We start from the raw sequence: 144,179 nt of genomic DNA, 5'->3' as shown, positions 1-144,179 counted from the left end.
CAGCAATAGACCCATGGGGTCAAGTCGGCTGGAGGACGATGTATTGAATCTGGACGCAATTTGAGTGATCCATCGCCATTAGGTGGCCCAGAACGTTACAATTCACTATCAGTTTTTCGTCCCATTCGATAATCTAGACTCACAGCAGAACGGCCATAAGGTGCCCGAGGTAGCAATAGACCCATGGATACAAGTCTGCTGGAGGACGATGTATTGAATCGGGACGCAATTTGAGTGATCCATCGTCATTAGGAGACATGAACGTTACAATTCACTATCAGTTTTTTGTCCCATTCGATAATCTAGACTCACAGCAGAACGGCCATAAGGTGCCCGAGGCAGCAATACACCCATGGAGTCAAGTCGGCTGGAGGACGATGTATTGAATCGGGACGCAATTTGAGTGATCAATCGTCATTAGGAGGCCCTGAACGTTACAATTCACTATCAGTTTTTCGTCCCATTCGATAATCTAGACTCACAGCAGAACGGCCATAAGGTGCCCGAGGCAGCAATAGACCCATGGAGTCAAGTCGGCTGGAGGACGATGTATTGAATCGGGACGCAATTTGAGTGTTCCATCGTCATTAGGAGGCCCTGAACGTTACAATTCACTATCAGTTTTTTTAGCCATTCGATAATCTAGACTCACAGCAGAACGGCCATAAGGTGCCCGAGGCAGCAATAGACCCATGGGGTCAAGTCGGCTGGAGGACGATGTATTGAATCGGGACGCAATTTGAGTGATCCATCGCCATTAGGTGGCCCTGAACGTTACAATTCACTATCAGTTTTTCGTCCGATTCGAAAATCTTTGACTCACAGCAGAACGGCCATAAGGTGCCCGAGGCAGCAATAGACGCATGGAGACAAAACTGCTGGAGGACGTTGTATTGAATCGGGACGCAATTTGAGTGATCCATCGTCATTAGGTGGCCCTGAACGTTACAATTCACTATCAGTTTTTCATCCCATTCAATAATCTAGACTCACAGCTGCCCGAGGCAGCAATAGTCCCATGGAGTCAAGTCGGCTAGTGGACGATGTACTGAATCGGGACGCAATTTGTGTGGTCCATCGTCATTAGGTGGCCCTGAATGTTACAAATCACTATCAGTTTTTCGTCCGATACGAAAATCTTTGACTCAACGCAGAACGGCCATTACTTGCCCGAGGCAGCAATAGACCCATGGAGTCAAGTCGGCTGGAGGACGATGTATTGAATCGGGACGCAATTTGAGTGATCCATCGTCATTAGGAGGCCCTGAACGTTACAATTCACTATCAGTTTTTCGTCCCATTCGATAATCTAGACTCACAGCAGAACGGCCATAAGGTGCCCGAGGCAGCAATAGACCCATGGAGTCAACTCGGCTGGAGGACAATGTATTGAATCGGGACGCAATTTGCGTGGTCCATCGTCATTAGGTGGCCCTGAACGTTACAATTCACTATCAGTTTTTCGTCCGATGCGAAAATCTTTGACTCACGGCAGAACGGCCATAAGGTGCCCGAGGCAGCAATAGACGCATGGAGACAACTCTGCTGGAGGACGATGTATTGAATCGGGACGCAATTCGCGTGGTCCATCGTCATTAGGTGGCCCTGAATGTTACAATTCACTATCAGTTTTTCGTCCGATACGAAAATCTTTGACTCACAGCAGAACGGCCATTAGGTGCCCGAGGCAGCAATCGACCCATGGAGTCAAGTCGGCTGGAGGACGATGTATTGAATCGGGACGCAATTTGAGTGATCCATCGTCTTTAGGAGGCCCTGAACGTTACAATTCACTATCAGTTTTTCGTCCCATTCGATAATATAGATTCACAGCAGAACGGCCATAAGGTGCCCGAGGCAGCAATAGACCCATGAACACAAGTCTGCTGGAGGACGATGTATTGAATCGGGACGCAATTTGAGTGATCCATCGTCATTAGGTGGCCCTGAACGTTACAATTCGCTATCAGTTTTTTGTCCCATTCGATAATCTAGACTCACAGCAGAACGGCCATAAGGTGCCCGAGGCAGCAGTAGACCCATGGAGACAAGTCTGCTGGAGGACGATGTATTGAATCGGGACGCAATTTGAGTGATCCATCGTCATTAGGTGGCCCTGAACGTTACAATTCACTATCAGTTTTTCGTCCCATTCGATAATATAGATTCACAGCAGAACGGCCATAAGGTGCCCGAGGCAGCAATAGACCCATGGAGTCAACTCGGCTGGAGGACAATGTATTGAATCGGGACGCAATTTGCGTGGTCCATCGTCATTAGGTGGCCCTGAATGTTACAATTCACTATCAGTTTTTCGTCCGATACGAAAATCTTTGACTCACAGCAGAACGGCCATTAGGTGCCTGAGGCAGCAATCGACCCATGGAGACAAGTCTGCTGGAGGACGACGTATTGAATCGAGACGCAATTTGAGTGATCCATCGTCATTAGGAGGCCCTGAACGTTACAATTCACTATCAGTTTTTCGTCCATTCGATAATCTAGACTCACAGCAGAACGGCCATAAGGTGCCCGAGGCAGCAATAGACCCATGGAGTCAAGTCTGCTGGAGGACGATGTATTGAATCGGGACGCAATTTGAGTGTTCCATCGTCATTAGGAGGCCCTGAACGTTACAATTCACTATCAGTTTTTCGTCCGATTCAATAATCTAGAATCACAGCTGCCCGAGGCAGCAATAGTCCCATGGAGTCAAGTCGGCTAGTGGACGATGTACTGAATCGGGAAGCAATTTGTGTGGTCCATCGTCATTAGGTGGCCCTGAATGTTACAAATCACTATCAGTTTTTCGTCCGATACGAAAATCTTTGACTCACAGCAGAACGGCCATTAGGTGCCTGAGGCAGCAATCGACCCATGGAGACAAGTCTGCTGGAGGACGACGTATTGAATCGAGACGCAATTTGAGTGATCCATCGTCATTAGGAGGCCCTGAACGTTACAATTCACTATCAGTTTTTCGTCCATTCGATAATCTAGACTCACAGGAGAACGGCCATAAGGTGCCCGAGGCAGCAATAGACCCATGGAGTCAAGTCTGCTGGAGGACGATGTATTGAATCGGGACGCAATTTGAGTGATCCATCGTCATTAGGTGGCCCTGAACGTTACAATTCACTATCAGTTTTTCGTCCCATTCGATAATCTAGATTCACAGCAGAATGGCCATAAGGTGCCCGAGGCAGCAATAGACCCATGGAGTCAACTCGGCTGGAGGACAATGTATTGAATCGGGACGCAATTTGCGTGGTCCATCGTCATTAGGTGGCCCTGAATGTTACAATTCACTATCAGTTTTTCGTCCGATACGAAAATCTTTGACTCACAGCAGAACGGCCATTAGGTGCCCGAGGCAGCAATCGACCCATGGAGACAAGTCTGCTGGAGGACGATGTATTGAATCGGGACGCAATTTGAGTGATCCATCGCCATTAGGTGGCCCTGAACGTTACAATTCACTATCAGTTTTTCGTCCGATTCGAAAATCTTTGACTCACAGCAGAACGGCCATAAGGTGCCCGAGGCAGCAATAGACGCATGGAGACAAGTCTGCTGGAGGACGATGTATTGAATCGGGACGCAGTTTGAGTGTTCCATCGTCATTAGGAGGCCCTGAACGTTACAATTCACTATCAGTTTTTCGTCCGATTCGAAAATCTTTGAGTCAGAGCAGGCCTGCCATAAGGTGCCCTAGGCAGCAATAGACCCATGGAGACAAGTCTGCTGGAGGACGATGTATTGAATCGGGACGCAATTTGAGTGATCCATCGTCATTAGGTGGCCCTGAACATTACAATTCACTATCAGTTTTTCATCCCAATCTATAATCTAGACTCACAGCAGAACGGAGATAAGGTGCCCGAGGCAGCAATAGTCCCATGGAGTCAAGTCGGCTAGTGGACGATGTACTGAATCGGGACGCAATTTGTGTGGTCCATCGTCATTAGGTGGCCCTGAACGTTACAATTCACAATCAGTTTTTCGTCCCATTCGATAATCTAGATTCACAGCAGAACGGCCATACGGTGCCCGAGGCAGCAATAGACCCATGGAGTCAACTCGGCTGGAGGACAATGTATTGAATCGGGACGCAATTTGCGTGGTCCATCGTCATTAGGTGGCCCTGAATGTTACAATTCACTATCAGTTTTTCGTCCGATACGAAAATCTTTGACTCACAGCAGAACGGCCATTAGGTGCCCGAGGCAGCAATCGACCCATGGAGACAAGTCTGCTGGAGGACGACGTATTGAATCGAGACGCAATTTGAGTGATCCATCGTCATTAGGAGGCCCTGAACGTTACAATTCACTATCAGTTTTTCGTCCGATTCAATAATCTAGAATCACAGCTGCCCGAGGCAGCAATAGTCCCATGGAGTCAAGTCGGCTAGTGGACGATGTACTGAATCGGGACGCAATTTGTGTGGTCCATCGTCATTAGGTGGCCCTGAATGTTACAAATCACTATCAGTTTTTCGTCCGATACTAAAATCTTTGACTCACAGCAGAACGGCCATTAGGTGCCTGAGGCAGCAATCGACCCATGGAGACAAGTCTGCTGGAGGACGACGTATTGAATCGAGACGCAATTTGAGTGATCCATCGTCATTAGGAGGCCCTGAACGTTACAATTCACTATCAGTTTTTCGTCCATTCGATAATCTAGACTCACAGCAGAACGGCCATAAGGTGCCCGAGGCAGCAATAGACCCATGGAGTCAAGTCTGCTGGAGGACGATGTATTGAATCGGGACGCAATTTGAGTGATCCATCGTCATTAGGTGGCCCTGAACGTTACAATTCACTATCAGTTTTTCGTCCCATTCGATAATCTAGATTCACAGCAGAATGGCCATAAGGTGCCCGAGGCAGCAATAGACCCATGGAGTCAACTCGGCTGGAGGACAATGTATTGAATCGGGACGCAATTTGCGTGGTCCATCGTCATTAGGTGGCCCTGAATGTTACAATTCACTATCAGTTTTTCGTCCGATACGAAAATCTTTGACTCACAGCAGAACGGCCATTAGGTGCCCGAGGCAGCAATCGACCCATGGAGACAAGTCTGCTGGAGGACGACGTATTGAATCGGGACGCAATTTGAGTGATCCATCGTCATTAGGAGGCCCTGAACGTTACAATTCACTATCAGTTTTTCGTCCATTCGATAATCTAGACTCACAGCAGAACGGCCATAAGGTGCCCGAGGCAGCAATAGACCCATGGAGTCAAGTCGGCTGGAGGACGATGTAATGAATCGGGACGCAATTTGAGTGATCCATCGTCATTAGGAGGCCCTGAACGTTACAATTCACTATCAGTTTTTCGTCCGATTCAATAATCTAGAATCACAGCTGCCCGAGGCAGCAATAGTCCCATGGAGTCAAGTCGGCTAGTGGACGATGTACTGAATCGGGACGCAATTTGTGTGGTCCATCGTCATTAGGTGGCCCTGAATGTTACAAATCACTATCAGTTTTTCGTCCGATACTAAAATCTTTGACTCACAGCAGAACGGCCATTAGGTGCCTGAGGCAGCAATCGACCCATGGAGACAAGTCTGCTGGAGGACGACGTATTGAATCGAGACGCAATTTGAGTGATCCATCGTCATTAGGAGGCCCTGAACGTTACAATTCACTATCAGTTTTTCGTCCATTCGATAATCTAGACTCACAGCAGAACGGCCATAAGGTGCCCGAGGCAGCAATAGACCCATGGAGTCAAGTCTGCTGGAGGACGATGTATTGAATCGGGACGCAATTTGAGTGATCCATCGTCATTAGGTGGCCCTGAACGTTACAATTCACTATCAGTTTTTCGTCCCATTCGATAATCTAGATTCACAGCAGAATGGCCATAAGGTGCCCGAGGCAGCAATAGACCCATGGAGTCAACTCGGCTGGAGGACAATGTATTGAATCGGGACGCAATTTGCGTGGTCCATCGTCATTAGGTGGCCCTGAATGTTACAATTCACTATCAGTTTTTCGTCCGATACGAAAATCTTTGACTCACAGCAGAACGGCCATTAGGTGCCCGAGGCAGCAATCGACCCATGGAGACAAGTCTGCTGGAGGACGACGTATTGAATCGGGACGCAATTTCAGTGATCCATCGTCATTAGGAGGCCCTGAACGTTACAATTCACTATCATTTTTTCGTCCATTCGATAATCTAGACTCACAGCAGAACGGCCATAAGGTGCCCGAGGCAGCAATAGACCCATGGAGTCAAGTCGGCTGGAGGACGATGTAATGAATCGGGACGCAATTTGAGTGATCCATCGTCATTAGGAGGCCCTGAACGTTACAATTCACTATCAGTTTTTCGTCCCATTCGATAATCTAGACTCACAGCAGAACGGCCATAAGGTGCCCGAGGCAGCAATAGACCCATGGAGACAAGTCTGCTGGAGGACGATGTATTGAATCGGGACGCAATTTGAGTGATCCATCGTCATTAGGAGGACCTGAACGTTACAATTCACTATCAGTTTTTTGTTCCATTCGATAATCTAGACTCACAACAGAACGGCCATAAGGTGCCCGAGGCAGAAATAGACCCATGGAGTCAAGTCGGCTGGAGGACGATGTATTGAATCGGGACGCTATTTGAGTGATCCATCGCCATTAGGTGGCCCTGAACGTTACAATTCACTATCAGTTTTTCGTCCGATTCGAAAATCTTTGACTCACAGCAGAACGGCCATAAGGTGCCCGAGGCAGCAATAGACGCATGGAGACAAGTCTGCTGGAGGACGATGTATTGAATCGGGACGCAATTCGCGTGGTCCATCGTCATTAGGTGGCCCTGAATGTTACAATTCACTATCAGTTTTTCGTCCGATTCGAAAATCTTTGACTCACAGCAGAACGGCCATAAGGTGCCCGAGGCAGCAATAGACGCATGGAGACAAGTCTGCTGGAGGACGATGTATTGAATCGGGACGCAGTTTGAGTGTTCCATCGTCATTAGGAGGCCCTGAACGTTACAATTCACTATCAGTTTTTCGTCCGATACGAAAATCTTTGACTCACAGCAGAACGGCCATTAGGTGCCCGAGGCAGCAATCGACCCATGGAGACAAGTCTGCTGGAGGACGACGTATTGAATCGAGACGCAATTTGAGTGATCCATCGTCATTAGGAGGCCCTGAACGTTACAATTCACTATCAGTTTTTCGTCCCATTCGATAATCTAGAGTCACAGCAGAACGGCCATAAGGTGCCGGAGGCAGCAATAGACCCATGGAGTCAAGTCGGCTGGAGGACGATGTATTGAATCGGGACGCAATTTGAGTGATCCATCGTCTTTAGGAGGCCCTGAACGTTACAATTCACTATCAGTTTTTCGTCCCATTCGATAATCTAGACTTACAGCAAAACGTCCATAACGTGCCCGAGGCAGCAATACACCCATGGAGTCAAGTCGGCTGGAGGACGATGTATTGAATCGGGACGTAATTTGAGTGATCCATCGTCATTAGGTGGCCCTGAATGTTACAATTCACTATCAGTTTTTCGTCCGATACGAAAATCTTTGACTCACAGCAGAACGGCCATTAGGTGCCCGAGGCAGCAATCGACCCATGGAGACAAGTCTGCTGGAGGACGACGTATTGAATCGAGACGCAATTTGAGTGATCCATCGTCATTAGGAGGCCCTGAACGTTACAATTCACTATCAGTTTTTCGTCCGATTCAATAATCTAGAATCACAGCTGCCCGAGGCAGCAATAGTCCCATGGAGTCAAGTCGGCTAGTGGACGATGTATTGAATCGAGACGCAATTTGAGTGATCCATCGTCATTAGGAGGCCCTGAACGTTACAATTCACTATCAGTTTTTCGTCCATTCGATAATCTAGACTCACAGCAGAACGGCCATAAGGTGCCCGAGGCAGCAATAGACCCATGGAGTCAAGTCTGCTGGAGGACGATGTATTGAATCGGGACGCAATTTGAGTGATCCATCGTCATTAGGTGGCCCTGAACGTTACAATTCACTATCAGTTTTTCGTCCCATTCGATAATCTAGATTCACAGCAGAATGGCCATAAGGTGCCCGAGGCAGCAATAGACCCATGGAGTCAACTCGGCTGGAGGACAATGTATTGAATCGGGACGCAATTTGCGTGGTCCATCGTCATTAGGTGGCCCTGAATGTTACAATTCACTATCAGTTTTTCGTCCGATACGAAAATCTTTGACTCACAGCAGAACGGCCATTAGGTGCCCGAGGCAGCAATCGACCCATGGAGACAAGTCTGCTGGAGGACGACGTATTGAATCGGGACGCAATTTGAGTGATCCATCGTCATTAGGTGGCCCTGAACGTTACAATTCAGTATCAGTTTTTCGTCCATTCGATAATCTAGACTCACAGCAGAACGGCCATAAGGTGCCCGAGGCAGCAATAGACCCATGGAGTCAAGTCGGCTGGAGGACGATGTAATGAATCGGGACGCAATTTGAGTGATCCATCGTCATTAGGAGGCCCTGAACGTTACAATTCACTATCAGTTTTTCGTCCCATTCGATAATCTAGACTCACAGCAGAACGGCCATAAGGTGCCCGAGGCAGCAATAGACCCATGGAGACAAGTCTGCTGGAGGACGATGTATTGAATCGGGACGCAATTTGAGTGATCCATCGTCATTAGGAGGACCTGAACGTTACAATTCACTATCAGTTTTTTGTTCCATTCGATAATCTAGACTCACAGCAGAACGGCCATAAGGTGCCCGAGGCAGCAATAGACCCATGGAGTCAAGTCGGCTGGAGGACGATGTATTGAATCGGGACGCAATTTGAGTGATCCATCGCCATTAGGTGGCCCTGAACGTTACAATTCACTATCAGTTTTTCGTCCGATTCGAAAATCTTTGACTCACAGCAGAACGGCCATAAGGTGCCCGAGGCAGCAATAGACGCATGGAGACAAGTCTGCTGGAGGACGATGTATTGAATCGGGACGCAATTCGCGTGGTCCATCGTCATTAGGTGGCCCTGAATGTTACAATTCACTATCAGTTTTTCGTCCGATTCGAAAATCTTTGACTCACAGCAGAACGGCCATAAGGTGCCCGAGGCAGCAATAGACGCATGGAGACAAGTCTGCTGGAGGACGATGTATTGAATCGGGACGCAGTTTGAGTGTTCCATCGTCATTAGGAGGCCCTGAACGTTACAATTCACTATCAGTTTTTCGTCCGATTCGAAAATCTTTGAGTCAGAGCAGGCCTGCCATAAGGTGCCCTAGGCAGCAATAGACCCATGGAGACAAGTCTGCTGGAGGACGATGTATTGAATCGGGACGCAATTTGAGTGATCCATCGTCATTAGGTGGCCCTGAACATTACAATTCACTATCAGTTTTTCATCCCATTCTATAATCTAGACTCACAGCAGAACGGAGATAAGGTGCCCGAGGCAGCAATAGTCCCATGGAGTCAAGTCGGCTAGTGGACGATGTACTGAATCGGGACGCAATTTGTGTGGTCCATCGTCATTAGGTGGCCCTGAACGTTACAATTCACTATCAGTTTTTCGTCCCATTCGATAATCTAGATTCACAGCAGAACGGCCATACGGTGCCCGAGGCAGCAATAGACCCATGGAGTCAACTCGGCTGGAGGACAATGTATTGAATCGGGACGCAATTTGCGTGGTCCATCGTCATTAGGTGGCCCTGAATGTTACAATTCACTATCTGTTTTTCGTCCGATACGAAAATCTTTGACTCACAGCAGAACGGCCATTAGGTGCCCGAGGCAGCAATCGACCCATGGAGACAAGTCTGCTGGAGGACGACGTATTGAATCGAGACGCAATTTGAGTGATCCATCGTCATTAGGAGGCCCTGAACGTTACAATTCACTATCAGTTTTTCGTCCCATTCGATAATCTAGAGTCACAGCAGAACGGCCATAAGGTGCCGGAGGCAGCAATAGACCCATGGAGTCAAGTCGGCTGGAGGACGATGTATTGAATCGGGACGCAATTTGAGTGATCCATCGTCTTTAGGAGGCCCTGAACGTTACAATTCACTATCAGTTTTTCGTCCCATTCGATAATCTAGACTTACAGCAAAACGTCCATAACGTGCCCGAGGCAGCAATACACCCATGGAGTCAAGTCGGCTGGAGGACGATGTATTGAATCGGGACGTAATTTGAGTGATCCATCGTCATTAGGTGGCCCTGAACGTTACAATTCACTATCAGTTTTTCGTCCCATTCGATAATCTAGACTCACAGCAGAACGGCCATAAGGTGCCCGAGGCAGCAATAGACCCATGGAGACAAGTCGGCTGGGGACGATGTATTGAATCGGGACGCAATTTGAGTGATCCATCGTCATTAGGTGGCCCTGAACGTTACAATTCACTATCAGTTTTTCGTCCCATTCGATAATCTAGATTCACAGCAGAACGGCCATAAGGTGCCCGAGGCAGCAATAGACCCATGGAGTCAACTCGGCTGGAGGACAATGTATTGAATCGGGACGCAATTTGCGTGGTCCATCGTCGTTACGTGGCCCTGAATGTTACAAATCACTATCAGTTTTTCGTCCGATACGAAAATCTTTGACTCACAGCAGAACGGCCATTAGGTGCCCGAGGCAGCAATCGACCCATGGAGACAAGTCTGCTGGAGGACGACGTATTGAATCGGGACGCAATTTGAGTGATCCATCGTCATTAGGAGGCCCTGAACGTTACAATTCACTATCAGTTTTTCGTCCCATTCGATAATCTAGACTCACAGCAGAACGGCCATAAGGTGCCCGAGGCAGCAATAGACCCATGGAGTCAAGTCGGCTGGAGGTCGATGTATTGAATCGGGACGCAATTTGAGTGATCCATCGTCATTAGGAGACCCTGAACGTTACAATTCACTATCAGTTTATCGTCCCATTCGATAATCTAGACTCACAGCAGAACGGCCATAAGGTGCCCGAGGCAGCAATAGCCCCATGGAGTCAAGTCGGCTGGAGGACGATGTATTGAATCGGGACGCAATTTGAGTGTTCCATCGTCATTAGGAGGCCCTGAACGTTACAATTCACTATCAGTTTTTCGTGCCATTCGATAATCTAGACTCACAGCAGAACGGCCATAAGGTGCCCGAGGCAGCAATAGACCCATGGGGTCAAGTCGGCTGGAGGACGATGTATTGAATCGGGACGCAATTTGAGTGATCCATCGCCATTAGGTGGCCCTGAACGTTACAATTCACTATCAGTTTTTCGTCCGATTCGAAAATCTTTGACTCACAGCAGAACGGCCATAAGGTGCCCGAGGCAGCAATAGACGCATGGAGACAAGTCTGCTGGAGGACGATGTATTGAATCGGGACGCAATTTGAGTGTTCCATCGTCTTTAGGAGGCCTTGAACGTTACAATTCACTATCAGTTTTTCGTCCGATTCGAAAATCTTTGAGTCACAGCAGACCTGCCATAAGGTGACCGAGGCAGCAATAGACCCATGGAGACAAATCTGCTGGAGGACGTTGTATTGAATCGGGACGCAATTTGAGTGATCCATCGTCATTAGGTGGCCCTGAACGTTACAATTCACTATCAGTTTTTCATCCCATTCAGTAATCTAGACTCACAGCTGCCCGAGGCAGCAATAGTCCCATGGAGTCAAGTCGGCTAGTGGACGATGTACTGAATCGGGACGCAATTTGTGTGGTCCATCGTCATTAGGTGGCCCTGAATGTTACAAATCACTATCAGTTTTTCGTCCGATACGAAAATCTTTGACTCACAGCAGAACGGCCATTAGGTGCCCGAGGCAGCAATCGACCCATGGAGACAAGTCTGCTGGAGGACGACGTATTGAATCGAGACGCAATTTGAGTGATCCTTCGTCATTAGGAGGCCCTGAACGTTACAATTCACTATCAGTTTTTCGTCCATTCGATAATCTAGACTCACAGCAGAACGGCCATAAGGTGCCCGACGCAGCAATAGACCCATGGAGTCAAGTCGGCTGGAGGACGATGTATTGAATCGGGACGCAATTTGAGTGATCCATCGTCATTAGGAGGCCCTGAACGTTACAATTCACTATCAGTTTTTCGTCCCATTCGATAATCTAGACTCACAGCAGAACGGCCATAAGGTGCCCGAGGCAGCAATCGACCCATGGAGTCAACTCGGCTGGAGGACAATGTATTGAATCGGGACGCAATTTGCATGGTCCATCGTCATTAGGTGGCCCTGAACGTTACAATTCACTATCAGTTTTTCGTCCGATGCGAAAATCTTTGACTCACGGCAGAACGGCCATAAGGTGCCCGAGGCAGCAATAGACGCATGGAGACAACTCTGCTGGAGGACGATGTATTGAATCGGGACGCAATTCGCGTGGTCCATCGTCATTAGGTGGCCCTGAATGTTACAATTCACTATCAGTTTTTCGTCCGATTCGAAAATCTTTGACTCACAGCAGAACGGCCATAAGGTGCCCGAGGCAGCAATAGACGCATGGAGACAAGTCTGCTGGAGGACGATGTATTGAATCGGGACGCAGTTTGAATGTTCCATCGTCATTAGGAGGCCCTGAACGTTACAATTCACTATCAGTTTTTCGTCCGATTCGAAAATCTTTGAGTCACAGCAGGCCTGCCATAAGGTGCCCTAGGCAGCAATAGACCCATGGGGACAAGTCTGCTGGAGGACGATGTATTGAATCGGGACGCAATTTGAGTGATCCATCGTCATTAGGTGGCCCTGAACGTTACAATTCACTATCAGTTTTTCATCCCATTCTATAATCTAGACTCACAGCAGGACGGACATAAGGTGCCCGAGGCAGCAATAGTCCCATGGAGTCAAGTCGGCTAGTGGACGATGTACTGAATCGGGACGCAATTTGTGTGGTCCATCGTCATTAGGTGGCCCTGAACGTTACAATTCACTATCAGTTTTTCGTCCCATTCGATAATCTAGATTCACAGCAGAACGGCCATAAGGTGCCCGAGGCAGCAATAGACCCATGGAGTCAACTCGGCTGGAGGACAATGTATTGAATCGGGACGCAATTTGCGTGGTCCATCGTCATTAGGTGGCCCTGAATGTTACAATTCACTATCAGTTTTTCGTCCGATACGAAAATCTTTGACTCACAGCAGAACGGCCATTAGGTGCCCGAGGCAGCAATCGACCCATGGAGACAAGTCTGCTGGAGGACGACGTATTGAATCGAGACGCAATTTGAGTGATCCATCGTCATTAGGAGGCCCTGAACGTTACAATTCACTATCAGTTTTTCGTCCCATTCGATAATCTAGAGTCACAGCAGAACGGCCATAAGGTGCCCGAGGCAACAATAGACCCATGGAGTCAAGTCGGCTGGAGGACGATGTATTGAATCGGGACGCAATTTGAGTGATCCATCGTCTTTAGGAGGCCCTGAACGTTACAATTCACTATCAGTTTTTCGTCCCATTCGATAATCTAGACTTACAGCAGAACGGCCATAAGGTGCCCGAGGCAGCAATACACCCATGGAGTCAAGTCGGCTGGAGGACGATGTATTGAATCGGGACGTAATTTGAGTGATCCATCGTCATTAGGTGGCCCTGAACGTTACAAATCACTATCAGTTTTTCGTCCCATTCGATAATCTAGACTCACAGCAGAACGGCCATAAGGTGCCCGAGGCAGCAATAGACCCATGGAGACAAGTCGGCTGGGGACGATGTATTGAATCGGGACGCAATTTGAGTGATCCATCGTCATTAGGTGGCCCTGAACGTTACAATTCACTATCAGTTTTTCGTCCCATTCGATAATCTAGATTCACAGCAGAACGGCCATAAGGTGCCCGAGGCAACAATAGACCCATGGAGTCAACTCGGCTGGAGGACAATGTATTGAATCGGGACGCAATTTGCGAGGTCCATCGTAATTAGGTGGCCCTGAATGTTACAATTCACTATCAGTTTTTCGTCCGATACGAAAATCTTTGACTCACAGCAGAACGGCCATTAGGTGCCCGAGGCAGCAATCGACCCATGGAGACAAGTCTGCTGGAGGACGACGTATTGAATCGGGACGCAATTTGAGTGATCCATCGTCATTAGGAGGCCCTGAACGTTACAATTCACTATCAGTTTTTCGTCCATTCGATAATCTAGACTCACAGCAGAACGGCCATAAGGTGCCCGATGCAGCAATAGACCCATGGAGTCAAGTCGGCTGGAGGACGATGTATTGAATCGGGACGCAATTTGAGTGATCCATCGTCATTAGGAGGCCCTGAACGTTACAATTCACTATCAGTTTTTCGTCCCATTCGATAATCTAGACTCACAGCAAAACGGCCATAAGGTGCCCGAGGCAGCAATAGACCCATAGGGTCAAGTCGGCTGGAGGACGATGTATTGAATCTGGACGCAATTTGAGTGATCCATCGCCATTAGGTGGCCCTGAACGTTACAATTCACTATCAGTTTTTCGTCCCATTCGATAATCTAGACTCACAGCAGAACGGCCATAAGGTGCCCGAGGTAGCAATAGACCCATGGAGACAAGTCTGCTGGAGGACGATGTATTGAATCGGGACGCAATTTGAGTGATCCATCGTCATTAGGAGGACCTGAACGTTACAATTCACTATCAGTTTTTTGTCCCATTCGATAATCTAGACTCACAGCAGAACGGCCATAAGGTGCCCGAGGCAGCAATACACCCATGGAGTCAAGTCGGCTGGAGGACGATGTATTGAATCGGGACGCAATTTGAGTGATCCATCGTCATTAGGAGGCCCTGAACGTTACAATTCACTATCAGTTTTTCGTCCCATTCGATAATCTAGACTCACAGCAGAACGGCCATAAGGTGCCCGAGGCAGCAATAGACCCATGGAGTCAAGTCGGCTGGAGGACGATGTATTGAATCGGGACGCAATTTGAGTGTTCCATCGTCATTAGGAGGCCCTGAACGTTACAATTCACTATCAGTTTTTTTAGCCATTCGATAATCTAGACTCACAGCAGAACGGCCATAAGGTGCCCGAGGCAGCAATAGACCCATGGGGTAAAGTCGGCTGGAGGACGATGTATTGAATCGGGACGCAATTTGAGTGTTCCATCGTCTTTAGGAGGCCCTGAACGTTACAATTCACCATCAGTTTTTCGTCCGATTCGAAAATCTTTGAGTCACAGCAGACCTGCCATAAGGTGACCGAGGCAGCAATAGACCCATGGAGACAAAACTGCTGGAGGACGTTGTATTGAATCGGGACGCAATTTGAGTGATCCATCGTCATTAGGTGGCCCTGAACGTTACAATTCACTATCAGTTTTTCATCCCATTCAATAATCTAGACTCACAGCTGCCCGAGGCAGCAATAGTCCCATGGAGTCAAGTCGGCTAGTGGACGATGTACTGAATCGGGACGCAATTTGTGTGGTCCATCGTCATTAGGTGGCCCTGAATGTTACAAATCACTATCAGTTTTTCGTCCGATACGAAAATCTTTGACTCAACGCAGAACGGCCATTACGTGCCCGAGGCAGCAATAGACCCATGGAGTCAAGTCGGCTGGAGGACGATGTATTGAATCGGGACGCAATTTGAGTGATCCATCGTCTTTAGGAGGCCTTGAACGTTACAATTCACTATCAGTTTTTCGTCCCATTCGATAATCTAGACTTACAGCAGAACGGCCATAAGGTGCCCGAGGCAGCAATACACCCATGGAGTCAAGTCGGCTGGAGGACGATGTATTGAATCGGGACGTAATTTGAGTGATCCATCGTCATTAGGTGGCCCTGAACGTTACAATTCACTATCAGTTTTTCGTCCCATTCGATAATCTAGACTCACAGCAGAACGGCCATAAGGTGCCCGAGGCAGCAATAGACCCATGGAGACAAGTCGGCTGGGGACGATGTATTGAATCGGGACGCAATTTGAGTGATGCATCGTCATTAGGTGGCCCTGAACGTTACAATTCACTATCAGTTTTTCGTCCCATTCGATAATCTAGATTCACAGCAGAACGGCCATAAGGTGCCCGAGGCAGCAATAGACCCATGGAGTCAACTCGGCTGGAGGACAATGTATTGAATCGGGACGCAATTTGCGTGGTCCATCGTCATTAGGTGGCCCTGAATGTTACAATTCACTATCAGTTTTTCGTCCGATACGAAAATCTTTGACTCACAGCAGAACGGCCATTAGGTGCCCGAGGCAGCAATCGACCCATGGAGACAAGTCTGCTGGAGGACGACGTATTGAATCGGGACGCAATTTGAGTGATCCATCGTCATTAGGAGGCCCTGAACGTTACAATTCACTATCAGTTTTTCGTCCATTCGATAATCTAGACTCACAGCAGAACGGCCATAAGGTGCCCTAGGCAGCAATAGACGCATGGAGACAAGTCTGCTGAAGGACGATGTATTGAATCGGGACGCAATTTGAGTGTTCCATCGTCATTAGGAGGCCCTGAACGTTACAATTCACTATCAGTTTTTCGTCCGATTCGAAAATCTTTGAGTCACAGCAGGCCTGCCATAAGGTGCCCGAGGCAGCAATAGACCCATGAACACAAGTCTGCTGGAGGACGATGTATTGAATCGGGACGCAATTTGAGTGATCCATCGTCATTAGGTGGCCCTGAACGTTACAATTCACTATCAGTTTTTTGTCCCATTCGATAATCTAGACTCACAGCAGAACGGCCATAAGGTGCCCGAGGCAGCAATAGACCCATGGAGACAAGTCTGCTGGAGGACGATGTATTGAATCGGGACGCAATTTGAGTGATCCATCGTCATTAGGTGGCCCTGAACGTTACAATTCACTATCAGTTTTTCGTCCCATTCGATAATATAGATTCACAGCAGAACGGCCATAAGGTGCCCGAGGCAGCAATAGACCCATGGAGTCAACTCGGCTGGAGGACAATGTATTGAATCGGGACGCAATTTGCGTGGTCCATCGTCATTAGGTGGCCCTGAATGTTACAATTCACTATCAGTTTTTCGTCCGATACGAAAATCTTTGACTCACAGCAGAACGGCCATTAGGTGCCCGAGGCAGCAATCGACCCATGGAGACAAGACTGCTGGAGGACGACGTATTGAATCGGGACGCAATTTGAGTGATCCATCGTCATTAGGAGGCCCTGAACGTTACAATTCACTATCAGGTTTTCGTCCATTCGATAATCTAGACTCACAGCAGAACGGCCATAAGGTGCCCGAGGCAGCAATAGACCCATGGAGTCAAGTCGGCTGGAGGACGATGTATTGAATCGGGACGCAATTTGAGTGATCCATCGTCATTAGGAGGCCCTGAACGTTACAATTCACTATCAGTTTTTCGTCCCATTCGATAATCTAGACTCACAGCAGAACGGCCATAAGGTGCCCGAGGCAGCAATAGACCCATGGAGACAAGTCTGCTGGAGGACGATGTATTGAATCGGGACGCAATTTGAGTGATCCATCGTCATTAGGAGGACCTGAACGTTACAATTCACTATCAGTTTTTCGTCCGATACGAAAATCTTTGACTCACAGCAGAACGGCCATTAGGTGCCCGAGGCAGCAATCGACCCATGGAGACAAGTCTGCTGGAGGACGACGTATTGAATCGAGACGCAATTTGAGTGATCCATCGTCATTAGGAGGCCCTGAACGTTACAATTCACTATCAGTTTTTCGTCCCATTCGATAATCTAGAGTCACAGCAGAACGGCCATAAGGTGCCGGAGGCAGCAATAGACCCATGGAGTCAAGTCGGCTGGAGGGCGATGTATTGAATCGGGACGCAATTTGAGTGATCCATCGTCTTTAGGAGGCCCTGAACGTTACATTTCACTATCAGTTTTTCGTCCCATTCGATAATCTAGACTTACAGCAGAACGTCCATAAGGTGTCCGAGGCAGCAATACACCCATGGAGTCAAGTCGGCTGGAGGACGATGTATTGAATCGGGACGTAATTTGAGTGATCCATCGTCATTAGGTGGCCCTGAACGTTACAATTCACTATCAGTTTTTCGTCCCATTCGATAATCTAGATTCACAGCAGAACGGCCATAAGGTGCCCGAGGCAGCAATAGACCCATGGAGTCAACTCGGCTGGAGGACAATGTATTGAATCGGGACGCAATTTGCGTGGACCATCGTCATTACGTGGCCCTGAATGTTACAATTCACTATCAGTTTTTCGTCCGATACGAAAATCTTTGACTCACAGCAGAACGGCCATTAGGTGCCCGAGGCAGCAATCGACCCATGGAGACAAGTCTGCTGGAGGACGACGTATTGAATCGGGACGCAATTTGAGTGATCCATCGTCATTAGGAGGCCCTGAACGTTACAATTCACTATCAGCTTTTCGTCCCATTCGATAATCTAGACTCACAGCAGAACGGCCATAAGGGGCCCGAGGCAGCAATAGACCCATGGAGTCAAGTCGGCTGGAGGACGATGTATTGAATCGGGACGCAATTTGAGTGATCCATCGTCATTAGGAGGCCCTGAACGTTACAATTCACTATCAGTTTTTCGTCCCATTCGATAATCTAGACTCACAGCAGAACGGCCATAAGGTGCCCGAGGCAGCAATAGACCCATGGAGTCAAGTCGGCTGGAGGACGATGTATTGAATCGGGACGCAATTTGAGTGTTCCATCGTCATTAGGAGGCCCTGAACGTTACAATTCACTATCAGTTTTTCGTCCGATTCGAAAATCTTTGAGTCACAGCAGGCCTGCCATAAGGTGCCCTAGGCAGCAATAGACCCATGGAGACAAGTCGGCTGGGGACGATGTATTGAATCGGGACGCAATTTGAGTGATCCATCGTCATTAGGTGGCCCTGAACGTTACAATTCACTATCAGTTTTTCGTCCCATTCGATAATCTAGATTCACAGCAGAACGGCCATAAGGTGCCCGAGGCAGCAATAGACCCATGGAGTCAACTCGGCTGGAGGACAATGTATTGAATCGGGACGCAATTTGCGTGGTCCATCGTCATTACGTGGCCCTGAATGTTACAATTCAGTATCAGTTTTTCGTCCGATACGAAAATCTTTGACTCACAGCAGAAGGGCCATTAGGTGCCCGAGGCAGCAATCGACCCATGGAGACAAGTCTGCTGGAGGACGACCTATTGAATCGGGACGCAATTTGAGTGATCCATCGTCATTAGGAGGCCCTGAACGTTACAATTCACTATCAGTTTTTCGTCCCATTCGATAATCTAGACTCACAGCAGAACGGCCATAAGGGGCCCGAGGCAGCAATAGACCCATGGAGTCAAGTCGGCTGGAGGACGATGTATTGAATCGGGACGCAATTTGAGTGATCCATCGTCATTAGGAGGCCCTGAACGTTACAATTCACTATCAGTTTTTCGTCCCATTCGATAATCTAGACTCACAGCAGAACGGCCATAAGGTGCCCGAGGCAGCAATAGACCCATGGAGTCAAGTCGGCTGGAGGACGATGTATTGAATCGGGACGCAATTTGAGTGTTCCATCGTCATTAGGAGGCCCTGAACGTTACAATTCACTATCAGTTTTTCGTGCCATTCGATAATCTAGACTCACAGCAGAACGGCCATAAGGTGCCCGAGGCAGCAATAGACCCATGGGGTCAAGTCGGCTGGAGCACGATGTATTGAATCGGGACGCAATTTGAGTGATCCATCGCCATTAGGTGGCCCTGAACGTTACAATTCACTATCAGTTTTTCGTCCGATTCGAAAATCTTTGACTCACAGCAGAACGGCCATAAGGTGCCCGAGGCAGCAATAGACGCATGGAGACAAGTCTGCTGGAGGACGATGTATTGAATCGGGACGCAATTTGAGTGTTCCATCGTCTTTAGGAGGCCCTGAACGTTACAATTCACTATCAGTTTTTCGTCCGATTCGAAAATCTTTGAGTCACAGCAGACCTGCCATAAGGTGACCGAGGCAGCAATAGACCCATGGAGACAAATCTGCTGGAGGACGTTGTATTGAATCGGGACGCAATTTGAGTGATCCATCGTCATTAGGTGGCCCTGAACGTTACAATTCACTATCAGTTTTTCATCCCATTCAATAATCTAGACTCACAGCTGCCCGAGGCAGCAATAGTCCCATGGAGTCAAGTCGGCTAGTGGACGATGTACTGAATCGGGACGCAATTTGTGTGGTCCATCGTCATTAGGTGGCCCTGAATGTTACAAATCACTATCAGTTTTTCGTCCGATACGAAAATCTTTGACTCACAGCAGAACGGCCATTAGGTGCCCGAGGCAGCAATCGACCCATGGAGACAAGTCTGCTGGAGGACGACGTATTGAATCGAGACGCAATTTGAGTGATCCTTCGTCATTAGGAGGCCCTGAACGTTACAATTCACTATCAGTTTTTCGTCCATTCGATAATCTAGACTCACAGCAGAACGGCCATAAGGTGCCCGACGCAGCAATAGACCCATGGAGTCAAGTCGGCTGGAGGACGATGTATTGAATCGGGACGCAATTTGAGTGATCCATCGTCATTAGGAGGCCCTGAACGTTACAATTCACTATCAGTTTTTCGTCCCATTCGATAATCTAGACTCACAGCAGAACGGCCATAAGGTGCCCGAGGCAGCAATAGACCCATGGAGTCAACTCGGCTGGAGGACAATGTATTGAATCGGGACGCAATTTGCGTGGTCCATCGTCATTAGGTGGCCCTGAACGTTACAATTCACTATCAGTTTTTCGTCCGATGCGAAAATCTTTGACTCACGGCAGAACGGCCATAAGGTGCCCGAGGCAGCAATAGACGCATGGAGACAACTCTGCTGGAGGACGATGTATTGAATCGGGACGCAATTCGCGTGGTCCATCGTCATTAGGTGGCCCTGAATGTTACAATTCACTATCAGTTTTTCGTCCGATTCGAAAATCTTTGACTCACAGCAGAACGGCCATAAGGTGCCCGAGGCAGCAATAGACGCATGGAGACAAGTCTGCTGGAGGACGATGTATTGAATCGGGACGCAGTTTGAGTGTTCCATCGTCATTAGGAGGCCCTGAACGTTACAATTCACTATCAGTTTTTCGTCCGATTCGAAAATCTTTGAGTCACAGCAGGCCTGCCATAAGGTGCCCGAGGCAGCAATAGACCCATGAACACAAGTCTGCTGGAGGACGATGTATTGATCGGGACGCAATTTGAGTGATCCATCGTCATTAGGTGGCCCTGAACGTTACAATTCGCTATCAGTTTTTTGTCCCATTCGATAATCTAGACTCACAGCAGAACGGCCATAAGGTGCCCGAGGCAGCAATAGACCCATGGAGTCAACTCGGCTGGAGGACAATGTATTGAATCGGGACGCAATTTGCGTGGTCCATCGTCATTAGGTGGCCCTGAATGTTACAATTCACTATCAGTTTTTCGTCCGATACGAAAATCTTTGACTCACAGCAGAACGGCCATTAGGTGCCCGAGGCAGCAATCGACCCATGGAGACAAGTCTGCTGGAGGACGACGTATTGAATCGGGACGCAATTTGAGTGATCCATCGTCATTAGGAGGCCCTGAACGTTACAATTCACTATCAGTTTTTCGTCCATTCGATAATCTAGACTCACAGCAGAACGGCCATAAGGTGCCCGAGGCAGCAATAGACCCATGGAGTCAAGTCGGCTGGAGGACGATGTATTGAATCGGGACGCAATTTGAGTGATCCATCGTCATTAGGAGGCCCTGAACGTTACAATTCACTATTAGTTTTTCGTCCCATTCGATAATCTAGACTCACAGCAGAACGGCCATAAGGTGCCCGAGGCAGCAATAGACCCATGGAGACAAGTCTGCTGGAGGACGATGTATTGAATCGGGACGCAATTTGAGTGATCCATCGTCATTAGGAGGACCTGAACGTTACAATTCACTATCAGTTTTTTGTCCCATTCGATAATCTAGACTCACAGCAGAACGGCCATAAGGAGCCCGAGGCAGCAATAGACCCATGGAGTCAAGTCGGCTGGAGGACGATGTATTGAATCGGGACGCAATTTGAGTGATCCATCGTCATTAGATGGCCCTGAACGTTACAATTCACTATCAGTTTTTTGTCCCATTCGATAATCTAGACTCACAGCAGAACGGCCATAAGGTGCCCGAGGCAGCAATAGACCCATGGAGACAAGTCTGCTGGAGGACGATGTATTGAATCGGGACGCAATTTGAGTGATCCATCGTCATTAGGTGGCCCTGAACGTTACAATTCACTATCAGTTTTTCGTCCCATTCGATAATCTAGATTCACAGCAGAACGGCCATAAGGTGCCCGAGGCAGCAATAGACCCATGGAGTCAACTCGGCTGGAGGACAATGTATTGAATCGGGACGCAATTTGCGTGGTCCATCGTCATTAGGTGGCCCTGAATGTTACAATTCACTATCAGTTTTTCGTCCGATACGAAAATCTTTGACTCACAGCAGAACGGCCATTAGGTGCCCGAGGCAGCAATCGACCCATGGAGACAAGTCTGCTGGAGGACGACGTATTGAATCGGGACGCAATTTGAGTGATCCATCGTCATTAGGAGGCCCTGAACGTTACAATTCACTATCAGTTTTTCGTCCATTCGATAATCTAGACTCACAGCAGAACGGCCATAAGGTGCCCGAGGCAGCAATAGACCCATGGAGTCAAGTCGGCTGGAGGACGATGTATTGAATCGGGACGCAATTTGAGTGATCCATCGTCATTAGGAGGCCCTGAACGTTACAATTCACTATCAGTTTTTCGTCCCATTCGATAATCTAGACTCACAGCAGAACGGCCATAAGGTGCCCGAGGCAGCAATAGACCCATGGAGTCAAGTCGGCTGGAGGACGATGTATTGAATCGGGACGCAATTTGAGTGTTCCATCGTCATTAGGAGGACCTGAACGTTACAATTCACTATCAGTTTTTTGTCCCATTCGATAATCTAGACTCACAACAGAACGGCCATAAGGTGCCCGAGGCAGCAATAGACCCATGGAGTCAAGTCGGCTGGAGGACGATGTATTGAATCGGGACGCAATTTGAGTGATCCATCGTCATTAGGTGGCCCTGAACGTTACAATTCACTATCAGTTTTTCGTCCGATTCGAAAATCTTTGACTCACAGCAGAACGGCCATAAGGTGCCCGAGGCAGCAATAGACGCATGGAGACAAGTCTGCTGGAGGACGATGTATTGAATCGGGACGCAATTCGCGTGGTCCATCGTCATTAGGTGGCCCTGAATGTTATAAATCACTATCAGTTTTTCGTCCGATTCGAAAATCTTTGACTCACAGCAGAACGGCCATAAGGTGCCCGAGGCAGCAATAGACGCATGGAGACAAGTCTGCTGGAGGACGATGTATTGAATCGGGACGCAGTTTGAGTGTTCCATCGTCATTAGGAGGCCCTGAACGTTACAATTCACTATCAGTTTTTCGTCCGATTCGAAAATCTTTTAGTCACAGGAGGCCTGCCATAAGGTGCCCGAGGCAGCAATAGACCCATGGAGACAAGTCTGCTGGAGGACGATGTATTGAATCGGGACGGAATTTGAGTGATCCATCGTCATTAGGTGGCCCTGAACGTTACAATTCACTATAAGTTTTTCATCCCATTCTATAATCTAGACTCACAGCAGAACGGACATAAGGTGCCCGAGGCAGCAATAGTCCCATGGAGTCAAGTCGGCTAGTGGACGATGCACTGAATCGGGACGCAATTTGTGTGGTCCATCGTCATTAGGTGGCCCTGAACGTTACAATTCACTATCAGTTTTTCGTCCCATTCGATAATCTAGATTCACAGCAGAACGCCCGTAAGGTGCCCGAGGCAGCGATAGACCCATGGAGTCAACTCGGCTGGAGGACAATGTATTGAATCGGGACGCAATTTGCGTGGTCCATCGTCATTTGGTGGCCCTGAATGTTACAATTCACTATCAGTTTTTCGTCCGATACGAAAATCTTTGACTCACAGCAGAACGGCCATTAGGTGCCCGAGGCAGCAATCGACCCATGGAGACAAGTCTGCTGGAGGACGACGTATTGAATCGAGACGCAATTTGAGTGATCCATCGTCATTAGGAGGCCCTGAACGTTACAATTCACTATCAGTTTTTTGTCCCATTCGATAATCTAGAGTCACAGCAGAACGGCCATAAGGTGCCCGAGGCAGCAATAGACCCATGGAGTCAAGTCGGCTGGAGGACGATGTATTGAATCGGGACGCAATTTGAAAGATCCATCGTCTTTAGGAGGCCCTGAACGTTACAATTCACTATCAGTTTTTCGTCCCATTCGATAATCTAGACTTACAGCAGAACGGCCATAAGGTGCCCGAGGCAGCAATACACCCATGGAGTCAAGTCGGCTGGAGGACGATGTATTGAATCGGGACGTAATTTGAGTGATCCATCGTCATTAGGTGGCCCTGAACGTTACAATTCACTATCAGTTTTTCGTCCCATTCGATAATCTAGACGCACAGCAGAACGGCCATAAGGAGCCCGAGGCAGCAATAAACCCATGGCGACAAGTCGGCTGGGGACGATGTATTCAATCGGGACGCAATTTGAGTGATCCATCGTCATTAGGTGGCCCTGAACGTTACAATTCACTATCAGTTTTTCGTCCCATTCGATAATCTAGATTCACAGCAGAACGGCCATAAGGTGCCTGAGGCAGCAATAGACCCATGGAGTCAACTCGGCTGGAGGACAATGTATTGAATCGGGACGCAATTTGCGTGGTCCATCGTCATTAGGTGGCCCTGAATGTAACAATTCACTATCAGTTTTTCGTCCGATACGAAAATCTTTGACTCACAGCAGAACGGCCATTAGGTGCCCGAGGCAGCAATCGACCCATGGAGACAAGTCTGCTGGAGGACGACGTATTGAATCGGGACGCAATTTGAGTGATCCATCGTCATTAGGAGGCCCAGAACGTTACAATTCACTATCAGTTTTTCGTCCATTCGATAATCTAGACTCACAGCAGAACGGCCATAAGGTGCCCGAGGCAGCAATAGACCCATGGAGTCAAGTCGGCTGGAGGACGATGTATTGAATCGGGACGCAATTTGAGTGATCCATCGTCATTAGGAGGCCCTGAACGTTACAATTCACTATCAGTTTTTCGTCCCATTCGATAATCTAGACTCACAGCAGAACGGCCATAAGGTGCCCGAGGCAGCAATAGACCCATGGAGTCAAGTCGGCTGGAGGACAATGTATTGAATCGGGACGCAATTTGCGTGGTCCATCGTCATTAGGTGGCCCTGAATGTTGCAATTCACTATCAGTTTCTCGTCCGATACGAAAATCTTTGACTCACAGCAGAACGGCCATTAGGTGCCCGAGGCAGCAATCGACCCATGGAGACAAGTCTGCTGGAGGACGACGTATTGAATCGGGACGCAATTTGAGTGATCCATCGTCATTAGGAGGCCCTGAACGTTACAATTCACTATCAGTTTTTCGTCCATTCGATAATCTAGACTCACAGCAGAACGGCCATAAGGTGCCCGACGCAGCAATAGACCCATGGAGTCAAGTCGGCTGGAGGACGATGTATTGAATCGGGACGCAATTTGAGTGATCCATCGTCATTAGGAGGCCCTGAACGTTACAATTCACTATCAGTTTTTCGTCCCATTCGATAATCTAGACTCACAGCAAAACGGCCATAAGGTGCCCTAGGCAGCAATAGACCCATGGGGTCAAGTCGGCTGGAGGACGATGTATTGAATCTGGACGCAATTTGAGTGATCCATCGCCATTAGGTGGCCCTGAACGTTACAATTCACTATCAGTTTTTCGTCCCATTCGATAATCTAGACTCACAGCAGAACGGCCATAAGGTGCCCGAGGTAGCAATAGACCCATGGTGACAAGTCTGCTGGAGGACGATGTATTGAATCGGGACGCAATTTGAGTGATCCATCGTCATTAGGAGGACCTGAACGTTACAATTCACTATCAGTTTTTTTGTCCCATTCGATAATCTAGACTCACAGCAGAACGGCCATAAGGTGCCCGAGGCAGCAATACACCCATGGAGTCAAGTCGGCTGGAGGACGATGTATTGAATCGGGACGCAATTCGCGTGGTCCATCGTCATTAGGTGGCCCTGAACGTTTCAATTCACTATCAGTTTTTCGTCCGATTCGAAAATCTTTGACTCACAGCAGAACGGCCATAAGGTGCCCTTGGCAGCAATAGACGCATGGAGACAAGTCTGCTGAAGGACGATGTATTGAATCGGGACGCAATTTGAGTGTTCCATCGTCATTAGGAGGCCCTGAACGTTACAATTCACTATCAGTTTTTCGTCCGATTCGAAAATCTTTGAGTCACAGCAGGCCTGCCATAAGGTGCCCGAGGCAGCAATAGACCCATGAACACAAGTCTGCTGGAGGACGATGTATTGAATCGGGACGCAATTTGAGTGATCCATCGTCATTAGGTGGCCCTGAACGTTACAATTCGCTATCAGTTTTTTGTCCCATTCGATAATCTAGACTCACAGCAGAACGGCCATAAGGTGCCCGAGGCAGCAATAGACCCATGGAGACAAGTCTGCTGGAGGACGATGTATTGAATCGGGACGCAATTTGAGTGATCCATCGTCATTAGGTGGCCCTGAACGTTACAATTCACTATCAGTTTTTCGTCCCATTCGATAATCTAGATTCACAGCAGAACGGCCATAAGGTGCCCAGGCAGCAATAGACCCATGGAGTCAACTCGGCTGGAGGACAATGTATTGAATCGGGACGCAATTTGCGTGGTCCATCGTCATTAGGTGGCCCTGAATGTTACAATTCACTATCAGTTTTTCGTCCGATACGAAAATCTTTGACTCACAGCAGAACGGCCATTAGGTGCCCGAGGCAGCAATCGACCCATGGAGACAAGTCTGCTGGAGGACGACGTATTGAATCGGGACGCAATTTGAGTGATCCATCGTCATTAGGAGGCCCTGAACGTTACAATTCACTATCAGTTTTTCGTCCATTCGATAATCTAGACTCACAGCAGAACGGCCATAAGGTGCGCGAGGCAGCAATAGACCCATGGAGTCAAGTCGGCTGGAGGACGATGTATTGAATCGGGACGCAATTTGAGTGATCCATCGTCATTAGGAGGCCCTGAACGTTACAATTCACTATCAGTCTTTCGTCCCATTCGATAATCTAGACTCACAGCAGAACGGCCATAAGGTGCCCGAGGCAGCAATAGACCCATGGAGACAAGTCTGCTGGAGGACGATGTATTGAATCGGGACGCAATTTGAGTGATCCATCGTCATTAGGAGGACCTGAACGTTACAATTCACTATCAGTTTTTTGTCCCATTCGATAATCTAGACTCACAGCAGAACGGCCATAAGGTGCCCGAGGCAGCAATAGACCCATGGAGTCAAGTCGGCTGGAGGACGATGTATTGAATCGGGACGCAATTTGAGTGATCCATCGTCATTAGGAGGACCTGAACGTTACAATTCACTATCAGTTTTTCGTCCGATTCGAAAATCTTTGAGTCACAGCAGGCCTGCCATAAGGTGCCCGAGGCAGCAATAGACCCATGAACACAAGTCTGCTGGAGGACGATGTATTGAATTGGGACGCAATTTGAGTGATCCATCGTCATTAGATGGCCCTGAACGTTACAATTCACTATCAGTTTTTTGTCCCATTCGATAATCTAGACTCACAGCAGAACGGCCATAAGGTGCCCGAGGCAGCAATAGACCCATGGAGACAAGTCTGCTGGAGGACGATGTATTGAATCGGGACGCAATTTGAGTGATCCATCGTCATTAGGTGGCCCTGAACGTTACAATTCACTATCAGTTTTTCGTCCCATTCGATAATCTAGATTCACAGCAGAACGGCCATAAGGTGCCCGAGGCAGCAATAGACCCATGGAGTCAACTCGGCTGGAGGACAATGTATTGAATGGGGACGCAATTTGCGTGGTCCATCGTCTTTAGGTGGCCCTGAATGTTACAATTCACTATCAGTTTTTCGTCCGATACGAAAATCTTTGACTCACAGCAGAACGGCCATTAGGTGCCCGAGGCAGCAATCGACCCATGGAGACAAGTCTGCTGGAGAACGACGTATTGAATCGGGACGCAATTTGAGTGATCCATCGTCATTAGGAGGCCCTGAACGTTACAATTCACTATCAGTTTTTCGTCCATTCGATAATCTAGACTCACAGCAGAACGGCCATAAGGTGCCCGAGGCAGCAATAGACCCATGGAGTCAAGTCGGCTGGAGGACGATGTATTGAATCGGGACGCAATTTGAGTGATCCATCGTCATTAGGAGGCCCTGAACGTTACAATTCACTATCAGTTTTTCGTCCCATTCGATAATCTAGACTCACAGCAGAACGGCCATAAGGTGCCCGAGGCAGCAATAGACCCATGGAGACAAGTCTGCTGGAGGACGATGTATTGAATCGGAACGCAATTTGACTGATCCATCGTCATTAGGAGGACCTGAACGTTACAATTCACTATCAGTTTTTTGTCCCATTCGATAATCTAGACTCACAGCAGAACGGCCATAAGGTGCCCGAGGCAGCAATAGACCCATGGAGTCAAGTCGGCTGGAGGACGATGTATTGAATCGGGACGCAATTAGAGTGATCCATCGTCATTAGGTGGCCCTGAACGTTACAATTCACTATCAGTTTTTCATCCCATTCTATAATCTAGACTCACAGCAGAACGGACATAAGGTGCCCGAGGCAGCAATAGTCCCATGGAGTCAAGTCGGCTAGTGGACGATGTACTGAATCGGGACGCAATTTGTGTGGTCAATCGTCATTAGGTGGCCCTGAACGTTACAATTCACTATCAGTTTTTCGTCCCATTCGATAATCTAGATTCACAGCAGAACGGCCATAAGGTGCCCGAGGCAGCGATAGACCCATGGAGTCAACTCGGCTGGAGGACAATGTATTGAATCGGGACGCAATTTGCGTGGTCCATCGTCATTAGGTGGCCCTGAATGTTACAATTCACTATCAGTTTTTCGTCCGATACGAAAATCTTTGACTCACAGCAGAACGGCCATTAGGTGCCCGAGGCAGCAATCGACCCATGGAGACAAGTCTGCTGGAGGACGACGTATTGAATCGAGACGCAATTTGAGTGATCCATCGTCATTAGGAGGCCCTGAACGTTACAATTCACTATCAGTTTTTCGTCCCATTCGATAATCTAGACTCACAGCAGAACGGCCATAAGGTGCCCGAGGCAGCAATAGACCCATGGAGTCAACTCCGCTGGAGGACAATGTATTGAATCGGGACGCAATTTGCGTGGTCCATCGTCATTAGGTGGCCCTGAATGTTGCAATTCACTATCAGTTTCTCGTCCGATACGAAAATCTTTGACTCACAGCAGAACGGCCATTAGGTGCCCGAGGCAGCAATCGACCCATGGAGACAAGTCTGCTGGAGGAAGACGTATTGAATCGGGACGCAATTTGAGTGATCCATCGTCATTAGGAGGCCCTGAACGTTACAATTCACTATCAGTTTTTCGTCCATTCGATAATCTAGACACACAGCAGAACGGCCATAAGGTGCCCGACGCAGCAATAGACCCATTGAGTCAAGTCGGCTGGAGGACGATGTATTGAATCGGGACGCAATTTGAGTGATCCATCGTCTTTAGGAGGCCCTGAACGTTACAATTCACTATCAGTTTTTCGTCCCATTCGATAATCTAGACTCACAGCAAAACGGCCATAAGGTGCCCGAGGCAGCAATAGACCCATGGGGTCAAGTCGGCTGGAGGACGATGTATTGAATCTGGACGCAATTTGAGTGATCCATCGCCATTAGGTGGCCCTGAACGTTACAATTCACTATCAGTTTTTCGTCCCATTCGATAATCTAGACTCACAGCAGAACGTCCATAAGGTGCCCGAGGTAGCAATAGACCCATGGAGACAAGTCTGCTGGAGGACGATGTATTGAATCGGGACGCAATTTGAGTGATCCATCGTCATTAGGAGGACCTGAACGTTACAATTCACTATCAGTTTTTTGTCCCATTCGATAATCTAGACTCACAGCAGAACGGCCATAAGGTGCCCGAGGCAGCAATACACCCATGGAGTCAAGTCGGCTGGAGGACGATGTATTGAATCGGGACGCAATTCGCGTGGTCCATCGTCATTAGGTGGCCCTGAACGTTACAATTCACTATCAGTTTTTCGTCCGATTCGAAAATCTTTGACTCACAGCAGAACGGCCATAAGGTGCCCTAGGCAGCAATAGACGCATGGAGACAAGTCTGCTGAAGGACGATGTATTGAATCGGGACGCAATTTGAGTGTTCCATCGTCATTAGGAGGCCCTGAACGTTACAATTCACTATCAGTTTTTCGTCCGATTCGAAAATCTTTGAGTCACAGCTGGCCTGCCATAAGGTGCCCGAGGCAGCAATAGACCCATGAACACAAGTCTGCTGGAGGACGATGTATTGAATCGGGACGCAATTTGAGTGATCCATCGTCATTAGGTGGCCCTGAACGTTACAATTCGCTATCAGTTTTTTGTCCCATTCGATAATCTAGACTCACAGCAGAACGGCCATAAGGTGCCCGAGGCAGCAATAGACCCATGGAGACAAGTCTGCTGGAGGACGATGTATTGAATCGGGACGCAATTTGAGTGATCCATCGTCATTAGGTGGCCCTGAACGTTACAATTCACTATCAGTTTTTCGTCCCATTCGATAATCTAGATTCACAGCAGAACGGCCATAAGGTGCCCGAGGCAGCAATAGACCCATGGAGTCAACTCGGCTGGAGGACAATGAATTGAATCGGGACGCAATTTGCGTGGTCCATCGTCATTAGGTGGCCCTGAATGTTACAATTCACTATCAGTTTTTCGTCCGATACGAAAATCTTTGACTCACAGCAGAACGGCCATTAGGTGCCCGAGGCAGCAATCGACCCATGGAGACAAGTCTGCTGGAGGACGACGTATTGAATCGGGACGCAATTTGAGTGATCCATCGTCATTAGGAGGCCCTGAACGTTACAATTCACTATCAGTTTTTCGTCCATTCGATAATCTAGACTCACAGCAGAACGGCCATAAGGTGCCCGAGGCAGCAATAGACCCATGGAGTCAAGTCGGCTGGAGGACGATGTATTGAATCGGGACGCAATTTGAGTGATCCATCGTCATTAGGAGGCCCTGAACGTTACAATTCACTATCAGTTTTTCGTCCCATTCGATAATCTAGACTCACAGCAGAACGGCCATAAGGTGCCCGAGGCAGCAATAGACCCATGGAGACAAGTCTGCTGGAGGACGATGTATTGAATCGGGACGCAATTTGAGTGATCCATCGTCATTAGGAGGACCTGAACGTTACAATTCACTATCAGTTTTTCGTCCCATTCGATAATCTAGACTCACAGCAGAACGGCCATAAGGTGCCCGAGGCAGCAATAGACCCATGGAGACAAGTCTGCTGGAGGACGATGTATTGAATCGGGACGCAATTTGAGTGATCCATCGTCATTAGGAGGACCTGAACGTTACAATTCACTATCAGTTTTTTGTCCCATTCGATAATCTAGACTCACAGCAGAACGGCCATAAGGTGCCCGAGGCAGCAATAGACCCATGGAGTCAAGTCGGCTGGAGGACGATGTATTGAATCGGGACGCAATTTGAGTGATCCATCGTCATTAGGAAGACCTGAACGTTACAATTCACTATCAGTTTTTCGTCCGATTCGAAAATCTTTTAGTCACAGGAGGCCTGCCATAAGGTGCCCGAGGCAGCAATAGACCCATGGAGACAAGTCTGCTGGAGGACGATGTATTGAATCGGGACGCAATTTGAGTGATCCATCGTCATTAGGTGGCCCTGAACGTTACAATTCACTATCAGTTTTTCGTCCCATTCGATAATCTAGATTCACAGCAGAACGGCCATAAGGTGCCCGAGGCAGAGATAGACCCATGGAGTCAACTCGGCTGGAGGACAATGTATTGAATCGGGACGCAATTTGCGTGGTCCATCGTCATTAGGTGGCCCTGAATGTTACAATTCACTATCAGTTTTTCGTCCGATACGAAAATCTTTGACTCACAGCAGAACGGCCATTAGGTGCCCGAGGCAGCAATCGACCCATGGAGTCAAGTCTGCTGGAGGACGATGTATTGAATCGGGACGCAATTTGAGTGATCCATCGTCATTAGGAGGACCTGAACGTTACAATTCACTATCAGTTTTTCGTCCCATTCGATAATCTAGACTCACAGCAGAACGGCCATAAGGTGCCCGAGGCAGCAATAGACCCATGGAGACAAGTCTGCTGGAGGACGATGTATTGAATCGGGACGCAATTTGAGTGATCCATCGTCATTAGGAGGACCTGAACGTTACAATTCACTATCAGTTTTTTGTCCCATTCGATAATCTAGACTCACAGCAGAACGGCCATAAGGTGCCCGAGGCAGCAATAGACGCATGGAGTCAAGTCGGCTGGAGGACGATGTATTGAATCGGGACGCAATTTGAGTGATCCATCGTCATTAGGTGGCCCTGAACGTTACAATTCACTATCAGTTTTTCGTCCGATTCGAAAATTTTTGAGTCACAGCAGGCCCGCCATAAGGTGCCCGAGGCAGCAATAAACCCATGAACACAAGTCAGCTGGAGGACGATGTATTGAATCGGGACGCAATTTGAGTGATCCATCGTCATTAGGTGGCCCTGAACGTTACAATTCACTATCAGTTTTTTGTCCCATTCGATAATCTAGACTCACAGCAGAACGGCCATAAGGTGCCCGAGGCAGCAATAGACCCATGGAGACAAGTCTGCTGGAGGACGATGTATTGAATCGGGACGCAATTTGAGTGATCCATCGTCATTAGGTGGCCCTGAACGTTACAACTCACTATCAGTTTTTCGTCCCATTCGATAATCTAGATTCACAGCAGAACGGCCATAAGGTGCCCGAGGCAGCAATAGACCCATGGAGTCAAGTCGGCTGGAGGACGATGTATTGAATCGGGACGCAATTTGAGTGATCCATCGTCATTAGGTGGCCCTGAACGTTACAATTCACTATCAGTTTTTCGTCCGATTCGAAAATCTTTGACTCACAGCATAACGGCCATAAGGTGCCCGAGGCAGCAATAGACGCATGGAGACAAGTCTGCTGGAGGACGATGTATTGAATCGGGACGCAATTCGCGTGGTCCATCGTCAGTAGGTGGCCCTGAATGTTACAATTCACTATCAGTTTTTCGTCCGATTCGAAAATCTTTGACTCACAGCAGAACGGCCATAAGGTGCCCGAGGCAGCAATAGACGCATGGAGACAAGTCTGCTGGAGGACGATGTATTGAATCGGGACGCAGTTTGAGTGTTCCATCGTCATTAGGAGGCCCTGAACGTTACAATTCACTATCAGTTTTTCGTCCGATTCGAAAATCTTTGAGTCACAGCAGGCCTGCCATAAGGTGCCCGAGGCAGCAATAGACCCATGGAGACAAGTCTGCTGGAGGACGATGTATTGAATCGGGACGCAATTTGAGTGATCCATCGTCATTAGGTGGCCCTGAACGTTACAATTCACTATCAGTTTTTCATCCCATTCTATAATCTAGACTCACAGCAGAACGGACATAAGGTGCCCGAGGCAGCAATAGTCCCATGAAGTCAAGTCGGCTAGTGGACGATGTACTGAATCGGGACGCAATTTGTGTGGTCCATCGTCATTAGGTGGCCCTGAACGTTACAATTCACTATCAGTTTTTCGTCCCATTCGATAATCTAGATTCACAACAGAACGGCCATAAGGTGCCCGAGGCAGCAATAGACCCATGGAGTCAAGTCGGCTGGAGGACGATGTATTGAATCGGGACGCAATTTGAGTGATCCATCGTCTTTAGGAGGCCCTGAACGTTACAATTCACTATCAGTTTTTCGTCCCATTCGATAATCTAGACTTACAGCAGAACGGCCATAAGGTGCCCGAGGCAGCAATACACCCATGGAGTCAAGTCGGCTGGAGGACGATGTATTGAATCGGGACGCAATTTGAGTGATTCATCGTCATTAGGAGGCCCTGAACGTTACAATTCACTATCAGTTTTTCGTCCCATTCGATAATCTAGACTCACAGCAGAACGGCCATAAGGTGCCCGAGGCAGCAATAGACCCATGGAGACAAGTCGGCTGGGGACGATGTTTTGAATCGGGACGCAATTTGAGTGATCCAGCGTCTTTAGGACGCCCTGAACGTTACAATTCACTATCAGTTTTTCGTCCCATTCGATAATCTAGACTTACAGCAGAACGGCCATAAGGTGCCCGAGGCAGCAATACACCCATGGAGTCAAGTCGGCTGGAGGACGATGTATTGAATCGGGACGCAATTTGAGTGATCCATCGTCATTAGGAGGCCCTGAACGTTACAATTCACTATCAGTTTTTCGTCCCATTCGATAATCTAGACTCACAGCAGAACGGCCATAAGGTGCCCGAGGCAGCAATAGACCCATGGAGACAAGTCGGCTGGGGACGATGTATTCAATCGGGACGCAATTTGAGTGATCCATCGTCATTAGGAGGCCCTGAACGTTACAATTCACTATCAGTTTTTCGTCCCATTCGATAATCTAGATTCACAGCAGAACGGCCATAAGGTGCCCGAGGCAGCAATAGACCCATGGAGTCAACTCGGCTGGAGGACAATGTATTGAATCGGGACGCAATTTGCGTGGTCCATCGTCATTAGGTGGCCCTGAATGTTACAATTCACTATCAGTTTTTCGTCCGATACGAAAATCTTTGACTCACAGCAGAACGGCCATTAGGTGCCCGAGGCAGCAATCGACCCATGGAGACAAGTCTGCTGGAGGACGACGTATTGAATCGGGACGCAATTTGAGTGATCCATCGTCATTAGGAAGCCCTGAACGTTACAATTCACTATCAGTTTTTCGTCCATTCGATAATCTAGACTCACAGCAGAACGGCCATAAGGTGCCCGAGGCAGCAATAGACGCATGGAGTCAAGTCGGCTGGAGGACGATGTATTGAATCGGGACGCAATTTGAGTGATCCATCGTCATTAGGTGGCCCTGAACGTTACAATTCACTATCAGTTTTTCGTCCGATTCGAAAATCTTTGAGTCACAGCAGGCCCGCCATAAGGTGCCCGAGGCAGCAATAGACCCATGAACACAAGTCAGCTGGAGGACGATGTATTGAATCGGGACGCAATTTGAGTGATCCATCGTCATTAGGTGGCCCTGAACGTTACAATTCACTATCAGTTTTTTGTCCCATTCGATAATCTAGACTCACAGCAGAACGGCCATAAGGTGCCCGAGGCAGCAATAGACCCATGGAGACAAGTCTGCTGGAGGACGATGTATTGAATCGGGACGCAATTTGAGTGATCCATCGTCATTAGGTGGCCCTGAACGTTACAATTCACTATCAGTTTTTCGTCCCATTCGATAATCTAGATTCACAGCAGAACGGCCATAAGGTGCCCGAGGCAGCAATAGACCCATGGAGTCAAGTCGGCTGGAGGACGATGTATTGAATCGGGACGCAATTTGAGTGATCCATCGTCATTAGGTGGCCCTGAACGTTACAATTCACTATCAGTTTTTCGTCCGATTCGAAAATCTTTGACTCACAGCATAACGGCCATAAGGTGCCCGAGGCAGCAATAGACGCATGGAGACAAGTCTGCTGGAGGACGATGTATTGAATCGGGACGCAATTCGCGTGGTCCATCGTCAGTAGGTGGCCCTGAACGTTACAATTCACTATCAGTTTTTCGTCCGATTCGAAAATCTTTGACTCACAGCATAACGGCCATAAGGTGCCCGAGGCAGCAATAGACGCATGGAGTCAAGTCGGCTGGAGGACGATGTATTGAATCGGGACGCAATTTGAGTGATCCATCGTCATTAGGTGGCCCTGAACGTTACAATTCACTATCAGTTTTTCGTCCGATTCGAAAATCTTTGAGTCACAGCAGGCCCGCCATAAGGTGCCCGAGGCAGCAATAGACCCATGAACACAAGTCAGCTGGAGGACGATGTATTGAATCGGGACGCAATTTGAGTGATCCATCGTCATTAGGTGGCCCTGAACGTTACAATTCACTATCAGTTTTTTGTCCCATTCGATAATCTAGACTCACAGCAGAACGGCCATAAGGTGCCCGAGGCAGCAATAGACCCATGGAGACAAGTCTGCTGGAGGACGATGTATTGAATCGGGACGCAATTTGAGTGATCCATCGTCATTAGGTGGCCCTGAACGTTACAATTCACTATCAGTTTTTCGTCCCATTCGATAATCTAGATTCACAGCAGAACGGCCATAAGGTGCCCGAGGCAGCAATAGACCCATGGAGTCAAGTCGGCTGGAGGACGATGTATTGAATCGGGACGCAATTTGAGTGATCCATCGTCATTAGGTGGCCCTGAACGTTACAATTCACTATCAGTTTTTCGTCCCATTCGATAATCTAGATTCACAGCAGAACGGCCATAAGGTGCCCGAGGCAGCAATAGACCCATGGAGTCAAGTCGGCTGGAGGACGATGTATTGAATCGGGACGCAGTTTAAGTGTTCCATCGTCATTAGGAGGCCCTGAACGTTACAATTCACTATCAGTTTTTCGTCCGATTCGAAAATCTTTAAGTCACAGCAGGCCTGCCATAAGGTGCCCGAGGCAGCAATAGACCCATGGAGACAAGTCTGCTGGAGGACGATGTATTGAATCGGGACGCAATTTGAGTGATCCATCGTCATTAGGTGGCCCTGAAAGTTACAATTCACTATCAGTTTTTCATCCCATTCTATAATCTAGACTCACAGCAGAACGGACATAAGGTGCCCGAGGCAGCAATAGTCCCATGAAGTCAAGTCGGCTAGTGGACTATGTACTGAATCGGGACGCAATTTGTGTGGTCCATCGTCATTAGGTGGCCAGTGAACGTTACAATTCACTATCAGTTTTTCGTCCCATTCGATAATCTAGATTCACAGCAGAACGGCCATAAGGTGCCCGAGGCAGCAATAGACCCATGGAGTCAAGTCGGCTGGAGGACGATGTATTGAATCGGGACGCAATTTGAGTGATCCATCGTCTTTAGGAGGCCCTGAAAGTTACAATTCACTATCAGTTTTTCGTCCCATTCGATAATCTAGACTTACAGCAGAACGGCCATAAGGTGCCCGAGGCAGCAATACACCCATGGAGTCAAGTCGGCTGGAGGACGATGTATTGAATCGGGACGCAATTTGAGTGATCCATCGTCATTAGGAGGCCCTGAACGTTACAATTCACTATCAGTTTTTCGTCCCATTCGATAATCTAGACTCACAGCAGAACGGCCATAAGGTGCCCGAGGCAGCAATAGACCCATGGAGACAAGTCGGCTGGGGACGATGTATTCAATCGGGACGCAATTTGAGTGATCCATCGTCATTAGGAGGACCTGAACGTTACAATTCACTATCAGTTTTTCGTCCCATTCGATAATCTAGATTCACAGCAGAACGGCCATAAGGTGCCCGAGGCAGCAATAGACCCATGGAGTCAAGTCGGCTGGAGGACGATGTATTGAATCGGGACGCAGTTTAAGTGTTCCATCGTCATTAGGAGGCCCTGAACGTTACAATTCACTATCAGTTTTTCGTCCGATTCGAAAATCTTTAAGTCACAGCAGGCCTGCCATAAGGTGCCCGAGGCAGCAATAGACCCATGGAGACAAGTCTGCTGGAGGACGATGTATTGAATCGGGACGCAATTTGAGTGATCCATCGTCATTAGGTGGCCCTGAAAGTTACAATTCACTATCAGTTTTTCATCCCATTCTATAATCTAGACTCACAGCAGAACGGACATAAGGTGCCCGAGGCAGCAATAGTCCCATGAAGTCAAGTCGGCTAGTGGACTATGTACTGAATCGGGACGCAATTTGTGTGGTCCATCGTCATTAGGTGGCCAGTGAACGTTACAATTCACTATCAGTTTTTCGTCCCATTCGATAATCTAGATTCACAGCAGAACGGCCATAAGGTGCCCGAGGCAGCAATAGACCCATGGAGTCAAGTCGGCTGGAGGACGATGTATTGAATCGGGACGCAATTTGAGTGATCCATCGTCTTTAGGAGGCCCTGAAAGTTACAATTCACTATCAGTTTTTCGTCCCATTCGATAATCTAGACTTACAGCAGAACGGCCATAAGGTGCCCGAGGCAGCAATACACCCATGGAGTCAAGTCGGCTGGAGGACGATGTATTGAATCGGGACGCAATTTGAGTGATCCATCGTCATTAGGAGGCCCTGAACGTTACAATTCACTATCAGTTTTTCGTCCCATTCGATAATCTAGACTCACAGCAGAACGGCCATAAGGTGCCCGAGGCAGCAATAGACCCATGGAGACAAGTCGGCTGGGGACGATGTATTCAATCGGGACGCAATTTGAGTGATCCATCGTCATTAGGAGGACCTGAACGTTACAATTCACTATCAGTTTTTCGTCCATTCGATAATCTATACTCACAGCAGAACGGCCATAAGGTGCCCAAGGCAGCAATAGACGCATGGAGACAAGTCTGCTGGAGGACGATGTATTGAATCGGGACGCAATTTGAGTGTTCCATCGTCATTAGGAGGCCCTGAACGTTACAATTCACTATCAGTTTTTCGTCCGATTCGAAAATCTTTGAGTCACAGCAGGCCTGCCATAAGGTGCCCGAGGCAGCAATAGACCCATGAACACAAGTCTGCTGGAGGACGATGTATTGAATCGGGACGCAATTTGAGTGATCCATCGTCATTAGGTGGCCCTGAACGTTACAATTCACTATCAGTTTTTCATCCCATTCTATAATCTAGACTCACAGCAGAACGGACATAAGGTGCCCGAGGCAGCAATAGTCCCATGGAGTCAAGTCGGCTAGTGGACGATGTACTGAATCGGGACGCAATTTGTGTGGTCCATCGTCATTAGGTGGCCCTGAACGTTACAATTCACTATCAGTTTTTCGTCCCATTCGATAATCTAGATTCACAGCAGAACGGCCATAAGGTGCCCGAGGCAGCAATAGACCCATGGAGTCAACTCGGCTGGAGGACAATGTATTGAATCGGGACGCAATTTGCGTGGTCCATCGTCATTAGGTGGCCCTGAATGTTACAATTCACTATCAGTTTTTCGTCCGATACGAAAATCTTTGACTCACAGCAGAACGGCCATTAGGTGCCCGAGGCAGCAATCGACCCATGGAGACAAGTCTGCTGGAGGACGACGTATTGAATCGAGACGCAATTTGAGTGATCCATCGTCATTAGGAGGCCCTGAACGTTACAATTCACTATCAGTTTTTCGTCCCATTCGATAATCTAGAGTCACATCAGAACGGCCATAAGGTGCCCGAGGCAGCAATAGACCCATGGAGTCAAGTCGGCTGGAGGACGATGTATTGAATCGGGACGCAATTTGAGTGATCCATCGTCTTTAGGAGGCCCTGAACGTTACAATTCACTATCAGTTTTTCGTCTCATTCGATAATCTAGACTTACAGCAGAACGGCCATAAGGTGCCCGAGGCAGCAATACACCCATGGAGTCAAGTCGGCTGGAGGACGATGTATTGAATCGGGACGTAATTTGAGTGATCCATCGTCATTAGGTGGCCCTGAACGTTACAATTCACTATCAGTTTTTCGTCCCATTCGATAATCTAGACTCACAGCAGAACGGCCATAAGGTGCCCGAGGCAGCAATAGACCCATGGAGACAAGTCGGCTGGGGACGATGTATTGAATCGGGACGCAATTTGAGTGATCCATCGTCATTAGGTGGCCCTGAACGTTACAATTCACTATCAGTTTTTCGTCCCATTCGATAATCTGATTCACAGCAGAACGGCCTTAAGGTGCCCGAGGCAGCAATAGACCCATGGAGTCAACTCGGCTGGAGGACAATGTATTGAATCGGGACGCAATTTGCGTGGTCCATCGTCATTAAGTGGCCCTGAATGTTACAATTCACTATCAGTTTTTCGTCCGATACGAAAATCTTTGACTCACAGCAGAACGGCCATTAGGTGCCCGAGGCAGCAATCGACCCATGGAGACAAGTCTCCTGGAGGACGACGTATTGAATCGGGACGCAATTTGAGTGATCCATCGTCATTAGGAGGCCCTGAACGTTACAATTCACTATCAGTTTTTCGTCCATTCGATAATCTAGACTCACAGCAGAACGGCCATAAGGTGCCCGAGGCAGCAATAGACCCATGGAGTCAAGTCGGCTGGAGGACGATGTATTGAATCGGGACGCAATTTGAGTGATCCATCGTCATTAGGAGGCCCTGAACGTTACAATTCACTATCAGTTTTTCGTCCCATTCGATAATCTAGACTCACAGCAGAACGGCCATAAGGTGCCCGAGGCAGCAATAGACCCATGGGGTCAAGTCGGCTGGAGGACGATGTATTGAATCGGGACGCAATTTGAGTGATTCATCGCCATTAGGTGGCCCTGAACGTTACAATTCACTATCAGTTTTTCGTCCCATTCGATAATCTAGACTCACAGCAGAACGGCCATAAGGTGCCCGAGGCAGCAATAGACCCATGGAGACAAGTCTGCTGGAGGACGATGTATTGAATCGGGACGCAATTTGAGTGATCCATCGTCATTAGGAGGACCTGAACGTTACAATTCACTATCAGTTTTTTGTCCCATTCGATAATCTAGACTCACAGCAGAACGGCCATAAGGTGCCCGAGGCAGCAATAGACCCATGGAGTCAAGTCGGCTGGAGGACGATGTATTGAATCGGGACGCAATTTGAGTGATCCATTGTCATTAGGTGGCCCTGAACGTTACAATTCACTATCAGTTTTTCGTCCGATTCGAAAATCTTTGACTCACAGCAGAACGGCCATAAGGTGCCCGAGGCAGCAATAGACGCATGGAGACAAGTCTGCTGGAGGACGATGTATTGAATCGGTACGCAATTCGCGTGGTCCATCGTCATTAGGTGGCCCTGAATGTTACAATTCACTATCAGTTTTTCGTCCGATTCGAAAATCTTTGACTCACAGCAGAACGGCCATAAGGTGCCCGAGGCAGCAATAGACGCATGGAGACAAGTCTGCTGGAGGACGATGTATGGAATCGGGACGCAATTTGAGTGTTCCATCGTCATTAGGAGGCCCTGAACGTTACAATTCACTATCAGTTTCTCGTCCGATTCGAAAATCATTGAGTCACAGCAGGCCTGCCATAAGGTGCCCGAGGCAGCAATAGACCCATGGAGACAAGTCTGCTGGAGGACGATGTATTGAATCGGGACGCAATTTGAGTGATCCATCGTCATTAGGTGGCCCTGAACGTTACAATTCACTATCAGTTTTTCATCCCATTCTATAATCTAGACTCACAGCAGAACGGACATAAGGTGCCCGAGGCAGCAATAGTCCCATGGAGTCAAGTCGGCTAGTGGACGATGTACTGAATCGGGACGCAATTTGTGTGGTCCATCGTCATTAGGTGACCCTGAACGTTACAATTCACTATCAGTTTTTCGTCCCATTCGATAATCTAGATTCACAGCAGAACGGCCATAAGGTGCCCGAGGCAGCAATAGACCCATGGAGTCAACTCGGCTGGAGGACAATGTATTGAATCGGGACGCAATTTGCGTGGTCCATCGTCATTAGGTGGCCCTGAATGTTACAATTCACTATCAGTTTTTCGTCCGATACGAAAATCTTTGACTCACAGCAGAACGGCCATTAGGTGCCCGAGGCAGCAATTGACCCATGGAAACAAGTCTGCTGGAGGACGACGTATTGAACCGGGACGCAATTTGAGTGATCCATTGTCATTAGGAGGCCCTGAACGTTACAATTCACTATCAGTTTTTCGTCCCATTCGATAATCTAGACTCACAGCAGAACGGCCATAAGGTGCCCGAGGCAGCAATAGACGCATGGAGACAAGTCTGCTGGAGGACGATGTATTGAATCGGGACGCAATTTGAGTGTTCCATCGTCATTAGGAGGCCCTGAACGTTACAATTCACTATCAGTTTTTCGTCACATTCGATAATCTAGACTCACAGCAGAACGGCCATAAGGTGCCCGAGGCAGCAATAGACCCATGAACACAAGTCTGCTGGAGGACGATGTATTGAATCGGGACGCAATTTGAGTGATCCATCGTCATTAGGAGGCCCTGAACGTTACAATTCACTATCAGTTTTTCGTCCGATTCGAAAATCTTTGAGTCACAGCAGGCCTGCCATAAGGTGCCCGAGGCAGCCATAGACCCATGAACACAAGTCTGCTGGAGGACGATGTATTGAATCGGGACGCAATTTGAGTGATCCATCGTCATTAGGTGGCCCTGAACGTTACAATTCACTATCAGTTTTTCATCCCATTCTATAATCTAGACTCACAGCAGAACGGACATAAGGTGCCCGAGGCAGCAATAGTCCCATGGAGTCAAGTCGGCTAGTGGACGATGTACTGAATCGGGACGCAATTTGTGTGGTCCATCGTCATTAGGTGGCCCTGAACGTTACAATTCACTATCAGTTTTTCGTCCCATTCGATAATCTAGATTCACAGCAGAACGGCCATAAGGTGCCCGAGGCAGCAATAGACCCATGGAGTCAACTCGGCTGGAGGACAATGTATTGAATCGGGACGCAATTTGCGTGGTCCATCGTCATTAGGTGGCCCTGAATGTTACAATTCACTATCAGTTTTTCGTCCGATACGAAAATCTTTGACTCACAGCAGAACGGCCATTAGGTGCCCGAGGCAGCAATCGACCCATGGAGACAAGTCTGCTGGAGGACGATGTATTGAATCGGGACGTAATTTGAGTGATCCATCGTCTTTAGGAGGCCCTGAACGTTACAATTCACTATCAGTTTTTCGTCTCATTCGATAATCTAGACTTACAGCAGAACGGCCATAAGGTGCCCGAGGCAGCAATACACCCATGGAGTCAAGTCGGCTGGAGGACGATGTATTGAATCGGGACGTAATTTGAGTGATCCATCGTCATTAGGTGGCCCTGAACGTTACAATTCACTATCAGTTTTTCGTCCCATTCGATAATCTAGACTCACAGCAGAACGGCCATAAGGTGCCCGAGGCAGCAATAGACCCATGGAGACAAGTCGGCTGGGGACGATGTATTGAATCGGGACGCAATTTGAGTGATCCATCGTCATTAGGTGGCCCTGAACGTTACAATTCACTATCAGTTTTTCGTCCCATTCGATAATCTGATTCACAGCAGAACGGCCTTAAGGTGCCCGAGGCAGCAATAGACCCATGGAGTCAACTCGGCTGGAGGACAATGTATTGAATCGGGACGCAATTTGCGTGGTCCATCGTCATTAAGTGGCCCTGAATGTTACAATTCACTATCAGTTTTTCGTCCGATACGAAAATCTTTGACTCACAGCAGAACGGCCATTAGGTGCCCGAGGCAGCAATCGACCCATGGAGACAAGTCTGCTGGAGGACGACGTATTGAATCGGGACGCAATTTGAGTGATCCATCGTCATTAGGAGGCCCTGAACGTTACAATTCACTATCAGTTTTTCGTCCATTCGATAATCTAGACTCACAGCAGAACGGCCATAAGGTGCCCGAGGCAGCAATAGACCCATGGAGTCAAGTCGGCTGGAGGACGATGTATTGAATCGGGACGCAATTTGAGTGATCCATCGTCATTAGGAGGCCCTGAACGTTACAATTCACTATCAGTTTTTCGTCCCATTCGATAATCTAGACTCACAGCAGAACGGCCATAAGGTGCCCGAGGCAGCAATAGACCCATGGGGTCAAGTCGGCTGGAGGACGATGTATTGAATCGGGACGCAATTTGAGTGATTCATCGCCATTAGGTGGCCCTGAACGTTACAATTCACTATCAGTTTTTCGTCCCATTCGATAATCTAGACTCACAGCAGAACGGCCATAAGGTGCCCGAGGCAGCAATAGACCCATGGAGACAAGTCTGCTGGAGGACGATGTATTGAATCGGGACGCAATTTGAGTGATCCATCGTCATTAGGAGGACCTGAACGTTACAATTCACTATCAGTTTTTTGTCCCATTCGATAATCTAGACTCACAGCAGAACGGCCATAAGGTGCCCGAGGCAGCAATAGACCCATGGAGTCAAGTCGGCTGGAGGACGATGTATTGAATCGGGACGCAATTTGAGTGATCCATTGTCATTAGGTGGCCCTGAACGTTACAATTCACTATCAGTTTTTCGTCCGATTCGAAAATCTTTGACTCACAGCAGAACGGCCATAAGGTGCCCGAGGCAGCAATAGACGCATGGAGACAAGTCTGCTGGAGGACGATGTATTGAATCGGTACGCAATTCGCGTGGTCCATCGTCATTAGGTGGCCCTGAATGTTACAATTCACTATCAGTTTTTCGTCCGATTCGAAAATCTTTGACTCACAGCAGAACGGCCATAAGGTGCCCGAGGCAGCAATAGACGCATGGAGACAAGTCTGCTGGAGGACGATGTATGGAATCGGGACGCAATTTGAGTGTTCCATCGTCATTAGGAGGCCCTGAACGTTACAATTCACTATCAGTTTCTCGTCCGATTCGAAAATCTTTGAGTCACAGCAGGCCTGCCATAAGGTGCCCGAGGCAGCAATAGACCCATGGAGACAAGTCTGCTGGAGGACGATGTATTGAATCGGGACGCAATTTGAGTGATCCATCGTCATTAGGTGGCCCTGAACGTTACAATTCACTATCAGTTTTTCATCCCATTCTATAATCTAGACTCACAGCAGAACGGACATAAGGTGCCCGAGGCAGCAATAGTCCCATGGAGTCAAGTCGGCTAGTGGACGATGTACTGAATCGGGACGCAATTTGTGTGGTCCATCGTCATTAGGTGACCCTGAACGTTACAATTCACTATCAGTTTTTCGTCCCATTCGATAATCTAGATTCACAGCAGAACGGCCATAAGGTGCCCGAGGCAGCAATAGACCCATGGAGTCAACTCGGCTGGAGGACAATGTATTGAATCGGGACGCAATTTGCGTGGTCCATCGTCATTAGGTGGCCCTGAATGTTACAATTCACTATCAGTTTTTCGTCCGATACGAAAATCTTTGACTCACAGCAGAACGGCCATTAGGTGCCCGAGGCAGCAATTGACCCATGGAAACAAGTCTGCTGGAGGACGACGTATTGAACCGGGACGCAATTTGAGTGATCCATTGTCATTAGGAGGCCCTGAACGTTACAATTCACTATCAGTTTTTCGTCCCATTCGATAATCTAGACTCACAGCAGAACGGCCATAAGGTGCCCGAGGCAGCAATACACCCATGGAGTCAAGTCGGCTGGAGGACGATGTATGGAATCGGGACGCAATTTGAGTGATCCATCGTCATTAGGAGGCCCTGAACGTTACAATTCACTATCAGTTTTTCGTCCCATTCGATAATCTAGACTCACAGCAGAACGGCCATAAGGTGCCCGAGGCAGCAATAGACCCATGGAGTCAAGTCGGCTGGAGGACGATGTATTGAATCGGGACGCAATTTGATTGATCCATCGTCATTAGGTGGCCCTGAACGTTACAATTCACTATCAGTTTTTCGTCCCATTCGATAATCTAGACTCACAGCAGAACGGCCATAAGGTGCCCGAGGCAGCAATAGACGCATGGAGACCAGTCTGCTGGAGGACGATGTATAGAATCGGGACGCAATTTGAGTGTTCCATCGTCATTAGGAGGCCCTGAACGTTACAATTCACTATCAGTTTTTCGTCCGATTCGAAAATCTTTGAGTCACAGCAGGCCTGCCATAAGGTGCCCGAGGCAGCAATAGACCCATGGAGACAAGTCTACTGGAGGACGATGTATTGAATCGGGACGTAATTTGAGTGATCCATCGTCATTAGGTGGCCCTGAACGTTACAATTCACTATCAGTTTTTCATCCCATTCTATAATATAGACTCACAGCAGAACGGCCATAAGGTGCCCGAGGCAGCAATAGTCCCATGGAGTCAAGTCGGCTGGAGGACGATGTATTGAATCGGGACGCAATTTGAGTGATCCATCGTCATTAGGTGGCCCTGAACGTTACAATTCACTATCAGTTTTTCGTCCGATTCAAAAATCTTTGACTTACAGCAGAACGGCCATAAGGTGCCCGAGGCAGCAATAGACGCATGGAGTCAAGTCTGCTGGAGGACGATGTATTGAATCGGGACGCAATTTGAGTGTTCCATCGTCATTAGGAGGCCCTGGACGTTACAATTCACTATCAGTTTTTCGTCCGATTCGAAAATCTTTGAGTCACAGCAGGCCTGCCATAAGGTGCCCGAGGCAGCAATGGACCCATGGAGACAAGTCTGCTGGAGGACGATGTATTAAATCAGGACGCAATTTGAGTGACCCATCGTCATTAGGTGGCCCTGAATGTTACAATTCACTATCAGTTTTTCGTCCCATTCGATAATCTAGACTCACAGCAGAACGGCCATAAGGTGCCCGAGGCAGCAATAGACCCATGGAGACAAGTCGGCTGGGGACGATGTATTGAATCGGAACGCAATTTGAGTGATCCATCGTCATTAGGTGGCCCTGAACGTTACAATTCACTATCAGTTTTTCGTCCCATTCGATAATCTAGATTCACAGCAGAACGGCCATAAGGTGCCCGAGGCAGCAATAGACCCATGGAGTCAACTCGGCTGGAGGACGATGTATTGAATCGGGACGCAATTCGCGTGGTCCATCGTCATTAGGTGGCCCTGAATGTTACAATTCACTATCAGTTTTTCGTCCGATTCGAAAATCTTTGACTCACAGCAGAACGGCCATATGGTGCCCGAGGCAGCAATACACGCATGGAGACAAGTCTGCTGGAGGACGATGTATTGAATCGGGACGCAATTTGAGTGTTCCATCGTCATTAGGAGGCCCTGAACGTTACAATTCACTATCAGTTTTTCGTCCGATTCGAAAATCTTTGAGTCACAGCAGGCCTGCCATAAGGTGCCCGAGGCAGCAATAGACCCATGGAGACAAGTCTGCTGGAGGACGATGTATTGAATCGGGACGCAATTTGAGTGATCCATCGTCATTAGGTGGCCCTGAACGTTACAATTCACTATCAGTTTTTCATCCCATTCTATAATCTAGACTCACAGCAGAACGGCCATAAGGTGCCCGAGGCAGCAATAGACCCATGGAGACAAGTCGGCTGGGGACGATGTATTGAATCGGAACGCAATTTGAGTGATCCATCGTCATTAGGTGGCCCTGAACGTTACAATTCACTATCAGTTTTTCGTCCCATTCGATAATCTAGATTCACAGCAGAACGGCCATAAGGTGCCCGAGGCAGCAATAGACCCATGCAGTCAACTCGGCTGGAGGACGATGTATTGAATCGGGACGCAATTCGCGTGGTCCATCGTCATTAGATGGCCCTGAATGTTACAATTCACTATCAGTTTTTCATCCGATTCGAAAATCTTTGACTCACAGCAGAACGGCCATAAGGTGCCCGAGGCAGCAATACACGCATGGAGACAAGTCTGCTGGAGGACGATGTATTGAATCGGGACGCAATTTGAGTGTTCCATCGTCATTAGGAGGCCCTGAACGTTACAATTCACTATCAGTTTTTCGTCCGATTCGAAAATCTTTGAGTCACAGCAGGCCTGCCATAAGGTGCCCGAGGCAGCAATAGACCCATGGAGACAAGTCTGCTGGAGGACGATGTATTGAATCGGGACGCAATTTGAGTGATCCATCGTCATTAGGTGGCCCTGAACGTTACAATTCACTATCAGTTTTTCATCCCATTCTATAATCTAGACTCACAGCAGAACGGACATAAGGTGCCCGAGGCAGCAATAGTCCCATGGAGTCAAGTCGGCTAGTGGACGATGTACTGAATCGGGACGCAATTTGTGTGGTCCATCGTCATTAGGTGGCCCTGAATGTTACAAATCACTATCAGTTTTTCGTCCGATTCGAAAATCTTTGACTCACAGCAGAACGGCCATAAGCTGCCCGAGGCAGCAATCGTCCCATGGAGACAAGTCTGCTGGAGGACGATGTATTGAATCGGGACGCAATTTGAGTGATCCATCGTCATTAGGTGGCCCTGAAAGTTACAATTCACTATCAGTTTTTCGTCCGATTCGAAAATCTTTGACTCACAGCAGAACGACCATAAGGTGCCCGAGGCAGCAATAGACGCATGAAGTCAAGTCTGCTAGAGGACGATGTATTGAATCAGGACGCAATGTGAGTGATCCATCGTCATTAGGTGGCCCTGAACGTTACAATTCACTATCAGTTTTTCGTCCCATTCGATAATCTAGACTCACAGCAGAACGGCCATAAGGTGCCCGAGGCAGCAATAGACCCATGGAGTCAAGTCGGCTGGAGGACGATGTATTGAATCGGGACGCAATTTGAGTGATCCATCGTCATTAGGTGGCCCTGAACGTTACAATTCACTATCAGTTTTTCGTCCCATTCGATAATCTAGACTCACAGCAGAACGGCCATAAGGTGCCCGAGGCAGCAATACTCCCATGGAGTCAAGTCGGCTAGTGGACGATGTACTGAATCGGGACGCAATTTGTGTGGTCCATCGTCATTAGGTGGCCCTGAATGTTACAAATCACTATCAGTTTTTCGTCCGATTCGAAAATCTTTGACTCACAGTAGGCCTGCCATAAGGTGCCCGAGGCAGCAATAGACCCATGGAGACAAGTCTGCTGGAGGACGATGTATTGAATCAGGACGCAATTTGAGTGACCCATCGTCATTAGGTGGCCCTGAATGTTACAATTCACTATCAGTTTTTCGTCCCATTCGATAATCTAGACTCACAGCAGAACGGCCATAAGGTGCCCGAGGCAGCAATAGACCCATGGAGACAAGTCGGCTGGGGACGATGTATTGAATCGGAACGCAATTTGAGTGATCCATCGTCATTAGGTGGCCCTGAACGTTACAATTCACTATCAGTTTTTCGTCCCATTCGATAATCTAGATTCACAGCAGAACGGCCATAAGGTTCCCGAGGCAGCAATAGACCCATGGAGTCAACTCGGCTGGAGGACGATGTATTGAATCGGGACGCAATTCGCGTGGTCCATCGTCATTAGGTGGCCCTGAATGTTACAATTCACTATCAGTTTTTCGTCCGATTCGAAAATCTTTGACTCACAGCAGAACGGCCATAAGGTGCCCGAGGCAGCAATACACGCATGGAGACAAGTCTGCTGGAGTACGATGTATTGAATCGGGACGCAATTTGAGTGTTCCATCGTCATTAGGAGGCCCTGAACGTTACAATTCACTATCAGTTTTTCGTCCGATTCGAAAATCCTTGAGTCACAGCAGGCCTGCCATAAGGTGCCCGAGGCAGCAATAGACCCATGGAGACAAGTCTGCTGGAGGACGATGTATTGAATCGGGACGCAATTTGAGTGATCCATCGTCATTAGGTGGCCCTGAACGTTACAATTCACTATCAGTTTTTCATCCCATTCTATAATCTAGACTCACAGCAGAACGGACATAAGGTGCCCGAGGCAGCAGTAGTCCCATGGAGTCAAGTCGGCTGGAGGACGATGTATTGAATCGGGACGCAATTTGAGTGATCTATCGTCATTAGGTGGCCCTGAACGTTACAATTCACTATCAGTTTTTCGTCCGATTCAAAAATCTTTGACTCACAGCAGAACGGCCATAAGGTGCCCGAGGCAGCAATAGACGCATGGAGACAAGTCTGCTGGAGGACGATGTATTGAATCGGGACGCAATTTGAGTGTTCCATCGTCATTAGGAGGTTCTGGACGTTACAATTCACTATCAGTTTTTCGTCCGATTCGAAAATCTTTGAGTCACAGCAGGCCTGCCATAAGGTGCCCGAGGCAGCAATAGACCCATGGAGACAAGTCTGCTGGTGGACGATGTATTGAATCAGGACGCAATTTGAGTGACCCATCGTCATTAGGTGGCCCTGAATGTTACAAATCACTATCAGTTTTTCGTCCGATTCGAAAATCTTTGACTCACAGCAGAACGGCCATAAGGTGCCCGAGGCAGCAATCGTCCCATGGAGACAAGTCTGCTGGAGGACGATGTATTGAATCGGGACGCAATTTGAGTGATCCATCGTCATTAGGTGGCCCTGAAAGTTACAATTCACTATCAGTTTTTCGTCCGATTCGAAAATCTTTGACTCACAGCAGAACGGCCATAAGGTGCCCGAGGCAGCAATAGACCCATGAAGTCAAGTCTGCTAGAGGACGATGTATTGAATCAGGACGCAATTTGAGTGATCCATCGTCATTAGGTGGCCCTGAACGTTACAATTCACTATCAGTTTTTCGTCCCATTCGATAATCTAGACTCACAGCAGAACGGCCATAAGGTGCCCGAGGCAGCAATAGACCCATGGAGTCAAGTCGGCTGGAGGACGATGTATTGAATCGGGACGCAATTTGAGTGATCCATCGTCATTAGGTGGCCCTGAACGTTACAATTCACTATCAGTTTTTCGTCCCATTCGATAATCTAGACTCACAGCAGAACGGCCATAAGGTGCCCGAGGCAGCAATACTCCCATGGAGTCAAGTCGGCTAGTGGACGATGTACTGAATCGGGACGCAATTTGTGTGGTCCATCGTCATTAGGTGGCCCTGAATGTTACAAATCACTATCAGTTTTTCGTCCGATTTGAAAATCTTTGACTCACAGTAGGCCTGCCATAAGGTGCCCGAGGCAGCAATAGACCCATGGAGACAAGTCTGCTGGAGGACGATGTATTGAATCGGGACGCAATTTGAGTGATCCATCGTCATTAGGTGGCCCTGAGCGTTAAAATTCACTATCAGTTTTTCATCCCATTCTATAATCTAGACTCACAGCAGAACGCCCATAAGGTGCCCGAGGCAGCAATACTCCCATGGAGTCAAGTCGGCTAGTGGACGATGTACTGAATCGGGACGCAATTTGTGTGGTCCATCGTCATTAGGTGGCCCTGAATGTTACAAATCACTATCAGTTTTTCGTCCGATTCGAAAATCTTTGACTCACAGCAGAACGGCCATAAGGTGCCCGAGGCAGCAATCGACCCATGGAGACAAGTCTGCTGGAGGACGATGTATTGAATCGGGACGCAATTTGAGTGATCCATCGTCATTAGGTGGCCCTGAAAGTTACAATTCACTATCAGTTTTTCGTCCGATTCTAAAATCTTTGACTCACAGCAGAACGGCCATAAGGTGCCCGAGGCAGCAATAGACCCATGAAGTCAAGTCTGCTGGAGGACGATGTATTGAATCAGGACGCAATTTGAGTGATCCATCGTCATTAGGTGGCCCTGAACGTTACAATTCACTATCAGTTTTTCGTCCCATTCAATAATCTAGACTCACAGCAGAACGGCCATAAGGTGCCCGAGCCAGCAATAGACCCATGGAGACAAGTCGGCTGGGGACGATGTATTGAATCGGGACGCAATTTGAGTGATCCATCGTCATTAGGTGGCCCTGAACGTTACAATTCACTATCAGTTTTTCGTCCCATTCCATAACCTAGATTCACAGCAGAACGGCCATAAGGTGCCCGAGGCAGCAATAGACCCATGGAGTCAACTCGGCTGGAGGACAATGTATTGAATCGGGACGCAATTTGCGTGGTCCATCGTCATTAGGTGGCCCTGAATGTTACAATTCACTATCAGTTTTTCGTCCCATTCGATAATCTAGACTCACAGCAGAACGGCCATAAGGTGCCCGAGGCAGCAATAGACCCATGGAGACAAGTCGGCTGGGGACGATGTATTGAATCGGGACGCAATTTGAGTGATCCATCGTCATTAGGTGGCCCTGAAAGTTACAATTCACTATCAGTTTTTCGTCCCATTCGATAATCTAGACTCACAGCAGAACGGCCATAAGGTGCCCGAGGCAGCAATAGTCCCATGGAGTCAAGTCGGCTAGTGGACGAGGTACTGAATCGGGACGCAATTTGTGTGGTCCATCGTCATTAGGTGGCCTTGAATGTTACAAATCACTATCAGTTTCTCGTCCGATTCGAAAATCTTTGAGTCACAGCAGGCCTGCCATAAGGTGCCCGAGGCAGCAATAGACCCATGGAGACAAGTCTGCTGGAGGACGATGTATTGAATCGGGACGCAATTTGAGTGATCCATCGTCATTAGGTGGCCCTGAACGTTACAATTCACTATCAGTTTTTCATCCCATTCTATAATCTAGACTCACAGCCGAACGGACATAAGGTGCCCGAGGCAGCAATAGTCCCATGGAGTCAAGTCGGCTAGTGGACGATGTACTGAATCGGGACGCAATTTGTGTGGTCCATCGTCTTTAGGTGGCCCTGAACGTTACAATTCACTATCAGTTTTTCGTCCCATTCGATAATCTAGATTCACAGCAGAACGGCCATAAGGTGCCCGAGGCAGCAATAGACCCATGGAGTCAACTCGGCTGGAGGACAATGTATTGAAACGGGACGCAATTTGCGTGGTCCATCGTCATTAGGTGGCCCTGAATGTTACAATTCACTATCAGTTTTTCGTCCGATACGAAAATCTTTTACTCACAGCAGAACGGCCATTAGGTGCCCGAGGCAGCAATTGACCCATGGAAACAAGTCTGCTGGAGGACGACGTATTGAACCGGAACGCAATTTGAGTGATCCATTGTCATTAGGAGGCCCTGAACGTTACAATTCACTATCAGTTTTTCGTCCCATTCGATAATCTAGACTCACAGCAGAACGGCCATAAGGTGCCCGAGGCAGCAATACACCCATGGAGTCAAGTCGGCTGGAGGACGATGTATTGAATCGGGACGCAATTTGAGTGATCCATCGTCATTAGGAGGCCCAGAACGTTACAATTCACTATCAGTTTTTCGTCCCATTCGATAATCTAGACTCACAGCAGAACGGCCATAAGGTGCCCGAGGCAGCAATAGACCCATGGAGTCAAGTCGGCTGGAGGACGATGTATTGAATCGGGACGCAATTTGAGTGATCCATCGTCATTAGGTGGCCCTGAACGTTACAATTCACTATCAGTTTTTCGTCCCATTCGATAATCTAGACTCACAGCAGAACGGCCATAAGGTGCCCGAGGCAGCAATAGACGCATGGAGACAAGTCTGCTGGAGGACGATGTATAGAATCGGGTCGCAATTTGAGTGTTCCATCGTCATTAGGAGGCCCTGAACGTTACAATTCACTATCAGTTTTTCGGCCGGATCGAAAATATTTGAGTCACAGCAGGCCTGCCATAAGGTGCCCGAGGCAGCAATAGACCCATGGAGACAAGTCTGCTGGAGGACGATGTATTGAATCGGGACGTAATTTGAGTGATCCATCGTCATTAGGTGGCCCTGAACGTTACAATTCACTATCAGTTTTTCATCCCATTCTATAATATAGACTCACAGCAGAACGGCCATAAGGTGCCCGAGGCAGCAATTGACCCATGGAAACAAGTCTGCTGGAGGACGACGTATTGAACCGGGACGCAATTTGAGTGATCCATTGTCATTAGGAGGCCCTGAACGTTACAATTCACTATCAGTTTTTCGTCCCATTCGATAATCTAGACTCACAGCAGAACGGCCATAAGGTGCCCGAGGCAGCAATACACCCATGGAGTCAAGTCGGCTGGGGACGATGTATTGAATCGGGACGCAATTTGAGTGATCCATCGTCATTAGGAGGCCCAGAACGTTACAATTCACTATCAGTTTTTCGTCCCATTCGATAATCTAGACTCACAGCAGAACGGCCATAAGGTGCCCGAGGCAGCAATAGACCCATGGAGTCAAGTCGGCTGGAGGACGATGTATTGAATCGGGACGCAATTTGAGTGATCCATCGTCATTAGGTGGCCCTGAACGTTACAATTCACTATCAGTTTTTCGTCCCATTCGATAATCTAGACTCACAGCAGAACGGCCATAAGGTGCCCGAGGCAGCAATAGACGCATGGAGACAAGTCTGCTGGAGGACGATGTATAGAATCGGGTCGCAATTTGAGTGTTCCATCGTCATTAGGAGGCCCTGAACGTTACAATTCACTATCAGTTTTTCGTCCGATTCGAAAATCTTTGAGTCACAGCAGGCCTGCCATAAGGTTTCCCGAGGCAGCAATAGACCCATGGAGACAAGTCTGCTGGAGGACGATGTATTGAATCGGGACGTAATTTGAGTGATCCATCGTCATTAGGTGGCCCTGAACGTTACAATTCACTATCAGTTTTTCATCCCATTCTATAATATAGACTCACAGCAGAACGGCCATAAGGTGCCCGAGGCAGCAATAGTCCCATGGAGTCAAGTCGGCTGGAGGACGATGTATTGAATCGGGACGCAATTTGAGTGATCCATCGTCATTAGGTGGCCCTGAACGTTACAATTCACTATCAGTTTTTCGTCCGATTCAAAAATCTTTGACTCACAGCAGAACGGCCATAAGGTGCCCGAGGCAGCAATAGACGCATGGAGACAAGTCTGCTGGAGGACGATGTATTGAATCGGGACGCAATTTGAGTGTTCCATCGTCATTAGGAGGCCCTGGACGTTACAATTCACTATCAGTTTTTCGTCCGATTCGAAAATCTTTGAGTCACAGCAGGCCTGCCATAAGGTGCCCGAGGCAGCAATAGACCCATGGAGACAAGTCTGCTGGAGGACGATGTATTGAATCAGGACGCAATTTGAGTGACCCATCGTCATTAGGTGGCCCTGAATGTTACAATTCACTATCAGTTTTTCGTCCCATTCGATAATCTAGACTCACAGCAGAACGGCCATAAGGTGCCCGAGGCAGAAATAGACCCATGGAGTCAAGTCGGCTGGGGACGATGTATTGAATCGGAACGCAATTTGAGTGATCCATCGTCATTAGGTGGCCCTGAAAGTTACAATTCACTATCAGTTTTTCGTCCCATTCGATAATCTAGATTCACAGCAGAACGGCCATAAGGTGCCCGAGGCAGCAATAGACCCATGGAGTCAACTCGGCTGGAGGACGATGTATTGAATCGGGACGCAATTCGCGTGGTGCATCGTCATTAGGTGGCCCTGAATGTTACAATTCACTATCAGTTTTTCGTCCGATTCGAAAATCTTTGACTCACAGCAGAACGGCCATAAGGTGCCCGAGGCAGCAATACACGCATGGAGACAAGTCTGCTGGAGGACGATGTATTGAATCGGGACGCAATTTGAGTGATCCATCGTCATTAGGTGGCCCTGAACGTTACAATTCACTATCAGTTTTTCGTCCCATTCGATAATCTAGACTCACAGCAGAACGGCCATAAGGTGCCCGAGGCAGCAATAGACCCATGGAGTCAAGTCGGCTGGAGGACGATGTATTGAATCGGGACGCAATTTGAGTGATCCATCGTCATTAGGTGGCCCTGAACGTTACAATTCACTATCAGTTTTTCGTCCCATTCGATAATCTAGACTCACAGCAGAACGGCCATAAGGTGCCCGAGGCAGCAATACTCCCATGGAGTCAAGTCGGCTAGTGGACGATGTACTGAATCGGGACGCAATTTGTGTGGTCCATCGTCATTAGGTGGCTCTGAATGTTACAAATCACTATCAGTTTTTCGTCCGATTTGAAAATCTTTGACTCACAGTAGGCCTGCCATAAGGTGCCCGAGGCAGCAATAGACCCATGGAGACAAGTCTGCTGGAGGACGATGTATTGAATCGGGACGCAATTTGAGTGATCCATCGTCATTAGGTGGCCCTGAGCGTTACAATTCACTATCAGTTTTTCATCCCCTTCTATAATCTAGACTCACAGCAGAACGGCCATAAGGTGCCCGAGGCAGCAATACTCCCATCGAGTCAAGTCGGCTAGTGGACGATGTACTGAATCGGGACGCAATTTGTGTGGTCCATCGTCATTAGGTGGCCCTGAATGTTACAAATCACTATCAGTTTTTCGTCCGATTCGAAAATCTTTGACTCACAGCAGAACGGCCATGAGGTGCCCGAGGCAGCAATCGACCCATGGAGACAAGTCTGCTGGAGGACGATGTATTGAATCGGGACGCAATTTGAGTGATCCATCGTCATTAGGTGGCCCTGAAAGTTACAATTCACTATCAGTTTTTCGTCCGATTCTAAAATCTTTGACTCACAGCAGAACGGCCATAAGGTGCCCGAGGCAGCAATAGATCCATGAAGTCAAGTCTGCTCGAGGACGATGTATTGAATCAGGACGCAATTTTAGTGATCCATCGTCATTAGGTGGCCCTGAACGTTACAATTCACTATCAGTTTTTCGTCCCATTCAATAATCTAGACTCACAGCAGAACGGCCATAAGGTGCCCGAGCCAGCAATAGACCCATGGAGACAAGTCTGCTGGAGGACGATGTATTGAATCGGGACGCAATTTGAGTGATCCATCGTCATTAGGTGGCCCTGAACGTTACAATTCACTATCAGTTTTTCGTCCCATTCGATAATCTAGACTCACAGCAGAACGGCCATAAGGTGCCCGAGGCAGCAATAGACCCATGGAGTCAAGTCGGCTGGAGGACGATGTATTGAATCGGGACGCAATTTGAGTGATCCATCGTCATTAGGTGGCCCTGAACGTTACAATTCACTATCAGTTTTTCGTCCCATTCGATAATCTAGACTCACAGCAGAACGGCCATAAGGTGCCCGAGGCAGCAATACTCCCATGGAGTCAAGTCGGCTAGTGGACGATGTACTGAATCGGGACGCAATTTGTGTGGTCCATCGTCATTAGGTGGCCCTGAATGTTACAAATCACTATCAGTTTTTCGTCCGATTTGAAAATCTTTGACTCACAGTAGGCCTGCCATAAGGTGCCCGAGGCAGCAATAGACCCATGGAGACAAGTCTGCTGGAGGACGATGTATTGAATCGGGACGCAATTTGAGTGATCCATCGTCATTAGGTGGCCCTGAGCGTTACAATTCACTATCAGTTTTTCATCCCATTCTATAATCTAGACTCACAGCAGAACGGCCATAAGGTGCCCGAGGCAGCAATACTCCCATCGAGTCAAGTCGGCTAGTGGACGATGTACTGAATCGGGACGCAATTTGTGTGGTCCATCGTCATTAGGTGGCCCTGAATGTTACAAATCACTATCAGTTTTTCGTCCGATTCGAAAATCTTTGACTCACAGCAGAACGGCCATAAGGTGCCCGAGGCAGCAATCGACCCATGGAGACAAGTCTGCTGGAGGACGATGTATTGAATCGGGACGCAATTTGAGTGATCCATCGTCATTAGGTGGCCCTGAAAGTTACAATTCACTATCAGTTTTTCGTCCGATTCTAAAATCTTTGACTCACAGCAGAACGGCCATAAGGTGCCCGAGGCAGCAATAGACGCATGGAGACAAGTCTGCTGGAGGACGATGTATAGAATCGGGTCGCAATTTGAGTGTTCCATCGTCATTAGGAGGTCCTGAACGTTACAATTCACTATCAGTTTTTCGTCCGATTCGAAAATATTTGAGTCACAGCAGGCCTGCCATAAGGTGCCCGAGGCAGCAATAGACCCATGGAGACAAGTCTGCTGGAGGACGATGTATTGAATCGGGACGTAATTTGAGTGATCCATCGTCATTAGGTGGCCCTGAACGTTACAATTCACTATCAGTTTTTCATCCCATTCTATAATATAGACTCACAGCAGAACGGCCATAAGGTGCCCGAGGCAGCAATTGACCCATGGAAACAAGTCTGCTGGAGGACGACGTATTGAACCGGGACGCAATTTGAGTGATCCATTGTCATTAGGAGGCCCTGAACGTTACAATTCACTATCAGTTTTTCGTCCCATTCGATAATCTAGACTCACAGCAGAACGGCCATAAGGTGCCCGAGGCAGCAATACACCCATGGAGTCAAGTCGGCTGGAGGACGATGTATTGAATCGGGACGCAATTTGAGTGATCCATCGTCATTAGGAGGCCCAGAACGTTACAATTCACTATCAGTTTTTCGTCCCATTCGATAATCTAGACTCACAGCAGAACGGCCATAAGGTGCCCGAGGCAGCAATAGACCCATGGAGTCAAGTCGGCTGGAGGACGATGTATTGAATCGGGACGCAATTTGAGTGATCCATCGTCATTAGGTGGCCCTGAACGTTACAATTCACTATCAGTTTTTCGTCCCATTCGATAATCTAGACTCACAGCAGAACGGCCATAAGGTGCCCGAGGCAGCAATAGACGCATGGAGACAAGTCTGCTGGAGGACGATGTATAGAATCGGGTCGCAATTTGAGTGTTCCATCGTCATTAGGAGGCCCTGAACGTTACAATTCACTATCAGTTTTTCGTCCGATTCGAAAATCTTTGAGTCACAGCAGGCCTGCCATAAGGTGCCCGAGGCAGCAATAGACCCATGGAGACAAGTCTGCTGGAGGACGATGTATTGAATCGGGACGTAATTTGAGTGATCCATCGTCATTAGGTGGCCCTGAACGTTACAATTCACTATCAGTTTTTCATCCCATTCTATAATATAGACTCACAGCAGAACGGCCATAAGGTGCCCGAGGCAGCAATAGTCCCATGGAGTCAAGTCGGCTGGAGGACGATGTATTGAATCGGGACGCAATTTGAGTGATCCATCGTCATTAGGTGGCCCTGAACGTTACAATTCACTATCAGTTTTTCGTCCGATTCAAAAATCTTTGACTCACAGCAGAACGGCCATAAGGTGCCCGAGGCAGCAATAGACGCATGGAGACAAGTCTGCTGGAGGACGATGTATTGAATCGGGACGCAATTTGAGTGTTCCATCGTCATTAGGAGGCCCTGGACGTTACAATTCACTATCAGTTTTTCGTCCGATTCGAAAATCTTTGAGTCACAGCAGGCCTGCCATAAGGTGCCCGAGGCAGCAATAGACCCATGGAGACAAGTCTGCTGGAGGACGATGTATTGAATCAGGACGCAATTTGAGTGACCCATCGTCATTAGGTGGCCCTGAATGTTACAATTCACTATCAGTTTTTCGTCCCATTCGATAATCTAGACTCACAGCAGAACGGCCATAAGGTGCCCGAGGCAGAAATAGACCCATGGAGACAAGTCGGCTGGGGACGATGTATTGAATCGGAACGCAATTTGAGTGATCCATCGTCATTAGGTGGCCCTGAAAGTTACAATTCACTATCAGTTTTTCGTCCCATTCGATAATCTAGATTCACAGCAGAAAGGCCATAAGGTGCCCGAGGCAGCAATAGACCCATGGAGTCAACTCGGCTGGAGGACGATGTATTGAATCGGGACGCAATTCGCGTGGTCCATCGTCATTAGGTGGCCCTGAATGTTACAATTCACTATCAGTTTTTCGTCCGATTCGAAAATCTTTGACTCACAGCAGAACGGCCATAAGGTGCCCGAGGCAGCAATACACGCATGGAGACAAGTCTGCTGGAGGACGATGTATTGAATCGGGACGCAATTTGAGTGATCCATCATCATTAGGTGGCCCTGAACGTTACAATTCACTATCAGTTTTTCGTCCCATTCGATAATCTAGACTCACAGCAGAACGGCCATAAGGTGCCCGAGGCAGCAATAGACCCATGGAGTCAAGTCGGCTGGAGGACGATGTATTGAATCGGGACGCAATTTGAGTGATCCATCGTCATTAGGTGGCCCTGAACGTTACAATTCACTATCAGTTTTTCGTCCCATTCGATAATCTAGACTCACAGCAGAACGGCCATAAGGTGCCCGAGGCAGCAATACTCCCATGGAGTCAAGTCGGCTAGTGGACGATGTACTGAATCGGGACGCAATTTGTGTGGTCCATCGTCATTAGGTGGCCCTGAATGTTACAAATCACTATCAGTTTTTCGTCCGATTTGAAAATCTTTGACTCACAGTAGGCCTGCCATAAGGTGCCCGAGGCAGCAATAGACCCATGGAGACAAGTCTGCTGGAGGACGATGTATTGAATCGGGACGCAATTTGAGTGATCCATCGTCATTAGGTGGCCCTGAGCGTTACAATTCACTATCAGTTTTTCATCCCATTCTATAATCTAGACTCACAGCAGAACGGCCATAAGGTGCCCGAGGCAGCAATACTCCCATCGAGTCAAGTCGGCTAGTGGACGATGTACTGAATCGGGACGCAATTTGTGTGGTCCATCGTCATTAGGTGGCCCTGAATGTTACAAATCACTATCAGTTTTTCGTCCGATTCGAAAATCTTTGACTCACAGCAGAACGGCCATAAGGTGCCCGAGGCAGCAATCGACCCATGGAGACAAGTCTGCTGGAGGACGATGTATTGAATCGGGACGCAATTTGAGTGATCCATCGTCATTAGGTGGCCCTGAAAGTTACAATTCACTATCAGTTTTTCGTCCGATTCTAAAATCTTTGACTCACAGCAGAACGGCCATAAGGTGCCCGAGGCAGCAATAGACCCATGAAGTCAAGTCTGCTCGAGGACGATGTATTGAATCAGGACGCAATTTGAGTGATCCATCGTCATTAGGTGGCCCTGAACGTTACAATTCACTATCAGTTTTTCGTCCCATTCAATAATCTAGACTCACAGCAGAACGGCCATAAGGTGCCCGAGCCAGCAATAGACCCATGGAGACAAGTCGGCTGGGGACGATGTATTGAATCGGGACGCAATTTGAGTGATCCATCGTCATTAGGTGGCCCTGAACGTTACAATTCACTATCAGTTTTTCGTCCCATTCCATAACCTAGATTCACAGCAGAACGGCCATAAGGTGCCCGAGGCAGCAATAGACCCATGGAGTCAACTCGGCTGGAGGACAATGTATTGAATCGGGACGCAATTTGCGTGGTCCATCGTCATTAGGTGGCCCTGAATGTTACAATTCACTATCAGTTTTTCGTCCCATTCGATAATCTAGACTCACAGCAGAACGGCCATAAGGTGCCCGAGGCAGCAATAGACCCATGGAGACAAGTCGGCTGGGGACGATGTATTGAATCGGGACGCAATTTGAGTGATCCATCGTCATTAGGTGGCCCTGAACGTTACAATTCACTATCAGTTTTTCGTCCCATTCGATAATCTAGACTCACAGCAGAACGGCCATAAGGTGCCCGAGGCAGCAATAGTCCCATGGAGTCAAGTCGGCTAGTGGACGAGGTACTGAATCGGGACGCAATTTGTGTGGTCCATCGTCATTAGGTGGCCCTGAATGTTACAAATCACTATCAGTTTCTCGTCCGATTCGAAAATCTTTGAGTCACAGCAGGCCTGCCATAAGGTGCCCGAGGCAGCAATAGACCCATGGAGACAAGTCTGCTGGAGGACGATGTATTGAATCGGGACGCAATTTGAGTGATCCAACGTCATTAGGTGGCCCTGAACGTTACAATTCACTATCAGTTTTTCATCCCATTCTATAATCTAGACTCACAGCAGAACGGACATAAGGTGCCCGAGGCAGCAATAGTCCCATGGAGTCAAGTCGGCTAGTGGACGATGTACTGAATCGGGACGCAATTTGTGTGGTCCATCGTCATTAGGTGGCCCTGAACGTTACAATTCACAATCAGTTTTTCGTCCCATTCGATAATCTAGATTCACAGCAGAACGGCCATAAGGTGCCCGAGGCAGCAATAGACCCATGGAGTCAACTCGGCTGGAGGACAATGTATTGAATCGGGACGCAATTTGCGTGGTCCATCGTCATTAGGTGGCCCTGAATGTTACAATTCACTATCAGTTTTTCGTCCGATACGAAAATCTTTTACTCACAGCAGAACGGCCATTAGGTGCCCGAGGCAGCAATTGACCCATGGAAACAAGTCTGCTGGAGGACGACGTATTGAACCGGGACGCAATTTGAGTGATCCATTGTCATTAGGAGGCCCTGAACGTTACATTTCACTATCAGTTTTTCGTCCCATTCGATAATCTAGACTCACAGCAGAACGGCCATAAGGTGCCCGAGGCAGCAATACACCCATGGAGTCAAGTCGGCTGGAGGACGATGTATTGAATCGGGACGCAACTTGAGTGATCCATCGTCATTAGGAGGCCCTGAACGTTACAATTCACTATCAGTTTTTCGTCCCATTCGATAATCTAGACTCACAGCAGAACGGCCATAAGGTGCCGGAGGCAGCAATAGACGCATGGAGACAAGTCTGCTGGAGGACGATGTATAGAATCGGGTCGCAATTTGAGTGTTCCATCGTCATTAGGAGGCCCTGAACGTTACAATTCACTATCAGTTTTTCGTCCGATTCGAAAATCTTTGAGTCACAGCAGGCCTGCCATAAGGTGCCCGAGGCAGCAATAGACCCATGGAGATAAGTCTGCTGGAGGACGATGTATTGAATCGGGACGTAATTTGAGTGATCCATCGTCATTAGGTGGCCCTGAACGTTACAATTCACTATCAGTATTTCATCCCATTCTATAATATAGACTCACAGCAGAACGGCCATAAGGTGCCCGAGGCAGCAATAGTCCCATGGAGTCAAGTCGGCTGGAGGACGATGTATTGTATCGGGACGCAATTTGAGTGATCCATCGTCATTAGGTGGCCCTGAACGTTACAATTCACTATCAGTTTTTCGTCCGATTCAAAAATCTTTGACTCACAGCAGAACGGCCATAAGGTGCCCGAGGCAGCAATAGACGCATGGAGACAAGTCTGCTGGAGGACGATGTATTGAATCGGGACGCAATTTGAGTGTTCCATCGTCATTAGGAGGCCCTGGACGTTACAATTCACTATCAGTTTTTCGTCCGATTCGAAAATCTTTGAGTCACAGCAGGCCTGCCGTAAGGTGCCCGAGGCAGCAATAGACCCATGGAGACAAGTCTGCTGGAGGACGATGTATTTAATCAGGACGCAATTTGAGTGACCCATCGTCATTAGGTGGCCCTGAATGTTACAATTCACTATCAGTTTTTCGTCCCATTCGATAATCTAGACTCACAGCAGAACGGCCATAAGGTGCCCGAGGCAGCAATAGACCCATGGAGACAAGTCGGCTGGGGACGATGTATTGAATCGGAACGCAATTTGAGTGATCCATCGTCATTAGGTGGCCCTGAACGTTACAATTCACTATCAGTTTTTCGTCCCATTCCATAACCTAGATTCACAGCAGAACGGCCATAAGGTGCCCGAGGCAGCAATAGACCCATGGAGTCAACTCGGCTGGAGGACAATGTATTGAATCGGGACGCAATTTGCGTGGTCCATCGTCATTAGGTGGCCCTGAATGTTACAATTCACTATCAGTTTTTCGTCCCATTCGATAATCTAGACTCACAGCAGAACGGCCATAAGGTGCCCGAGGCAGCAATAGACCCATGGAGACAAGTCGGCTGGGGACGATGTATTGAATCGGGACGCAATTTGAGTGATCCATCGTCATTAGGTGGCCCTGAACGTTACAATTCACTATCAGTTTTTCGTCCCATTCGATAATCTAGACTCACAGCAGAACGGCCATAAGGTGCCCGAGGCAGCAATAGTCCCATGGAGTCAAGTCGGCTAGTGGACGAGGTACTGAATCGGGACGCAATTTGTGTGGTCCATCGTCATTAGGTGGCCCTGAATGTTACAAATCACTATCAGTTTCTCGTCCGATTCGAAAATCTTTGAGTCACAGCAGGCCTGCCATAAGGTGCCCGAGGCAGCAATAGACCCATGGAGACAAGTCTGCTGGAGGACGATGTATTGAATCGGGACGCAATTTGAGTGATCCAACGTCATTAGGTGGCCCTGAACGTTACAATTCACTATCAGTTTTTCATCCCATTCTATAATCTAGACTCACAGCAGAACGGACATAAGGTGCCCGAGGCAGCAGTAGTCCCATGGAGTCAAGTCGGCTAGTGGACGATGTACTGAATCGGGACGCAATTTGTGTGGTCCATCGTCATTAGGTGGCCCTGAACGTTACAATTCACAATCAGTTTTTCGTCCCATTCGATAATCTAGATTCACAGCAGAACGGCCATAAGGTGCCCGAGGCAGCAATAGACCCATGGAGTCAACTCGGCTGGAGGACAATGTATTGAATCGGGACGCAATTTGCGTGGTCCATCGTCATTAGGTGGCCCTGAATGTTACAATTCACTATCAGTTTTTCGTCCGATACGAAAATCTTTTACTCACAGCAGAACGGCCATTAGGTGCCCGAGGCAGCAATTGACCCATGGAAACAAGTCTGCTGGAGGACGACGTATTGAACCGGGACGCAATTTGAGTGATCCATTGTCATTAGGAGGCCCTGAACGTTACAATTCACTATCAGTTTTTCGTCCCATTCGATAATCTAGACTCACAGCAGAACGGCCATAAGGTGCCCGAGGCAGCAATACACCCATGGAGTCAAGTCGGCTGGAGGACGATGTATTGAATCGGGACGCAATTTGAGTGATCCATCGTCATTAGGAGGCCCTGAACGTTACAATTCACTATCAGTTTTTCGTCCCATTCGATAATCTAGACTCACAGCAGAACGGCCATAAGGTGCCCGAGGCAACAATAGACCCATGGAGTCAAGTCGGCTGGAGGACGATGTATTGAATCGGGACGCAATTTGAGTGATCCATCGTCATTAGGTGGCCCTGAACGTTACAATTCACTATCAGTTTTTCGTCCCATTCGATAATCTAGACTCACAGCAGAACGGCCATAAGGTGCCGGAGGCAGCAATAGACGCATGGAGACAAGTCTGCTGGAGGACGATGTATAGAATTGGGTCGCAATTTGAGTGTTCCATCGTCATTAGGAGGCCCTGAACGTTACAATTCACTATCAGTTTTTCGTCCGATTCGAAAATCTTTGAGTCACAGCAGGCCTGCCATAAGGTGCCCGAGGCAGCAATAGACCCATGGAGATAAGTCTGCTGGAGGACGATGTATTGAATCGGGACGTAATTTGAGTGATCCATCGTCATTAGGTGGCCCTGAACGTTACAATTCACTATCAGTATTTCATCCCATTCTATAATATAGACTCACAGCAGAACGGCCATAAGGTGCCCGAGGCAGCAATAGTCCCATGGAGTCAAGTCGGCTGGAGGACGATGTATTGAATCGGGACGCAATTTGAGTGATCCATCGTCATTAGGTGGCCCTGAACGTTACAATTCACTATCAGTTTTTCGTCCGATTCAAAAATCTTTGACTCACAGCAGAACGGCCATAAGGTGCCCGAGGCAGCAATAGACGCATGGAGACAAGTCTGCTGGAGGACGATGTATTGAATCGGGACGCAATTTGAGTGTTCCATCGTCATTAGGAGGCCCTGGACGTTACAATTCACTATCAGTTTTTCGTCCGATTCGAAAATCTTTGAGTCACAGCAGGCCTGCCGTAAGGTGCCCGAGGCAGCAATAGACCCATGGAGACAAGTCTGCTGGAGGACGATGTATTTAATCAGGACGCAATTTGAGTGACCCATCGTCATTAGGTGGCCCTGAATGTTACAATTCACTATCAGTTTTTCGTCCCATTCGATAATCTAGACTCACAGCAGAACGGCCATAAGGTGCCCGAGGCAGCAATAGTCCCATGGAGTCAAGTCGGCTAGTGGACGATGTACTGAATCGGGACGCAATTTGTGTGGTCCATCGTCATTAGGTGGCCCTGAATGTTACAAATCACGATCAGTTTTTCGTCCGATTCGAAAATCTTTGACTCACAGCAGAACGGCCATAAGGTGCCCGTGGCAGCAATCGTCCCATGGAGACAAGTCTGCTGGAGGACGATGTATTGAATCGGGACGCAATTTGAGTGATCCATCGTCATTAGGTGGCCCTGAAAGTTACAATTCACTATCAGTTTTTCGTCCGATTCGAAAATCTTTGACTCACAGCAGAACGGCCATAAGGTGCCCGAGGCAGCAATAGACCCATGAAGTCAAGTCTGCTAGAGGACGATGTATTGAATCAGGACGCAATTTGAGTGATCCATCGTCATTAGGTGTCCCTGAACGTTACAATTCACTATCAGTTTTTCGTCCCATTCGATAATCTAGACTCACAGCAGAACGGCCATAAGGTGCCCGAGGCAGCAATAGACCCATGGAGTCAAGTCGGCTGGAGGACGATGTATTGAATCGGACGCAATTTGAGTGATCCATCGTCATTAGGTGGCCCTGAACGTTACAATTCACTATCAGTTTTTCGTCCCATTCGATAATCTAGACTCACAGCAGAACGGCCATAAGGTGCCCGAGGCAACAATAGACCCATGGAGTCAAGTCGGCTGGAGGACGATGTATTGAATCGGGACGCAATTTGAGTGATCCATCGTCATTAGGTGGCCCTGAACGTTACAATTCACTATCAGTTTTTCGTCCCATTCGATAATCTAGACTCACAGCAGAACGGCCATAAGGTGCCGGAGGCAGCAATAGACGCATGGAGACAAGTCTGCTGGAGGACGATGTATAGAATCGGGTCGCAATTTGAGTGTTCCATCGTCATTAGGAGGCCCTGAACGTTACAATTCACTATCAGTTTTTCGTCCGATTCGAAAATCTTTGAGTCACAGCAGGCCTGCCATAAGGTGCCCGAGGCAGCAATAGACCCATGGAGACAAGTCTGCTGGAGGACGATGTATTGAATCGGGACTTAATTTGAGTGATCCATCGTCATTAGGTGGCCCTGAACGTTACAATTCACTATCAGTATTTCATCCCATTCTATAATATAGACTCACAGCAGAACGGCCATAAGGTGCCCGAGGCAGCAATAGTCCCATGGAGTCAAGTCGGCTGGAGGACGATGTATTGAATCGGGACGCAATTTGAGTGATCCATCGTCATTAGGTGGCCCTGAACGTTACAATTCACTATCAGTTTTTCGTCCGATTCAAAAATCTTTGACTCACAGCAGAACGGCCATAAGGTGCCCGAGGCAGCAATAGACGCATGGAGACAAGTCTGCTGGAGGACGATGTATTGAATCGGGACGCAATTTGAGTGTTCCATCGTCATTAGGAGGCCCTGGACGTTACAATTCACTATCAGTTTTTCGTCCGATTCGAAAATCTTTGAGTCACAGCAGGCCTGCCATAAGGTGCCCGAGGCAGCAATAGACCCATGGAGACAAGTCTGCTGGAGGACGATGTATTGAATCAGGACGCAATTTGAGTGACCCATCGTCATTAGGTGGCCCTGAATGTTACAATTCACTATCAGTTTTTCGTCCCATTCGATAATCTAGACTCACAGCAGAACGGCCATAAGGTGCCCGAGGCAGCAATAGACCCATGGAGACAAGTCGGCTGGGGACGATGTATTGAATCGGAACGCAATTTGAGTGATCCATCGTCATTAGGTGGCCCTGAACGTTACAATTCACTATCAGTTTTTCGTCCCATTCGATAATCTAGATTCACAGCAGAACGGCCATAAGGTGCCCGAGGCAGCAATAGACCCATGGAGTCAACTCGGCTGGAGGACGATGTATTGAATCGGGACGCAATTCGCGTGGTCCATCGTCATTAGGTGGCCCTGAATGTTACAATTCACTATCAGTTTTTCGTCCGATTCGAAAATCTTTGACTCACAGCAGAACGGCCATAAGGTGCCCGAGGCAGCAATACACGCATGGAGACAAGTCTGCTGGAGGACGATGTATTGAATCGGGACGCAATTTGAGTGTTCCATCGTCATTAGGAGGCCCTGAACGTTACAATTCACTATCAGTTTTTCGTCCGATTCGAAAATCTTTGAGTCACAGCAGGCCTGCCATAAGGTGCCCGAGGCAGCAATAGACCCATGGAGACAAGTCTGCTGGAGGACGATGTATTGAATCGGGACGCAATTTGAGTGATCCATCGTCATTAGGTGGCCCTGAACGTTACAATTCACTATCAGTTTTTCATCCCATTCTATAATCTAGACTCACAGCAGAACGGACATAAGGTGCCCGAGGCAGCAATAGTCCCATGGAGTCAAGTCGGCTAGTGGACGATGTACTGAATCGGGACGCAATTTGTGTGGTCCATCGCCATTAGGTGGCCCTGAATGTTACAAATCACTATCAGTTTTTCGTCCGATTCGAAAATCTTTGACTCACAGCAGAACGGCCATAAGGTGCCCGAGGCAGCAATCGTCCCATGGAGACAAGTCTGCTGGAGGACGATGTATTGAATCGGGACGCAATTTGAGTGATCCATCGTCATTAGGTGGCCCTGAACGTTACAATTCACTATCAGTTTTTCGTCCCATTCGATAATCTAGACTCACAGCAGAACGGCCATAAGGTGCCCGAGGCAGCAATACTCCCATGGAGTCAAGTCGGCTAGTGGACGATGTACAGAATCGGGACGCAATTTGTGTGGTCCATCGTCATTAGGTGGCCCTGAACGTTACAATTCACTATCAGTTTTTCATCCCATTCTATAATCTAGACTCACAGCAGAACGGACATAAGGTGCCCGAGGCAGCAATAGTCCCATGGAGTCAAGTCGGCTAGTGGACGATGTACTGAATCGGGACGCAATTTGTGTGGTCCATCGTCATTAGGAGGCCCTGAACGTTACAATTCACTATCAGTTTTTCGTCCGATTCGAAAATCTTTGAGTCACAGCAGGCCTGCCATAAGGTGCCCGAGGCAGCAATAGACCCATGGAGACAAGTCTGCTGGAGGACGATGTATTGAATCGGGACGCAATTTGAGTGATCCATCGTCATTAGGTGGCCCTGAACGTTACAATTCACTATCAGTTTTTCATCCCATTCTATAATCTAGACTCACAGCAGAACGGACAAAAGGTGCCCGAGGCAGCAATAGACCCATGGAGTCAAGTCGGCTAGTGGACGATGTACTGAATCGGGACGCAATTTGTGTGGTCCATCGTCATTAGGTGGCCCTGAATGTTACAAATCACTATCAGTTTTTCGTCCGATTCGAAAATCTTTGACTCACAGCAGAACGGCCATAAGGTGCCCGTGGCAGCAATCGTCCCATGGAGACAAGTCTGCTGGAGGACGATGTATTGAATCGGAACGCAATTTGAGTGATCCATCGTCATTAGGTGGCCCTGAAAGTTACAATTCACTATCAGTTTTTCGTCCGATTCGAAATTCTAGACTCACAGCAGAACGGCCATAAGGTGCCCGAGGCAGCAATACTCCCATGGAGTCAAGTCGGCTAGTGGACGATGTACAGAATCGGGACGCAATTTGTGTGGTCCATCGTCATTAGGTGGCCCTGAATGTTACAAATCACTATCAGTTTTTCGTCCGATTTGAAAATCTTTGACTCACAGTAGGCCTGCCATAAGGTGCCCGATGCAGCAATAGACCCATGGAGACAAGTCTGCTGGAGGACGATGTATTGAATCGGGACGCAATTTGAGTGATCCATCGTCATTAGGTGGCCCTGAGCGTTACAATTCACTATCAGTTTTTCATCCCATTCTATAATCTAGACTCACAGCAGAACGGCCATAAGGTTCCCGAGGCAGCAATACTCCCATGGAGTCAAGTCGGCTAGTGGACGATGTACTGAATCGGGACGCAATTTGTGTGGTCCATCGTCATTAGGTGGCCCTGAAAGTTACAATTCACTATCAGTTTTTCGTCCGATTCGAAAATCTTTGACTCACAGCAGAACGGCCATAAGGTGCCCGAGGCAGCAATAGACCCATGAAGTCAAGTCTGCTGGAGGACGATGTATTGAATCAGGACGCAATTTGAGTGATCCATCGTCATTAGGAGGCCCTGAACGTTACAATTCACTATCAGTTTTTCGTCCCATTCGATAATCTAGACTCACAGCAGAACGGCCATAAGGTGCCCGAGGCAGCAATACACCCATGGAGTCAAGTCGGCTGGAGGACGATGTATTGAATCGGGACGCAATTTGAGTGATCCATCGTCATTAGGAGGCCCTGAACGTTACAATTCACTATCAGTTTTTCGTCCCATTCGATAATCTAGACTCACAGCAGAACGGCCATAAGGTGCCCGAGGCAACAATAGACCCATGGAGTCAAGTCGGCTGGAGGACGATGTATTGAATCGGGACGCAATTTGAGTGATCCATCGTCATTAGGTGGACCTGAACGTTACAATTCACTATCAGTTTTTCGTCCCATTCGATAATCTAGACTCACAGCAGAACGGCCATAAGGTGCCGGAGGCAGCAATAGACGCATGGAGACAAGTCTGCTGGAGGACGATGTATAGAATCGGGTCGCAATTTGAGTGTTCCATCGTCATTAGGAGGCCCTGAACGTTACAATTCACTATCAGTTTTTCGTCCGATTCGAAAATCTTTGAGTCACAGCAGGCCTGCCATAAGGTGCCCGAGGCAGCAATAGACCCATGGAGACAAGTCTGCTGGAGGACGATGTATTGAATCGGGACGTAATTTGAGTGATCCATCGTCATTAGGTGGCCCTGAACGTTACAATTCACTTTCAGTATTTCATCCCATTCTATAATATAGACTCACAGCAGAACGGCCACAAGGTGCCCGAGGCAGCAATAGTCCCATGGAGTCAAGTCGGCTGGAGGACGATGTATTGAATCGGGACGCAATTTGAGTGATCCATCGTCATTAGGTGGCCCTGAACGTTACAATTCACTATCAGTTTTTCGTCCCATTCGATAATCTAGATTCACAGCAGAACGGCCATAAGGTGCCCGAGGCAGCAATAGACCCATGGAGTCAACTCGGCTGGAGGACGATGTATTGAATCGGGACGCAATTAGCGTGGTCCATCGTCATTAGGTGGCCCTGAATGTTACAATTCACTATCAGTTTTTCGTCCGATTCGAAAATCTTTGACTCACAGCAGAACGGCCATAAGGTGCCCGAGGCAGCAATACACGCATGGAGACAAGTCTGCTGGAGGACGATGTATTGAATCGGGACGCAATTTGAGTGTTCCATCGTCATTAGGAGGCCCTGAACGTTACAATTCACTATCAGTTTTTCGTCCGATTCGAAAATCTTTGAGTCACAGCAGGCCTGCCATAAGGTGCCCTAGGCAGCAATAGACCCATGGAGACAAGTCTGCTGGAGGACGATGTATTGAATCGGGACGCAATTTGAGTGATCCATCGTCATTAGGTGGCCCTGAACGTTACAATTCACTATCAGTTTTTCATCCCATTCTATAATCTAGACTCACAGCAGAACGGACATAAGGTGCCCGAGGCAGCAATAGTCCCATGGAGTCAAGTCGGCTAGTGGACGATGTACTGAATCGGGACGCAATTTGTGTGGTCCATCGTCATTAGGTGGCCCTGAATGTTACAAATCACGATCAGTTTTTCGTCCGATTCGAAAATCTTTGACTCACAGCAGAACGGCCATAAGGTGCCCGTGGCAGCAATCGTCCCATGGAGACAAGTCTGCTGGAGGACGATGTATTGAATCGGGACGCAATTTGAGTGATCCATCGTCATTAGGTGGCCCTGAAAGTTACAATTCACTATCAGTTTTTCGTCCGATTCGAAAATCTTTGACTCACAGCAGAACGGCCATAAGGTGCCCGAGGCAGCAATAGACCCATGAAGTCAAGTCTGCTAGAGGACGATGTATTGAATCAGGACGCAATTTGAGTGATCCATCGTCATTAGGTGTCCCTGAACGTTACAATTCACTATCAGTTTTTCGTCCCATTCGATAATCTAGACTCACAGCAGAACGGCCATAAGGTGCCCGAGGCAGCAATAGACCCATGGAGTCAAGTCGGCTGGAGGACGATGTATTGAATCGGACGCAATTTGAGTGATCCATCGTCATTAGGTGGCCCTGAACGTTACAATTCACTATCGGTTTTTCGTCCCATTCGATAATCTAGACTCACAGCAGAACGGCCATAAGGTGCGCGAGGCAGCAATACTCCCATGGAGTCAAGTCGGCTAGTGGACGATGTACAGAATCGGGACGCAATTTGTGTGGTCCATCGTCATTAGGTGGCCCTGAATGTTACAAATCACTATCAGTTTTTCGTCCGATTTGAAAATCTTTGACTCACAGTAGGCCTGCCATAAGGTGCCCGAGGCAGCAATAGACCCATGGAGACAAGTCTGCTGGAGGACGATGTATTGAATCGGGACGCAATTTGAGTGATCCATCGTCATTAGGTGGCCCTGAGCGTTACAATTCACTATCAGTTTTTCATCCCATTCTATAATCTAGACTCACAGCAGAACGGCCATAAGGTGCCCGAGGCAGCAATACTCCCATGGAGTCAAGTCGGCTAGTGGACGATGTACTGAATCGGGACGCAATTTGTGTGGTCCATCGTCATTAGGTGGCCCTGAATGTTACAAATCACTATCAGTTTTTCGTCCGATTCGAAAATCTTTGACTCACAGCAGAACGGCCATAAGGTGCCCGAGGCAGCAATCGACCCATGGAGACAAGTCTGCTGGAGGACGATGCATTGAATCGGGACGCAATTTGAGTGATCCATCGTCATTAGGTGGCCCTGAAAGTTACAATTCACTATCAGTTTTTCGTCCGATTCTAAAATCTTTGACTCACAGCAGAACGGCCATAAGGTGCCCGAGGCAGCAATACACGCATGGAGACAAGTCTGCTGGAGGACGATGTATTGAGTCGGGACGCAATTTGAGTGTTCCATCGTCATTAGGAGGCCCTGAACGTTACAATTCACTATCAGTTTTTCGTCCGATTCGAAAATCTTTGAGTCACAGCAGGCCTGCCATAAGGTGCCCGAGGCAGCAATAGACCCATGGAGACAAGTCTGCTGGAGGACGATGTATTGAATCAGGACGCAATTTGAGTGATCCATCGTCATTAGGTGGCCCTGAACGTTACAATTCACTATCAGTTTTTCATCCCATTCTATAATCTAGACTCACAGCAGAACGGACATAAGGTGCCCGAGGCAGCAATTGTCACATGGAGTCAAGTCGGCTAGTGGACGATGTACTGAATCGGGACGCAATTTGTGTGGTCCATCGTCATTAGGTGGCCCTGAATGTTACAAATCACGATCAGTTTTTCGTCCGATTCGAAAATCTTTGACTCACAGCAGAACGGCCATAAGGTGCCCGAGGCAGCAATCGTCCCATGGAGACAAGTCTGCTGGAGGACGATGTATTGAATCGGGACGCAATTTGAGTGATCCATCGTCATTAGGTGGCCCTGAAAGTTACAATTCACTATCAGTTTTTCGTCCGATTCGAAAATCTTTGACTCACAGCAGAACGGCCATAAGGTGCCCGAGGCAGCAATAGACCCATGAAGTCAAGTCTGCTAGAGGACGATGTATTGAATCAGGACGCAATTTGAGTGATCCATCGTCATTAGGTGTCCCTGAACGTTACAATACACTATCAGTTTTTCGTCCCATTCGATAATCTAGACTCACAGCAGAACGGCCATAAGGTGCCCGAGGCAGCAATAGACCCATGGAGTCAAGTCGGCTGGAGGACGATGTATTGAATCGGGACGCAATTTGAGTGATCCATCGTCATTAGGTGGCCCTGAACGTTACAATTCACTATCAGTTTTTCGTCCCATTCGATAATCTAGACTCACAGCAGAACGGCCATAAGGTGCCCGAGGCAGCAATACTCCCATGGAGTCAAGTCGGCTAGTGGACGATGTACAGAATCGGGACGCAATTTGTGTGGTCCATCGTCATTAGGTGGACCTGAATGTTACAAATCACTATCAGTTTTTCGTCCGATTTGAAAATCTTTGACTCACAGTAGGCCTGCCATAAGGTGCCCGAGGCAGCAATAGACCCATGGAGACAAGTCTGCTGGAGGACGATGTATTGAATCGGGACGCAATTTGAGTGATCCATCGTCATTAGGTGGCCCTGAGCGTTACAATTCACTATCAGTTTTTCATCCCATTCTATAATCTAGACTCACAGCAGAACGGCCATAAGGTGCCCGAGGCAGCAATACTCCCATGGAGTCAAGTCGGCTAGTGGACGATGTACTGAATCGGGACGCAATTTGTGTGGTCCATCGTCATTAGGTGGCCCTGAATGTTACAAATCACTATCAGTTTTTCGTCCGATTCGAAAATCTTTGACTCACAGCAGAACGGCCATAAGGTGCCCGAGGCAGAAATCGACCCATGGAGACAAGTCTGCTGGAGGACGATGTATTGAATCGGGACGCAATTTGAGTGATCCATCGTCATTAGGTGGCCATGAAAGTTACAATTCACTATCAGTTTTTCGTCCGATTCTAAAATCTTTGACTCACAGCAGAACGGCCATAAGGTGCCCGAGGCAGCAATAGACCCATGAAGTCAAGTCTGCTGGAGGACGATGTATTGAATCAGGACGCAATTTGAGTGATCCATCGTCATTAGGTGGCCCTGAACGTTACAATTCACTATCAGTTTTTCGTCCCATTCAATAATCTAGACTCACAGCAGAACGGCCATTAGGTGCCCGAGGCAGCAATAGACCCATGGAGACAAGTCGGCTGGGGACGATGTATTGAATCGGGAGGCAATTTGAGTGATCCATCGTCATTAGGTGGCCCTGAACATTACAATTCACTATCAGTTTTTCGTCCCATTCCATAACCTAGATTCACAGCAGAACGGCCATAAGGTGCCCGAGGCAGCAATAGACCCATGGAGTCAACTCGGCTGGAGGACAATGTATTGAATCGGGACGCAATTTGCGTGGTCCATCGTCATTAGGTGGCCCTGAATGTTACAATTCACTATCAGTTTTTGTCCCATTCGATAATCTAGACTCACAGGAGAACGGCCATAAGATGCCCGAGGCAGCAATAGACCCATGGAGACAAGTCGGCTGGGGACGATGTATTGAATCGGGACGCAATTTGAGTGATCCATCGTCATTAGGTGGCCCTGAAAGTTACAATTCACTATCAGTTTTTCGTCCCATTCGATAATCTAGACTCACAGCAGAACGGCCATAGGGTGCCCGAGGCAGCAATAGTCCCATGGAGTCAATTCGGCTAGTGGACGATGTACTGAATCGGGACGCAATTTGTGTGGTCCATCGTCTTTAGGTGGCCCTGAATGTTACAAATCACTATCAGTTTTTCGTCCGATTCGAAAATCTTTGACACAGCAGAACGGCCATAAGGTGCCCGAGGCAGCAATCGACCCATGGAGACAAGTCTGCTGGAGGACGATGTATTGAATCGGGACGCAATTTTAGTGATCCATCGACATTAGGTGGCCCTGAAAGTTACAATTCACTATCAGTTTTTCGTCCGATTCGAAAATCTTTGACTCACAGCAGAACGGCCATAAGGTGCCCGAGGCAGCAATAGACCCATGGAGACAAGTCGGCTGGGGACGATGTATTGAATCGGGACGCAATTTGGGTGATCCATCGTCACTAGGTGGCCTTTAACGTTACAATTCACTATCAGTTTTTCGTCCCATTCGATAATCTAGATTCACAGCAGAACGGCCATAAGGTGCCCGAGGCAGCAATAGACCCATGGAGTCAACTCGGCTGGAGGACGATGTATTGAATCGGGACGCAATTTGCGTGGTCCATCGTCATTAGGTAGCCCTGAATGTTACAATTCACTATCAGTTTTTCGTCCCATTCGATAATCTAGACTCACAGCAGAACGGCCATAAGGTGCCCGAGGCAGCAATAGACCCATGGAGACAAGTCTGCTGGAGGACGATGTATTGAGTCGGGACGCAATTTGAGTGATCCATCGTCATTAGGAGGACCTGAACGTTACAATTCACTATCAGTTTTTTGTCCCATTCGATAATCTAGACTCACAGCAGAACGGCCATAAGGTGCCCGAGGCAGCAATAGACCCATGGAGTCAAGTCTGCTGGAGGACGATGTATTGAATCGGGACGCAATTTTAGTGATCCATCGACATTAGGTGGCCCTGAAAGTTACAATTCACTATCAGTTTTTCGTCCGATTCGAAAATCTTTGACTCACAGCAGAACGGCCATAAGGTGCCCGAGGCAGCAATAGACGCATGGAGACAAGTCTGCTGGAGGACGATGTATTGAATCGGGACGCAGTTTGAGTGTTCCATCGTCATTAGGAGGCCCTGAACGCTACAATTCACTATCAATTTTCCGTCCGATTCGAAAATCCTTGAGTCACAGCAGGCCTGCCATAAGGTGCCCGAGGCACCAATAGACCCATGGAGACAAGTCTGCTGGAGGACGATGTATTGAATCAGGACGCAATTTGAGTGATCCATCGTCATTAGGTGGCCCTGAACGTTACAATTCACTATCAGTTTTTCGTCCCATTCGATAATCTAGACTCACAGCAGAACGGCCAAAAGGTGCCCGAGGCAGCAATCGACCCATGGAGACAAGTCGGCTGGGGACGATGTATTGAATCGGGACGCAATTTGAGTGATCCATCGTCATTAGGTGGCCCTGAACGTTACAATTCACTATCAGTTTTTCGTCCCATTCGATAATCTAGATTCATAGCAGAACGGCCATAAGGTGCCCGAGGCAGCAATAGACCCATGGAGTCAACTCGGCTGGAGGACAATGTATTGAATCGGGACGCAATTTGCGTGGTCCATCGTCATTAGGTGGCCCTGAATGTTACAATTCACTATCAGTTTTTCGTCCGATACGAAAATCTTTGACTCACAGCAGAACGGCCATTAGGTGCCCGAGGCAGCAATCGACCCATGGAGACAAGTCTGCTGGAGGACGACGTATTGAATCGGGACGCAATTTGAGTGATCCATCGTCATTAGGAGGCCCTGCACGTTACAATTCACTATCACTTTTTCGTCCCATTCGATAATCTAGACTCACAGCAGAACGGCCATAAGGTCCCCGAGGCAGCAATACACCCATGGAGTCAAGTCGGCTGGAGGATGATGTATTGAATCGGGACGCAATTTGAGTGATCCATCGTCATTAAGAGGCCCTGAACGTTACAATTCACTATCAGTTTTTCGTCCCATTCGATAATCTAGACTCACAGCAGAACGGCCATAAGGTGCCCGAAGCAGCAATCGACCCATGGAGACAAGTCTGCTGGAGGACGATGTATTGAATCGGGACGCAATTTGAGTGATCCATCGTCATTAGGTGGCCCTGAACGTTACAACTCACTATCAGTTTTTCGTCCCATTCGATAATCTAGACTCACACGAGAACGGCCATAAGGTGACCGAGGCAGCAATAGACCCATGGAGACAAGTCTGCTGGAGGACGATCTATTGAATCGGGACGCAATTTGAGTGATCCATCGTCATTAGGTGGCCCTGAACGTTACAATTCACTATCAGTTTTTCGTCCCATTCGATAATCTAGATTCACAGCAGAACGGCCATAAGGTGCCCGAGGCAGCAATAGACCCATGGAGTCAACTCGGCTGGAGGACAATGTATTGAATCGGGACGCAATTTGCGTGGTCCATCATCATTAGGAGGCCCTGAATGTTACAATTCACTATCAGTTTTTCGTCCGATACGAAAATCTTTGACTCACAGCAGAACGGTCATTAGGTGCCCGAGGCAGCAATCGACCCATGGAGACAAGTCTGCTGGAGGACGACGTATTGAATCGGGACGCAATTTGAGTGATCCATCGTCATTAGGAGGCCCTGAACGTTACAATTCACTATCAGTATTTCGTCCCATTCGATAATCTAGACTCACAGCAGAACGGCCATAAGGTGCCCGAGGCAGCAATAGACCCATGGAGACAAGTCGGCTGGAGGACGATGTATTGAATCGGGACGCAATTTGAGTGATCCATCGTCATTAGGAGGCCCTGAACGTTACAATTCACTATCAGTTTTTCGTCACATTCGATAATCTAGACTCACAGCAGAACGGCCATAAGGTGCCCGAGGCAGCAATAGACCCATGGAGTCAAGTCGGCTGGAGGACGATGTATTGAGTCGGGACGCAATTTGAGTGATCCATCGTCATTAGGTGGCCCTGAACGTTACAATTCACTATCAGTTTTTCGTCCCATTCGATAATTTAGACTCACAGCAGAACGGCCATAAGGTGCCCGAGGCAGCAATAGACCCATGGAGACAAGTCTGCTGGAGGACGATGTATTGAGTCGGGACGCAATTTGAGTGATCCATCGTCATTAGGAGGACCTGAACGTTACAATTCACTATCAGTTTTTTGTCCCATTCGATAATCTAGACTCACAGCAGAACGGCCATAAGGTGCCCGAGGCAGCAATCGACCCATGGAGACAAGTCGGCTGGGGACGATGTATTGAATCGGGACGCAATTTGAGTGATCCATCGTCATTAGGTGGCCCTGAACGTTACAATTCACTATCAGTTTTTCGTCCGATTAGAAAATCTTTGACTCACAGCAGAACGGCCATAAGGTGCCCGAGGCAGCAATAGACGCATGGAGACAAGTCTGCTGGAGGACGATGTATTGAATCGGGACGCAGTTTGAGTGTTCCATCGTCATTAGGAGGCCCTGAACGCTACAATTCACTATCAATTTTCCGTCCGATTCGAAAATCTTTGAGTCACAGCAGGCCTGCCATAAGGTGCCCGAGGCACCAATAGACCCATGGAGACAAGTCTGCTGGAGGACGATGTATTGAATCAGGACGCAATTTGAGTGATCCATCGTCATTAGGTGGCCCTGAACGTTACAATTCACTATCAGTTTTTCGTCCCATTCGATAATCTAGACTCACAGCAGAACGGCCATAAGGTGCCCGAGGCAGCAATCGACCCATGGAGACAAGTCGGCTGGGGACGATGTATTGAATCGGGACGCAATTTGAGTGATCCATCGTCATTAGGTGGCCCTGAACGTTACAATTCACTATCAGTTTTTCGTCCCATTCGATAATCTAGATTCATAGCAGAACGGCCATAAGGTGCCCGAGGCAGCAATAGACCCATGGAGTCAACTCGGCTGGAGGACAATGTATTGAATCGGGACGCAATTTGCGTGGTCCATCGTCATTAGATGGCCCTGAATGTTACAATTCACTATCAGTTTTTCGTCCGATACGAAAATCTTTGACTCACAGCAGAACGGCCATTAGGTGCCCGAGGCAGCAATCGACCCATGGAGACAAGTCTGCTGGAGGACGACGTATTGAATCGGGACGCAATTTGAGTGATCCATCGTCATTAGGAGGCCCTGAACGTTACAATTCACTATCAGTATTTCGTCCCATTCGATAATCTAGACTCACAGCAGAACGGCCATAAGGTGCCCGAGGCAGCAATAGACCCATGGAGTCAAGTCGGCTGGAGGACGATGTATTGAATCGGGACGCAATTTGAGTGATCCATCGTCATTAGGAGGCCCTGAACGTTACAATTCACTATCAGTTTTTCGTCCCATTCGAAAATCTAGACTCACAGCAGAACGGCCATAAGGTGCCCGAGGCAGCAATAGACCCATGGAGTCAAGTCGGCTGGAGGACGATGTATAGAGTCGGGACGCAATTTGAGTGATCCATCGTCATTAGGTGGCCCTGAACGTTACAATTCACTATCAGTTTTTCGTCCCATTCGATAATTTAGACTCACAGCAGAACGGCCATAAGGTGCCCGAGGCAGCAATAGACAAATGGAGACAAGTCTGTTGGAGGACGATGTATTGAATCGGGACGCAATTTGAGTGATCCATCGTCATTAGGAGGACCTGAACGTTACAATTCACTATCAGTTTTTTGTCCCATTCGATAATCTAGACTAACAGCAGAACGGCCATAAGGTGCCCGAGGCAGCAATAGACGCATGGAGACAAGTCTGCTGGAGGACGATGTATTGAATCGGGACGCAATTTGAGTGTTCCATCGTCATTAGGAGGCCCTGAACGTTACAATTCACTATCAGTTTTTCGGCCGATTCGAAAATCTTTGAGTCACAGCAGGCCTGCCATAAGGTGCCCGAGGCAGCAATAGACCCATGGAGACAAGTCTGCTGGAGGACGATGTATTGAATCGGGACGCAATTTGAGTGATCCATCGTCATTAGGTGGCCCTGAACGTTACAATTTACTATCAGTTTTTCATCCCATTCTATAATCTAGACTCACAGCAGAACGGCCATAAGGTGCCCGAGGCAGCAATAGTCCCATGGAGTCAAGTCGGCTAGTGGACGATGTACTGAATCGGGACGCAATTTGTGTGGTCCATCGTCATTAGGTGCCCCTGAATGTTACAAATCACTATCAGTTTATAGTCCGATTCGAAAATCTTTGACTCACAGCAGAACGGCCATAAGGTGCCCGAGGCAGCAATCGACCCATGGAGACAAGTCTGCTGGAGGACTATGTATTGAATCGGGACGCAATTTGAGTGATCCATCGTCATTAGGTGGCCCTGAAAGTTACAATTCACTATCAGTTTTTCGTCCGATTCGGAAATCTTTGACTCACAGCAGAACGGCCATAAGGTGCCCGAGGCAGCAATAGACCCATGAAGTCAAGTCTGCTGGAGGACGATGTATTGAATCAGGAGGCAATTTGAGTGTTCCATCGTCATTAGGTGGCCCTGAACGTTACAATTCACTATCAGTTTTTCGTCCCATTCGATAATCTAGACTCACAGCAGACCGGCCATAAGGTGCCCGAGGCAGCAATAGACCCTTGGAGACAAGTCGGCTGGGGACGATGTATTGAATCGGGACGCAATTTGAGTGATCCATCGTCATTAGGTGGACCTGAACGATACAATTCACTATCAGTTTTTCGTCCCATTCGATAATCTAGATTCACAGCAGAACGGCCATAAGGTTCCCGAGGCAGCAATAGAAGCATGGAGACAAGTCTGCTGGAGGACGATGTATTGAATCGGGACGCAATGTGAGTGTTCCATCGTCATTAGGAGGCCCTGAACGTTACAATTCACTATCAGTTTTTCGTCCGATACGAAAATCTTTGAGTCACAGCAGGCCTGCCATAAGGTGACCGAGGCAGCAATAGACCCATGGAGACAAGTCTGCTGGAGGACGATGTATTGAATCGGGACGCAATTTGAGTGATCCATCGTCATTAGGTGGCCCTGAACGTTACAATTCACTATCAGTTTTTCATCCCATTCTATAATCTAGACTCACAACTGCCCGAGGCAGCAATAGTCCCATGGAGTCAAGTCGGCTAGTGGACGATGTACTGAATCGGGACGCAATTTGTGTGGTCCATCGTCATTAGGTGGCCCTGAATGTTACAAATCACTATCAGTTTTTCGTCCGATTTGAAAATCTTTGACTCACAGTAGGCCTGCCATAAGGTGCCCGAGGCAGCAATAGACCCATGGAGACAAGTCTGCTGGAGGACGATGTATTGAATCGGGACGCAATTTGAGTGATCCATCGTCATTAGGTGGCCCTGAGCGTTACAATTCACTATCAGTTTTTCATCCCATTCTATAATCTAGACTCACAGCAGAACGGCCATAAGGTGCCCGAGGCAGCAATACTCCCATGGAGTCAAGTCGGCTAGTGGACGATGTACTGAATCGGGACGCAATTTGTGTGGTCCATCGTCATTAGGTGGCCCTGAATGTTACAAATCACTATCAGTTTTTCGTCCGATTCGAAAATCTTTGACTCACAGCAGAACGGCCATAAGGTGCCCGAGGCAGCAATCGACCCATGGAGACAAGTCTGCTGGAGGACGATGTATTGAATCGGGACGCAATTTTAGTGATCCATCGTCATTAGGTGGCCCTGAAAGTTACAATTCACTATCAGTTTTTCGTCCGATTCTAAAATCTTTGACTCACAGCAGAACGGCCATAAGGTGCCCGAGGCAGCAATAGACCCATGAAGTCAAGTCTGCTGGAGGACGATGTATTGAATCAGGACGCAATTTGAGTGATCCATCGTCATTAGGTGGCCCTGAACGTTACAATTCACTATCAGTTTTTCGTCCCATTCAATAATCTAGACTCACAGCAGAACGGCCATAAGGTGCCCGAGGCAGCAATAGACCCATGGAGTCAACTCGGCTGGAGGACAATGTATTGAATCGGGACGCAATTTGCGTGGTCCATCGTCATTAGGTGGCCCTGAATGTTACAATTCACTATCAGTTTTTCGTCCCATTCGATAATCTAGACTCACAGCAGAACGGCCATAAGGTGCCCGAGGCAGCAATAGACCCATGGAGACAAGTCGGCTGGGGACGATGTATTGAATCGGGACGCAATTTGAGTGATCCATCGTCATTAGGTGGCCCTGAAAGTTACAATTCACTATCAGTTTTTCGTCCCATTCGATAATCTAGACTCACAGCAGAACGGCCATAGGGTGCCCGTGGCAGCAATAGTCCCATGGAGTCAAGTCGGCTAGTGGACGAGGTACTGAATCGGGACGCAATTTGTGTGGTCCATCGTCATTAGGTGGCCCTGAATGTTACAAATCACTATCAGTTTTTCGTCCGATTAGAAAATCTTTGACTCACAGCAGAACGGCCATAAGGTGGCCGAGGCAGCAATCGACCCATGGAGCCAAGTATGCTGGAGGACGATGTATTGAATCGGGACGCAATTTGAGTGATCCATCGTCATTAGGTGGCCCTGAAAGTTACAATTCACTATCAGTTTTTCGTCCGATTCGAAAATCTTTGACTCACGGCAGAACGGCCATAAGGTGCCCGAGGCAGCAATAGACCCATGAAGTCAAGTCTGCTGGAGGTCGATGTATTGAATCAGGACGCAATTTGAGTGATCCATCGTCATTAGGTGGTCCTGAACGTTACAATTCACTATCAGTTTTTCGTCCCATTCGATAATCTAGACTCACAGCAGAACGGCCATAAGGTGCTCGAGGCAGCAATAGACCCATGGAGACAAGTCGGCTGGGGACGATGAATTGAATCGGGACGCAATTTGAGTGATCCATCGTCATTAGGTGGCCCTGAACGTTACAATTCACTATCAGTTTTTCGTCCCATTCGATAATCTAGATTCACAGCAGAACGGCCCTAAGGTGCCCGAGGCAGCAATAGACCCATGGAGACAAGTCTGCTGGAGAACGATGTATTGAATCGGGACGCAATTTGAGTGTTCCATCGTCATTAGGAGGCCCTGAACGTTACAATTCACTATCAGTTTTTCGTCCGATTCGAAAATCTTTGAGTCACAGCAGGCCTGCCATAAGGTGACCGAGGCAGCAATAGACCCATGGAGACAAGTCTGCTGGAGGACGATGTATTGAATCGGGACAAATTTGAGTTATCCATCGTCATTAGGTGGCCCTGAACGTTACAATTCACTATCAGTTTTTCATCCCATTCTATAATCTAGACTCACAACTGCCCGAGGCAGTAATAGTCCCATGGAGTCAAGTCGGCTAGTGGACGATGTACTGAATCGGGACGCAATTTGTGTGGTCCATCGTCTTTAGGTGGCCCTGAATGTTACAAATCACTATCAGTTTTTCGTCCGATTCGAAAATCTTTGACACAGCAGAACGGCCATAAGGTGCCCGAGGCAGCAATCGACCCATGGAGACAAGTCTGCTGGAGGACGATGTATTGAATCGGGACGCAATTTGAGTGATCCATCGACATTAGGTGGCCCTGAAAGTTACAATTCACTATCAGCTTTTCGTCCGATTCGAAAATCTTTGACACAGCAGAACGGCCATAAGGTGCCCGAGGCAGCAATCGACCCATGGAGACAAGTCTGCTGGAGGACGATGTATTGAATCGGGACGCAATTTTAGTGATCCATCGACATTAGGTGGCCCTGAAAGTTACAATTCACTATCAGTTTTTCGTCCGATTCGAAAATCTTTGACTCACAGCAGAACGGCCATAAGGTGCCCGAGGCAGCAATAGACCCATGGAGACAAGTCGGCTGGGGACGATGTATTGAATCGGGACGCAATTTGGGTGATCCATCGTCACTAGGTGGCCTTTAACGTTACAATTCACTATCAGTTTTTCGTCCCATTCGATAATCTAGATTCACAGCAGAACGGCCATAAGGTGCCCGAGGCAGCAATAGACCCATGGAGTCAACTCGGCTGGAGGACGATGTATTGAATCGGGACGCAATTTGCGTGGTCCATCGTCATTAGGTAGCCCTGAATGTTACAATTCACTATCAGTTTTTCGTCCCATTCGATAATCTAGACTCACAGCAGAACGGCCATAAGGTGCCCGAGGCAGCAATAGACCCATGGAGACAAGTCTGCTGGAGGACGATGTATTGAGTCGGGACGCAATTTGAGTGATCCATCGTCATTAGGAGGACCTGAACGTTACAATTCACTATCAGTTTTTTGTCCCATTCGATAATCTAGACTCACAGCAGAACGGCCATAAGGTGCCCGAGGCAGCAATAGACCCATGGAGTCAAGTCGGCTGGAGGACGATGTATTGAATCGGGACGCAATTTGAGTGATCCATCGTCATTAGGTGGCCCTGAACGTTACAATTCACTATCAGTTTTTCGTCCGATTAGAAAATCTTTGACTCACAGCAGAACGGCCATAAGGTGCCCGTGGCAGCAATAGACGCATGGAGACAAGTCTGCTGGAGGACGATGTATTGAATCGGGACGCAGTTTGAGTGTTCCATCGTCATTAGGAGGCCCTGAACGCTACAATTCACTATCAATTTTCCGTCCGATTCGAAAATCTTTGAGTCACAGCAGGCCTGCCATAAGGTGCCCGAGGCACCAATAGACCCATGGAGACAAGTCTGCTGGAGGACGATGTATTGAATCAGGACGCAATTTGAGTGATCCATCGTCATTAGGTGGCCCTGAACGTTACAATTCACTATCAGTTTTTCGTCCCATTCGATAATCTAGACTCACAGCAGAACGGCCAAAAGGTGCCCGAGGCAGCAATCGACCCATGGAGACAAGTCGGCTGGGGACGATGTATTGAATCGGGACGCAATTTGAGTGATCCATCGTCATTAGGTGGCCCTGAACGTTACAATTCACTATCAGTTTTTCGTCCCATTCGATAATCTAGATTCATAGCAGAACGGCCATAAGGTGCCCGAGGCAGCAATAGACCCATGGAGTCAACTCGGCTGGAGGACAATGTATTGAATCGGGACGCAATTTGCGTAATCCATCGTCATTAGGTGGCCCTGAATGTTACAATTCACTATCAGTTTTTCGTCCGATACGAAAATCTTTGACTCACAGCAGAACGGCCATTAGGTGCCCGAGGCAGCAATCGACCCATGGAGACAAGTCTGCTGGAGGACGACGTATTGAATCGGGACGCAATTTGAGTGATCCATCGTCATTAGGAGGCCCTGCACGTTACAATTCACTATCACTTTTTCGTCCCATTCGATAATCTAGACTCACAGCAGAACGGCCATAAGGTCCCCGAGGCAGCAATACACCCATGGAGTCAAGTCGGCTGGAGGATGATGTATTGAATCGGGACGCAATTTGAGTGATCCATCGTCATTAGGAGGCCCTGAACGTTACAATTCACTATCAGTTTTTCGTCCCATTCGATAATCTAGACTCACAGCAGAACGGCCATAAGGTGCCCGAAGCAGCAATCGACCCATGGAGACAAGTCTGCTGGAGGACGATGTATTGAATCGGGACGCAATTTGAGTGATCCATCGTCATTAGGTGGCCCTGAACGTTACAACTCACTATCAGTTTTTCGTCCCATTCGATAATCTAGACTCACACGAGAACGGCCATAAGGTGACCGAGGCAGCAATAGACCCATGGAGACAAGTCTGCTGGAGGACGATCTATTGAATCGGGACGCAATTTGAGTGATCCATCGTCATTAGGTGGCCCTGAACGTTACAATTCACTATCAGTTTTTCGTCCCATTCGATAATCTAGATTCACAGCAGAACGGCCATAAGGTGCCCGAGGCAGCAATAGACCCATGGAGTCAACTCGGCTGGAGGACAATGTATTGAATCGGGACGCAATTTGCGTGGTCCATCATCATTAGGAGGCCCTGAATGTTACAATTCACTATCAGTTTTTCGTCCGATACGAAAATCTTTGACTCACAGCAGAACGGTCATTAGGTGCCCGAGGCAGCAATCGACCCATGGAGACAAGTCTGCTGGAGGACGACGTATTGAATCGGGACGCAATTTGAGTGATCCATCGTCATTAGGAGGCCCTGAACGTTACAATTCACTATCAGTATTTCGTCCCATTCGATAATCTAGACTCACAGCAGAACGGCCATAAGGTGCCCGAGGCAGCAATAGACCCATGGAGACAAGTCGGCTGGAGGACGATGTATTGAATCGGGACGCAATTTGAGTGATCCATCGTCATTAGGAGGCCCTGAACGTTACAATTCACTATCAGTTTTTCGTCACATTCGATAATCTAGACTCACAGCAGAACGGCCATAAGGTGCCCGAGGCAGCAATAGACCCATGGAGTCAAGTCGGCTGGAGGACGATGTATTGAGTCGGGACGCAATTTGAGTGATCCATCGTCATTAGGTGGCCCTGAACGTTACAATTCACTATCAGTTTTTCGTCCCATTCGATAATTTAGACTCACAGCAGAACGGCCATAAGGTGCCCGAGGCAGCAATCGACCCATGGAGACAAGTCGGCTGGGGACGATGTATTGAATCGGGACGCAATTTGAGTGATCCATCGTCATTAGGTGGCCCTGAACGTTACAATTCACTATCAGTTTTTCGTCCGATTAGAAAATCTTTGACTCACAGCAGAACGGCCATAAGGTGCCCGAGGCAGCAATAGACGCATGGAGACAAGTCTGCTGGAGGACGATGTATTGAATCGGGACGCAGTTTGAGTGTTCCATCGTCATTAGGAGGCCCTGAACGCTACAATTCACTATCAATTTTCCGTCCGATTCGAAAATCTTTGAGTCACAGCAGGCCTGCCATAAGGTGCCCGAGGCACCAATAGACCCATGGAGACAAGTCTGCTGGAGGACGATGTATTGAATCAGGACGCAATTTGAGTGATCCATCGTCATTAGGTGGCCCTGAACGTTGCAATTCACTATCAGTTTTTCGTCCCATTCGATAATCTAGACTCACAGCAGAACGGCCATAAGGTGCCCGAGGCAGCAATCGACCCATGGAGACAAGTCGGCTGGGGACGATGTATTGAATCGGGACGCAATTTGAGTGATCCATCGTCATTAGGTGGCCCTGAACGTTACAATTCACTATCAGTTTTTCGTCCCATTCGATAATCTAGATTCATAGCAGAACGGCCATAAGGTGCCCGAGGCAGCAATAGACCCATGGAGTCAACTCGGCTGGAGGACAATGTATTGAATCGGGACGCAATTTGCGTGGTCCATCGTCATTAGATGGCCCTGAATGTTACAATTCACTATCAGTTTTTCGTCCGATACGAAAATCTTTGACTCACAGCAGAACGGCCATTAGGTGCCCGAGGCAGCAATCGACCCATGGAGACAAGTCTGCTGGAGGACGACGTATTGAATCGGGACGCAATTTGAGTGATCCATCGTCATTAGGAGGCCCTGAACGTTACAATTCACTATCAGTATTTCGTCCCATTCGATAATCTAGACTCACAGCAGAACGGCCATAAGGTGCCCGAGGCAGCAATAGACCCATGGAGTCAAGTCGGCTGGAGGACGATGTATTGAATCGGGACGCAATTTGAGTGATCCATCGTCATTAGGAGGCCCTGAACGTTACAATTCACTATCAGTTTTTCGTCCCATTCGAAAATCTAGACTCACAGCAGAACGGCCATAAGGTGCCCGAGGCAGCAATAGACCCATGGAGTCAAGTCGGCTGGAGGACGATGTATAGAGTCGGGACGCAATTTGAGTGATCCATCGTCATTAGGTGGCCCTGAACGTTACAATTCACTATCAGTTTTTCGTCCCATTCGATAATTTAGACTCACAGCAGAACGGCCATAAGGTGCCCGAGGCAGCAATAGACAAATGGAGACAAGTCTGTTGGAGGACGATGTATTGAATCGGGACGCAATTTGAGTGATCCATCGTCATTAGGAGGACCTGAACGTTACAATTCACTATCAGTTTTTTGTCCCATTCGATAATCTAGACTAACAGCAGAACGGCCATAAGGTGCCCGAGGCAGCAATAGACGCATGGAGACAAGTCTGCTGGAGGACGATGTATTGAATCGGGACGCAATTTGAGTGTTCCATCGTCATTAGGAGGCCCTGAACGTTACAATTCACTATCAGTTTTTCGGCCGATTCGAAAATCTTTGAGTCACAGCAGGCCTGCCATAAGGTGCCCGAGGCAGCAATAGACCCATGGAGACAAGTCTGCTGGAGGACGATGTATTGAATCGGGACGCAATTTGAGTGATCCATCGTCATTAGGTGGCCCTGAACGTTACAATTTACTATCAGTTTTTCATCCCATTCTATAATCTAGACTCACAGCAGAACGGCCATAAGGTGCCCGAGGCAGCAATAGTCCCATGGAGTCAAGTCGGCTAGTGGACGATGTACTGAATCGGGACGCAATTTGTGTGGTCCATCGTCATTAGGTGCCCCTGAATGTTACAAATCACTATCAGTTTATAGTCCGATTCGAAAATCTTTGACTCACAGCAGAACGGCCATAAGGTGCCCGAGGCAGCAATCGACCCATGGAGACAAGTCTGCTGGAGGACTATGTATTGAATCGGGACGCAATTTGAGTGATCCATCGTCATTAGGTGGCCCTGAAAGTTACAATTCACTATCAGTTTTTCGTCCGATTCGGAAATCTTTGACTCACAGCAGAACGGCCATAAGGTGCCCGAGGCAGCAATAGACCCATGAAGTCAAGTCTGCTGGAGGACGATGTATTGAATCAGGAGGCAATTTGAGTGTTCCATCGTCATTAGGTGGCCCTGAACGTTACAATTCACTATCAGTTTTTCGTCCCATTCGATAATCTAGACTCACAGCAGACCGGCCATAAGGTGCCCGAGGCAGCAATAGACCCTTGGAGACAAGTCGGCTGGGGACGATGTATTGAATCGGGACGCAATTTGAGTGATCCATCGTCATTAGGTGGACCTGAACGATACAATTCACTATCAGTTTTTCGTCCCATTCGATAATCTAGATTCACAGCAGAACGGCCATAAGGTTCCCGAGGCAGCAATAGAAGCATGGAGACAAGTCTGCTGGAGGACGATGTATTGAATCGGGACGCAATGTGAGTGTTCCATCGTCATTAGGAGGCCCTGAACGTTACAATTCACTATCAGTTTTTCGTCCGATTCGAAAATCTTTGAGTCACAGCAGGCCTGCCATAAGGTGACCGAGGCAGCAATAGACCCATGGAGTCAAGTCTGCTGGAGGACGATGTATTGAATCGGGACGCAATTTGAGTGATCCATCGTCATTAGGTGGCCCTGAACGTTACAATTCACTATCAGTTTTTCATCCCATTCTATAATCTAGACTCACAACTGCCCGAGGCAGCAATAGTCCCATGGAGTCAAGTCGGCTAGTGGACGATGTACTGAATCGGGACGCAATTTGTGTGGTCCATCGTCATTAGGTGGCCCTGAATGTTACAAATCACTATCAGTTTTTCGTCCGATTTGAAAATCTTTGACTCACAGTAGGCCTGCCATAAGGTGCCCGAGGCAGCAATAGACCCATGGAGACAAGTCTGCTGGAGGACGATGTATTGAATCGGGACGCAATTTGAGTGATCCATCGTCATTAGGTGGCCCTGAGCGTTACAATTCACTATCAGTTTTTCATCCCATTCTATAATCTAGACTCACAGCAGAACGGCCATAAGGTGCCCGAGGCAGCAATACTCCCATGGAGTCAAGTCGGCTAGTGGACGATGTACTGAATCGGGACGCAATTTGTGTGGTCCATCGTCATTAGGTGGCCCTGAATGTTACAAATCACTATCAGTTTTTCGTCCGATTCGAAAATCTTTGACTCACAGCAGAACGGCCATAAGGTGCCCGAGGCAGCAATCGACCCATGGAGACAAGTCTGCTGGAGGACGATGTATTGAATCGGGACGCAATTTTAGTGATCCATCGTCATTAGGTGGCCCTGAAAGTTACAATTCACTATCAGTTTTTCGTCCGATTCTAAAATCTTTGACTCACAGCAGAACGGCCATAAGGTGCCCGAGGCAGCAATAGACCCATGAAGTCAAGTCTGCTGGAGGACGATGTATTGAATCAGGACGCAATTTGAGTGATCCATCGTCATTAGGTGGCCCTGAACGTTACAATTCACTATCAGTTTTTCGTCCCATTCAATAATCTAGACTCACAGCAGAACGGCCATAAGGTGCCCGAGGCAGCAATAGACCCATGGAGTCAACTCGGCTGGAGGACAATGTATTGAATCGGGACGCAATTTGCGTGGTCCATCGTCATTAGGTGGCCCTGAATGTTACAATTCACTATCAGTTTTTCGTCCCATTCGATAATCTAGACTCACAGCAGAACGGCCATAAGGTGCCCGAGGCAGCAATAGACCCATGGAGACAAGTCGGCTGGGGACGATGTATTGAATCGGGACGCAATTTGAGTGATCCATCGTCATTAGGTGGCCCTGAAAGTTACAATTCACTATCAGTTTTTCGTCCCATTCGATAATCTAGACTCACAGCAGAACGGCCATAGGGTGCCCGTGGCAGCAATAGTCCCATGGAGTCAAGTCGGCTAGTGGACGAGGTACTGAATCGGGACGCAATTTGTGTGGTCCATCGTCATTAGGTGGCCCTGAATGTTACAAATCACTATCAGTTTTTCGTCCGATTAGAAAATCTTTGACTCACAGCAGAACGGCCATAAGGTGGCCGAGGCAGCAATCGACCCATGGAGACAAGTATGCTGGAGGACGATGTATTGAATCGGGACGCAATTTGAGTGATCCATCGTCATTAGGTGGCCCTGAAAGTTACAATTCACTATCAGTTTTTCGTCCGATTCGAAAATCTTTGACTCACGGCAGAACGGCCATAAGGTGCCCGAGGCAGCAATAGACCCATGAAGTCAAGTCTGCTGGAGGTCGATGTATTGAATCAGGACGCAATTTGAGTGATCCATCGTCATTAGGTGGTCCTGAACGTTACAATTCACTATCAGTTTTTCGTCCCATTCGATAATCTAGACTCACAGCAGAACGGCCATAAGGTGCTCGAGGCAGCAATAGACCCATGGAGACAAGTCGGCTGGGGACGATGAATTGAATCGGGACGCAATTTGAGTGATCCATCGTCATTAGGTGGCCCTGAACGTTACAATTCACTATCAGTTTTTCATCCCATTCTATAATCTAGACTCACAACTGCCCGAGGCAGTAATAGTCCCATGGAGTCAAGTCGGCTAGTGGACGATGTACTGAATCGGGACGCAATTTGTGTGGTCCATCGTCTTTAGGTGGCCCTGAATGTTACAAATCACTATCAGTTTTTCGTCCGATTCGAAAATCTTTGACACAGCAGAACGGCCATAAGGTGCCCGAGGCAGCAATCGACCCATGGAGACAAGTCTGCTGGAGGACGATGTATTGAATCGGGACGCAATTTGAGTGATCCATCGACATTAGGTGGCCCTGAAAGTTACAATTCACTATCAGCTTTTCGTCCGATTCGAAAATCTTTGACTCACAGCAGAACGGCCATAAGGTGCCCGAGGCAGCAATAGACCCATGGAGACAAGTCGGCTGGGGACGATGTATTGAATCGGGACGCAATTTGGGTGATCCATCGTCACTAGGTGGCCTTTAACGTTACAATTCACTATCAGTTTTTCGTCCCATTCGATAATCTAGATTCACAGCAGAACGGCCATAAGGTGCCCGAGGCAGCAATAGACCCATGGAGTCAACTCGGCTGGAGGACGATGTATTGAATCGGGACGCAATTTGCGTGGTCCATCGTCATTAGGTAGCCCTGAATGTTACAATTCACTATCAGTTTTTCGTCCCATTCGATAATCTAGACTCACAGCAGAACGGCCATAAGGTGCCCGAGGCAGCAATAGACCCATGGAGACAAGTCTGCTGGAGGACGATGTATTGAGTCGGGACGCAATTTGAGTGATCCATCGTCATTAGGAGGACCTGAACGTTACAATTCACTATCAGTTTTTTGTCCCATTCGATAATCTAGACTCACAGCAGAACGGCCATAACGTGCCCGAGGCAGCAATAGACCCATGGAGTCAAGTCGGCTGGAGGACGATGTATTGAATCGGGACGCAATTTGAGTGATCCATCGTCATTAGGTGGCCCTGAACGTTACAATTCACTATCAGTTTTTCGTCCGATTAGAAAATCTTTGACTCACAGCAGAACGGCCATAAGGTGCCCGAGGCAGCAATAGACGCATGGAGACAAGTCTGCTGGAGGACGATGTATTGAATCAGGACGCAATTTGAGTGATCCATCGTCATTAGGTGGCCCTGAACGTTACAATTCATTATCAGTTTTTCGTCCCATTCGATAATCTAGATTCATAGCAGAACGGCCATAAGGTGCCCGAGGCAGCAATAGACCCATGGAGTCAACTCGGCTGGAGGACAATGTATTGAATCGGGACGCAATTTGCATGGTCCATCGTCATTAGGTGGCCCTGAATGTTACAATTCACTATCAGTTTTTCGTCCGATACGAAAATCTTTGACTCACAGCAGAACGGCCATTAGGTGCCCGAGGCAGCAATCGACCCATGGAGACAAGTCTGCTGGAGGACGACGTATTGAATCGGGACGCAATTTGAGTGATCCATCGTCATTAGGAGGCCCTGCACGTTACAATTCACTATCACTTTTTCGTCCCATTCGATAATCTAGACTCACAGCAGAACGGCCATAAGGTCCCCGAGGCAGCAATCGACCCATGGAGACAAGTCTGCTGGAGGACGATGTATTGAATCGGGACGCAATTTGAGTGATCCATCGTCATTAGGTGGCCCTGAAAGTTACAATTCACTATCAGTTTTTCGTCCGATTCTAAAATCTTTGACTCACAGCAGAACGGCCATAAGGTGCCCGAGGCAGCAATAGACCCATGAAGTCAAGTCTGCTGGAGGACGATGTATTGAATCAGGACGCAATTTGAGTGATCCATCGTCATTAGGTGGCCCTGAACGTTACAATTCACTATCAGTTTTTCGTCCCATTCACTCACAGCAGAACGGCCATAAGGTGCCCGAGGCAGCAATAGACCCATGGAGACAAGTCGGCTGGGGACGATGTATTGAATCGGGACGCAATTTGAGTGATCCATCGTCATTAGGTGGCCCTGAACGTTACAATTCACTATCAGTTTTTCGTCCCATTCCATAACCTAGATTCACAGCAGAACGGCCATAAGGTGCCCGAGGCAGCAATAGACCCATGGAGTCAACTCGGCTGGAGGACAATGTATTGAATCGGGACGCAATTTGCGTGGTCCATCGTCATTAGGTGGCCCTGAATGTTACAATTCACTATCAGTTTTTCGTCCCATTCGATAATCTAGACTCACAGCAGAACGGCCATAAGGTGCCCGAGGCAACAATAGACCCATGGAGACAAGTCGGCTGGGGACGATGTATTGAATCGGGACGCAATTTGAGTGATCCATCGTCATTAGGTGGCCCTGAAAGTTACAATTCACTATCAGTTTTTCGTCCCATTCGATAATCTTGACTCACAGCAGAACGGCCATAGGGTGCCCGTGGCAGCAATAGTCCCATGGAGTCAAGTCGGCTAGTGGACGAGGTACTGAATCGGGACGCAATTTGTGTGGTCCATCGTCATTAGGTGGCCCTGAATGTTACAAATCACTATCAGTTTTTCGTCCGATTAGAAAATCTTTGACTCACAGCAGAACGGCCATAAGGTGGCCGAGGCAGCAATCGACCCATAGAGACAAGTATGCTGGAGGACGATGTATTGAATCGGGACGCAATTTGAGTGATCCATCGTCATTAGGTGGCCCTGAAAGTTACAATTCACTATCAGTTTTTCGTCCGATTCGAAAATCTTTGACTCACGGCAGAACGGCCATAAGGTGCCCGAGGCAGCAATAGACCCATGAAGTCAAGTCTGCTGGAGGTCGATGTATTGAATCAGGACGCAATTTGAGTGATCCGTCGTCATTAGGTGGTCCTGAACGTTACAATTCACTATCAGTTTTTCGTCCCATTCGATAATCTAGACTCACAGCAGAACGGCCATAAGGTGCTCGAGGCAGCAATAGACCCATGGAGACAAGTCGGCTGGGGACGATGTATTGAATCGGGACGCAATTTGAGTGATCCATCGTCATTAGGTGGCCCTGAACGTTACAATTCACTATCAGTTTTTCGTCCCATTCGATAATCTAGATTCACAGCAGAACGGCCATAAGGTGCCCGAGGCAGCAATAGACCCATGGAGACAAGTCTGCTGGAGAACGATGTATTGAATCGGGACGCAATTTGAGTGTTCCATCGTCATTAGGAGGCCCTGAACGTTACAATTCACTATCAGTTTTTCGTCCGATTCGAAAATCTTTGAGTCACAGCAGGCCCGCCATAAGGTGACCGAGGCAGCAATAGACCCATGGAGACAAGTCTGCTGGAGGACGATGTATTGAATCGGGACAAATTTGAGTTATCCATCGTCATTAGGTGGCCCTGAACGTTACAATTCACTATCAGTTTTTCATCCCATTCTATAATCTAGACTCACAACTGCCCGAGGCAGTAATAGTCCCATGGAGTCAAGTCGGATAGTGGACGATGTACTGAATCGGGACGCAATTTGTGTGGTCCATCGTCTTTAGGTGGCCCTGAATGTTACAAATCACTATCAGTTTTTCGTCCGATTCGAAAATCTTTGACACAGCAGAACGGCCATAAGGTGCCCGAGGCAGCAATCGACCCATGGAGACAAGTCTGCTGGAGGACGATGTATTGAATCGGGACGCAATTTGAGTGATCCATCGTCATTAGGTGGCCCTGAAAGTTACAATTCACTATCAGTTTTTCGTCCGATTCTAAAATCTTTGACTCACAGCAGAACGGCCATAAGGTGCCCGAGGCAGCAATAGACCCATGAAGTCAAGTCTGCTGGAGGACGATGTATTGAATCAGGACGCAATTTGAGTGATCCATCGTCATTAGGTGGCCCTGAACGTTACAATTCACTATCAGTTTTTCGTCCCATTCAATAATCTAGACTCACAGCAGAACGGCCATAAGGTGCCCGAGGCAGCAATAGACCCATGGAGACAAGTCGGCTGGGGACGATGTATTGAATCGGGACGCAATTTGAGTGATCCATCGTCATTAGGTGGCCCTGAACGTTACAATTCACTATCAGTTTTTCGTCCCATTCCATAACCTAGATTCACAGCAGAACGGCCATAAGGTGCCCGAGGCAGCAATAGACCCATGGAGTCAACTCGGCTGGAGGACAATGTATTGAATCGGGACGCAATTTGCGTGGTCCATCGTCATTAGGTGGCCCTGAATGTTACAATTCACTATCAGTTTTTCGTCCCATTCGATAATCTAGACTCACAGCAGAACGGCCATAAGGTGCCCGAGGCAGCAATAGACCCATGGAGACAAGTCGGCTGGGGACGATGTATTGAATCGGGACGCAATTTGAGTGATCCATCTTCATTAGGTGGCCCTGAAAGTTACAATTCACTATCAGTTTTTCGTCCCATTCGATAATCTTGACTCACAGCAGAACGGCCATAGGGTGCCCGTGGCAGCAATAGTCCCATGGAGTCAAGTCGGCTAGTGGACGAGGTACTGAATCGGGACGCAATTTGTGTGGTCCATCGTCATTAGGTGGCCCTGAATGTTACAAATCACTATCAGTTTTTCGTCCGATTAGAAAATCTTTGACTCACAGCAGAACGGCCATAAGGTGGCCGAGGCAGCAATCGACCCATGGAGACAAGTATGCTGGAGGACGATGTATTGAATCGGGACGCAATTTGAGTGATCCATCGTCATTAGGTGGCCCTGAAAGTTACAATTCACTATCAGTTTTTCGTCCGATTCGAAAATCTTTGACTCACGGCAGAACGGCCATAAGGTGCCCGAGGCAGCAATAGACCCATGAAGTCAAGTCTGCTGGAGGTCGATGTATTGAATCAGGACGCAATTTGAGTGATCCGTCGTCATTAGGTGGTCCTGAACGTTACAATTCACTATCAGTTTTTCGTCCCATTCGATAATCTAGACTCACAGCAGAACGGCCATAAGGTGCTCGAGGCAGCAATAGACCCATGGAGACAAGTCGGCTGGGGACGATGTATTGAATCGGGACGCAATTTGAGTGATCCATCGTCATTAGGTGGCCCTGAACGTTACAATTCACTATCAGTTTTTCGTCCCATTCGATAATCTAGATTCACAGCAGAACGGCCATAAGGTGCCCGAGGCAGCAATAGACCCATGGAGACAAGTCTGCTGGAGAACGATGTATTGAATCGGGACGCAATTTGAGTGTTCCATCGTCATTAGGAGGCCCTGAACGTTACAATTCACTATCAGTTTTTCGTCCGATTCGAAAATCTTTGAGTCACAGCAGGCCTGCCATAAGGTGACCGAGGCAGCAATAGACCCATGGAGACAAGTCTGCTGGAGGACGATGTATTGAATCGGGACAAATTTGAGTTATCCATCGTCATTAGGTGGCCCTGAACGTTACAATTCACTATCAGTTTTTCATCCCATTCTATAATCTAGACTCACAACTGCCCGAGGCAGTAATAGTCCCATGGAGTCAAGTCGGCTAGTGGACGATGTACTGAATCGGGACGCAATTTGTGTGGTCCATCGTCTTTAGGTGGCCCTGAATGTTACAAATCACTATCAGTTTTTCGTCCGATTCGAAAATCTTTGACACAGCAGAACGGCCATAAGGTGCCCGAGGCAGCAATCGACCCATGGAGACAAGTCTGCTGGAGGACGATGTATTGAATCGGGACACAATTTGAGTGATCCATCGACATTAGGTGGCCCTGAAAGTTACAATTCACTATCAGTTTTTCGTCCGATTCGAAAATCTTTGACTCACAGCAGAACGGCCATAAGGTGCCCGAGGCAGCAATAGACCCATGGAGACAAGTCGGCTGGGGACGATGTATTGAATCGGGACGCAATTTGGGTGATCCATCGTCACTAGGTGGCCTTTAACGTTACAATTCACTATCAGTTTTTCGTCCCATTCGATAATCTAGATTCACAGCAGAACGGCCATAAGGTGCCCGAGGCAGCAATAGACCCATGGAGTCAACTCGGCTGGAGGACGATGTATTGAATCGGGACGCAATTTGCGTGGTCCATCGTCATTAGGTAGCCCTGAATGTTACAATTCACTATCAGTTTTTCGTCCCATTCGATAATCTAGACTCACAGCAGAACGGCCATAAGGTGCCCGAGGCAGCAATAGACCCATGGAGACAAGTCTGCTGGAGGACGATGTATTGAGTCGGGACGCAATTTGAGTGATCCATCGTCATTAGGAGGACCTGAACGTTACAATTCACTATCAGTTTTTTGTCCCATTCGATAATCTAGACTCACAGCAGAACGGCCATAAGGTGCCCGAGGCAGCAATAGACCCATGGAGTCAAGTCGGCTGGAGGACGATGTATTGAATCGGGACGCAATTTGAGTGATCCATCGTCATTAGGTGGCCCTGAACGTTACAATTCACTATCAGTTTTTCGTCCGATTAGAAAATCTTTGACTCACAGCAGAACGGCCATAAGGTGCCCGAGGCAGCAATAGACGCATGGAGACAAGTCTGCTGGAGGACGATGTATTGAATCGGGACGCAGTTTGAGTGTTCCATCGTCATTAGGAGGCCCTGAACGCTACAATTCACTATCAATTTTCCGTCCGATTCGAAAATCTTTGAGTCACAGCAGGCCTGCCATAAGGTGCCCGAGGCACCAATAGACCCATGGAGACAAGTCTGCTGGAGGACGATGTATTGAATCAGGACGCAATTTGAGTGATCCATCGTCATTAGGTGGCCCTGAACGTTACAATTCACTATCAGTTTTTCGTCCCATTCGATAATTCAGACTCACAGCAGAACGGCCATAAGGTGCCCGAGGCAGCAATCGACCCATGGAGACAAGTCGGCTGGGGACGATGTATTGAATCGGGACGCAATTTGAGTGATCCATCGTCATTAGGTGGCCCTGAACGTTACAATTCACTATCAGTTTTTCGTCCCATTCGATAATCTAGATTCATAGCAGAACGGCCATAAGGTGCCCGAGGCAGCAATAGACCCATGGAGTCAACTCGGCTGGAGAACAATGTATTGAATCGGGACGCAATTTGCGTGGTCCATCGTCATTAGGTGGCCCTGAATGTTACAATTCACTATCAGTTTTTCGTCCGATACGAAAATCTTTGACTCACAGCAGAACGGCCATTAGGTGCCCGAGGCAGCAATCGACCCATGGAGACAAGTCTGCTGGAGGACGACGTATTGAATCGGGACGCAATTTGAATGATCCATCGTCATTAGGAGGCCCTGCACATTACAATTCACTATCACTTTTTCGTCCCATTCGATTATCTAGACTCACAGCAGAACGGCCATAAGGTCCCCGAGGCAGCAATACACCCATGGAGTCAAGTCGGCTGGAGGATGATGTATTGAATCGGGACGCAATTTGAGTGATCCATCGTCATTAGGAGGCCCTGAACGTTACAATTCACTATCAGTTTTTCGTCCCATTCGATAATCTAGACTCACAGCAGAACGGCCATAAGGTGCCCGAGGACGCAATCGACCCATGGAGACAAGTCTGCTGGAGGACGATGTATTGAATCGGGACGCAATTTGAGTGATCCATCGTCATTAGGTGGCCCTGAACGTTACAACTCACTATCAGTTTTTCGTCCCATTCGATACTCTAGACTCACACCAGAACGGCCATAAGGTGACCGAGGCAGCAATAGACCCATGGAGACAAGTCTGCTGGAGGACGATGTATTGAATCGGGACGCAATTTGAGTGATCCATCGTCATTAGGTGGCCCTGAACGTTACAATTCACTATCAGTTTATCGTCCCATTCGATAATCTAGATTCACAGCAGAACGGCCATAAGGTGCCCGAGGCAGCAATAGACCCATGGAGTCAACTCGGCTGGAGGACAATGTATTGAATCGGGACGCAATTTGCGTGGTCCATCATCATTAGGTGGCCCTGAATGTTACAATTCACTATCAGTTTTTCGTCCGATACGAAAATTTTTGACTCACAGCAGAACGGCCATTAGGTGCCCGAGGCAGCAATCGACCCATGGAGACAAGTCTGCTGGAGGACAACGTATTGAATCGGGACGCAATTTGAGTGATCCATCGTCATTAGGAGGCCCTGAACGTTACAATTCACTATCAGTTTTTCGTCCCATTCGATAATCTAGACTCACAGCAGAACGGCCATAAGGTGCCCGAGGTAGCAATAGACCCATGGAGTCAAGTCGGCTGGAGGACGATGTATTGAATCGGGACGCAATTTGAGTGATCCATCGTCATTAGGAGGCCCTGAACGTTACAATTCACTATCAGTTTTTCGTCCCATTCGATAATCTAGACTCACAGCAGAACGGCCATAAGGTGCCCGAGGCAGCAATAGACCCATGGAGTCAAGTCGGCTGGAGGACGATGTATTGAGTCGGGACGCAATTTGAGTGATCCATCGTCATTAGGTGGCCCTGAACGTTACAATTCACTATCAGTTTTTCGTCCCATTCGATAATTTAGACTCACAGCAGAACGGCCATAAGGTGCCCGAGGCAGCAATAGACCCATGGAGACAAGTCTGTTGGAGGACGATGTATTGAATCGGGACGCAATTTGAGTGATCCATCGTCATTAGGAGGACCTGAACGTTACAATTCACTATCAGTTTTTTGTCCCATTCGATAATCTAGACTCACAGCAGAACGGCCATAAGGTGCCCGAGGCAGCAATAGACGCATGGAGACAAGTCTGCTGGAGGACGATGTATTGAATCGGGACGCAATTTGAGTGTTCCATCGTCATTAGGAGGCCCTGAACGTTACAATTCACTATCAGTTTTTCGGCCGATTCGAAAATCTTTGAGTCACAGCAGGCCTGCCATAAGGTGCCCGAGGCAGCAATAGACCCATGGAGACAAGTCTGCTGGAGGACGATGTATTGAATCGGGACGCAATTTGAGTGATCCATCGTCATTAGGTGGCCCTGAACGTTACAATTTACTATCAGTTTTTCATCCCATTCTATAATCTAGACACACAGCAGAATGGCCATAAGGTGCCCGAGGCAGCAATAGTCCCATGGAGTCAAGTCGGCTAGTGGACGATGTACTGAATCGGGACGCAATTTGCGTGGTCCATCATCATTAGGTGGCCCTGAATGTTACAATTCACTATCAGTTTTTCGTCCGATACGAAAATTTTTGACTCACAGCAGAACGGCCATTAGGTGCCCGAGGCAGCAATCGACCCATGGAGACAAGTCTGCTGGAGGACAACGTATTGAATCGGGACGCAATTTGAGTGATCCATCGTCATTAGGAGGCCCTGAACGTTACAATTCACTATCAGTTTTTCGTCCCATTCGATAATCTAGACTCACAGCAGAACGGCCATAAGGTGCCCGAGGTAGCAATAGACCCATGGAGTCAAGTCGGCTGGAGGACGATGTATTGAATCGGGACGCAATTTGAGTGATCCATCGTCATTAGGAGGCCCTGAACGTTACAATTCACTATCAGTTTTTCGTCCCATTCGATAATCTAGACTCACAGCAGAACGGCCATAAGGTGCCCGAGGCAGCAATAGACCCATGGAGTCAAGTCGGCTGGAGGACGATGTATTGAGTCGGGACGCAATTTGAGTGATCCATCGTCATTAGGTGGCCCTGAACGTTACAATTCACTATCAGTTTTTCGTCCCATTCGATAATTTAGACTCACAGCAGAACGGCCATAAGGTGCCCGAGGCAGCAATAGACCCATGGAGACAAGTCTGTTGGAGGACGATGTATTGAATCGGGACGCAATTTGAGTGATCCATCGTCATTAGGAGGACCTGAACGTTACAATTCACTATCAGTTTTTTGTCCCATTCGATAATCTAGACTCACAGCAGAACGGCCATAAGGTGCCCGAGGCAGCAATAGACGCATGGAGACAAGTCTGCTGGAGGACGATGTATTGAATCGGGACGCAATTTGAGTGTTCCATCGTCATTAGGAGGCCCTGAACGTTACAATTCACTATCAGTTTTTCGGCCGATTCGAAAATCTTTGAGTCACAGCAGGCCTGCCATAAGGTGCCCGAGGCAGCAATAGACCCATGGAGACAAGTCTGCTGGAGGACGATGTATTGAATCGGGACGCAATTTGAGTGATCCATCGTCATTAGGTGGCCCTGAACGTTACAATTTACTATCAGTTTTTCATCCCATTCTATAATCTAGACACACAGCAGAACGGCCATAAGGTGCCCGAGGCAGCAATAGTCCCATGGAGTCAAGTCGGCTAGTGGACGATGTACTGAATCGGGACGCAATTTGTGTGGTCCATCGTCATTAGGTGGCCCTGAATGTTACAAATCACTATCAGTTTTTCGTCCGATTCGAAAATCTTTGACACAGCAGAACGGCCATAAGGTGCCCGAGGCAGCAATCGACCCATGGAGACAAGTCTGCTGGAGGACGATGTATTGAATCGGGACGCAATTTGAGTGATCCATCGTCATTAGGTGGCCCTGAAAGTTACAATTCACTATCAGTTTTTCGTCCGATTCGAAAATCTTTGACTCACAGCAGAACGGCCATAAGGTGGCCGAGGCAGCAATAGACCCATGAAGTCAAGTCTGCTGGAGGACGATGTATTGAATCAGGACGCAATTTGAGTGATCCATCGTCATTAGGTGGCCCTGAACGTTACAATTCACTATCAGTTTTTCGTCCCATTCGATAATCTAGATTCACAGCAGAACGGCCATTAGGTGCCCGAGGCAGCAATCGGCCGATGGAGACAAGTCTGCTGGAGGACGATGTATTGAATCGGGACGCAATTTGAGTGTTCCATCGTCATTAGGAGGCCCTGAACGTTACAATTCACTATCAGTTTTTCATCCCATTCTATAATCTAGACTCACAGCTGCCCGAGGCAGCAATAGCCTCATGGAGTCAAGTCGGCTAGTGGACGATGTATTGAATCGGGACGCAATTTGAGTGATCCATCGTCATTAGGTGGCCCTGAACGTTACAATTCACTATCAGTTTTTCGTCCCATTCGATAATCTAGACTCACAGCAGAACGGCCATAAGGTGCCCGAGGCAGCAATCGACCCATGGAGACAAGTCTGCTGGAGGACGATGTATTGAATCGGGACGCAATTTGAGTGATCCATCGTCATTAGGTGGCCCTGAACGTTACAATTCACTATCAGTTTTTCGTCCCATTCGATAATCTAGACTCACACCAGAACGGCCATAAGGTGACCGAGGCAGCAATAGACCCATGGAGACAAGTCTGCTGGAGGACGATGTATTGAATCGGGACGCAATTCGAGTGATCCATCGTCATTAGGTGGCCCTGAACGTTACAATTCACTATCAGTTTTTCGTCCCATTCCATAATCTAGACTCACAGCAGAACGGCCATAAGGTGCCCGAGGCAGCAATAGCCCCATGGAGTCAAGTCGGCTGGGGACGATGTATTGAATCGGGACGCAATTTGGGTGATCCATCGTCACCAGGTGGCCTTTAACGTTACAATTCACTATCAGTTTTTCGTCCCATTCGATAATCTAGATTCACAGCAGAACGGCCATAAGGTGCCCGAGGCAGCAATAGACCCATGGAGTCAACTCGGCTGGAGGACGATGTATTGAATCGGGACGCAATTTGCGTGGTCCATCGTCATTAGGTAGCCCTGAATGTTAGAATTCACTATCAGTTTTTCGTCCCATTCGATAATCTAGACTCACAGCAGAACGGCCATAAGGTGCCCGAGGCAGCAATAGACCCATGGAGACAAGTCTGCTGGAGGACGATGTATTGAGTCGGGACGCAATTTGAGTGATCCATCGTCATTAGGAGGACCTGAACGTTACAATTCACTATCAGTTTTTTGTCCCATTCGATAATCTAGACTCACAGCAGAACGGCCATAAGGTGCCCGAGGCAGCAATAGACCCATGGAGTCAAGTCGGCTGGAGGACGATGTATTGAATCGGGACGCAATTTGAGTGATCCATCGTCATTAGGTGGCCCTGAACGTTACAATTCACTATCAGTTTTTCGTCCGATTCGAAAATCTTTGACTCACAGCAGAACGGCCATAAGGTGCCCGAGGCAGCAATAGACGCATGGAGACAAGTCTGCTGGAGGACGATGTATTGAATCGGGACGCAGTTTGAGTGTTCCATCGTCATTAGGAGGCCCTGAACGTTACAATTCACTATCAATTTTCCGTCCGATTCGAAAATCTTTGAGTCACAGCAGGCCTGCCATAAGGTGCCCGAGGCACCAATAGACCCATGGAGACAAGTCTGCTGGAGGACGATGTATTGAATCGGGACGCAATATGAGTGATCCATCGTCATTAGGTGGCCCTGAACGTTACAATTTACTATCAGTTTTTCATCCCATTCTATAATCTAGACTCACAGCAGAACGGCCATAAGGTGCCCGAGGCAGCAATAGTCCCATGGAGTCAAGTCGGCTAGTGGACGATGTACTGAATCGGGACTCAATTTGTGTGGTCCATCGTCATTAGGTGCCCCTGAATGTTACAAATCACTATCAGTTTTTCGTCCGATTCGAAAATCTTTGACTCACAGCAGAACGGCCATAAGGTGCACGAGGCAGCAATCGACCCATGGAGACAAGTCTGCTGGAGGACTATGTATTGAATCGGGATGCAATTTGAGTGATCCATCGTCATTAGGTGGCCCTGAAAGTTACAATTCACTATCAGTTTTTCGTCCGATTCGGAAATCTTTGACTCACAGCAGAACGGCCATAAGGTGCCCTAGGCAGCAATAGACCCATGAAGTCAAGTCTGCTGGAGGACGATGTATTGAATCAGGAGGCAATTTGAGTGTTCCATCGTCATTAGGTGGCCCTGAACGTTACAATTCACTATCAGTTTTTCGTCCCATTCGATAATCTAGATTCACAGCAGAACGGCCATAAGGTTCCCGAGGCAGCAATAGAAGCATGGAGACAAGTCTGCTGGAGGACGATGTATTGAATCGGGACGCAATGTGAGTGTTCCATCGTCATTAGGAGGCCCTGAACGTTACAATTCACTATCAGTTTTTCGTCCGATTCGAAAATCTTTGAGTCACAGCAGGCCTGCCATAAGGTGACCGAGGCAGCAATAGACCCATGGAGACAAGTCTGCTGGAGGACGATGTATTGTATCGGGACGCAATTTGAGTGATCCATCGTCATTAGGTGGCCCTGAACGTTACAATTCACTATCAGTTTTTCATCCCATTCTATAATCTAGACTCACAGCTGCCCGAGGCAGCAATAGTCCTATGGAGTCAAGTCGGCTAGTGGACGATGTACTGAATCGGGACGCAATTTGTGTGGTCCATCGTCATTAGGTGGCCCTGAATTTTACAAATCACTATCAGTTTTTCGTCCGATTCGAAAATCTTTGACACAGCAGAACGGCCATAAGGTGCCCGAGGCAGCAATCGCTCCATGGAGACAAGTCTGCTGGAGGACGATGTATTGAATCGGGACGCAATTTGAGTGATCCATCGTCATTAGGTGGCCCTGAACGTTACAATTCACTATCAGATTTTCGTCCCATTCGATAATCTAGATTCACAGCAGAACGGCCATTAGGTGCCCGAGGCAGCAATCGGCCCATGGAGACAAGTCTGCTGGAGGACGATGTATTGAATCGGGACGCAATTTGAGTGTTCCATCGTCATTAGGAGGCCCTGAACGTTACAATTCACTATCAGTTTTTCATCCCATTCTATAATCTAGACTCACAGCTGCCCGAGGCAGCAATAGTCTCATGGAGTCAAGTCGGCTAGTGGACGATGTATTGAATCGGGACGCAATTTGAGTGATCCATCGTCATTAGGTGGCCCTGAACGTTACAATTCACTATCAGTTTTTCGTCCCATTCGATAATCTAGACTCACAGCAGAACGGCCATAAGGTGCCCGAGGCAGCAATCGACCCATGGAGACAAGTCTGCTGGAGGACGATGTATTGAATCGGGACGCAATTTGAGTGATCCATCGTCATTAGGTGGCCCTGAACGTTACAATTCACTATCAGTTTTTCGTCCCATTCGATAATCTAGACTCACACCAGAACGGCCAAGGTGACCGAGGCAGCAATAGACCCATGGAGACACGTCTGCTGGAGGACGATGTATTGATTCGGGACGCAATTCGAGTGATCCATCGTCATTAGGTGGCCCTGAACGTTACAATTCACTATCAGTTTTTCGTCCCATTCCATAATCTAGACTCACAGCAGAACGGCCATAAGGTGCCCGAGGCTGCAATAGACCCATGGAGTCAAGTCGGCTGGGGACGATGTATTGAATCGGGACGCAATTTGGGTGATCCATCGTCACCAGGTGGCCTTTAACGTTACAATTCACTATCAGTTTTTCGTCCCATTCGATAATCTAGATTCACAGCAGAACGGCCATAAGGTGCCCGAGGCAGCAATAGACCCATTGAGTCAACTCGGCTGGAGGACGATGTATTGATTCGGGACGCAATTTGCGTGTTCCATCGTCATTAGGTAGCCCTGAATGTTACAATTCACTATCAGTTTTTCGTCCCATTCGATAATCTAGACTCACAGCAGAACGGCTGGAGGACGATGTATTGAGTCGGGACGCAATTTGAGTGATCCATCGTCATTAGGAGGACCTGAACGTTACAATTCACTATCAGTTTTTTGTCCCATTCGATAATCTAGACTCAGCAGAACGGCCATAAGGTGCCCGAGGCAGCAATAGACCCATGGATCAAGTCGGCTGGAGGACGATGTATTGAATCGGGACGCAATTTGAGTGATCCATCGTCATTAGGTGGCCCTGAACGTTACAATTCACTATCAGTTTTTCGTCCGATTCGAAAATCTTTGACTCACAGCAGAACGGCCATAAGGTGCCCGAGGCAGCAATAGACGCATGGAGACAAGTCTGATGGAGGACGATGTATTGAATCGGGACGCAGTTTGAGTGTTCCATCGTCATTAGGAGGCCCTGAACGTTACAATTCACTATCAATTTTCCGTCCGATTCGAAAATCTTTGAGTCACAGCAGGCCTGCCATAAGGTGCCCGAGGCACCAATAGACCCATGGAGACAAGTCTGCTGGAGGACGATGTATTGAATCAGGACGCAATTTGAGTGATCCATCGTCATTAGGTGGCCCTGAACGTTACAATTCACTATCAGTTTTTCGTCCCATTCGATAATCTAGACTCACAGCAGAACGGCCATATGGTGCCCGAGGCAGCAATCGACCCATGGAGACAAGTCGGCTGGGGACGATGTATTGAATCGGGACGCAATTTGAGTGATCCATCGTCATTAGGTGGCCCTGAACGTTACAATTCACTATCAGTTTTTCGTCCCATTCGATAATCTAGATTCATAGCAGAACGGCCATAAGGTGCCCGAGGCAGCAATAGACCCATGGAGTCAACTCGGCTGGAGGACAATGTATTGAATCGGGACGCAATTTGCGTGGTCCATCGTCATTAGGTGGCCCTGAATGTTACAATTCACTATCAGTTTTTCGTCCGATACGAAAATCTTTGACTCACAGCAGAACGGCCATTAGGTGCCCGAGGCAGCAATCGACCCATGGAGACAAGTCTGCTGGAGGACGACGTATTGAATCGGGACGCAATTTGAGTGATCCATCGTCATTAGGAGGCCCTGCACGTTACAATTCACTATCACTTTTTCGTCCCATTCGATAATCTAGACTCACAGCATAACGGCCATAAGGTCCCCGAGGCAGCAATACACCCATGGAGTCAAGTCGGCTGGAGGACGATGTATTGAATCGGGACGCAATTTGAGTGATCCATCGTCATTAGGTGGCCCTGAACGTTACAATTCACTATCAGTTTTTCGTCCCATTCGATAATCTAGATTCACAGCAGAACGGCCATAAGGTGCCCGAGGCAGCAATAGACCCATGGAGTCAACTCGGCTGGAGGACAATGTATTGAATCGGGACGCAATTTGCGTGGTCCATCATCATTAGGTGGCCCTGAATGTTACAATTCACTATCAGTTTTTCGTCCGATACGAAAATCTTTGACTCACAGCAGAACGGCCATTAGGTGCCCGAGGCAGCAATCGACCCATGGAGACAAGTCTGCTGGAGGACGACGTATTGAATCGGGACGCAATTTGAGTGATCCATCGTCATTAGGAGGCCCTGAACGTTACAATTCACTATCAGTTTTTCGTCCCATTCGATAATCTAGACTCACAGCAGAACGGCCATATGGTGCCCGAGGCAGCAATAGACCCATGGAGTCAAGTCGGCTGGAGGACGATGTATTGAATCGGGACGCAATTTGAGTGATCCATCGTCATTAGGAGGCCCTGAACGTTACAATTCACTATCAGTTTTTCGTCCCATTCGATAATCTAGACTCACAGCAGAACGGCCATAAGGTGCCCGAGGCAGCAATAGACCCATGGAGTCAAGTCGGCTGGAGGACGATGTATTGAGTCGGGACGCAATTTGAGTGATCCATCGTCATTAGGTGGCCCTGAACGTTACAATTCACTATCAGTTTTTCGTCCCATTCGATAATTTAGACTCACAGCAGAACGGCCATAAGGTGCCCGAGGCAGCAATAGACCCATGGAGACAAGTCTGTTGGAGGACGATGTATTGAATCGGGACGCAATTTGAGTGATCCATCGTCATTAGGAGGACCTGAACGTTACAATTCACTATCAGTTTTTTGTCCCATTCGATAATCTAGACTCACAGCAGAACGGCCATAAGGTGCCCGAGGCAGCAATAGACGCATGGAGACAAGTCTGCTGGAGGACGATGTATTGAATCGGGACGCAATTTGAGTGTTCCATCGTCATTAGGAGGCCCTGAACGTTACAATTCACTATCAGTTTTTCGGCCGCTTCGAAAATCTTTGAGTCACAGCAGGCCTGCCATAAGGTGCCCGAGGCAGCAATAGACCCATGGAGACAAGTCTGCTGGAGGACGATGTATTGAATCGGGACGCAATTTGAGTGATCCATCGTCATTAGGTGGCCCTGAACGTTACAATTTACTATCAGTTTTTCATCCCATTCTATAATCTAGACTCACAGCAGAACGGCCATAAGGTGCACGAGGCAGCAATAGTCCCATGGAGTCAAGTCGGCTAGTGGACGATGTACTGAATCGGGACGCAATTTGTGTGGTCCATCGTCATTAGGTGCCCCTGAATGTTACAAATCACTATCAGTTTTTCGTCCGATTCGAAAATCTTTGACTCACAGCAGAACGGCCATAAGGTGCCCGAGGCAGCAATCGACCCATGGAGACAAGTCTGCTGGAGGACTATGTATTGAATCGGGACGCAATTTGAGTGATCCATCGTCATTAGGTGGCCCTGAAAGTTACAATTCACTATCAGTTTTTCGTCCGATTCGGAAATCTTTGACTCACAGCAGAACGGCCATAAGGTGCCCGAGGCCGCAATAGACCCATGATGTCAAGTCGGCTGGAGGACGATGTATTGAATCAGGAGGCAATTTGAGTGTTCCATCGTCATTAGGTGGCCCTGAACGTTACAATTCACTATCAGTTTTTCGTCCCATTCGATAATCTAGACTCACAGCAGAACGGCCATAAGGTGCCCGAGGCAGCAATAGACCCATGGAGACAAGTCGGCTGGGGACGATGTATTGAATCGGGACGCAATTTGAGTGATCCATCGTCATTAGGTGGACCTGAACGATACAATTCACTATCAGTTTTTCGTCCCATTCGATAATCTAGATTCACAGCAGAACGGCCATAAGGTGCCCGAGGCAGCAATAGAAGCATGGAGACAAGTCTGCTGGAGGACGATGTATTGAATCGGGACGCAATTTGAGTGTTCCATCGTCATTAGGAGGCCCTGAACGTTACAATTCACTATCAGTTTTTCGTCCGATTCGAAAATCTTTGACTCACAGCAGAACGGCCATAAGGTGCCCGAGGCAGCAATCGACCCATGGAGACAAGTCTGCTGGAGGACGATGTATTGAATCGGGACGCAATTTGAGTGATCCATCGTCATTAGGTGGCCCTGAACGTTACAATTCACTATCAGTTTTTCATCCCATTCTATAATCTAGACTCACAGCTGCCCGAGGCAGCAATAGTCCCATGGAGTCAAGTCGGCTAGTGGACGATGTACTGAATCGGGACGCAATTTGTGTGGTCCATCGTCATTAGGTGGCCCTGAATGTTACAAATCACTATCAGTTTTTCGTCCGATTCGAAAATCTTTGACACAGCAGAACGGCCATAAGGTGCCCGAGGCAGCAAACGACCCATGGAGACAAGTCTGCTGGAGGACGATGTATTGAATCGGGACGCAATTTGAGTGATCCATCGTCATTAGGTGGCCCTGAAAGTTACAATTCACTATCAGTTTTTCGTCCGATTCGAAAATCTTTGACTCACAGCAGAACGGCCATAAGGTGCCCGAGGCAGCAATAGACCCATGAAGTCAAGTCTGCTGGAGGACGATGTATTGAATCAGGACGCAATTTGAGTGATCCATCGTCATTAGGTGGCCCTGAACGTTACAATTCACTATCAGTTTTTCGTCCCATTCGATAATCTAGACTCACAGCAGAACGGCCATTAGGTGCCCGAGGCAGCAATCGGCCCATGGAGACAAGTCTGCTGGAGGACGATGTATTGAATCGGGACGCAATTTGAGTGTTCCATCGTCATTAGGAGGCCCTGAACGTTACAATTCACTATCAGTTTTTCATCCCATTCTATAATCTAGACTCACAGCTGCCCGAGGCAGCAATAGTCTCATGGAGTCAAGTCGGCTAGTGGACGATGTATTGAATCGGGACGCAATTTGAGTGATCCATCGTCATTAGGTGGCCCTGAACGTTACAATTCACTATCAGTTTTTCGTCCCATTCGATAATCTAGACTCACAGCAGAACGGCCATAAGGTGCCCGAGGCAGCAATCGACCCATGGAGACAAGTCTGCTGGAGGACGATGTATTGAATCGGGACGCAATTTGAGTGATCCATCGTCATTAGGTGGCCCTGAACGTTACAATTCACTATCAGTTTTTCGTCCCATTCGATAATCTAGACTCACACCAGAACGGCCATAAGGTGACCGAGGCAGCAATAGACCCATGGAGACAAGTCTGCTGGAGGACGATGTATTGAATCGGGACGCAATTCGAGTGATCCATCGTCATTAGGTGGCCCTGAACGTTACAATTCACTATCAGTTTTTCGTCCCATTCCATAATCTAGACTCACAGCAGAACGGCCATCAGGTGCCCGAGGCAGCAATAGACCCATGGAGTCAAGTCGGCTGGAGGACGATGTATTGAATCGGGACGCAATTTGAGTGATCCATCGTCATTAGGTGGCCCTGAACGTTACAATTCACTATCAGTTTTTCGTCCCATTCGATAATCTAGACTCACAGCAGAACGGCCATTAGGTGCCCGAGGCAGCAATCGGCCCATGGAGACAAGTCTGCTGGAGGACGATGTATTGAATCGGGACGCAATTTGAGTGTTCCATCGTCATTAGGAGGCCCTGAACGTTACAATTCACTATCAGTTTTTCATCCCATTCTATAATCTAGACTCACAGCTGCCCGAGGCAGCAATAGTCTCATGGAGTCAAGTCGGCTAGTGGACGATGTATTGAATCGGGACGCAATTTGAGTGATCCATCGTCATTAGGTGGCCCTGAACGTTACAATTCACTATCAGTTTTTCGTCCCATTCGATAATCTAGACTCACAGCAGAACGGCCATAAGGTGCCCGAGGCAGCAATCGACCCATGGAGACAAGTCTGCTGGAGGACGATGTATTGAATCGGGACGCAATTTGAGTGATCCATCGTCATTAGGTGGCCCTGAACGTTACAATTCACTATCAGTTTTTCGTCCCATTCCATAATCTAGACTCACAGCAGAACGGCCATAAGGTGCCCGAGGCAGCAATAGACCCATGGAGTCAAGTCGGCTGGAGGACGATGTATTGAATCGGGACGCAATTTGAGTGATCCATCGTCATTAGGTGGCCCTGAACGTTACAATTCACTATCAGTTTTTCGTCCCATTCGATAATCTAGACTCACACCAGAACGGCCATAAGGTGACCGAGGCAGCAATAGACCCATGGAGACAAGTCTGCTGGAGGACGAATATTGAATTGTGACGCAATTTGAGTGATCCATCGTCATTAGGTGGCCCTGAACGTTACAATTCACTATCAGTTTTTCGTCCCATTCGATAATCTAGACTCACAGCAGAACGGCCATAAGGTGCCCGAGGCAGCAATAGACCCATGGAGACAAGTCTGTTGGAGGACGATGTATTGAATCGGGACGCAATTTGAGTGATCCATCGTCATTAGGAGGACCTGAACGTTACAATTCACTATCAGTTTTTTGTCCCATTCGATAATCTAGACTCACAGCAGAACGGCCATAAGGTGCCCGAGGCAGCAGTAGACGCATGGAGACAAGTCTGCTGGAGGACGATGTATTGAATCGGGACGCAATTTGAGTGTTCCATCGTCATTAGGTGGACCTGAACGATACAATTCACTATCAGTTTTTCGTCCCATTCGATAATCTAGATTCACAGCAGAACGGCCATAAGGTGCCCGAGGCAGCAATAGACCCATGGAGTCAACTCGGCTGGAGGACGATGTCTTGAATCGGGACGCAATTTGCGTGGTCCATCGTCATTAGGTGGCCCTGAACGTTACAATTCACTATCAGTTTTTCGTCCGATTCGAAAATCTTTGACTCACAGCAGAACGGCCATAAGGTGCCCGAGGCAGCAATAGACCCATGAAGTCAAGTCTGCTGGAGGACGATGTATTGAATCAGGACGCAATTTGAGTGATCCATCGTCATTAGGTGGCCCTGAACGTTACAATTCACTATCAGTTTTTCATCCCATTCTATAATCTAGACTCACAGCTGCCCGAGGCAGCAATAGTCTCATGGAGTCAAGTCGGCTAGTGGACGATGTATTGAATCGGGACGCAATTTGTGTGATCCATCGTCATTAGGTGGCCCTGAACGTTACAATTCACTATCAGTTTTTCGTCCCATTCGATAATCTAGACTCACAGCAGAACGGCCATAAGGTGCCCGAGGCAGCAATCGACCCATGGAGACAAGTCTGCTGGAGGACGATGTATTGAATCGGGACGCAATTTGAGTGATCCATCGTCATTAGGTGGCCCTGAACGTTACAATTCACTATCAGTTTTTCGTCCCATTCGATAATCTAGACTCACACCAGAACGGCCATAAGGTGACCGAGGCAGCAATAGACCCATGGAGACAAGTCTGCTGGAGGACGATGTATTGAATCGGGACGCAATTTGCGTGGTCCATCGTCATTAGGTGGCCCTGAACGTTACAATTCACTATCAGTTTTTCGTCCCATTCCATAATCTAGACTCACAGCAGAACGGCCATCAGGTGCCCGAGGCAGCAATAGACCCATGGAGTCAAGTCGGCTGGAGGACGATGTATTGAATCGGGACGCAATTTGAGTGATCCATCGTCATTAGGTGGCCCTGAACGTTACAATTCACTATCAGTTTTTCGTCCGATTCGAAAATCTTTGACTCACAGCAGAACGGCCATAAGGTGCCCGAGGCAGCAATAGACCCATGAAGTCAAGTCTGCTGGAGGACGATGTATTGAATCAGGACGCAATTTGAGTGATCCATCGTCATTAGGTGGCCCTGAACGTTACAATTCACTATCAGTTTTTCGTCCCATTCGATAATCTAGACTCACAGCAGAACGGCCATTAGGTGCCCGAGGCAGCAATCGGCCCATGGAGACAAGTCTGCTGGAGGACGATGTATTGAATCGGGACGCAATTTGAGTGTTCCATCGTCATTAGGAGGCCCTGAACGTTACAATTCACTATCAGTTTTTCATCCCATTCTATAATCTAGACTCACAGCTGCCCGAGGCAGCAATAGTCTCATGGAGTCAAGTCGGCTAGTGGACGATGTATTGAATCGGGACGCAATTTGAGTGATCCATCGTCATTAGGTGGCCCTGAACGTTACAATTCACTATCAGTTTTTCGTCCCATTCGATAATCTAGACTCACAGCAGAACGGCCATAAGGTGCCCGAGGCAGCAATCGACCCATGGAGACAAGTCTGCTGGAGGACGATGTATTGAATCGGGACGCAATTTGAGTGATCCATCGTCATTAGGTGGCCCTGAACGTTACAATTCACTATCAGTTTTTCGTCCCATTCGATAATCTAGACTCACACCAGAACGGCCATAAGGTGACCGAGGCAGCAATAGACCCATGGAGACAAGTCTGCTGGAGGACGATGTATTGAATCGGGACGCAATTCGAGTGATCCATCGTCATTAGGTGGCCCTGAACGTTACAATTCACTATCAGTTTTTCGTCCCATTCCATAATCTAGACTCACAGCAGAACGGCCATCAGGTGCCCGAGGCAGCACTAGACCCATGGAGTCAAGTCGGCTGGAGGACGATGTATTGAATCGGGACGCAATTTGAGTGATCCATCGTCATTAGGTGGCCCTGAACGTTACAATTCACTATCAGTTTTTCGTCCCATTCGATAATCTAGACTCACAGCAGAACGGCCATTAGGTGCCCGAGGCAGCAATCGGCCCATGGAGACAAGTCTGCTGGAGGACGATGTATTGAATCGGGACGCAATTTGAGTGTTCCATCGTCATTAGGAGGCCCTGAACGTTACAATTCACTATCAGTTTTTCATCCCATTCTATAATCTAGACTCACAGCTGCCCGAGGCAGCAATAGTCTCATGGAGTCAAGTCGGCTAGTGGACGATGTATTCAATCGGGACGCAATTTGAGTGATCCATCGTCATTAGGTGGCCCTGAACGTTACAATTCACTATCAGTTTTTCGTCCCATTCGATAATCTAGACTCACAGCAGAACGGCCATAAGGTGCCCGAGGCAGCAATCGACCCATGGAGACAAGTCTGCTGGAGGACGATGTATTGAATCGGGACGCAATTTGAGTGATCCATCGTCATTAGGTGGCCCTGAACGTTACAATTCACTATCAGTTTTTCGTCCCATTCCATAATCTAGACTCGCAGCAGAACGGCCATAAGGTGCCCGAGGCAGCAATAGACCCATGGAGTCAAGTCGGCTGGAGGACGATGTATTGAATCGGGACGCAATTTGAGTGATCCATCGTCATTAGGTGGCCCTGAACGTTACACTTCACTATCAGTTTTTCGTCCCATTCGATAATCTAGACTCACACCAGAACGGCCATAAGGTGACCGAGGCAGCAATAGACCCATGGAGACAAGTCTGCTGGAGGACGAATATTGAATTGTGACGCAATTTGAGTGATCCATCGTCATTAGGTGGCCCTGAACGTTACAATTCACTATCAGTTTTTCGTCCCATTCGATAATCTAGACTCACAGCAGAACGGCCATAAGGTGCCCGAGGCAGCAATAGACCCATGGAGACAAGTCTGTTGGAGGACGATGTATTGAATCGGGACGCAATTTGAGTGATCCATCGTCATTAGGAGGACCTGAACGTTACAATTCACTATCAGTTTTTTGTCCCATTCGATAATCTAGACTCACAGCAGAACGGCCATAAGGTGCCCGAGGCAGCAGTAGACGCATGGAGACAAGTCTGCTGGAGGACGATGTATTGAATCGGGACGCAATTTGAGTGTTCCATCGTCATTAGGTGGACCTGAACGATACAATTCACTATCAGTTTTTCGTCCCATTCGATAATCTAGATTCACAGCAGAACGGCCATAAGGTGCCCGAGGCAGCAATAGACCCATGGAGTCAACTCGGCTGGAGGACGATGTCTTGAATCGGGACGCAATTTGCGTGGTCCATCGTCATTAGGTGGCCCTGAACGTTACAATTCACTATCAGTTTTTCGTCCGATTCGAAAATCTTTGACTCACAGCAGAACGGCCATAAGGTGCCCGAGGCAGCAATAGACCCATGAAGTCAAGTCTGCTGGAGGACGATGTATTGAATCAGGACGCAATTTGAGTGATCCATCGTCATTAGGTGGCCCTGAACGTTACAATTCACTATCAGTTTTTCGTCCCATTCGATAATCTAGACTCACAGCAGAACGGCCATTAGGTGCCCGAGGCAGCAATCGGCCCATGGAGACAAGTCTGCTGGAGGACGATGTATTGAATCGGGACGCAATTTGAGTGTTCCATCGTCATTAGGAGGCCCTGAACGTTACAATTCACTATCAGTTTTTCATCCCATTCTATAATCTAGACTCACAGCTGCCCGAGGCAGCAATAGTCTCATGGAGTCAAGTCGGCTAGTGGACGATGTATTGAATCGGGACGCAATTTGAGTGATCCATCGTCATTAGGTGGCCCTGAACGTTACAATTCACTATCAGTTTTTCGTCCCATTCGATAATCTAGACTCACAGCAGAACGGCCATAAGGTGCCCGAGGCAGCAATCGACCCATGGAGACAAGTCTGCTGGAGCACGATGTATTGAATCGGGACGCAATTTGAGTGATCCATCGTCATTAGGTGGCCCTGAACGTTACAATTCACTATCAGTTTTTCGTCCCATTCGATAATCTAGACTCACACCAGAACGGCCATAAGGTGACCGAGGCAGCAATAGACCCATGGAGACAAGTCTGCTGGAGGACGATGTATTGAATCGGGACGCAATTTGCGTGGTCCATCGTCATTAGGTGGCCCTGAACGTTACAATTCACTATCAGTTTTTCGTCCCATTCCATAATCTAGACTCACAGCAGAACGGCCATCAAGTGCCCGAGGCAGCAATAGACCCATGGAGTCAAGTCGGCTGGAGGACGATGTATTGAATCGGGACGCAATTTGAGTGATCCATCGTCATTAGGTGGCCCTGGACGTTACAATTCACTATCAGTTTTTCGTCCCATTCGATAATCTAGACTCACAGCAGAACGGCCATTAGGTGCCCGAGGCAGCAATCGGCCCATGGAGACAAGTCTGCTGGAGGACGATGTATTGAATCGGGACGCAATTTGAGTGTTCCATCGTCATTAGGAGGCCCTGAACGTTACAATTCACTATCAGTTTTTCATCCCATTCTATAATCTAGACTCACAGCTGCCCGAGGCAGCAATAGTCTCATGGAGTCAAGTCGGCTAGTGGACGATGTATTGAATCGGGACGCAATTTGAGTGATCCATCGTCATTAGGTGGCCCTGAACGTTACAATTCACTATCAGTTTTTCGTCCCATTCGATAATCTAGACTCACAGCAGAACGGCCATAAGGTGCCCGAGGCAGCAATCGACCCATGGAGACAAGTCTGCTGGAGGACGATGTATTGATTCGGGACGCAATTTGAGTGATCCATCGTCATTAGGTGGCCCTGAACGTTACAATTCACTATCAGTTTTTCGTCCCATTCCATAATCTAGACTCACAGCAGAACGGCCATAAGGTGCCCGAGGCAGCAATAGACCCATGGAGTCAAGTCGGCTGGAGGACGATGTATTGAATCGGGACGCAATTTGAGTGATCCATCGTCATTAGGTGGCCCTGAACGTTACAATTCACTATCAGTTTTTCGTCCCATTCGATAATCTAGACTCACACCAGAACGGCCATAAGGTGACCGAGGCAGCAATAGACCCATGGAGACAAGTCTGCTGGAGGACGAATATTGAATTGTGACGCAATTTGAGTGATCCATCGTCATTAGGTGGCCCTGAACGTTACAATTCACTATCAGTTTTTCGTCCCATTCCATAATCTAGACTCACAGCAGAACGGCCATAATGTGCCCGAGGCAGCAATAGACCCATGGAGACAAGTCGGCTGGGGACGATGTATTGAATCGGGACGCAATTTGAGTGATCCATCGTCATTAGGTGGCCCTGAACGTTACAATTCACTATCAGTTTTTCGTCCCATTTGATAATCTAGATTCACAGCAGAACGGCCATAAGGTGCCCGAGGCAGCAATAGACCCATGGAGTCAACTCGGCTGGAGGACAATGTATTGAATCGGGACGCAATTTGCGTGGTCCATCATCATTAGGTGGCCCTGAATGTTACAATTCACTATCAGTTTTTCGTCCGATACGAAAATCTTTGACTCACAGCAGAACGGCCATTAGGTGCCCGAGGCAGCAATCGACCCATGGAGACAAGTCTGCTGGAGGACGACGTATTGAATCGGGACGCAATTTGAGTGATCCATCGTCATTTGAGGCCCTGAACGTTACAATTCACTATCAGTTTTTCGTCCCATTCGATAATCTAGACTCACAGCAGAACGGCCATAAGGTGCCCGAGGCAGCAATAGACCCTTGGAGTCAAGTCTTCTGGAGGGCGATGTATTGAATCGGGACGCAATTTGAGTGATCCATCGTCATTAGGAGGCCCTGAACGTTACAATTCACTATCAGTTTTTCGTCCCATTCGATAATCTAGACTCACAGCAGAACGGCCATAAGGTGCCCGAGGCAGCAATAGACCCATGGAGTCAAGTCGGCTGGAGGACGATGTGTTGAGTCGGGACGCAATTTGAGTGATCCATCGTCATTAGGTGGCCCTGAACGTTACAATTCACTATCAGTTTTTCGTCCCATTCGATAATCTAGACTCACAGCAGAACGGCCATAAGGTGCCCGAGGCAGCAATAGACCCATGGAGACAAGTCTGTTGGAGGACGATGTATTGAATCGGGACGCAATTTGAGTGATCCATCGTCATTAGGAGGACCTGAACGTTACAATTCACTATCAGTTTTTTGTCCCATTCGATAATCTAGACTCACAGCAGAACGGCCATAAGGTGCCCGAGGCAGCAGTAGACGCATGGAGACAAGTCTGCTGGAGGACGATGTATTGAATCGGGACGCAATTTGAGTGTTTCATCGTCATTAGGTGGACCTGAACGATACAATTCACTATCAGTTTTTCGTCCCATTCGATAATCTAGATTCACAGCAGAACGGCCATAAGGTGCCCGAGGCAGCAATAGACCCATGGAGTCAACTCGGCTGGAGGACGATGTCTTGAATCGGGACGCAATTTGCGTGGTCCATCGTCATTAGGTGGCCCTGAACGTTACAATTCACTATCAGTTTTTCGTCCGATTCGAAAATCTTTGACTCACAGCAGAACGGCCATAAGGTGCCCGAGGCAGCAATAGACGCATGGAGACAAGTCTGCTGGAGGACGATGTATTGAATCGGGACGCAATTTGAGTGTTCCATCGTCATTAGGAGGCCCTGAACGTTACAATTCACTATCAGTTTTTCGTCCGATTCGAAAATCTTTGAGTCACAGCAGGCCTGCCATAAGGTGACCGAGGCAGCAATAGACCCATGGAGACAAGTCTGCTGGAGGACGATGTATTGAATCGGGACGCAATTTGAGTGATCCATCGTCATTAGGTGGCCCTGAACGTTACAATTCACTATCAGTTTTTCATCCCATTCTATAATCTAGACTCACAGCTGCCCGAGGCAGCAATAGTCCCATGGAGTCAAGTCGGCTAGTGGACGATGTACTGAATCGGGACGCAATTTGTGTGGTCCATCGTCATTAGGTGGCCCTGAATGTTACAAATCACTATCAGTTTTTCGTCCGATTCGAAAATCTTTGACACAGCAGAACGGCCATAAGGTGCCCGAGGCAGCAATCGACCCATGGAGACAAGTCTGCTGGAGGACGATGTATTGAATCGGGACGCAATTTGAGTGATCCATCGTCATTAGGTGGCCCTGAAAGTTACAATTCACTATCAGTTTTTCGTCCGATTCGAAAATCTTTGACTCACAGCAGAACGGCCATAAGGTGCCCGAGGCAGCAATAGACCCATGAAGTCAAGTCTGCTGGAGGACGATGTATTGAATCAGGACGCAATTTGAGTGATCCATCGTCATTAGGTGGCCCTGAACGTTACAATTCACTATCAGTTTTTCGTCCCATTCGATAATCTAGACTGACAGCAGAACGGCCATAAGGTGCCCGAGGCAGCAATAGACCCATGGAGACAAGTCGGCTGGGGACGATGTATTGAATATGGACGCAATTTGAGTGATCCATCGTCATTAGGTGGCCCTTAACGTTACAATTCACTATCAGTTTTTCGTCCCATTCGATAATCTAGATTCACAGCAGAACGGCCATAAGGTGCCCGAGGCAGCAATAGACCCATGGAGTCAACTCGGCTGGAGGACAATGTATTGAATCGGGACGCAATTTGCGTGGTCCATCGTCATTAGGTGGCCCTGAATGTTACAATTCACTATCAGTTTTTCGTCCGATTCGAAAATCTTTGAATCACAGCAGAACGGCCATTAGGTGCCCGAGGCAGCAATCGACCCATGGAGACAAGTCTGCTGGAGGACTATGTATTGAATCGGGACGCAATTTGAGTGATCCATCGTCATTAGGTGGCCCTGAAAGTTACAATTCACTATCAGTTTTTCGTCCGATTCGGAAATCTTTGACTCACAACAGAACGGCCATAAGGTGCCCGAGGCAGCAATAGACCCATGAAGTCAAGTCTGCTGGAGGACGATGTATTGAATCGGGACGCAATTTGAGTGTTCCATCGTCATTAGGAGGCCCTGAACGTTACAATTCACTATCAGTTTTTCATCCCATTCTATAATCTAGACTCACAGCTGCCCGAGGCATCAATAGTCTCATGGAGTCAAGTCGGCTAGTGGACGATGTATTGAATCGGGACGCAATTTGAGTGATCCATCGTCATTAGGTGGCCCTGAACGTTACAATTCACTATCAGTTTTTCGTCCCATTCGATAATCTAGACTCACAGCAGAACGGCCATAAGGTGCCCGAGGCAGCAATCGACCCATGGAGACAAGTCTGCTGGAGGACGATGTATTGAATCGGGACGCAATTTGAGTGATCCATCGTCATTAGGTGGCCCTGAACGTTACAATTCACTATCAGTTTTTCGTCCCATTCCATAATCTAGACTCACAGCAGAACGGCCATAAGGTGCCCGAGGCAGCAATAGACCCATGGAGTCAAGTCGGCTGGAGGACGATGTATTGAATCGGGACGCAATTTGAGTGATCCATCGTCATTAGGTGGCCCTGAACGTTACAATTCACTATCAGTTTTTCGTCCCATTCGATAATCTAGACTCACACCAGAACGGCCATAAGGTGACCGAGGCAGCAATAGACCCATGGAGACAAGTCTGCTGGAGGACGAATATTGAATTGTGACGCAATTTGAGTGATCCATCGTCATTAGGTGGCCCTGAACGTTACAATTCACTATCAGTTTTTCGTCCCATTCGATAATCTAGACTCACAGCAGAACGGCCATAAGGTGCCCGAGGCAGCAATAGACCCATGGAGACAAGTCTGTTGGAGGACGATGTATTGAATCGGGACGCAATTTGAGTGATCCATCGTCATTAGGAGGACCTGAACGTTACAATTCACTATCAGTTTTTTGTCCCATTCGATAATCTAGACTCACAGCAGAACGGCTTAAGGTGCCCGAGGCAGCAGTAGACGCATGGAGACAAGTCTGCTGGAGGACGATGTATTGAATCGGGACGCAATTTGAGTGTTCCATCGTCATTAGGTGGACCTGAACGATACAATTCACTATCAGTTTTTCGTCCCATTCGATAATCTAGATTCACAGCAGAACGGCCATAAGGTGCCCGAGGCAGCAATAGACCCATGGAGTCAACTCGGCTGGAGGACGATGTCTTGAATCGGGACGCAATTTGCGTGGTCCATCGTCATTAGGTGGCCCTGAACGTTACAATTCACTATCAGTTTTTCGTCCGATTCGAAAATCTTTGACTCACAGCAGAACGGCCATAAGGTGCCCGAGGCAGCAATCGACCCATGGAGACAAGTCTGCTGGAGGACGATGTATTGAATCGGGACGCAATTTGAGTGATCCATCGTCATTAGGTGGCCCTGAACGTTACAATTCACTATCAGTTTTTCGTCCCATTCCATAATCTAGACTCACAGCAGAACGGCCATAAGGTGCCCGAGGCAGCAATAGACCCATGGAGTCAAGTCGGCTGGAGGACGATGTATTGAATCGGGACGCAATTTGAGTGATCCATCGTCATTAGGTGGCCCTGAACGTTACAATTCACTATCAGTTTTTCGTCCCATTCGATAATCTAGACTCACACCAGAACGGCCATAAGGTGACCGAGGCAGCAATAGACCCATGGAGACAAGTCTGCTGGAGGACGAATATTGAATTGTGACGCAATTTGAGTGATCCATCGTCATTAGGTGGCCCTGAACGTTACAATTCACTATCAGTTTTTCGTCCCATTCGATAATCTAGACTCACAGCAGAACGGCCATAAGGTGCCCGAGGCAGCAATAGACCCATGGAGACAAGTCTGTTGGAGGACGATGTATTGAATCGGGACGCAATTTGAGTGATCCATCGTCATTAGGAGGACCTGAACGTTACAATTCACTATCAGTTTTTTGTCCCATTCGATAATCTAGACTCACAGCAGAACGGCCATAAGGTGCCCGAGGCAGCAGTAGACGCATGGAGACAAGTCTGCTGGAGGACGATGTATTGAATCGGGACGCAATTTGAGTGTTCCATCGTCATTAGGTGGACCTGAACGATACAATTCACTATCAGTTTTTCGTCCCATTCGATAATCTAGATTCACAGCAGAACGGCCATAAGGTGCCCGAGGCAGCAATAGACCCATGGAGTCAACTCGGCTGGAGGACGATGTCTTGAATCGGGACGCAATTTGCGTGGTCCATCGTCATTAGGTGGCCCTGAACGTTACAATTCACTATCAGTTTTTCGTCCGATTCGAAAATCTTTGACTCACAGCAGAACGGCCATAAGGTGCCCGAGGCAGCAATAGACCCATGAAGTCAAGTCTGCTGGAGGACGATGTATTGAATCAGGACGCAATTTGAGTGATCCATCGTCATTAGGTGGCCCTGAACGTTACAATTCACTATCAGTTTTTCGTCCCATTCGATAATCTAGACTCACAGCAGAACGGCCATTAGGTGCCCGAGGCAGCAATCGGCCCATGGAGACAAGTCTGCTGGAGGACGATGTATTGAATCGGGACGCAATTTGAGTGTTCCATCGTCATTAGGAGGCCCTGAACGTTACAATTCACTATCAGTTTTTCATCCCATTCTATAATCTAGACTCACAGCTGCCCGAGGCAGCAATAGTCTCATGGAGTCAAGTCGGCTAGTGGACGATGTATTGAATCGGGACGCAATTTGAGTGATCCATCGTCATTAGGTGGCCCTGAACGTTACAATTCACTATCAGTTTTTCGTCCCATTCGATAATCTAGACTCACAGCAGAACGGCCATAAGGTGCCCGAGGCAGCAATCGACCCATGGAGACAAGTCTGCTGGAGCACGATGTATTGAATCGGGACGCAATTTGAGTGATCCATCGTCATTAGGTGGCCCTGAACGTTACAATTCACTATCAGTTTTTCGTCCCATTCGATAATCTAGACTCACACCAGAACGGCCATAAGGTGACCGAGGCAGCAATAGACCCATGGAGACAAGTCTGCTGGAGGACGATGTATTGAATCGGGACGCAATTTGCGTGGTCCATCGTCATTAGGTGGCCCTGAACGTTACAATTCACTATCAGTTTTTCGTCCCATTCCATAATCTAGACTCACAGCAGAACGGCCATCAAGTGCCCGAGGCAGCAATAGACCCATGGAGTCAAGTCGGCTGGAGGACGATGTATTGAATCGGGACGCAATTTGAGTGATCCATCGTCATTAGGTGGCCCTGAACGTTACAATTCACTATCAGTTTTTCGTCCCATTCGATAATCTAGACTCACAGCAGAACGGCCATTAGGTGCCCGAGGCAGCAATCGGCCCATGGAGACAAGTCTGCTGGAGGACGATGTATTGAATCGGGACGCAATTTGAGTGTTCCATCGTCATTAGGAGGCCCTGAACGTTACAATTCACTATCAGTTTTTCATCCCATTCTATAATCTAGACTCACAGCTGCCCGAGGCAGCAATAGTCTCATGGAGTCAAGTCGGCTAGTGGACGATGTATTGAATCGGGACGCAATTTGAGTGATCCATCGTCATTAGGTGGCCCTGAACGTTACAATTCACTATCAGTTTTTCGTCCCATTCGATAATCTAGACTCACAGCAGAACGGCCATAAGGTGCCCGAGGCAGCAATCGACCCATGGAGACAAGTCTGCTGGAGGACGATGTATTGATTCGGGACGCAATTTGAGTGATCCATCGTCATTAGGTGGCCCTGAACGTTACAATTCACTATCAGTTTTTCGTCCCATTCCATAATCTAGACTCACAGCAGAACGGCCATAAGGTGCCCGAGGCAGCAATAGACCCATGGAGTCAAGTCGGCTGGAGGACGATGTATTGAATCGGGACGCAATTTGAGTGATCCATCGTCATTAGGTGGCCCTGAACGTTACAATTCACTATCAGTTTTTCGTCCCATTCGATAATCTAGACTCACACCAGAACGGCCATAAGGTGACCGAGGCAGCAATAGACCCATGGAGACAAGTCTGCTGGAGGACGAATATTGAATTGTGACGCAATTTGAGTGATCCATCGTCATTAGGTGGCCCTGAACGTTACAATTCACTATCAGTTTTTCGTCCCATTCCATAATCTAGACTCACAGCAGAACGGCCATAATGTGCCCGAGGCAGCAATAGACCCATGGAGACAAGTCGGCTGGGGACGATGTATTGAATCGGGACGCAATTTGAGTGATCCATCGTCATTAGGTGGCCCTGAACGTTACAATTCACTATCAGTTTTTCGTCCCATTTGATAATCTAGATTCACAGCAGAACGGCCATAAGGTGCCCGAGGCAGCAATAGACCCATGGAGTCAACTCGGCTGCAGGACAATGTATTGAATCGGGACGCAATTTGCGTGGTCCATCATCATTAGGTGGCCCTGAATGTTACAATTCACTATCAGTTTTTCGTCCGATACGAAAATCTTTGACTCACAGCAGAACGGCCATTAGGTGCCCGAGGCAGCAATCGACCCATGGAGACAAGTCTGCTGGAGGACGACGTATTGAATCGGGACGCAATTTGAGTGATCCATCGTCATTTGAGGCCCTGAACGTTACAATTCACTATCAGTTTTTCGTCCCATTCGATAATCTAGACTCACAGCAGAACGGCCATAAGGTGCCCGAGGCAGCAATAGACCCTTGGAGTCAAGTCTTCTGGAGGGCGATGTATTGAATCGGGACGCAATTTGAGTGATCCATCGTCATTAGGAGGCCCTGAACGTTACAATTCACTATCAGTTTTTCGTCCCATTCGATAATCTAGACTCACAGCAGAACGGCCATAAGGTGCCCGAGGCAGCAATAGACCCATGGAGTCAAGTCGGCTGGAGGACGATGTATTGAGTCGGGACGCAATTTGAGTGATCCATCGTCATTAGGTGGCCCTGAACGTTACAATTCACTATCAGTTTTTCGTCCCATTCGATAATCTAGACTCACAGCAGAACGGCCATAAGGTGCCCGAGGCAGCAATAGACCCATGGAGACAAGTCTGTTGGAGGACGATGTATTGAATCGGGACGCAATTTGAGTGATCCATCGTCATTAGGAGGACCTGAACGTTACAATTCACTATCAGTTTTTTGTCCCATTCGATAATCTAGACTCACAGCAGAACGGCCATAAGGTGCCCGAGGCAGCAGTAGACGCATGGAGACAAGTCTGCTGGAGGACGATGTATTGAATCGGGACGCAATTTGAGTGTTCCATCGTCATTAGGTGGACCTGAACGATACAATTCACTATCAGTTTTTCGTCCCATTCGATAATCTAGATTCACAGCAGAACGGCCATAAGGTGCCCGAGGCAGCAATAGACCCATGGAGTCAACTCGGCTGGAGGACGATGTCTTGAATCGGGACGCAATTTGCGTGGTCCATCGTCATTAGGTGGCCCTGAACGTTACAATTCACTATCAGTTTTTCGTCCGATTCGAAAATCTTTGACTCACAGCAGAACGGCCATAAGGTGCCCGAGGCAGCAATAGACGCATGGAGACAAGTCTGCTGGAGGACGATGTATTGAATCGGGACGCAATTTGAGTGTTCCATCGTCATTAGGAGGCCCTGAACGTTACAATTCACTATCAGTTTTTCGTCCGATTCGAAAATCTTTGAGTCACAGCAGGCCTGCCATAAGGTGACCGAGGCAGCAATAGACCCATGGAGACAAGTCTGCTGGAGGACGATGTATTGAATCGGGACGCAATTTGAGTGATCCATCGTCATTAGGTGGCCCTGAACGTTACAATTCACTATCAGTTTTTCATCCCATTCTATAATCTAGACTCACAGCTGCCCGAGGCAGCAATAGTCCCATGGAGTCAAGTCGGCTAGTGGACGATGTACTGAATCGGGACGCAATTTGTGTGGTCCATCGTCATTAGGTGGCCCTGAATGTTACAAATCACTATCAGTTTTTCGTCCGATTCGAAAATCTTTGACACAGCAGAACGGCCATAAGGTGCCCGAGGCAGCAATCGACCCATGGAGACAAGTCTGCTGGAGGACGATGTATTGAATCGGGACGCAATTTGAGTGATCCATCGTCATTAGGTGGCCCTGAAAGTTACAATTCACTATCAGTTTTTCGTCCGATTCGAAAATCTTTGACTCACAGCAGAACGGCCATAAGGTGCCCGAGGCAGCAATAGACCCATGAAGTCAAGTCTGCTGGAGGACGATGTATTGAATCAGGACGCAATTTGAGTGATCCATCGTCATTAGGTGGCCCTGAACGTTACAATTCACTATCAGTTTTTCGTCCCATTCGATAATCTAGACTGACAGCAGAACGGCCATAAGGTGCCCGAGGCAGCAATAGACCCATGGAGACAAGTCGGCTGGGGACGATGTATTGAATATGGACGCAATTTGAGTGATCCATCGTCATTAGGTGGCCCTTAACGTTACAATTCACTATCAGTTTTTCGTCCCATTCGATAATCTAGATTCACAGCAGAACGGCCATAAGGTGCCCGAGGCAGCAATAGACCCATGGAGTCAACTCGGCTGGAGGACAATGTATTGAATCGGGACGCAATTTGCGTGGTCCATCGTCATTAGGTGGCCCTGAATGTTACAATTCACTATCAGTTTTTCGTCCGATTCGAAAATCTTTGAATCACAGCAGAACGGCCATTAGGTGCCCGAGGCAGCAATCGACCCATGGAGACAAGTCTGCTGGAGGACTATGTATTGAATCGGGACTCAATTTGAGTGATCCATCGTCATTAGGTGGCCCTGAAAGTTACAATTCACTATCAGTTTTTCGTCCGATTCGGAAATCTTTGACTCACAACAGAACGGCCATAAGGTGCCCGAGGCAGCAATAGACCCATGAAGTCAAGTCTGCTGGAGGACGATATATTGAATCAGGAGGCAATTTGAGTGTTCCATCGTCATTAGGTGGCCCTAAACGTTACAATTCACTATCAGTTTTTCGTCCCATTCGATAATCTAGACTGACAGCAGAACGGCCATACGGTGCCCGAGGCAGCAATAGACCCATGGAGACAAGTCGGCTGGGGACGATGTATTGAATCGGGACGCAATTTGAGTGATCCATCGTCATTAGGTGGACCTGAACGATACAATTCACTATCAGTTTTTCGTCCCATTCGATAATCTAGATTCACAGCAGAACGGCCATAAGGTGCCCGAGGCAGCAATAGACCCATGGAGTCAACTCGGCTGGAGGACAATGTATTGAATCGGGACGCAATTTGCGTGGTCCATCATCATTAGTTGGCCCTGAATGTTACAATTCACTATCAGTTTTTCGTCCGATACGAAAATCTTTGACTCACAGCAGAACGGCCATTAGGTGCCCGAGGCAGCAATCGACCCATGGAGACAAGTCTGCTGGAGGACGACGTATTGAATCGGGACGCAATTTGAGTGATCCATCGTCATTTGAGGCCCTGAACGTTACAATTCACTATCAGTTTTTCGTCCCATTCGATAATCTAGACTCACAGCAGAACGGCCATAAGGTGCCCGAGGCAGCAATAGACCCATGGAGTCAAGTCTTCTGGAGGGCGATGTATTGAATCGGGACGCAATTTGAGTGATCCATCGTCATTAGGAGGCCCTGAACGTTACAATTCACTATCAGTTTTTCGTCCCATTCGATAATCTAGACTCACAGCAGAACGGCCATAAGGTGCCCGAGGCAGCAATAGACCCATGGAGTCAAGTCGGCTGGAGGACGATGTATTGAGTCGGGACGCAATTTGAGTGATCCATCGTCATTAGGTGGCCCTGAACGTTACAATTCACTATCAGTTTTTCGTCCCATTCGATAATCTAGACTCACAGCAGAACGGCCATAAGGTGCCCGAGGCAGCAATAGACCCATGGAGACAAGTCTGTTGGAGGACGATGTATTGAATCGGGACGCAATTTGAGTGATCCATCGTCATTAGGTGGCCCTGAAAGTTACAATTCACTATCAGTTTTTCGTCCCATTCGATAATCTAGACTCACAGCAGAACGGCCATTAGGTGCCCGAGGCAGCAATCGGCCCATGGAGACAAGTCTGCTGGAGGACGATGTATTGAATCGGGACGCAATTTGAGTGTTCCATCGTCATTAGGAGGCCCTGAACGTTACAATTCACTATCAGTTTTTCATCCCATTCTATAATCTAGACTCACAGCTGCCCGAGGCAGCAATAGTCTCATGGAGTCAAGTCGGCTAGTGGACGATGTATTGAATCGGGACGCAATTTGAGTGATCCATCGTCATTAGGTGGCCCTGAACGTTACAATTAACTATCAGTTTTTCGTCCCATTCGATAATCTAGACTCACAGCAGAACGGCCATAAGGTGCCCGAGGCAGCAATCGACCCATGGAGACAAGTCTGCTGGAGGACGATGTATTGAATCGGGACGCAATTTGAGTGATCCATCGTCATTAGGTGGCCCTGAACGTTACAATTCACTATCAGTTTTTCGTCCCATTCCATAATCTAGACTCACAGCAGAACGGCCATAAGGTGCCCGAGGCAGCAATAGACCCATGGAGACAAGTCTGCTGGAGGACGATGTATTGAATTGTGACGCAATTTGAGTGATCCATCGTCATTAGGTGGCCCTGAACGTTACAATTCACTATCAGTTTTTCGTCCCATTCCATAATCTAGACTCACAGCAGAACGGCCATAATGTGCCCGAGGCAGCAATAGACCCATGGAGAGAAGTCGGCTGGGTACGATGTATTGAATCGGGACGCAATTTGCGTGGTCCATCATCATTAGGTGGCCCTGAATGTTACAATTCACTATCAGTTTTTCGTCCGATACGAAAATCTTTGACTCACAGCAGAACGGCCATTAGGTGCCCGAGGCAGCAATCGACCCATGGAGACAAGTCTGCTGGAGGACGACGTATTGAATCGGGACGCAATTTGAGTGATCCATCGTCATTTGAGGCCCTGAACGTTACAATTCACTATCAGTTTTTCGTCCCATTCGATAATCTAGACTCACAGCAGAACGGCCATAAGGTGCCCGAGGCAGCAATAGACCCATGGAGTCAAGTCGGCTGGAGGGCGATGTATTGAATCGGGACGCAATTTGAGTGATCCATCGTCATTAGAAGGCCCTGAACGTTACAATTCACTATCAGTTTTTCGTCCCATTCGACAATCTAGACTCACAGCAGAACGGCCATAAGGTGCCCGAGGCAGCAATAGACCCATGGAGTCAAGTCGGCTGGAGGACGATGTATTGAGTCGGGACGCAATTTGAGTGATCCATCGTCATTAGGTGGCCCTGAACGTTACAATTCACTATCAGTTTTTCGTCCCATTCGATAATCTAGACTCACAGCAGAACGGCCATAAGGTGCCCGAGGCAGCAATAGACCCATGGAGACAAGTCTGCTGGAGGACGATGTATTGAATCGGGACGCAATTTGAGTGTTCCATCGTCATTAGGTGGACCTGAACGATACAATTCACTATCAGTTTTTCGTCCCATTCGATAATCTAGATTCACAGCAGAACGGCCATAAGGTGCCCGAGGCAGCAATAGACCCATGGAGTCAACTCGGCTGGAGGACGATGTCTTGAATCGGGACGCAATTTGCGTGGTCCATCGTCATTAGGTGGCCCTGAATGTTATAATTCACTATCAGTTTTTCGTCCGATTCGAAAATCTTTGACTCACAGCAGAACGGCCATAAGGTGCCCGAGGCAGCAATAGACGCATGGAGACAAGTCTGCTGGAGGACGATGTATTGAATCGGGACGCAATTTGAGTGATCCATCGTCATTAGGTGGCCCTGAAAGTTACAATTCACTATCAGTTTTTCGTCCGATTCGAAAATCTTTGACTCACAGCAGAACGGCCATAAGGTGCCCGAGGCAGCAATAGACCCATGAAGTCAAGTCTGCTGGAGGACGATGTATTGAATCAGGACGCAATTTGAGTGATCCATCGTCATTAGGTGGCCCTGAACGTTACAATTCACTATCAGTTTTTCGTCCCATTCGATAATCTAGACTGACAGCAGAACGGCCATAAGGTGCCCGAGGCAGCAATAGACCCATGGAGACAAGTCGGCTGGGGACGATGTATTGAATATGGACGCAATTTGAGTGATCCATCGTCATTAGGTGGCCCTTAACGTTACAATTCACTATCAGTTTTTCGTCCCATTCGATAATCTAGATTCACAGCAGAACGGCCATAAGGTGCCCGGGGCAGCAATAGACCCATGGAGTCAACTCGGCTGGAGGACAATGTATTGAATCGGGACGCAATTTGCGTGGTCCATCGTCATTAGGTGGCCCTGAATGTTACAATTCACTATCAGTTTTTCGTCCGATTCGAAAATCTTTGACTCACAGCAGAACGGCCATTAGGTGCCCGAGGCAGCAATCGACCCATGGAGACAAGTCTGCTGGAGGACGATGTATTGAATCGGGACGCAATTTGAGTGATCCATCGTCATTAGGAGGCCCTGAACGTTACAATTCACTATCAGTTTTTCATCCCATTCTATAATCTAGACTCACAGCTGCCCGAGGCAACAATAGTCCCATGGAGTCAAGTCGGCTAGTGGACGATGTATTGAATCGGGACGCAATTTGAGTGATCCATCGTCATTAGGTGGCCCTTAACGTTACAATTCACTATCAGTTTTTCGTCCGATTCGAAAATCTTTGACTCACATCAGAACGGCCATAAGGTGCCCGAGGCAGCAATAGACGCATGGAGACAAGTCTGCTGGAGGACGATGTATTGAATCGGGACGCAATTTGAGTGTTCCATCGTCATTAGGAGGCCCTGAACGTTACAATTCACTATCAGTTTTTCGTCCGATTCGAAAATCTTTGAGTCACACCAGGCCTGCCATATGATGCCCGAGGCTGCAATAGACCCATGGAGACAAGTCTGCTGGAGGACGATGTATTGAATCGGGACGCAATTTGAGTGATCCATCGTCATTAGGTGGCCCTGAACGTTACAATTCACTATCAGTTTTTCATCCCATTCTATAATCTAGACTCACAGCTGCCCGAGGCAGCAATAGTCCCATGGAGTCAAGTCGGCTAGTGGACGATGTACTGAATCGGGACGCAATTTGTGTGGTCCATCGTCATGAGGTGGCCCTGAATGTTACAAATCACTATCAGTTTTTCGTCCGATTGGAAAATCTTTGACACAGCAGAACGGCCATAAGGTGCCCGAGGCAGCAATCGACCCATGGAGACAAGTCTGCTGGAGGACGATGTATTGAATCGGGACGCAATTTGAGTGATCCATCGTCATTAGGTGGCCCTGAACGTTACAATTCACTAACAGTTTTTCGTCCGATACGAAAATCTTTGACTCACAGCAGAACGGCCATTAGGTGCCCGAGGCAGCAATCAACCCATGGAGACAAGTCTGCTGGAGGACGACGTATTGAATCGGGACGCAATTTGAGTGATCCATCGTCATTAGGAGGCCCTGAACGTTACAATTCACTATCAGTTTTTCGTCCCATTCGATAATCTAGACTCACAGCAGAACGGCCATAAGGTGCCCGAGGCAGCAATAGACCCATGGAGTCAAGTCGGCTGGAGGACGATGTATTGAATCGGGACGCAATTTGAGTGATCCATCGTCATTAGGAAGCCCTGAACGTTACAATTCACTATCAGTTTTTTGTCCCATTCGATAATCTAGACTCACAGCAGAACGGCCATAAGGTGCCCGAGGCAGCAATAGACCCATGGAGTCAAGTCGGCTGGAGGACGATGTATTGAGTCGGGACGCAATTTGAGTGATCCATCGTCATTAGGTGGCCCTGAACGTTACAATTCACTATCAGTTTTTCGTCCCATTCGATAATCTAGATTCACAGGAGAACGGCCATAAGGTGCCCGAGGCAGCAATAGACCCATGGAGTCAACTCGGCTGGAGGACAATGTATTGAATCGGGACGCAATTTGCGTGGTCCATCATCATTAGGTGGCCCTGAATGTTACAATTCACTATCAGTTTTTCGTCCGATACGAAAATCTTTGACTCACAGCAGAACGGCCATTAGGTGCCCGAGGCAGCAATCGACCCATGGAGACAAGTCTGCTGGAGGACGACGAATTGAATCGGGACGCAATTTGAGTGATCCATCGTCATTAGGAGGCCCTGAACGTTACAATTCACTATCAGTTTTTCGTCCCATTCCATAATCTAGACTCACAGCAGAACGGCCATAAGGTGCCCGAGGCAGCAATAGACCCATGGAGTCAAGTCGGCTGGAGGACGATGTATTGAATCGGGACGCAATTTGAGTGTCCATCGTCATTAGGAGGCCCTGAACGTTACAATTCACTATCAGTTTTTCGTCCCATTCGATAATCTAGACTCACAGCAGAACGGCCATAAGGTGCCCGAGGCAGCAATAGACCCATGGAGTCAAGTCGGCTGGAGGACGATGTATTGAGTCGGGACGCAATTTGAGTGATCCATCGTCATTAGGTGGCCCTGAACGTTACAATTCACTATCAGTTTTTCGTCCCATTCGATAATCTAGACTCACAGCAGAACGGCCATAAGGTGCCCGAGGCAGCAATAGACCCATGGGGACAAGTCTGTTGGAGGACGATGTATTGAATCGGGACGCAATTTGAGTGATCCATCGTCATTAGGTGGCCCTGAACGTTACAATTCACTATCAGTTTTTCGTCCCATTCGATAATCTAGACTCACACCAGAACGGCCATAAGGTGACCGAGGCAGCAATAGACCCATGGAGACAAGTCTGCTGGAGGACGATGTATTGAATCGGGACGCAATTTGAGTGATCCATCGTCATTAGGTGGCCCTGAACGTTACAATTCACTATCAGTTTTTCGTCCCATTCCATAATCTAGACTCACAGCAGAACGGCCATAAGGCGCCCGAGGCAGCAATAGACCCATGGAGTCAAGTCGGGTGGAGGACGATGTATTGAATCGGGACGCAATTTGAGTGATCCATCGTCATTAAGTGGCCCTGAACGTTACAATTCACTATCAGTTTTTCGTCCCATTCGATAATCTAGACTCACACCAGAACGGCCATAAGGTGACCGAGGCAGCAATAGACCCATGGAGACAAGTCTGCTGGAGGACGATGTATTGAATTGGGACGCAATTTGAGTGATCCATCGTCATTAGGTGGCCCTGAACGTTACAATTCACTATCAGTTTTTCGTCCCATTCCATAATCTAGACTCACAGCAGAACGGCCATAAGGTGCCCGAGGCAGCAATAGACCCATGGAGACAAGTCGGCTGGGGACGATGTATTGAATCGGGACGCAATTTGAGTGATCCATCGTCATTAGGTGGCCCTGAACGTTACAATTCACTATCAGTTTTTCGTCCCATTCGATAATCTAGATTCACAGCAGAACGGCCATAAGGTGCCCGAGGCAGCAATAGACCCATGGAGTCAACTCGGCTGGAGGACAATGTATTGAATCGGGACGCAATTTGCGTGGTCCATCATCATTAGGTGGCCCTGAATGTTACAATTCACTATCAGTTTTTCGTCCGATACGAAAATCTTTGACTCACAGCAGAACGGCCATTAGGTGCCCGAGGCAGCAATCGACCCATGGAGACAAGTCTGCTGGAGGACGACGTATTGAATCGGGACGCAATTTGAGTGATCCATCGTCATTAGGAGGCCCTGAACGTTACAATTCACTATCAGTTTTTCGTCCCACTCGATAATCTAGACTCACAGCAGAACGGCCATAAGGTGCCCGAGGCAGCAATAGACCCATGGAGTCAAGTCGGCTGGAGGACGATGTATTGAATCGGGACGCAATTTGAGTGATCCATCGTCATTAGGAGGCCCTGAACGTTACAATTCACTATCAGTTTTTCGTCCCATTCGATAATCTAGACTCACAGCAGAACGGCCATAAGGTGCCCGAGGCAGCAATAGACCCATGGAGTCAAGTCGGCTGGAGGACGATGTATTGAGTCGGGACGCAATTTGAGTGATCCATCGTCATTAGGTGGCCCTGAACGTTACAATTCACTATCAGTTTTTCGTCCCATTCGATAATCTAGACTCACAGCAGAACGGCCATAAGGTGCCGGAGGCAGCAATAGACCCATGGAGACAAGTCTGTTGGAGGACGATGTATTGAATCGGGACGCAATTTGAGTGATCCATCGTCATTAGGAGGACCTGAACGTTACAATATCACTATCAGTTTTTTGTCCCATTCGATAATCTAGACTCACAGCAGAACGGCCATAAGGTGCCCGAGGCAGCAGTAGACGCATGGATACAAGTCTGCTGGAGGACGATGTATTGAATCGGGACGCAATTTGAGTGTTCCATCGTCATTAGGAGGCCCTGAACGTTACAATTCACTATCAGTTTTTCGGCCGATTCGAAAATCTTTGAGTCACAGCAGGCCTGCCATAAGGTGCCCGAAGCAGCAATAGACCCATGGAGACAAGTTTGCTGAAGGACGATGTATTGAATCGGGACGCAATTTGAGTGATCCATCGTCATTAGGTGGCCCTGAACGTTACAATTCACTATCAGTTTTTCATCCCATTCTATAATCTAGACTCACAGCAGAACGGCCATAAGGTGCCCGAGGCAGCAATAGACCCATGAAGTCAAGTCTGCTGGAGGACGATGTATTGAATCAGGACGCAATTTGAGTGTTCCATCGTCATTAGGTGGCCCTGAACGTTACAATTCACTATCAGTTTTTCGTCCCATTCGATAATCTAGACTCACAGCAGAACGGCCATAAGGTGCCCGAGGCAGCAATAGACCCATGGAGACAAGTCGGCTGGGGACGATGTATTGAATCGGGACGCAATTTGAATGATCCATCGTCATTAGGTGGACCTGAACGATACAATTCACTATCAGTTTTTCGTCCCATTCGATAATCTAGATTCACAGCAGAACGGCCATAAGGTGCCCGAGGCAGCAATAGACCCATGGAGTCAACTCGGCTGGAGGACGATGTCTTGAATCGGGACGCAATTTGCGTGGTCCATCGTCATTAGGTGGCCCTGAATGTTACAATTCACTATCAGTTTTTCGTCCGATTCGAAAATCTTTGAGTCACAGCAGGCCTGCCATACGGTGACCGAGGCAGCAATAGACCCATGGAGACAAGTCTGCTGGAGGACGATGTATTGAATCGGGACGCAATTTGAGTGATCCATCGTCATTAGGTGGCCCTGAAAGTTACAATTCACTATCAGTTTTTCGTCCGATTCGAAAATCTTTGACTCACAGCAGAACGGCCATAAGGTGCCCGAGGCAGCAATAGACCCATGAAGTCAAGTCTGCTGGAGGACGATGTATTGAATCAGGACGCAATTTGAGTGATCCATCGTCATTAGGTGGCCCTGAACGTTACAATTCACTATCAGTTTTTCGTCCCATTCGATAATCTAGACTCACAGCAGAACGGCCATTAGGTGCCCGAGGCAGCAATCGGCCCATGGAGACAAGTCTGCTGGAGGACGATGTATTGAATCGGGACGCAATTTGAGTGTTCCATCGTCATTAGGAGGCCCTGAACGTTACAATTCACTATCAGTTTTTCATCCCATTCTATAATCTAGACTCACAGCTGCCCGAGGCAGCAATAGTCTCATGGAGTCAAGTCGGCTAGTGGACGATGTATTGAATCGGGACGCAATTTGAGTGATCCATCGTCATTAGGTGGCCCTGAACGTTACAATTCACTATCAGTTTTTCGTCCCATTCGATAATCTAGACTCACAGCAGAACGGCCATAAGGTGCCCGAGGCAGCAATCGACCCATGGAGACAAGTCTGCTGGAGGACGATGTATTGAATCGGGACGCAATTTGAGTGATCCATCGTCATTAGGTGGCCCTGAACGTTACAATTCACTATCAGTTTTTCGTCCCATTCGATAATCTAGACTCACACCAGAACGGCCATAAGGTGACCGAGGCAGCAATAGACCCATGGAGACAAGTCTGCTGGAGGACGATGTATTGAATCGGGACGCAATTCGAGTGATCCATCGTCATTAGGTGGCCCTGAACGTTACAATTCACTATCAGTTTTTCGTCCCATTCCATAATCTAGACTCACAGCAGAACGGCCATAAGGTGCCCGAGGCAGCAATAGACCCATGGAGTCAAGTCGGCTGGAGGACGATGTATTGAATCGGGACGCAATTTGAGTGATCCATCGTCATTAGGTGGCCCTGAACGTTACAATTCACTATCAGTTTTTCGTCCCATTCGATAATCTAGACTCACAGCAGAACGGCCATTAGGTGCCCGAGGCAGCAATCGGCCCATGGAGACAAGTCTGCTGGAGGACGATGTATTGAATCGGGACGCAATTTGAGTGTTCCATCGTCATTAGGAGGCCCTGAACGTTACAATTCACTATCAGTTTTTCATCCCATTCTATAATCTAGACTCACAGCTGCCCGAGGCAGCAATAGTCTCATGGAGTCAAGTCGGCTAGTGGACGATGTATTGAATCGGGACGCAATTTGAGTGATCCATCGTCATTAGGTGGCCCTGAACGTTACAATTAACTATCAGTTTTTCGTCCCATTCGATAATCTAGACTCACAGCAGAACGGCCATAAGGTGCCCGAGGCAGCAATCGACCCATGGAGACAAGTCTGCTGGAGGACGATGTATTGAATCGGGACGCAATTTGAGTGATCCATCGTCATTAGGTGGCCCTGAACGTTACAATTCACTATCAGTTTTTCGTCCCATTCCATAATCTAGACTCACAGCAGAACGGCCATAAGGTGCCCGAGGCAGCAATAGACCCATGGAGACAAGTCTGCTGGAGGACGATGTATTGAATTGTGACGCAATTTGAGTGATCCATCGTCATTAGGTGGCCCTGAACGTTACAATTCACTATCAGTTTTTCGTCCCATTCCATAATCTAGACTCACAGCAGAACGGCCATAATGTGCCCGAGGCAGCAATAGACCCATGGAGAGAAGTCGGCTGGGTACGATGTATTGAATCGGGACGAAATTTGCGTGGTCCATCATCATTAGGTGGCCCTGAATGTTACAATTCACTATCAGTTTTTCGTCCGATACGAAAATCTTTGACTCACAGCAGAACGGCCATTAGGTGCCCGAGGCAGCAATCGACCCATGGAGACAAGTCTGCTGGAGGACGACGTATTGAATCGGGACGCAATTTGAGTGATCCATCGTCATTTGAGGCCCTGAACGTTACAATTCACTATCAGTTTTTCGTCCCATTCGATAATCTAGACTCACAGCAGAACGGCCATAAGGTGCCCGAGGCAGCAATAGACCCATGGAGTCAAGTCGGCTGGAGGGCGATGTATTGAATCGGGACGCAATTTGAGTGATCCATCGTCATTAGAAGGCCCTGAACGTTACAATTCACTATCAGTTTTTCGTCCCATTCGATAATCTAGACTCACAGCAGAACGGCCATAAGGTGCCCGAGGCAGCAATAGACCCATGGAGTCAAGTCGGCTGGAGGACGATGTATTGAGTCGGGACGCAATTTGAGTGATCCATCGTCATTAGGTGGCCCTGAACGTTACAATTCACTATCAGTTTTTCGTCCCATTCGATAATCTAGACTCACAGCAGAACGGCCATAAGGTGCCCGAGGCAGCAATAGACCCATGGAGACAAGTCTGCTGGAGGACGATGTATTGAATCGGGACGCAATTTGAGTGTTCCATCGTCATTAGGTGGACCTGAACGATACAATTCACTATCAGTTTTTCGTCCCATTCGATAATCTAGATTCACAGCAGAACGGCCATAAGGTGCCCGAGGCAGCAATAGACCCATGGAGTCAACTCGGCTGGAGGACGATGTCTTGAATCGGGACGCAATTTGCGTGGTCCATCGTCATTAGGTGGCCCTGAATGTTATAATTCACTATCAGTTTTTCGTCCGATTCGAAAATCTTTGACTCACAGCAGAACGGCCATAAGGTGCCCGAGGCAGCAATAGACGCATGGAGACAAGTCTGCTGGAGGACGATGTATTGAATCGGGACGCAATTTGAGTGATCCATCGTCATTAGGTGGCCCTGAAAGTTACAATTCACTATCAGTTTTTCGTCCGATTCGAAAATCTTTGACTCACAGCAGAACGGCCATAAGGTGCCCGAGGCAGCAATAGACCCATGAAGTCAAGTCTGCTGGAGGACGATGTATTGAATCAGGACGCAATTTGAGTGATCCATCGTCATTAGGTGGCCCTGAACGTTACAATTCACTATCAGTTTTTCGTCCCATTCGATAATCTAGACTGACAGCAGAACGGCCATAAGGTGCCCGAGGCAGCAATAGACCCATGGAGACAAGTCGGCTGGGGACGATGTATTGAATATGGACGCAATTTGAGTGATCCATCGTCATTAGGTGGCCCTTAACGTTACTATTCACTATCAGTTTTTCGTCCCATTCGATAATCTAGATTCACAGCAGAACGGCCATAAGGTGCCCGAGGCAGCAATAGACCCATGGAGTCAACTCGGCTGGAGGACAATGTATTGAATCGGGACGCAATTTGCGTGGTCCATCGTCATTAGGTGGCCCTGAATGTTACAATTCACTATCAGTTTTTCGTCCGATTCGAAAATCTTTGACTCACAGCAGAACGGCCATTAGGTGCCCGAGGCAGCAATCGACCCATGGAGACAAGTCTGCTGGAGGACGATGTATTGAATCGGGACGCAATTTGAGTGATCCATCGTCATTAGGAGGCCCTGAACATTACAATTCACTATCAGTTTTTCATCCCATTCTATAATCTAGACTCACAGCTGCCCGAGGCAACAATAGTCCCATGGAGTCAAGTCGGCTAGTGGACGATGTATTGAATCGGGACGCAATTTGAGTGATCCATCGTCATTAGGTGGCCCTTAACGTTACAATTCACTATCAGTTTTTCGTCCGATTCGAAAATCTTTGACTCACAGCAGAACGGCCATAAGGTGCCCGAGGCAGCAATAGACGCATGGAGACAAGTCTGCTGGAGGACGATGTATTGAATCGGGACGCAATTTGAGTGTTCCATCGTCATTAGGAGGCCCTGAACGTTACAATTCACTATCAGTTTTTCGTCCGATTCGAAAATCTTTGAGTCACACCAGGCCTGCCATATGATGCCCGAGGCTGCAATAGACCCATGGAGACAAGTCTGCTGGAGGACGATGTATTGAATCGGGACGCAATTTGAGTGATCCATCGTCATTAGGTGGCCCTGAACGTTACAATTCACTATCAGTTTTTCATCCCATTCTATAATCTAGACTCACAGCTGCCCGAGGCAGCAATAGTCCCATGGAGTCAAGTCGGCTAGTGGACGATGTACTGAATCGGGACGCAATTTGTGTGGTCCATCGTCATGAGGTGGCCCTGAATGTTACAAATCACTATCAGTTTTTCGTCCGATTGGAAAATCTTTGACACAGCAGAACGGCCATAAGGTGCCCGAGGCAGCAATCGACCCATGGAGACAAGTCTGCTGGAGGACGATGTATTGAATCGGGACGCAATTTGAGTGATCCATCGTCATTAGGTGGCCCTGAACGTTACAATTCACTAACAGTTTTTCGTCCGATACGAAAATCTTTGACTCACAGCAGAACGGCCATTACGTGCCCGAGGCAGCAATCAACCCATGGAGACAAGTCTGCTGGAGGACGACGTATTGAATCGGGACGCAATTTGAGTGATCCATCGTCATTAGGAGGCCCTGAACGTTACAATTCACTATCAGTTTTTCGTCCCATTCGATAATCTAGACTCACAGCAGAACGGCCATAAGGTGCCCGAGGCAGCAATAGACCCATGGAGTCAAGTCGGCTGGAGGACGATGTATTGAATCGGGACGCAATTTGAGTGACCCATCGTCATTAGGAGGCCCTGAACGTTACAATTCACTATCAGTTTTTCGTCCCATTCGATAATCTAGACTCACAGCAGAACGGCCATAAGGTGCCCGAGGCAGCAATAGACCCATGGAGTCAAGTCGGCTGGAGGACGATGTATTGAGTCGGGACGCAATTTGAGTGATCCATCGTCATTAGGTGGCCCTGAACGTTACAATTCACTATCAGTTTTTCGTCCCATTCGATAATCTAGATTCACAGGAGAACGACCATAAGGTGCCCGAGGCAGCAATAGACCCATGGAGTCAACTCGGCTGGAGGACAATGTATTGAATCGGGACGCAATTTGCGTGGTCCATCATCATTAGGTGGCCCTGAATGTTACAATTCACTATCAGTTTTTCGTCCGATACGAAAATCTTTGACTCACAGCAGAACGGCCATTAGGTGCCCGAGGCAGCAATCGACCCATGGAGACAAGTCTGCTGGAGGACGACGAATTGAATCGGGACGCAATTTGAGTGATCCATCGTCATTAGGAGGCCCTGAACGTTACAATTCACTATCAGTTTTTCGTCCCATTCGATAATCTAGACTCACAGCAGAACGGCCATAAGGTGCCCGAGGCAGCAATAGACCCATGGAGTCAAGTCGGCTGGAGGACGATGTATTGAATCGGGACGCAATTTGAGTGTCCATCGTCATTAGGAGGCCCTGAACGTTACAATTCACTATCAGTTTTTCGTCCCATTCGATAATCTAGACTCACAGCAGAACGGCCATAAGGTGCCCGAGGCAGCAATAGACCCATGGAGTCAAGTCGGCTGGAGGACGATGTATTGAGTCGGGACGCAATTTGAGTGATCCATCGTCATTAGGTGGCCCTGAACGTTACAATTCACTATCAGTTTTTCGTCCCATTCGATAATCTAGACTCACAGCAGAACGGCCATAAGGTGCCCGAGGCAGCAATAGACCCATGGGGACAAGTCTGTTGGAGGACGATGTATTGAATCGGGACGCAATTTGAGTGATCCATCGTCATTAGGTGGCCCTGAACGTTTTAATTCACTATCAGTTTTTCGTCCCATTCGATAATCTAGACTCACACCAGAACGGCCATAAGGTGACCGAGGCAGCAATAGACCCATGGAGACAAGTCTGCTGGAGGACGATGTATTGAATCGGGACGCAATTTGAGTGATCCATCGTCATTAGGTGGCCCTGAACGTTACAATTCACTATCAGTTTTTCGTCCCATTCCATAATCTAGACTCACAGCAGAACGGCCATAAGGTGCCCGAGGCAGCAATAGACCCATGGAGTCAAGTCGGGTGGAGGACGATGTATTGAATCGGGACGCAATTTGAGTGATCCATCGTCATTAAGTGGCCCTGAACGTTACAATTCACTATCAGTTTTTCGTCCCATTCGATAATCTAGACTCACACCAGAACGGCCATAAGGTGACCGAGGCAGCAATAGACCCATGGAGACAAGTCTGCTGGAGGACGATGTATTGAATTGGGACGCAATTTGAGTGATCCATCGTCATTAGGTGGCCCTGAACGTTACAATTCACTATCAGTTTTTCGTCCCATTCCATAATCTAGACTCACAGCAGAACGGCCATAAGGTGCCCGAGGCAGCAATAGACCCATGGAGACAAGTCGGCTGGGGACGATGTATTGAATCGGGACGCAATTTGAGTGATCCATCGTCATTAGGTGGCCCTGAACGTTACAATTCACTATCAGTTTTTCGTCCCATTCGATAATCTAGATTCACAGCAGAACGGCCATAAGGTGCCCGAGGCAGCAATAGACCCATGGAGTCAACTCGGCTGGAGGACAATGTATTGAATCGGGACGCAATTTGCGTGGTCCATCATCATTAGGTGGCCCTGAATGTTACAATTCACTATCAGTTTTTCGTCCGATACGAAAATCTTTGACTCACAGCAGAACGGCCATTAGGTGCCCGAGGCAGCAATCGACCCATGGAGACAAGTCTGCTGGAGGACGACGTATTGAATCGGGACGCAATTTGAGTGATCCATCGTCATTAGGAGGCCCTGAACGTTACAATTCACTATCAGTTTTTCGTCCCACTCGATAATCTAGACTCACAGCAGAACGGCCATAAGGTGCCCGAGGCAGCAATAGACCCATGGAGTCAAGTCGGCTGGAGGACGATGTATTGAATCGGGACGCAATTTGAGTGATCCATCGTCATTAGGAGGCCCTGAACGTTACAATTCACTATCAGTTTTTCGTCCCATTCGATAATCTAGACTCACAGCAGAACGGCCATAAGGTGCCCGAGGCAGCAATAGACCCATGGAGTCAAGTCGGCTGGAGGACGATGTATTGAGTCGGGACGCAATTTGAGTGATCCATCGTCATTAGGTGGCCCTGAACGTTACAATTCACTATCAGTTTTTCGTCCCATTCGATAATCTAGACTCACAGCAGAACGGCCATAAGGTGCCGGAGGCAGCAATAGACCCATGGAGACAAGTCTGTTGGAGGACGATGTATTGAATCGGGACGCAATTTGAGTGATCCATCGTCATTAGGAGGACCTGAACGTTACAATATCACTATCAGTTTTTTGTCCCATTCGATAATCTAGACTCACAGCAGAACGGCCATAAGGTGCCCGAGGCAGCAGTAGACGCATGGATACAAGTCTGCTGGAGGACGATGTATTGAATCGGGACGCAATTTGAGTGTTCCATCGTCATTAGGAGGCCCTGAACGTTACAATTCACTATCAGTTTTTCGGCCGATTCGAAAATCTTTGAGTCACAGCAGGCCTGCCATAAGGTGCCCGAAGCAGCAATAGACCCATGGAGACAAGTTTGCTGAAGGACGATGTATTGAATCGGGACGCAATTTGAGTGATCCATCGTCATTAGGTGGCCCTGAACGTTACAATTCACTATCAGTTTTTCGTCCCATTCGATAATCTAGATTCACAGCAGAACGGCCATAAGGTGCCCGAGGCAGCAATAGACCCATGGAGTCAACTCGGCTGGAGGACGATGTCTTGAATCGGGACGCAATTTGCGTGGTCCATCGTCATTAGGTGGCCCTGAATGTTACAATTCACTATCAGTTTTTCGTCCGATTCGAAAATCTTTGAGTCACAGCAGGCCTGCCATAAGGTGACCGAGGCAGCAATAGACCCATGGAGACAAGTCTGCTGGAGGACGATGTATTGAATCGGGACGCAATCTGAGTGATCCATCGTCATTAGGAGGCCCTGAACGTTACAATTCACTATCAGTTTTTCATCCCAATCTATAATCTAGACTCACAGCTGCCCGAGGCAACAATAGTCCCATGGAGTCAAGTCGGCTAGTGGACGATGTATTGAATCGGGACGCAATTTGAGTGATCCATCGTCATTAGGTGGCCCTTAACGTTACAATTCACTATCAGTTTTTCGTCCGATTCGAAAATCTTTGACTCACAGCAGAACGGCCATAAGGTGCCCGAGGCAGCAATAGACGCATGGAGACAAGTCTGCTGGAGGACGATGTATTGAATCGGGACGCAATTTGAGTGTTCCATCGTCATTAGGAGGCCCTGAACGTTACAATTCACTATCAGTTTTTCGTCCGATTCGAAAATCTTTGAGTCACACCAGGCCTGCCATAAGGTGCCCGAGGCTGCAATAGACCCATGGAGACAAGTCTGCTGGAGGACGATGTATTGAATCGGGACGCAATTTGAGTGATCCATCGTCATTAGGTGGCCCTGAACGTTACAATTCACTATCAGTTTTTCATCCCATTCTATAATCTAGACTCACAGCTGCCCGAGGCAGCAATAGTCCCATGGAGTCAAGTCGGCTAGTAGACGATGTACTGAATCGGGACGCAATTTGTGTGGTCCATCGTCATGAGGTGGCCCTGAATGTTACAAATCACTATCAGTTTTTCGTCCGATTGGAAAATCTTTGACACAGCAGAACGGCCATAAGGTGCCCGAGGCAGCAATCGACCCATGGAGACAAGTCTGCTGGAGGACGATGTATTGAATCGGGACGCAATTTGAGTGATCCATCGTCATTAGGTGGCCCTGAACGTTACAATTCACTAACAGTTTTTCGTCCGATACGAAAATCTTTGACTCACAGCAGAACGGCCATTAGGTGCCCGAGGCAGCAATCGACCCATGGAGACAAGTCTGCTGGAGGACGACGTATTGAATCGGGACGCAATTTGAGTGATCCATCGTCATTAGGAGGCCCTGAACGTTACAATTCACTATCAGTTTTTCGTCCCATTCGATAATCTAGACTCACAGCAGAACGGCCATAAGGTGCCC

The sequence above is a fragment of the Schistocerca cancellata genome, unplaced genomic scaffold (assembly GCF_023864275.1).
Source record: "Schistocerca cancellata isolate TAMUIC-IGC-003103 unplaced genomic scaffold, iqSchCanc2.1 HiC_scaffold_1144, whole genome shotgun sequence".
Taxonomy (NCBI): domain Eukaryota; kingdom Metazoa; phylum Arthropoda; class Insecta; order Orthoptera; family Acrididae; genus Schistocerca; species Schistocerca cancellata.
Note: the sequence above shows the minus strand (reverse complement) of the source record.